The sequence below is a fragment of the Phycodurus eques genome, chromosome 6 (assembly GCF_024500275.1).
Source record: "Phycodurus eques isolate BA_2022a chromosome 6, UOR_Pequ_1.1, whole genome shotgun sequence".
NCBI classification, from domain to species: Eukaryota; Metazoa; Chordata; class Actinopteri; order Syngnathiformes; family Syngnathidae; genus Phycodurus; species Phycodurus eques.
Window position 1 is genome coordinate 23,103,549 of NC_084530.1, and position 138,583 is coordinate 23,242,131.

General features: G+C 40.4%; 3 protein-coding genes across 15 annotated transcripts; 2 read left to right on the top strand and 1 right to left on the bottom strand.

The window, feature by feature from the left end:
• Positions 1-1,775: 1,775 nt before the first annotated feature.
• On the bottom strand, positions 1,776-19,458 carry smarca5 (SWI/SNF related, matrix associated, actin dependent regulator of chromatin, subfamily a, member 5). Its single transcript, XM_061680305.1, has 24 exons — positions 19,099-19,458; positions 17,980-18,096; positions 17,728-17,894; positions 16,305-16,405; positions 16,125-16,225; positions 15,856-16,035; positions 14,981-15,136; positions 14,759-14,890; positions 14,000-14,068; positions 13,809-13,918; positions 12,959-13,185; positions 8,059-8,180; positions 7,823-7,975; positions 7,616-7,748; positions 6,619-6,767; positions 6,419-6,541; positions 6,231-6,338; positions 5,720-5,833; positions 5,509-5,631; positions 4,801-4,933; positions 4,604-4,722; positions 3,652-3,864; positions 3,470-3,580; positions 1,776-2,234 (listed from the first exon to the last, which is right to left on the bottom strand). Exons 1-24 carry the CDS (start codon positions 19,168-19,170, stop codon positions 2,169-2,171), a joined length of 3,099 nt encoding a protein of 1,032 aa, XP_061536289.1. The 5' UTR covers positions 19,171-19,458; the 3' UTR covers positions 1,776-2,168.
• Positions 19,459-21,018: 1,560 nt separating this feature from the next.
• Positions 21,019-35,607, top strand: usp38 (ubiquitin specific peptidase 38). Of its 3 annotated transcripts, none has more exons than XM_061680170.1 (13): positions 21,019-21,159; positions 23,125-23,310; positions 23,551-24,055; positions 24,693-24,828; positions 24,902-25,031; positions 26,581-26,682; positions 26,773-26,931; positions 28,441-28,634; positions 29,996-30,089; positions 30,168-30,274; positions 30,980-31,286; positions 32,753-33,661; positions 35,437-35,607. In XM_061680170.1, exons 2-13 carry the CDS (start codon positions 23,134-23,136, stop codon positions 35,605-35,607), a joined length of 2,991 nt encoding a protein of 996 aa, XP_061536154.1. In that variant the 5' UTR covers positions 21,019-21,159; positions 23,125-23,133. The 3 variants fall into 3 exon arrangements, with proteins under 3 accessions (XP_061536154.1, XP_061536155.1, XP_061536156.1); XM_061680171.1 differs by lacking the exon at positions 21,019-21,159 and adding an exon at positions 21,378-21,501; XM_061680172.1 differs by lacking the exon at positions 21,019-21,159 and having other exon boundaries at positions 23,132-23,287.
• Positions 35,608-41,911: 6,304 nt separating this feature from the next.
• Positions 41,912-118,900, top strand: gab1 (GRB2-associated binding protein 1). Of its 11 annotated transcripts, XM_061679174.1 has the most exons (16): positions 41,912-42,333; positions 42,468-42,622; positions 54,180-54,247; positions 91,016-91,144; positions 92,257-92,422; positions 96,933-97,161; positions 97,915-98,152; positions 99,466-99,886; positions 101,213-101,307; positions 102,735-103,035; positions 106,522-106,614; positions 108,366-108,459; positions 109,897-110,026; positions 113,597-113,725; positions 114,745-114,899; positions 116,228-118,900. In XM_061679174.1, the coding sequence occupies exons 4-16, from the start codon at positions 91,037-91,039 to the stop codon at positions 116,250-116,252; spliced, it is 2,184 nt and encodes a 727-aa protein (XP_061535158.1). In that variant the 5' UTR covers positions 41,912-42,333; positions 42,468-42,622; positions 54,180-54,247; positions 91,016-91,036; the 3' UTR covers positions 116,253-118,900. The 11 variants fall into 11 exon arrangements, with proteins under 11 accessions (XP_061535158.1, XP_061535154.1, XP_061535156.1 ...); XM_061679170.1 differs by lacking the exon at positions 54,180-54,247; XM_061679172.1 differs by lacking the exons at positions 54,180-54,247; positions 116,228-118,900 and having other exon boundaries at positions 114,745-115,890.
• The last annotated feature ends 19,683 nt before the right edge of the window (positions 118,901-138,583 follow it).

A 138,583-nucleotide genomic window follows, 5' to 3' on the forward strand; every position in this document is an offset into this window, starting at 1 on the left:
GAATGTTAGTGGAAGATGACTTCATTGAATGCTAATGTGATAAATGATTGTTTTTATGTCACCACACACACACAGTATCAAGATTTGTAGATATCGTAGTTTTTTTGCAAAAATGGAGAAATTCATATTTTTGAATAAAACTGTTGAGATCATGGTTGAAACCAGATGAAAACCCATCTGTATTTGTCTTTTTGAAATCGCTTTGTTTCTTCTTGATCTGCAACATAATTGCCTTTTGTGGGGTCTGAACATATCGTTAGCCTAGTAAGAAAAGTTGCCTACAAGTCACAAAACCCCCCCACAACAACAAAAAAAGTCTTAACAAAAAAGGAAGAGCACACTCACCTCCATTCAATCTTTGCAGATTACCATGACCTGGATGACCGAGAATCTACACAGAAAAAAACAATGTTTGCAAGCACATTGGTATTTTTTTTTTTTAAATATTGTGACAGTAAATTAGAGATTACTTTTTCATCCATCCATCCATCCATTTTCTGAGCCGCTTCTCCTCACTAGGGTCGCGGGCGTGCTGGAGCCTATCCCAGCTGTCATCGGGCAGGAGGCGGGGTACACCCCGAACTGGTTGCCAGCCAATCGCAGAGCTCTTTTTTTTTTTTCATCATTGTAAGCAGTAAGCTAAAAATGACCCAAGAGAACGGGTTCCCAGGGTGGTACTGGAGCAACCTTCACTTTAGGAATCCATCCAATTGCCAAGAAAAATGTAACCGTGTAAACCATATTTTTCCATGATTGAGTGTGGACGGAGCCTAGCGGCTAAGTTTGAGGATTTGCCATGAAATGCAAATGTAAGTAAATGAAAATATGAGCATCCACCAGCAATACGCAGGACACGAACAAAATCAACAAAATCCGCCACGCAGGTTCATGACAGCACAAGTGAAAATCAATGATGATTACACTGTGAAATGCCGCCATTTTGGTTTGAAGGGGACATTTGTCAGAGATTTTGGGCTGTTTCCAGGGAAGGTACTGGAAAGAGCAGCAGACTGGTTCTGAGGGTAGCAATTCTTGGGCTCCTTCTAGTTGTACGGCAAAAGAATCTATCAGTTCTCAAATCTTATCCTGTTCAGGGTTGCGGAACACTGGCGCCTATCCCAGTTGAAACGCGGACTACACCCTGAACTGGTCACGAGCCAGTCGCAGTGCACATATAGACACGGACAACCACTTCCACTCACAGTGTTCACCCACATTGCCCACAACAAAGTCAGACCAGTGATTCCCAACCAGTGTGCCATGAGCAATCTTTAGGTGTGCCGTGGAAAATTATCGAATTTAATTAACTGCTCAAAAATTTTATTATTTACAAGAAATATTGTATCTTTCTTCCTCTATTTATGCCAGTGAGGCATAGTGGAAAAACAAATAAATGCACTTCTATTAGATGGAAGGAAGTACGTAGTTTAACTGTGCATCTACTTTTAGTGACATTTTTGTTTGTTGGTGCGCCATGAGATGTTCTAATTGTAAAATATGTGCCTTCACTCCATATAGGTTGGAAATCATTGCGCTACACCATCAGTGACTACTGCAAAAGAGTCACTGAATAAAATGTTCATTTTAAATCCCCCCCCACCCCTGAACTTTTCCTTAAAGCACAGTGTTATTGTCCAAACTGTGCATGCTGTTATGGGCATACAATTGTATTAAATATACTTTTTTAAAGAATAAAATCTTGTATTTAATAAACATTCAAGCCTAGCACACTGTTGTATTTGAACAATGGTGGTACTTGAGAACTATGTAGTAAGGTGGTACTTGTTCGAGAGCCACTAAACTAGGGAAACTGTTCCCGTTTTATTTTATTTAAAAAAATGATCTTTATTTGAGAAAGAACATGTCTACTTCACAAGGAGATAAAGAAGGTACACTGGAATGTGGTACAACCAACAGGCATAAATACATTTTCTAAGTACTAGTAAAAAATAAAAATTAGAAAAAACAACTGCAGTGTTTCAGTAAATGACAACAAGGCAGAGAACTTACTATATCCTAATAATAATAATAATAATAATAATAATATAAAGTCTATCAGGAGGTTTGACACCGTTAGCAAATGCACACAAACACTACTGTTGTTGTTGTGGTTGCGGCTAAACTAACGATGCATTGTGCTGTATATACAAACGAGGCAGGCGTTCACTTCACAACTTGAGCTTTTTCCGACGCCCGCGACTGTCCGGGATTCCTTCCGGCTTCCGTTTCTGGGCCTAAACAAAAGGAGAAGCACTGATTAGGGCTTTTTCAGAAAAATACATTTTGACATTACAGTATTAATTGTTTCATCAGTGGAACCAGAACCAACAAAGGTGGAAAATTCACAGTTTGGACATTTCTTTGAGGAAAAATGCTCAGTGATGATGCAGGGATGGGGAACCTTTTTTCCTCATATTTAAATTTGTATAAAATCCGAAATTTATACACGGTGTACGGCTGTCGCGATTGAATATTTTTACAATTGATTATTCTATCGCTTATTCAATCAATTAATCAGATGTATTTTGCGATAAGGTTTATTGCAAAATCATTTCAAAATCAAGTGTTCATTAACTGATTATTGCTGTTTATTTGGTATTGTTTAATGATTAAATACAAAAAAAATAAAAAATTAAGCAACATCACATGCAGGAGTGATGTACTCGCCTACTACTTGGGTAAAAAGATAAGTGCGGAGGGCTACTACTTTGATATACACTTCTGACGCTGCTTCAGGTTAAACTACATGTCAATTGCAGGTTATTCATACAACGGCTTCAAATAAAGATTAATTTTATTTTGTGACTATCACATTGGTTTTGCTCAATCAGGTCAACTTTTTAAACTATGGCCACATGTTTTTTGTTTACATGTGCAAGTATTATTCTCACTTTAGCGGTTCAAATCAAGAGGTTCATGCCCTGCATTTTGAACAATGATGACGTAACGTTCAATTTACAGGTACTTATTTTTATCAATGTCTATTATTCAACTTACAGTAAGCAAAGTTTGTAACACCTAATTAATAAACTTAACTTGGCATAGAAATCTGACCTGAACAAGCGATAGACACATCATTTTCGGATCCAGTGATGCAAAAGTGTCCAGAATGTTTAAATAAACAAACAACTTACAAAAATAATAACGTAATATAATATTAGTGCCTATATACCAAGACAAATGATTTCTGCTTACTCGGAGATTCACCTATTTGTAGATTTTTGTCCCCCCATTTTCTTCCTTTTTGTCTCCATTTTGCGGGGAACCAACCCCAGAAACACTTACTTGCAGCTGTATAATCTCAATGCAAGTATAATGGGTGTCAATTATCCGTGGATTTTCGCTATTCGCGGTCCGGGCCGGTCCCTATCCCTTGCAAATAATGGGGGTCCAGTATACATTAGTTCCCACTGGAACGAAATCAGTAACATCTGTAATCTGTCAATCTGTAACATGTCGGCCCACTTACTGAGCCGGTCTTCGGCCCCCTCTTCTTCTTTTCTGCCTTCTCTCGCTCCTCCAGCTCCATGTTCTCCCTCTCGATGAGCGTGATTAGCGTGTTGCATCGCCTCTGCAGCTCCTGGAACCGCGCACATCTCATCAACGACGTCGGCAAAACAGGCGCGGGTGACGGCGGAAATTCCTGCTCACCATGGCAGTCCTGGACTTGAGGAACCAGTCGAAGCGGAACTGCGGCGAGTTCCGGATGCACTGGCGCAGCTCGTCGTACACGCTCTCCTTGTCGAAGCCCAGCTTGTGCAGCATGCAGATGAGGAAGCGGTCCTCCTCCTCAGTGTAGTTCTTGCCCTTGTTGGTGCCGTAGGAGATGCGGAGCTGATGGAAGGGAGCCTTGTAGCGGCCAATCTGGAACGGGCGAGGACAAGGTTCAAGACGCAGATGTTCTAGCAGTCTGCGGTGGGGAGTGCCCTCATGTGTCCAATGTGCTCGCAGAAAGTAAGGATAGACTTCGGCCAGGCCGATTATCGGCACCAATATACGGCATTTTGGCGCATATCGGCATCTCCCTTTATTTATTTATTTTAATTAAATCCTACGCTTGGGAAGAGATCAATTTAAAACTGGATGAACTTCAGCAAAACATATTTTTCAATTTGCAGTTAACTTTATAAGAGCTGCTGGCCCTGGAAACTCCCTGCACTTTTTTTTAGGGGGGGATAACAGCGTTCCTTTCTATTTATGTCTTTAGCCGTGTGTGTCCGCTGCAGGCACCACATGCATGGACTTGCACACGGTGGAGTGTACAAATTGATGCCTCCAGGAGTGACAATGCTTTTGTCTTAACGGGTGCTCACGTTTTCCCCGCACTCTAGGCTTGGCGCCCGCAAGGTGATGCCGCTTGCCTCCGTCAGTCCCCTAGCTCTGCCCCTGGCCATCACACTGACGTAATTCTTACTTTCACATAACTCAAAACGGGCTTATTTTAGCAAGACAAAATTGGATGTGTCAAGTCTACTATAAATCTTGATCCTTGGGATATTTTGACGACAGCATGCTACAGACATGCAAGAACACCTGAAATAGTTTTAAGTTGTGTGTGTGTGGGGGGGAATAGCCGTTGAGGTGATTCCGCTTGGTGGCCTACCTTTGAGTCCAGCGCCTTTTTGATGCTAATCCTCCTCTGGATCCTGGCCTCTCCTCGCTCGATCTGAGCCATGATCTTTTCGATGTCTTGCAGCTCGTTGCAGCGCTCCCAAAACACAGCTGAGGAACACAGCACATAAGGACTTCACATATGAGGACGAGGAAAGGGGATCATCTGGAGCGGAAGTGGATTATTACCGGAATACTCCATGACTTCCTCTGGAGTTTTCCCTTCCACCTCTCTGGCAATGTTCTCAATATCATCACGTCCCCACTTCTCATTGGCTTTGATGAACTGGTTGAAGTCACGCTTGTTCCAAATGGTGAATCCCTGCACATGGGGGTGGGGGGAGAAAAATAATCTTTCCAGGAGATCTTGACTAATAGGACCATCAGAACCTTAACAGACAATCTGGCATTCATCCATGACTGCTTTTTATAGAGAACCCAGCAAAGTGGAATACTGCAGCAACTGTGTACGTTTTTTTACAACGCCAACTTTCCCCCCTGTCACTATTAAGTATTAACGTTACAGATGTGTAAAACTAAGTCAGCAATTTCCCACTGTGCAGCAAAATATTCTGTGTAAAAGGCACTTAACCCTTTTGGGGGGACAAATGTGACTCGGCGATAGGATGAGAGGCAGGGCACTGACTGTGTAAAAGGTGTTTATTCCATGATTTCGTAGTGGACTGTGTCAAGGAATAGTGCGTGTCAAACACCCCCGTCCCGTCATTGCAAAGTTTCGCTCCACCCAGGCATCACAACGGCTCTGAAAAATCTCTGGGGTTAATTTCTCCCAACCATTTCATGCCCGTGCCCTTCATACACAACAGCGACAAGAAAGATGGCTTTTACAGGTAGTGTGAAAGGGGCAACAGTTGTATTGGGTTGGTAGTACGGTACCTGCTGCAGAAGGTTCTCCTTCTCCTCCAGCTCCTCCTCTGTCAAGGCTTCAGCCTCGTCAATCTTGCCTTGCTCCTCCTTCTGGACCTGAGCGGAGTTGGGCATTTCCGGATTGCGCGGTACCTAAATAGACACGATCACTTGTTAAAAAAAAAAGAATCATCATAAAATCAAACCATAGAAGATGTGTCGGGCAAGTGAGAAGAGTTACCTTGTAGCCAATGGTCTTTCTGTAAAAGAGGATTTCCTTTTCAAGGAGCTCAAAGAGACGTGGAGGGAAGAACTGGAAGTCTTGGACGTTGGGCTGCTTGGGCGGACGAGGAGCCTGGGGGTGAAGTGCGAACAAAGTGAGCCATGGTTTAGGACTTTCTCAATTGATCACATCAGCACATGATTTGGTGGAGTCCTTTTTTGAAGAGTAGTCAAGATTGAAAAGTGCCCCGAGTTATAGTAGCAAAATATTTGAAGTTTGTCTCCAAAAGGCAGTATCTGACAGAAAAGGTCATTTCTTTTACACAATTTTAAAGAGAGGACAGCAAAGAAAATTTCAAATAAAAGTCAAAGCAAAACAAAAGGCCAAACGGGATCTTGGACAATCTTCAATTCTCAAGAGTGTGGGCAGAGAGAATCCCAGGAAAGTCAAATCTCCCAACCTTTATACCATCTTCCCTTAACCTTTATGGTAAACATTGTGTCGATCTGGTGCTCCGTACTGGTCCTACCTTGGGTGCTTTGGGCTCACTGACTCGAAGGGCTTCTCTGAAGTAGGCGTCCACAGCGTAATTGGCCTTCCTCTCTCTCTTGGGGGGTTCAATCCAGTTGGTGATGACCTGATGGAGGAAGAGGAGGAGATGGAGATGAACATCAGGGCTTTCTAAGGATGAATGTTGTTTCCGTTGCCATTTTGGACCTTTTTCTTCTCTCTGTAGTCTTCTCCCTCAAACGTGTACACGCTGCTGTTCTCCGTGTCCATGGTGAAATTCCTCAACGAGCTCTCACCCAGGGAGGACAGCTTCTCCTTCATCTCCATCGTCTGGTGGACAGGTGATCAAACGTCAACCAAAACGTCCAACGGTAAGATGCGTTGTGGCGTTAAGTGTGCCGACTCACCTTCCTCTCGCCTCTCTCCAGGATGGCATCGACGTCGTCGTCTGTGATCTCGCTCTCCTTGGAGGCGAACACGTGCGTGGCGCCGTGCCGGATGATAGATAGCATTTCGTCTTTTCCCAGTTTGTTGGCACTCGGATCAACAAGTCGCCCTGTTGAGATATAGATAACATCCATAATCATTGCATGGATTAACGCTTCAGAAACAGTAATGACATTTTCAGGCTTGGATTATGCAGAAACTACTTCCTGGAAAACTCGATTAATACAAAACAGTTATTTTTCAGTGTTTTACATTGATGATGTTTTTTGATCAAAACAAAAAATTGAGAGAAACACTCAACAATTAAGTTATTGTCCACTGAAAAACATTTCAAATTATTCGATTAAAAAATAATGTGAAAGAAAAAACAAAAATTTGTGAAAATCACCCGCTTACCATGAATAAGCGGGTGATTGGGGTGAAAAAACAAAAAACAAATAAGTGGAGCTTTTTGCGAATAAAGGGGATAGTTTCCAAAAAATTGCATCTATAAATTGATTTTTTTTAAAAAAGAGAGAAACAAAGCAGTAAAGCTTTAATATTATAATTATTATTTTATGTTTTTGGATTACACATCATATGAACTTAAATTGTCAACAATGAACTACTGGTGAAAGTCCAATGAAAAGCATGCCTCTCTAAATTGCATAAACTATTCATAAATCTCAACAAAAGCAACATTAATTTTGATTAATTTTGGATGAAAACTATAAACATCAAATCGGGAGATGCACATACTTTTCACTGAGTGTAACTTTTGGCATTAATATAAATTCAGTATGTTCAATGGTGCTACTTTAATTATCTGCAACATGCAGTTGCTTTTTCCATCAGTTTGTTAGTCACAAAAACAATCGATTTCCACAAAATGACACTTTAATTTCATGTCCCCCGCCACAAACCAGGAAGTCGTCAAGTTAAAAAAAAAAAAAAGAAATAAACAAAACAACGCTCTACCTTGCTGGATGACAATGGAGTCCAGGCGCAGTTTCATTTCCGCCCTCTCCACAATCCTCTCCTCCACCGTGTTTTCCGTGATGAAGCGGAAGACACGAACCTGCTTCAGCTGCCCGATCCTGTGAGCTCGATCCTGGGTTATGGGACAAGAGGTTGCGGTTCAAGCTGCTTCTTGTTCAAATTGAAATAAGCTCAGGGAGTACCTACCATGGCCTGGAGGTCTACTTGAGGGTTCCAGTCAGAATCGTAGAGGATGACGACGTCAGCGGTCGCCAGGTTGATACCAAGGCCGCCAGCTCTGGTGCTCAGCATGAAGATGAACTTGCTGCTGTTGGGCTCGTTGTAGGCGTTGATGGAGATCTGAAACACGCATCCGTGTTTTATTTTCAAGATGGCAAGGTCACACGTCTGCAAACAGTGCAGTTCAACTTCTAGCGGCACACCTGTCTCTCTTCATGCGGAGTCTGACCGTCCAGGCGACAGTAGCCGTAGTTCCTCCACATGCAGTAGTCCTCCAAGATGTCCAGCACTCTAGTCATCTGGCTGAAGATGAGCACACGTGAGCCTGGGCAGGAAAAAAAAAGCAAGATTAAGTAAGATTGATATTTGGTGCTCAGGCATCAATGCTGTAACATGAGATATACAAATATTTTGTCCCATCTCGGACAGACCATACGAAAAAAAATGGATGAGACACATTGCAATACTGTTATTTGACATACGGTATCAAAACTGCACCATTAGAGAAAACATTACTATTGGTTGTTGTTTCGATATTTGAAGCTTGTGGATTCTAACTGTAGAACAACTGAAACTACCATAGCTGATACATTTCAGTACTAATCTTTTGCACCACCACTTCTGTATACACAGCACCTTAAGAGGAAAACGATACACTCCGATATTGATAATTGTGTACAGACACGAGACCTTTACAGAAAACAAAGCATATTGACATTTTCTCACAGCCTTCGTGTGTTGTACTGTAACATAAAAATGATTGGAGGAGCTGGATGAAGTGGCTGGGGAGAGGGAAGTCTGGGCGTCCCTGCTAAAGCTACTGCCCCCGCGACCGGATCTCGGATAAGCGGTAGAAAATGGATGGATGGATGCTTTACAATAACAATACATGACCTGACTGATTAGAATACACGATCTGACTAGAGCAGTGATTTCCAACCTTTATGAAGCCAAGGAACATATTTTACAATCGAAAAATCTCACGACACACCAACAAACAAAAAAAGTCACAAAAAGTGGATACATTAATTACAGTATGTACTTCCTGCCATCTAATAGAAGACCATTCATTTGTTCTGTCTGTCACTATGCCTTATTGGCATAAATAGATAAACAAAGATTCATTAATTGTAAATATATTTTTTGAGAAATTAATTACACAAGTACATACAGTAAATGAACAGGTCATTTAAACAGAAACATTGCTCCATGGTGTGATGGGATCGGTTATCGTCTTTTGAAACACGCTGATCGGCCCCAAAAATCCTGATCGTGTAAAGCCTAATATTTATATTTTGTCCCACACCTTGCGTATCAATACTGTGCCATAAGACAATACACTGTGATCTCAACATTTGATGTTGAGTATCCATACTGTAGCATAAGAGGAAAAATACACTACAAATTGCGATATTGATATGCTGGTGTAAAAGTAGTGTAACGTAAGAAAAAGACATCATGGTATCGATGGCTTATCCCACATCATCGTGTATCGATACTGTACGATCAGAAAAATTTATAGGATGAAATGTGATAGATATCTGATGCTTGAGTATTGATAATGTAACTTAAGAGTAAACAATACACTGTGATATCTACGTTTTGTCCCAGTTCTTGTTGTAACAGAATCAGAATCAGAATCAGAATCAGAATCATCTTTATTTGCCAAGTATGTCCAAAACACACAAGGAATTTGTCTCCGGTAGTTGGAGCCGCTCTAGTACAACAAACAGTCAATCTACAGAACACTCTGGGGACACAAAGACATCGACAAAAAACAATTGTGCAAAAAGATGCAGAGTCCCCCAGCACCCAGAGCAGCTCGAACGACCAATATCGCAACAGTCCGGTGCAATGACCATTGTGCAAAGGGCGCTGAGACTTCAAGGAGTGTATGCGGTTTAAAGTGACAAGTAGTGCGATCATCTGGGACAATGTCAGTTGTGCAAATGTTACAGATACTCCTCAATCAGTGTGCAAATGGAGCAGATGCTACTCTGGCATGAGTGGCCAGTATATGCAAATAGTGCAGCATGGCGAGACAACTACAGTGAGTGCACAAGTAATAAATAATTGGCCCCACAGAAATGTGACAACGAACTCAAGTCAAAAAATTGCCAGCTTGTTGTAATGGAATTATAGGTTAGGTGTTTAAGAAGTTGATCGCAAGAGGGAAGAAGCTGTTGGAATGTCTACTAGTTCTAGTTAGCGTTGATCGGTAGCGCCTACCTGAGGGAAGGAGCTGGAAGAGCTGGTGACCGGGGTGCAGACGGTCCGAGAGGATTTTGCACGCCCTTGTCTTAGTTCTGGCAGCGTGCAAGTCCTCAATGGTGGGTAGGGGGTTACCGACAATCCTTTCAGCAGTTTTGATTGTCCGTTGCAGTCGGAGCTTGTCCTTTTTTGTAGCAGCACCAAACCAGACTGTGATGGAAGAACACAGGACCGATTCGATGACCGCTGTGTAGAACTGTCTCAGCAGCTCCGGTGGCAGGCCGTGCTTTCTCAGAAGCCGCAGGAAGTACATCCTCTGCTGGGCCTTTTTGAGGACGGAGTTGATGTTGTTCGCCCACTTCAGGTCCTGAGAGATTGAAATTCCCAGGAACTTGAAGGTCTCGACGGTTGACACAAGGCAGCTGGACAACGTGAGGGGCAGCTGTGGCGAAGGATGCCTCCTGAAGTCCACGATCATCTCTACCGTCTTGAGCGTGTTCAGCTCCAGGTTGTGTCGCCCGCACCACAGCTCCAGCCGCTCCGCTTCCTGTCGATATGCAGACTTGTCACCGTCCTTGATGAGGCCGATGACAGTGGTGTCATCTGCAAACTTCAGGAGCTTGACAGTCGGGTTCGCTGAGGTGCAGTCGTTCGTGTAGAGAGAGAAGAGCAGCGGAGAGAGGACACAACCTTGGGGCGCCCCAGTGCTGATGCTGCGTGTGGATGAGGTTGCCTCCCCCAGCCTGACCTGCTGTGTCCTGCCCGTCAGAAAGCTGTAAATCCACTGGCAGATGGCAGGTGAGACGCTGAGCTGGAGAAGCTCGGTTGAAAGGAGTTCAGGGATGATGGTGTTGAACGCTGAGCTGAAGTCCACGAACAGGATCCTCGCGTAGGTCCCTGCACTGTCGAGGTGTTCTAGGATGAAGTGCAGTCCCATGTTGACTGCATCATCCGCAGACCTGTTCGCTTGGTAGGCAAACTGCAGGGGGTCCAGCAGGGGACCTGTGACACTCTTGAGGTGGTCCAGCACGAGACGTTCAAAGGACTTCATGACCACAGATGTCAAAGCGACAGGCCTGTAGTCATTCAGACTACAGATTGCAGGTTTCTTGGGGACTGGAATGATGGTGGAGCGTTTGAAGCAGGATGGAACTTCGCACATTTCCAAAGATCTGTTAAAGATCTGAGTGAAGACTGGAGCGAGCTGGTCCGCGCAGACTTTGAGGCAGGATGGGGACACATGGTCCGGTCCTGTTGCTTTGTTAATCTTCTGTTGTTTGAAGATGCGTCTCACATCCTGTTCATGGATGGTTAACGCAGAAGTCAGAGGTGTGGTTGTGGTCGCGGGTGCGGCCGGGTTGGTGTGTGGAGTGAAACTGTCCTTTTCAAATCTGCAATAGAAGGTATTCAAGTCGTTGGCTAGTGTGCTATTGTTCTCAGCTTGGGGGGATCGTCGCTTGTAATTAGTCAGCGATTGGAATGCACGCCAGACTGATTTCGAGTCGTTCGCGCTAAACTGTTTTTCCAACTTTGCTGCATAGATCCTCTTTGCAATGTTAATTTCTTTAGTAAGCTGGTTTCTAGCTCGATTATACAGGGCCCTGTCCCCGCTCTGATATGCATCTTCCTTAGCTTGGCGAAGCTGCTTAAGTTTAGCAGTGAACCACGGCTTGTTGTTGTTGAATGACCGAAATGATTTTGTTGGTACACAAACCTCTTCACAGAAACTGATATAGGATGTGACAGTGTCCGTATATTCATCCAGGCTGCCAGCTGAATTTTCAAAGACACTCCAGTCTGTGCAGTCTAAACAGCTTTGAAGTTCCATCTTTGCTTCATTGGTCCACTTTTTGACTGTTTTCACTGTAGGCTTCGCACATTTAAGTACTTGCTTGTACGTCGGTATTAAGTGAATTAAGCAGTGATCAGACGAGCCCAGGGCTGCACGAGGTATAGCACGGTATGCGTTTTTTACCGTAGTGTAGCAGTGGTCTAAAGTATTATTTTCCCTGGTAGGACAGTCGATGTGCTGCTTGTATTTAGGGAGTTCGTGGTTGAGTTTAGCTTTGTTAAAGTCCCCGAGAATAATGAGGGGTGAGTCAGGGTGTTTTTTTTCAATTTCGTTGACTTGTTCGGCGAGCGTTAGCAATGCGGCGCTCGTGTTAGCTTGCGGTGTGATATAGACTCCAGCCAGTATAAACGATGCAAACTCACGTGGCGCGTAAAATGGTTTACAGTTCAGAAACAGCGACTCCAAATGCGGGCTGCAGTGTGTGCTGAGCACCGTGACGTCCGTACACCATTTTTCGTTTATATGGAGGCATATCCCGCCGCCCTTCGTTTTTCCCGATGATTCCATGTCGCGGTCCGCTCGATGAATGTTGAAGCCGGGAAGCGTGACGGCGCCATCGGGTACAGCGTCGCAAAGCCAGGTCTCCGTGAAGCACATGGCCGCGGAACGTCCGAAGTCTTTACTGGTCTTTAACAGAAGATGAAGCTCGTCCATTTTGTTGGGTAGGGAGCGTACATTCGCGAGGTGGATCGACGGGAAGGCCAATCTGTGTCCTCTCTTGCGGAGTTTCACCTGAATTCCGGCTCGTTTTCCTCTGTGGCGCCGCTTCCGCATCCATGCGCCGAAAACCGCGGACGCCGCTCCGGTGAGTAACTCGGGGAAAAAAACTGAGCGGATTTTCGAAAGTTGGTGACAGAAAGTCCGGAGTAGCCTCCTTGATGGTTAGCAGGTCTCCCCTTGTGTAAGTGAGTCGTGTAAGGTCTCCAAAGACGGACGAAAAACACAAAAACGAAGACAATACTAGAGAGCGCGTTACCGAGGCGGCCACACTGGTAGGCGCCATCTTGAAACAGTACTGTACCAAGACACCTCCGACTCACCCTGCTCCTTCATCTTGGGCAGCAGCTTGTCCAGCACCACCATCTTGCCGCTGTTGACCACCAGGTGGAGGTCGGTGGTGTAAGGGGGTCCGGGCTCGGCGCCGTCGAACAGGTACGGGTGGTTGCAGCACTTGCGCAGTTGCATGAGCACATTGAGCAGACGCATCTTGTCCATCTTGCCGGCCGAGTTCAGGATGTCGATGTCCTTCATCAGAATCTTGGTGTACCTGGTGGGGATGTTGATTAATTCAAATTTATTAGCCAGCGATTTATTTATAAAATTTTTTAAATCACTTTTTTAGCAACAGCCATAGTTTAAAGGGTGTCCCCGCTAATGTGCAATGCTTTTACTGACAACCTGGCTGTAAAGAGAGAGGAGCTAGTTTACAAAAGTACAGCCGGTGTTGCCAACTTAGTGATTTGGTCAGTAAAGTTACTTTTCCGACCTCTCTTGCGACTATTTTTCAAAAACAGGACTTGCGAGGTTCATTCCCGCTAAGAAACAACGAGACCGGAATCATTTTCACACTGTTTTCCGTATGAGAAGAAAGGAGCTAATAGAGTTATTAGCACCAAAGACGGGGGGGTCCAATCATATGTCGCAAAAGCAGCGATTTATTAACTTTGGACATTTTGAAACTAATAATTAAGTGCTTACAAGCTGCAAATATTTTTGCCAAGGTTGCCTGTAAAACATCAGAAAATACCGTCTAACAACTCATTTGTTAAATTGCTGAATCGAATCGATAAAAATCAAAAGCCTATTTTTGTGTGTGTATGTGGGGGGGGGGATCAGATTTTATGTGAGGCCTTACCCCCCAGCCCTAACATCTAGCTAAAGTATACTTACCATTCTCGCTGCATTTTACTGAGGCCCACATACATCTTGATCTCCTTCTTGGGAAGCAGTGTTTTCTCCACGTCAGCTTTTATACGTCGGAGCAGGAAAGGGCGGAGCACCTACTCGTAACAATACAATAAAAATATGCTTAAAAAATGAGCTAATAATAAGCTTTTCATTTGTAGACATTCACTAGATACCGTGTGAAGACGTTCCACCAGTTTCTGATCGCCCAAGCAATTGTTGGTGTCAAACCAGGAATCAAAGTCCTTAAAGAGAAGGATGTGACAAATTAGATAAAATTTTCTATGCAGGATTTCTCACACATACATTTATTGGTGGCGGGAAACCACAATTAAATTTTGGGCACCACAAATAGATTTTGGCTTTTGCTGTACAGAAATTGTGCAGTGATGTTCCTTAATCCAAACCCCCCATGTATGCTGATATTAGGTTAAAGTTATGCTCTGCCAATACGTTAATTTATGTACAACATTTATGAAAAATAAAATAAAAAGAACACAGAGTACATGTAAACGTATGCCTTTTGATATGCTTTGCATTGTCTTTTAAAATCATACAAGAAATGCAGACAAACTTCACATTCACAGTAAAATATTTTACAGCTATAGCCCGAGTCACTGTCAATCTTTGTTATATACAAAGCTACAGTATGCCAATTATGTTAGACTAGACACATCATGCACGGTCCAGTGCTACCAATGGAAAAGTTAGTGTAGAGCCGTGTAAGTGTTTGATTTTACATTTTATAAGTATTTGTTTATTTAATTAATTGTATTTGAATTTATTAAAAGATATTCGCTAAGTGTTTGTTTAACTTCAACCCCTCCTACCCCAAAATACCCAGCCCGCCACTGGAAACCCACCACCACAAATAGATTCCGGTCCTGTGGGAAACACTGCAGTGTGATTAAAAGTTGTGGGTTTGGGTCACATACCTCCGATGAATTGAAGACATCGGGGAGCAGGAAGTTGAGCAGTGCCCACAACTCATGCAGGTTGTTCTGTAGCGGCGTGCCGGTCAGCAAAAGACGATTGGTGGTCTTGAACTCTCGCACAATCTCTGACAACTGCGAGGAAATGTGCGTCATGATTTTAGGTTCCTTATAAATGTTGAGAAAGAAGTGGGTGGCAAGTGGTTGGATTTGGGGATGACATACCTTGGATTTCTCGTTCTTGATTCTGTGGGCTTCGTCGATGACCAGGTAGCGCCAGTTGAACTTCTTGAACACGGCCTTTTCGATGATGAGCATCTCATAAGATGTCACGCACACGTCCCATTCGCCGGGAAGCAACACGTCTCGGATGAGAGCCGTCTGCAAAATGGATGCAACCACTTCAGACCTTTCGCAAATAGTAATTTCAAAACGGTGACTTTTTTTTTTTTTAAATAAATCAGCCGCAATACTTTGGAAAGCAATGAGCTCATTTTACCAGAATAGAGCCATAACCGCTTTAAAAAAATAAATAAAATAAATAAAAAAAATATATATTTTAAACTAATTCTCATTTTTTTATAAGTACATCATTTTGATCAAATAAATAAATAAAATCAATTTTACAAGAACATCGTAACTTTACAGGAAGGTCAGAATAATTTTCTGACAAAAAAAAGCCATTATATCAGTATCACCACATTAGTGGTACACTTTCCTTTCTCCATGACGCTCCATACACGTGTTTTTTTTTTTAATGTCCAAAATGTATTATTTTGTCATGGTTGTTGTTTGTTGTCATACTAGAGTGGCTCCAGCTACTGGAGACAAAATCCTTGCTTGACCTGGAACACACTTGGTCAATAAAGCTGATTCTGAATATTACACAAAACAAAACAAAAATTATTTTACAAGAATAAAGTGCTAACATTCAGAATCATCCCAATCGTTTAAAAGTTGTCGCAAATTATAACATTTCATGAAAAAGTTGTCACTCTTATGAGAGCAATGTTGTAATTTTACAACAAAAGTTTACTCTTTTTAGATTAGATCTTTTTTCCCCCTCGTCATTTCAAAACAATAATGGTAAAATGGCCGACCCGCTCATCTCGGTCTCCAATGAGGCAGACTGCTCGCAGAGACGGCACCCAGCGCTTGAACTCGTTCATCCAGTTGTATAACGTGGACTTGGGCACCAGCACCATGTGAGGTCCAGGGATGTTCCTGTAATGCTTCATGTAGCCCAGCAGGGAAATCGTCTGGAGGGTCTTTCCCAAACCCTGACGACATGCGAATACAGTATAAATTGAGTAAAGCTTCAAGCTGAAATGATATGATACATTTGACGTTTTTTTAAGAAAGCACTTACCATTTCATCGGCGAGGATGCCGTTGATTCCATTCTCGTACAGAGAGATGAGCCAGTTCAGACCCCGGACCTGATAGTCTCTCATCTTTCCTGTTTTGATGTCTACATGAGAAGGCAAACTTTTCATAGAAATACATACACAACGTTCTTACTTTCCGACTATAAAGAGGTGAGCGCTTACAAGATGGCGAGTCATCGAAGCGGGTGCAGACGTTTGTGGTCTTGGTGCTCTCACTCAACAGCTCCTCGTCTTCCTCTTGCTCTGTGCGCCGATGACGATTGCTGTCAACGGTGAAGAAGGAAAAGGGTGACGATGATCAACTTACTGCGATGTAGAGGTGACACAGCAACGAATGCATGCGTCTCTGTAGTAGCCGCTCGGTACAACAGAGCTGTCAACTCAGAAATTTACTTCCAGAACACAATTCCCATATTTTAAAAATTTTTGTTGAGAACATTACTGCGGGACAGTTATTGCAGTATCGTTTTTGAATAGGATAAAAATTATTCTGCATAATGTTCAATTGCACACCATAATCATTACTTGATAATAATTAATCAATCAATCAATTAAGCTTCAAGACTATTATTTTTATTGCATCAAACTTGCAATGGCGGACGCAGTTCCAGCCTGAATCAAAGTGTATGACATCGCATCGTCAAAAATATTTGTGTCTGTGGATTAATTGGCCTTTACCAATCCTGTTTTCAACCATTCTTTGGGTTAATCTGGAATGTGTTTTAGAGTATGAGGGAAAGCATCTGCATATTTTATTGTGATGACGATGTAATCATTATTTGGTCTGAATGAACAAAACACTTTAATGACCATACAGACTTTTCTGAATTTTTATTGATGTCATGAGAAACAGCGTCGGTGCTTCAGTCGTGCTCTTTAGAGGTTGCTATAGCATCGGTTGTCCACCAGATGTCACCATCACTGAAGCCTTTAAACTTTGAATCTTTTTCGGCACAATTGTTAGGAAAGCCTCAGCGCTTCATAGGGCTTCACTTGCCCACTACTAATATATTTATACTTACTGAAATAATGGAAATTTCCACATTGTGGGACAAATAAAGGTTATCTTATATTACAATAATTTATTATTATTATTAATAGTACACTTTTAACCCGACCCCGTTCTCAGATGGCGTCTCCAGTGACGTATTAATTCATTTCTGGTTCTGAGGGCGTCTTGTGAGGCCGTGAATTATTTTACATTTATATCCAGACGCGTATTAATTGCCTTATTTTTGTTATTCAAACTTGTTTACTCTCTGCTACTACGCGGTTCCAGCCAGACGTAGGTGACAAGTGTACTGTATCACCCAATCACGTTCGGTATTTTTCGTCATGACATGACAGCTTAGCAATTAGTATTATGCTTTTCCGTCTTTTCCTACGCACTCCTCGCCCTCCCTTTGTGATAAAAATAAAATACGTGTAAGAAGCAGTATTCAGTGATTTCCGTAACACAATACGGACGTTCCCTAACATTTGGCAGTTCTGGTACAATATACTGTAGCTGTAGTGCGGCGACAGAAATTGTTTCAAAACGGAAGATGTAACAAACAAAAGTCAGACCATATTATTGGGTACTCACTCGCCAGCAGACAACAAGTTCTGCTTCTCGTCTTTCTTGATGCGAGGTCGCCCCGGCTTCATCTTGAGGGGTGACGTGGGGGTCTTCTGTGCAGCTGGCTGAATGAAGTGAGCAAACAGCTCCGTTTGCTTCAACAGATAGTCGAATCTGTTGGTACGGTCCGTTTTCTGAATATGTACAAATAAGACATTTGGATTATTCCCTCAACAACAACACATATTTTATCATTGCGTAGAAACTAAATGTCCTCACCACTTTCTCTTCATAGCCTGGAGCAGATTCTTTGGTTTTGGTAGAGGAGGAAGCATCTTGTCCATCAGGTCCTGCATCTGAGGACGACTCTTTGCCGGCATCCGAGTCAGACTTTTCCTATTTAGGGGAGAAGAATGAAAGAATGGGGGGGGGGAAAAAAGAACATCACGCACATTTGGGAGTTGCTGTGCGAGTGACCAAAGGAAGTGAGTGACCCCTTCCACACACTCGCCTCCTCATATTTTATTAGCACTGGCAACAAGGTTATGTTTTAATCAGTTTTTTCCCCATTTATTGCATTTTGTGCATAACTTCCTGACTAAAGTTAGACAGAGACAGACATCCGACCGGGAAATTAGATGACATGAACATAGTTTTTAAACGATGGGTTAACGTTCTACCATTAATATCTGAGTGAACCTTGTGCTACTTTAATGTGTAATTGTGTATGGTAATAAAATACATGTAAATTAAACCAAATAAGTATTAAAAAAATATATATTGTGGGTGCGAATCCACACATTTGCTGATTATTAATAATAATGAAAAAAAAAATCAATCTTGCTAAACGAACATAAAAACATTTCAACAGTTACGTCTTTTATTGAAAATTCACAGTGATAATGAAAATACAAAAGAAGAAAAACATTAAAACATCAATTAAATGTATTTAAGTATTCTTTTTTTTTTTTAAAGATATTTGAGTGAAATGATACGCTTACATATGCCCGGGGCTTCACCGACCAGGACTGCTGTATCTTTGAAAACAAAGGCGAGCTTCGGTTAACGTTAACCGGTCAAAATGTTCCAGTGTGAACCGCGACTCCCTTCTCAAAAGAGAGCGAGAACAACACTATAAAAATGAATTTGACCATGCCTGTTCGACGTCCTACATTTCACGGAACAACAATGGCTTCGACGTCGCTGCGCTAGCAAGTTGAGCTACAGTTAGTTAGCCACAAAGCTAACTAACTGGGCGCAACCGTTGACCGAGTGGAAAGTCGGACGTGGGAAGCGTTCAAGTAAATGAGGAATTACCAAAAAGCATGTGTATGAATACATTGGATGCCATCACCACGCTAACAGGTAAAACAAATGCCCCATTTTCAAGCGTCTTACCTCGGTTCCTCCGGCTTCAACTTCGGTCTGCTCTTCTCGCTCGGGTTCCACGCAGCTGAGAATTTCCGACATTTTTGACGGCAATTCCCTCTTCGACTAGTCGTAATATCGTCCGTGAGTGTATGTCACGTGTAGGATGGATCTTCTGTTGATTCTTGGTGGTTGTCCTGTGGTGAAGAATGAAAGACACGCCGGATCGCTGCTAGGGCTATTTTGCCTCTCCTGAACCACGGAACACCCGCGTTCTCGCAGCGTGAGTTTGCGGCGCAATCGCGAGAATTGACCGTGCCACCTTTACGGAAATCCGAAATATAGGCACTCCTGTTAAAAACTAAAATTTTCCAACACAAAAAGACTAACTTCAAGGGATGAAATAAACAAAATGTAAGTAATCTTACAGGTGAACAGTTAAAATGAGCAAAAACAGACATTAACTCTAAAAGGATGTGATAAGTTAAAAAGGGGGTAAGCATTGCTTTTACAGTTCAGCGGAAAACTATATGGCTATTTATTGCTGCTAAGAAAACGTAATATTAACTTAACACTTAGGTGCAGTTTGAGCCTCATTATATCAGCACTGAAGGTAATTCGTTAATGTTTCAATTGCTGACTGAACTCTTAATGATTTACCTTACGCACACCGAGGATAAACGTGAATATATCATGGAAACTGAAACTAAAATTCCGATATCTTGACTTTTCCAAATATAGAAACATTTTTGTTTTGTTCGCATTTAAAAAAATACGAAAACTATATTAAATTTATTTATTATTTAAAATATTTCAAAAAATACGTCAACATGAAGACAGGAACTGTGTTCTCACAGCTGCCGCGCAATCGCGAGAGTTGGCCATGCCATGCCACCTTCAAGAAATTCGGAAACGTTGATATTCACCCGCTGTCATATTACTGTCACGTAATATGACAGCGGATTAAATTATTTTACATGAGAACAGTTTCAAATAATTTAATCCGCTGTCATATTACGTGACAGTAATATGACAGCGGATTAAATTATTTTACATGAGAACAGTTTCAATCAACATAAATTAAAAGTACCGATAAAATAGCGAGGTACGTAAAAAAAAAGCAGGAGCATTGTTTCTACAATAGCGTATGGATTTTTGTTATTCTGCCAAGAAAACGCAATAGTAATTTATGGTAGGTGTAGTTAATTATTAAATCATTACAAGTAATTATTAAGTTTTTAACAGAAGTTTTAATATGTTGTGGAGTAAAACTCCTTGAATAACGTCCAAGCCTGATCTCGACTTTTGATAGCTCTTCTGTTCTTTAAAAAAAAAAAAAAGTGAGCTACCAATCTGCAGAAAACATTCAAAATAAATGGAAAGAAATGCATTGTGAAATAATGTGCTACTGCACTAACATACTTACTTTTAACAGTAAATTTATCAGCATATCTTCTAAAAGCTGATTTGCTGGCTTTTATTAAAGCCTTAAGGGTGTTTCTTCACTGTTAGGTATTTGAATATTTCGTCCCATTTTTTCCCCTCCATCTGAGGTAGAATTTGGTGTTTGGTCACAGCACGCAGTACAAAACAAAAACAACAACAAAGTGGAGTACACAAACAAAGGGTTTTTTTCCACTGCAGCGTAGGACTGTTATTAGCATTACATCACTTTGTTTTATTTATGTTTTAGTGTTTGTGTGTGCGTGTGTGTGTGTGTGTGTGTGTGTGTGTGTGTGTGTGCCTGTCTGTCTGTGTGTGTGAATTTCAACCCGAGACCTCCGAACTGTGATTCAGACGTGATAATCAGTCGGTCACTGTGCCGCCCATATAAACTTTAATATATCAACTAAATTACTATTGTTATTAATGATGACAGGCAACGCCAAGAACACCAAAATCGACGCTCGGGTTTGGGGGTCCTTCGTGTTGTTGGGCGCTCGCGAAATGACGTAGCTGCCATCTTGATCAGCTGATTCCGCTTGAGCTATTTGACCAAAAAGACAACAGAATTTACCTGCGATACGAGATTCAACACCAAAAGGGAGCGTATTGTCTTCAAGTCGGACACTATTGACATGCTCCATTTGGGTATGCACGTATTTATTTAGACCATGTGTGTCTCCCCCCCCAACCAGGGCGTATTAGCATTTTTGCTAAGTCAGTGGCTACCTAGAAACATCACACAGCTAACGTCAGGCCCTTCAAAATGCTTTGTTCGACACAGCGCTCGTTAAATGACGTTTCAGTTACATTAAAAAAACAAAAATTTATTAGGGCTGCAGTCAAATGTGGCTCTGGTGGTGGTTTGATGTCGGATGTGTTTTGTGTTTTAAGCAGTGGCTTTGTTGTTATGAGCTGTACGGCTACCGCCGAGACGGTCATGACCGAAGAAGAAAAAGGTGGAACACAAGGGTCCTACATGCGCTTGAAGTAACTATAAATGGTCTTTGTTGCCGTGTGACTCGTTTAAATAGAGTTGTTTCGTGAATAATGTGTTTGGCTACGGTTGTCATGCCAAGTTGAAGTGTGTCAACGCCCATAACAATACGACAGTAAATGTCTTGCTGTAAACTGTAATATAATACAGTATAGTACAGTACATCGGTGGTTGTCGAACGTTTTACACATAGTACCACCTAAAAAAAAATCAATTTAACTCTCCAAATACCACTTTTATGACCAACATTAAATTCCAGTAAAGTATTCATCAACCATGCAGCAGGTTTTATTCCTAAAAACTATACATGTATGTAGGCCTGTCACGATAACACATTTTCTAAGAGTATATATTTCCCCCAAAACTATAATGTTAAACGATAATATTGTTTTTTTACTGTCTCTGAAAACATGAAAAAATTATTATTAACATTATATATTTTTTTTCCCTTTTAAATCATTATTGTTGTAATTATGATTGTTATTATTATAATTTCCTTTTTTGTTTCTCAATTAATTTGTTTTTCTTTACTCTGTGATATGGGTCCCTCTGCAATAAAGCACTGCAAGACTTGCCTGGTTCACATTGAGCCTTCTATTCTGATTATAATTGGTTTAGAAGCCCAAACCGAATGAAAATGCTCCATATAAACACCACAATCGGAATAAACAGGCCGAATCCGAATGGAATTTTAGTCGGTTTCACAGGGGTTGAACATTCATTTTTGCCAAACCGATCAGAATGAAATTGTCACCATGTAGATGTTATTCAGAATAATAATAATGTCTGTGCATGCTTCGTCTCGATGTACACGTAAATGCACTGTGATGTCATTGTTTGAGTACGCCGTAAATATGGCAGCTCCAGACAGAACTCGTATGCGACGGAAAGCTTGCTTTAAAATTACTTATAAGTTGTTTTTATCAAGCATTTATCTATCTATTTCTTTAACAAACGTGTGAAAACAATTCCAACTACTGTGCTGAATAAATGACAGACCTCCATCTTGATAAATGATGACGTTCACGGCGACATGTGCATGTCTCACGGCTGTTCCGATTAAATGTAGTGCACATCATGTATACATCCAATCAGAATAGATATGTCACATGTAAACAGTTGATCAGAGATGATTTTACAATTTTTCTCGTAACATTGCTACGTTTGTCTCATAATATTAAAATGTTTATCCTGTAACTTTATGACCTTTTTCTTGTAAAATTATGACTTCTGTCTCATAAGATGACATCTTTTGTATTATAAAATTCCAACATGCGTCTCGTAACATTGCGACCTTTGTCTGTAACACTATGAAATTTTTTCCTGTGGTACTATGATTTTTGTTTCATTACATTAGGACTTTTTCCTGTAACATTATGACACTTGTGAAATGACAAGTTTTGCCTCGTAACATTACAGCTTTTTTTTTCCTCTAAAAAATTAGCATTTTATTCTCGTAACATTACAACTTTTGACCCCCTCATTTCTGTTGTTAGTCGTTAACATATATATTTTTTTATTTTTATCAAATTTTGAGAAGTAAGTTATTCTTGTTAAGCTGCGGTTGTCAGATGCTGCATGGCAATTGAGGTGTCCCTCTCTCTCGACTCCTGCAGGCCGCCATCATGGACAAGATTTTGGAGGGCCTGATTAGCTCTGCTCACACGCTTCCGGTGAAGAAGGCCATCGTGAAAAAGGTGGTGGAGGCGGCCGAGAAGGATGTGGCAGCGGAGGAGTGCCGGGCCCTGTTTGCCGTCACCACCCGCCTCGTTCTGCTGGGTGAGGACGCTTTCCAGAAGCAGGTGGGCAGCGGTGGGAAGTAACCAAGTACAAATACTTGGTTACTGTACATTATGGTTTTACTCCATACATTTGAAAATGTATATCTGTACTTTCTACTCTTTACTTTGTCAGGGTTGGTTTGTTACTTTTTTCAACCTCCCGTAGATGACGGCACAACGTAAAAAATTACATAAAGAAAGAGAGGTTACATTTTACTGTGGTTAAGGTTATGATTGTGGGTACTCTTGTCACCTCTGCAGGTGGGCTTCCAGGTCCTGGAGGCGTACACCCGCTACCACCGCTCAGAGTTTGAGGCGTTCTTCAGTAAGGATTTTGTGCTGGGCCTGCTGCAGCAAGGCTATGAGCAGCTGGAGCACAAAGACCCGGCCGTGGTGGACTACATCCACTGTGGCCTACGGCTGCTCATTAGCTGCCCTGCCGTGCTGCAGCTGTTCGCCGTGGTCCAGGTGGAGGTGTTGAGGATGGTGTGCGAGCGGCCCGGCCCGGCCCTGTGCGCCCGTCTCGCCACTCTGCTGTCCGACTTTGTGCAGTGCGTGCCCAGGGACAAGGGCGGCGTCCTGTTCTGCCAGCAGCTGGTGAGGACCATCGGCTACTTCCACTGCCTGGCCAGCCAGGAGCAGGAGCTGGGTGAGTACGTGGCCCACGTCACCAAAGTCAGCACGTTACTGCAGAACATCTGGAAGGCAGAGCCGGCCACGCTGCTGCCTTCCCTGCAGGAGGTCTTCGCCATCATCTCTTCCACAGGTGAGACCTTGTTTTGTTCACGATTGATTCATCACGAGCAAATAAAATGGAGCCTCCAAAGACACAATGCTTTCTGAGACGCTGATCTCCAATTTAACTATTTCTAGACGCATTGAGATCAATTATATTTGAAAACAAATTGATTGAAAAATTGCAATAGATTTCGACTTTACTCTCATAACATCACAACTCGTAACATTCGAACATGTTTCCTATTTCCTATTAACTCTATAAATTCAGTCTAGTAACGTTGCAAATTTTTCTCGGAACACTACAACATCCTTGTATCGTTACGTTTTTGGTCGTAACATTGACTTTTTATAATTGTAATATTACAACTTCTTTCTCATAAATGTATGAATTTGTGTGATATACCATTTCATTCTCATGCGGTTACAGTTTTATTCTTGTACATAACAAAATTTTCGTAATATTATAACTTACTAACATTTATTTGCTGAACTACACAACTTCTCATAAAGTGAAGACTTTATTTTCGTACATAACAATGTTCATTTCTTTTTTGTGACATTATGACTGGATATTCTTCTCGTAACATCGTGACTTAATTTTTGTCACATTCCAACTTATGTCGTTTATAAAAGTGTCCTGTTCTTTTCCTCCCGTCCTTCTTCAGACCCGTCCTTCGAGCCATCCATAGCCTTGGCCAGTCTGGTGCAGTACATCCCGGTCCAGATGATCACAGTGCTGATTAAGAGTCTCACGACGGATCAGAATGTCAAAGATGCAAACATGACCAAAGCGCTATGCAGGTATCTCGAAGTGTGACCCACACAACATGGTGTTATTGGCTGGAGGGTATACACACTGTTCCTCTGTTCTTAGAATGATCGACTGGCTCTCCTGGCCTCTGGCCCAGCACGTGGACACCTGGGTCATCGCTCTGCTCAAAGGACTGGCCGCCGTTCAGAAGTTCACCATCCTTATTGATGTCACTCTGCTCAAAATTGAACTGGTAGGTAATGAAATGAAATGTTATGTTTTGATTTCATTTGATAAAGACCATCTTATTGGGGCTGCTAAGACAAATTATTTACACTTCACCAACATTATTCAGAATATAATGAGTATTATAACCCAAAACAGATTTGTTTAAAGTATGGATATTCCCGGCGGCACGGTGGGCGACTGGTGAGCACATCTGCCTCACAGTTCTGAGGACCTGGGTTCAAATCTGGCCCTGCTTGTGTGGTGGTTGCATGTTCTTCCCGTGCCGGCGTGGGTTTTCTCCGGGTACTCTGGTTTCCTCCCACATCCCAAAAACATGCATGTTAGGTTAATTGAAAACTCTAAATTGCCAGTAAGTGTGAATGGTTGTGTGTTTATATGTGCCCTGCAATTGGAATGGCGACCAGTTGAAGTTGTACATCGCCTCTCGTCCAGTCAGCTGGGATAGGCTCCAGCACCCCCGCGACCCTAGTGAGGATAAGCGGTTTGGAAAATGGATGGATGGTCCCATTATATTGTGTTAATATATATAATATAGTATATCACAACACCACCACCATGATTGACTGTTGTTATGATGTTCTTTTTTTGAAATGCTGTGTTACATTTACGCCATATGTAATGTGACACACACCTTCAAAAAACTTCCACTTTCGTCTCGTCAGTCCATGGAATATTCTCTTAAAAGTCACAGATGTTTTTTTTGCAAAAGTAAGATGATTTTTGGTCAGCGGTGGTTTTCAGTTTGGAACTCTGCTTTTGATGCCATTTTTGCCCACTCTTCCTTATCGTTGAGTCATGAACACTGATGTTAACTGAGGCAGGGAAGGCCTGCGGTTCTTCAGATATTGTCCTGGGTTCCTTTGTGACCTCCTGGATGAATCGTCGCTGTGCTTTTGGGGAACTTTTTGTTGGTTGGCCACTTCTGGGAATGGTTTGCCACTGTTCCATGTTTTCTTAATTTTTGGATAGTGGCTCTCACCGTGGTTCGTTGGAGTCCTAAAGTTTTAGAAATGGCTTTGTAACCCTTTCCAGACTGATAGATGTCAATCTGTTCTTAAATTTCTTCGGATCGTGGCATTTTGTTGCAGCTTTTCTAGATATTTTGGCTGACTTCATTTTGTTAGACAGGTTCAATTTAAATGATTTCTTGATTAACAGGTCTGGAGGTAATCAGGCTTGGGCTCGGTCAATGAAAATGAACTCAGCTTTCCATTCAATGTGATTAGCCATAGTTAATTCATGATTTAACAAGGGGCGCAATTACGTTTTTTATACAGCGCCAGGTAGCTGTGAATTGATTTTTTTCCTTAATGAATAAGATCACCATTTAAAATCATCATTTTATGTTTACTTGGGTTATCTTTGTCTGGTATTTACATTTGTTTGATCTTAAACATTAAAGTGGGGAAACTGGAAAAAATTTTGAATTTGAGAAGGGCCAAATACTTTTTCACGGCACTGTAGCTCCTTTTAGCAATGAAGCTCCAAGATGACCATTGTTGATTTTTTTTTAATTTTTTATTTTCCTTCCCCACGTTTTCCCCTACCTATAGGTGTTCAATCGTCTGTGGTACCCCATTGTGCGTCAGGGGGCGCTCGCCGTCCTCTCCCACATGCTCCTCAGCTTCCAGCACTCTCCTGAGGCCTTCCATCTGGTCAGGAATCCCACCAGCAAAAAAACCCGTGAACTGGACTATCGGCATTCCTGCCTTCTCCAATAATCCTGTGCTCGTCATCTGTTGCAGGTTATTCCACACGTGGTGGGTCTGGTGCAGTCCCTGCAGGCCGACGGCCTCCCCACCAGTAAAGCCTTCCTGCTGCAGTTCACTGAGCTCGCACACTGCATGATGTACCAGTACTCTGGATTCCCAGACCTCTACGACCACATTTTGGAAGCCATCAAGGTAAACGAGCCCTGGGATTATGTTGTCCAAAACCTTGAACTACCTGTACAGGCGATGCTTTAAGTAACATGTTTGCTTTCATACAAGTGTAAGAAGAAGGTATTTCACTGTGTAAGAAAACAAAGTAAAACTACTCACCCTTTAAAGAGATAAACTACACTAGATAGAATAATTACAGATTCTGTGTATATTAACTCCACAGGTGTTGGTTGCTTCTTTGACATTTTTTTTTTCATGGCAAAATATACTTCCAAATGAGGTTGAAACCATAATTACGCCAAACTTGCCTTCAGCTCAGTGAGCATCTCAAGGTTAAATGCCATGTTTGTTTTGCCTGTTTTTTATGCATAAAAACAAGAAGATCCATCCATCCATTTTCTACCACTTATCCGAGGTCGGGTCCCGGGGTCAGTAGCGTTAGCAGGGACGCCCAGACTTTCCTCTCCCCAGCCACTTCCTCCAGCTCTTCCGGGGGGATCCAGAGGCGTTCCCAGGCCAGCCGAAAGGTGTAGTTTCTCCAGCGTGTCCTGGTTCGTCCCCGGGGTCTCCTCCCGGTAGGACGTGCCCGGAACACCTCACCGGGGAGGCGTCCGAGAGGGATCCGAATCAGATGCCCCAGCCACCTCATCTGGCTCCTCTCGATGTGGAGGAGCAGCGGCTCTACTCTGAGATCCTCTCGGATGACCGAGCTTCTCACCCTATTTCTTCGGGAGCGCCCGGACAGCCTGCGGAGGAAACTCATTTCGGCCGCTTGTATCCGGGATCTTGTTCTTTCGGTCACGACCACAGCTCGTGACCATAGGTGAGGGTAGGAACGTAGATCGACCGGTAAATTGAGAGCTTCGCCTTTCGGCTTAGCTCCTTCACCATAACGGACCGATACAAAGTCCGCATCACTGCAGATGCTGCACCGATCCGCCTGTCGATCTCTCGTTCCATTTCTTCCCTCACTCGTGAACAAGACACCAAGATACTTGTATTCCTCTGGTACCAGTCCTCTTGAGAGGGGTTGGACTCTCTAAAACAAGAAGATAAAACTCCTTATGTTGTCTTACGTTTTTTTCTTTTCATCTTTTAAGTATTTATATAGTCTTAATTATTTATTAACTGTTTTTAGTATGAATAAATGTATAGTAGAAACATTTTTGTTTTCACATTTGTAATTTGTGTTCATAATTAGATTTAAAAAAATGTTTATCGGAATTTTTTTTCATTTAAGACAATGATAATTAAATAAGCCCCCAGTCAAACTGACTTGTTTTTCTGATAATCTAACACACCCCCTGGGTGAAATTAACCCAGAAACATCATTGCTGTTCCTGACAAACAAGGTTAACATGAAGGTTAATCCTTGAGATGCTCACAGAGCGAAAGTCAATGAACTTGCTAACATCTTGTTATTCAGACTCTCATTTGTCTCCACTACTTTTAAGCCACATTATGATTATTATTATTATTATTATTATTATTGTTGTATTTATGGGTTAAAATAACATCTTGTTCTGCTAGGATTTGCCGAAACCAAGCGAAGAGAAGATCAAGCTGGTGCTGAATCAAAGTGCCTGGACGTCCCAGTCCAACTCTTTCACCTCCGGTCCGCTGAGGCAGGCCGGGAAGTCCGAGACTGGCAAGACGGGCCTGGTCAACTTGGGCAACACCTGCTACATGAACAGCATCCTGCAGACACTTTTCATGGCCACAGAGTTAGTCACAAGGCATTATTATATTATGCTACTATAGCACCCTTAACATCCACTAGTCACACTCTGGTTAAAATTTTGGTTTTGTGGTGGGGTGGTTATCTCTCGTGCAAATGCAAGGTACAGTTTTGTTAGCAGCACGACTATAGGGCTACTCACTGTTGGCAACTTAGTGACGTTGCCTATATATTTAGTGACTTTTAACCCCCCCTCCCCTTGCCACTATTTAAAAAAAAAAAAAAAAAAAAAAAAAACTTTTTGGGGTGTTATTGGACAATTCTAGCGACTCCCACGATCACAGTCCTGCAACTGAATGGCACGTGCCAAATACAACCGCAAAGCGAATGCCCATAAAGATCTGATTGTATTTTCTAGCACTTCCATCACCAAGCCGCCATGTTACACTTTGTCCATTAATTTAGTGGATCCATGCATGTGGCGCATGCGGCGGTCAGCTCACCAAACACAAATACAGCACCGCGCCGAACCTTCGCGCATGTGCCGGTTTTCTGAAGCTAATGCTACTCCCTGCTCGTAAGCCCCGCTTACAATTTGGCTTTAACGTGATAGTGCTTCAGTGTAGTAGCTTGAAAGTGGTGGATCCTTATACAGCCTATTCTCCATGTCATGGGAAAAAAACTCAGTGTGGTGGTGGTGGTGGTGTTAGGTAAATAAATTAACCACATTATGACATCAAAATTTGGTTAAATTCACGATGGTATGCTCACAGACACATTTTCAGAAATATGATGTATTTTGTTTCCCACGGTTATTTAAGCGAGGATGATTGTGTTGCCAACGTAGCTACTTTGTCACTATACTTTGTAACTTTTCCAACCCCTATCAAGACTTCCAGAGACTCTTTCCAGAGCAGGATATATTTACCCTTCCATGTTCCGACTGCAAATGAATGACACTTGTTCAAGCGCTTGCGTTTTTGTGTTTGTCCATTCTCCTGTTATTGTGAATGGAGCAGGAAGTTAACCCGAAACAAATTTGTCATTCACTTGTGAGAATGGACGTGCTTCCAGGTACTGGTGCGCATACTCCATTTGTGTAGTTTATTGCTAATCTGTGCTTGTGCTCCCGTGTAGTAATGGCAAATCTTCGGTCAGCCTAGCTACAAAGTCATGGGTGGAGAAACTTGTGTAGGGGTGGTGTTTGCAAATAGTGCCATCACAAAATAGCTCACTCACACATTTTCAGAAATAGTCAGGTAACAAAATATTACCAACTTGTTGAGTGGGCAAGCAGTCCAGAAACCCAACTATTTGAACAAAAGCAATAATTAAAAAGAAAAATTTCTATGATATATAATATGTTCCCTTTAAATAACGCTGCAATCCAAACTTGTCTTTCTTCAGTTTCAGACGACACGTCTTGTCGCTGCGTCTGAACGATTCCGGTATGCTGATAAAAAAGCTGCAGATGCTCTTCGCCTTCCTTGCGCACACCCAGGTTTGTGTTTGCGTGCGGAAGACTGGAATGATTGTGGCGGCTTGAAAGTGTGGCACAATGTTGTCGTTTCCCCCACAGAGGGCGGCCTACGCTCCCAGGAACTTCTTAGAGGTGTCACGGCCGCCGTGGTTCAATGCGGGCTCTCAGCAGGACTGTTCAGAATATCTCCGCTTTCTCCTGGACAGGTATGATGCGTAAATAATTGGTAATCGAAGAGTTCAAACGCAAAAGCCGTGAAGCGCGCCTACTAGTAGACTGCCTATCACAGCATTGTTCTGCATTGCTTAACCCTGCAAAAACCAAACAATTACTATATAAAATTTGTCAAAAAGAAATTTTTAATTGCAGAAACCATCAAGCTCCATACGCATTTTGGTGCAGCTGCCGCCATCTCCATTTAGGCCAATCATTAGCCCATCCATTCTCATACAAAAGTACAAAATTATAAAGATGAAGCTGCTCAAAAGTCAATGTTCTTTTGTGTTGAAAAGTGTAACTATGAGTCTAACCTGTGCATGAGCAGAGAGGTGACTCCATACTGCACGTGCACACTTTTTGGCATATTTGAAAAAAAAAAAAAAACTTAATGTGGCACATGACCAGAGAGAGACAATCACAAGTGTCTGCTTTAGGAGAAGGAAGTAATATTGAGAAAGAAAAAGTCAGAGCTTTTGCAGCTATTCTAATTTCAATAGTAATTAAGGAAATTTCCAAAAGCATCTAAAATTTAATTTACACATTTTCCAACTAATGTAATGGATTACATAAATGTTCTAATAAGGTAATCTCATTACAAGTAATTAGTTACTCCCCAACACTGCTTGTGATCCACTTTGGAGCCTCCACTGTAGCTTCTCCTACATTTATTGACATTTCTTCCTGATACCAAGGTTACACGAAGAGGAGAAAACCATTCAGCTGTTGGAATCTGCCAACCTAAGCGTTCCCGCTGACGTCATAGACTCAAGCAGCAAAGACGCAACCGCTCCGACATCCCCTGAAGAAGGCGAAGCGTCCTCTCTGAAAGTGGATGAAGACGACAGACGTACCCTCATCGAGAGGACTTTCGGCGGAAAGCTTGTGACGGGCATCCGCTGTATGCACTGCGACGGCGTCTCAGAAAAGGAGGAGCCCTTCACGGACCTCTCGCTGGCCTTCTGCCCCTCGCGGGACGCAGCCAAGTCCGACGAGTCCAAAGCAAGTTCGCCTCTTTAACACAAATTGGCAAGTTAGCCTTTTTCACGCTGAGATCCAGCCAAATCAACAATTTAGATAGAAAGCGATCCAGTCAAATAACCGTAATTTAGTTGTAGCCCTCACTGCCAGTACTCACAAAACCGTTGAACCCTCAGTTCACTGGGGAAAAGAAACCCAAACCCATTTCCGTAGGAACGCGCCCTCAAAACGCTTCAGTAGGCACAGCGACTGGATCCCGTAGCGTCGAAGCGGCAGCCCGGTGGCGTTGAGCAGGCAGTATCCGTAGTGTCGAAGCGGCAGCCTGGTGGCGTTTAAAGAGTAAATCCGTCCGCGTTGAAACAGTCAATCCGGTCGCGTTGAAACAGTCAATCCGGTCGCGTTGAAACAGTCAATCCGTTCGTGTGAAAACAGTCAATCCGTTTTCGTTGAAACAGTCAATCCGGTCGCGTTCAAAAACCAGGTCCCGACCCCCCCAAAAAAAACAACTCTTTCCTCCCGCCGCATCTCCCGCTCTTTCTCCACGACCCACCTCCTTCTTCGAATCCCATTGGACGCACCGCCCCTTCAATCAATCATTAAAAAAACAAAACCCTGAAATGTTCACAGACCCCTCGGAACGCAGGACACCCCAGTATCCATCCACACAAAGAACCAAACAAACTTTTAACTAGTTTTCACAACAGCAATTCAAACAAATACAGTTCAACACATTTTAGTCAGTACACTACATAGTGTGCCTCTTTCATAAGGAGATCCTGTTAAATGACTACTAAAATAATCATTGAGCATTTTAGCCTTTCACACAGAGATCTTGCCGAGTTTACAATTTTATCCTCTTTAACGGAGAGATGCAGCCAAATTACTACAAATTAGCTTCATTCAAAGAATTACAACAAATTACGTTTGTACGAGTTTAACTTTTTTTCACACAGATATTCAGCTAAATGACTTATCAATTGAGCTTCTTAACCGTAAATTAGCAATTCAGCCTCTTTCACACAGTGACCCAGCTAAAATACTGTTCATCAGCAATTTTGCCTCTTTCACCGGAGAACCAGCTATATTACAGCAAATTAACAATTTAGCCTCTTTCACACAGAGATCTAGCCAAATTATCGTAATTTAGTATTTCACACAGAGAACCAGCTACATTACATGAAATTACCAGTTTAACCTCTTTCATACAAGTTGGCCATTTAGCCTCTTTCAAAGAGATCTTGCCAAATGACCATAACGTAGCAATTTAGCCTCTTTGTTCAGATACCCAACTAAATTACATTAGCAGTTTAGACTCTTTCAAACAGATAGCTAGTCAAATTACTATAAATTAGAATTAAAAATTCAGCCTCTTTCATACTGAGATGGAGCTCAATTACAGCAAATTAGCCTCTTTCACCGAATTACCACAAGTTAGCACTTTATCCTGTTTACCACAAATGAGCAGTTTTGTCCTTTGTCTCCCCAAGACCAACGATTCCAAAGTGGTTTGCCAGGGTTCCGTCAATGGCGGCAGCGAGACCCCCGTCCCGGGTACCAAAGACCAAGCCAGCCACTTTCACGCCGTGCCAGAGAACGAGCCTCACCTCTCAGTGCCTGACTTGGTGGACTACTTCCTGGCTCCGGAGATCCTGGACCAGGACAACGCCTACTTCTGCAGCAAGTGCGGTAGCCTGCGGAGGGCCGAGCGGACCCTCAAGTTGACGTCGGCCCCCGAGTACCTGATCCTGACGCTGTTGCGCTTCGCTTACGATGCCAAGTGCCACGTGCGCCGCAAGATCCTGGACAACGTCACAATCCCGCCGCGCCTTCAGCTCCCTGTGCACCGCCCCTCGGTGTCCTCGCCGCCCCAGCCGCTGCTCACCACCTCCCCAACCCTGGCGGACTCCCCCGAGAGCAGCGAGAACCTGGCCAAGAAGCTCAAACCCTCCCGAAGAGACGAGGAAGTCCAGTCGGTGCGTTACGTCCTCAGCTCTGTCGTGATGCATTCGGGCGTGTCGTCCGAGAGTGGACATTACTACTCCTATGGCTGTGACAACGCGGCGCAAGGGGACTCCGCCTATCAAAAGGAGGACTTGAGTCACGGGGAGCAAGTCCGGGATGGTCCGAGTGGTCAGGGAGGCGGCACCGTGCCCCCCAGCGATTGGCTGCTGTTCAATGACAGCAGAGTGACATTTGCTTCCTTCCAATCGGTGCAGAACATCACCAGCCGGTTCCCCAAGGACACGGCCTATGTGCTCATGTACAGGAAACAGGAAGTGGCAGGGCAAGACTCTGTTAAAGGTCCGGCAGCCAATGGAACAAGGCAGAGCACCGAGCCGCCGCTGCAGAAAGAACTGCTGGATGCCATTATCAAGGACAACAAGCTGTATCTACAGGTAAAACTAACTGCATTGAGAATTTTTTTTTTTTTGTATGTTTTAAACCTAAAAACTCCTTCAATAAACGGGGACTCACCGCCAATAAGCATTTATGGGATTTGTTCCCCCGAAAAAAGAGAAAAAATGGGGGGGAAAAATGAAAATCCATATACAGGTGGATCTGTGGGTGCTGAATCGCTAGTATGCAGGGATCCACTGTCTCGGCAAGTTACTGCAAATTTGCAATTTTTCCTTTCAAACATCTGATTTTTCTGCCAAATTACTGCAATTCAACTTGTTTCCAACAGAGATCCAGCCAAATTACTGAAATTTTGCATTTCACAGAAATCAAGCCAAATTACCATGAATGAACAATTTAGCCTCTCTCACTCAGAGATCCAGCCAAATTACTGCGATTTAGCCTACTTAATATAGATCCATCATACAACCCCAATTCCAAAGAAGTTGGGACGTTGTGTTAAACATAAATAAAAACAGAATACAATGATTTGCAAATCATGAACAACCTATATTTAATTGAATACACTACAAGGACAAGATATTTAATGTTCAAGCTGATAAATATTGTTTTTAGCAAATCATTAACTTATAATTTTATGGCTGCAACACGTTCCATAAAAGCTGGGACAGGGTCAGGCTTACCACTGTGTTACATCCCCTTTTCTTTTAACAACATTCAATAAATGTTTGGGGAACTGAGGACATTAAATGTTGAAGCTTTGTAGGTGGAATTATTTCCCATTCTTGCTTGATGTATACAGCTTCAGCTGTTCAACAGTCCGGGGTCTCCGTTGTTGTATTTTACGCTTCATATTGCGCCACACATTTTCAATGGGAGACAGGTCTGGACTGCAGGCAGGGCAGTCTAGTACACACACTCTTGAACATGATTTGCAAATCATTCTATTCTGTTTTTATTTATGTTTAACACAACGTCCCAACTTCATTGGAATTGGGGTTGTAATTAGGCCTCTTTCACAAAGAGGTTTGGCCAAATTTAACTTCTTTAAAACAGAACAAATTACCACAACTTTGCAATTTTGCCTTTCACACATACATCCAGCCAAATTAGTAATTAAGCTTATTTCATACAGGGATCCAGACAAATTAACACATTTAGCCACTTTACTGTAAAAATGGCAGTTTAGCCTCTTTGACACAGCGGTACAGTCAAATTATTGTGATTGAACCTATTTCACACTGAAGTTAAATTAGTGCTAATTTTAAAAAGATGCCTCTTTTCCGCAAATTGGCAATTGAACCTCTACCATGTAGAGATCCTGCCTTGTTACCACAAATGAGCCATTTGGTAAGCTCAGGCATTATCTACCTGTATGCCATTTTGAAAGTGCACACACTTGCGGAAATATCCTGATTTCGCTCGGTTCTGTGCAAAATCCACAAGCGAACAAACACTGGTTATTGTGTTGCAGTTCTTTGATAGTTCTTTGTGTCTGTAAACAATGTCTTTTCAAATTTACATGAGAGCAACAATTGAGCTACGAAAGGGGTGAACACAGACGGCGGCACTCTGCACTTGTTCACATTTTGCACACGTACTGTGGCATCGACACTATACAACAAATGACCTCGACAAATCATCAAGATCAACGCTGGATAAAAAGATTTGTTTCGCCTTCGCCCCGAGTCAAATCTGGGAGACACCAGGCAGCAATTTCACGGGCCACTGAACCCTCCCTGCACAAACGGCCACTAGGGGTAGCTGTCAGAACACTGCAACTCCCTTTCACACTTCTGTTCTCTCTTTACAGGAACAAGAATTGAACGCTCGGACTCAGGCTCTGCAGGCTCCGTCGTCTTCCTGTTCCTTCAGGCCCAACGGCTCGGATGACAACAACCCGCCGGGGAGTTGCGGCCCGTCCGGAGGGGGTGGAGGAGGAGGTGGAGGGGGCTTTAACACCATTAGTAGACTGGTCTTCTAAAACAAAATAAAAAGCACATAACGTTAACGAGAGCAGGGGTGGGGGAACCTTTTTGCTATCCTCAGAGGGCCATGATAAAGTCATGTAAAAAGAAAAGACGTGTGACCCGACACGTGTCTTACTGAAAAGAGACTCAAACGTCTACCAGTTGTGCAGGTGGTTTATATTGGGATAAGGGAGTCTACCACAACACATCGTGCCTGTGAATATTCTCATTCATCCATGTCATTTCATTCTCAGGGCATTGAATCCATCGCAACCGGACTTTTCTGGTTGTCTTGGAAGACGTTTCGCCTCTTTTTTGAGCAGCGTTCATCAGTTCATGCAGCAAGGCTAGGTAGGACAGCAAAAGCCTGCTTTGGGTGTAGAAAATAAACTATTTATGCTCCAAGTAATCTAGCAATGTAGTCTCTTTTACAGAAGAAGGAGACATCCAATTTACAGTAAATGGGCAGTTTGGCCTCTTTAGCACAGAGAGCCTACCAAATCAAGTTGGCCTCCTTCACACCAAGTTCCAGCCAAATTACCACTAATTAGTAGTTTGGCCTTTTCCAGACAGCGATTCAGCCAAATTAGCAATTTGAATACTTTCAGATAGAGATCTAGCCACATTTCTGGAAATTAGTCATGAATCCTGTAAAAGCTGGCATTTCCTGCCTTGTTGCCATACCACTGAGTGTGGGGAACAAATTTGGAGGTAGTATCAGATACTTTTGTGAAAGGGTATCATGTAAAAATGCAAAGATTGATAAATGCCGGGTCTTCTGCTCCTGCTCTGATGCTGCAATTTTGCTGTATACACATATAAAGCGGCTTAAACTTCATCTTTACAGATGCCAGCTCTGCAGTGGTTGTAACAGTGGTGCCTTGAGACACGACTGACCCAATTTAGGAGTTTTTCAAGATATGCGCTCAATTTTGTTTTTTATTTTTGATTTGTGCTTTGATTTGAGAGCTCAAACTGAGCTGTATGGTGGCAGTAAACTCGATTCAACTCACTTCACAATAATTATAAGTTTGGCAAGCCGTGAACATTTAATCAAAAAAAGAGGCTTCAAGCTGTTTAATGCCTCTCCCAGCAATGATGATGTGTATTTTTGGGGGGGGGACAAAAACAAACAATGTTCCCTTAACAATGGCCCAAGAAGGCAAGCGCCTGGTGGCCGGGCCTGCACCCATGGGGCCCGGCCGGGCATAGTCCGAAACCGTAATGTGGGTCCCCCTTCCCATGGGCTCACCACCTCACCATAGGGGTCGGGTGCAGTGCGAGCTGGGCGCTGGCCGAAGGCAGGGACCTTGGTGATCCGATTCCCAGCTACAGAAGCTGGCTCTTGGGACGTGCAATGTCACCTCTCTGGGAGGAAGGAGCACGAGCTGGTGTGTGAGGTCAAGAAGTTCCGACTAGATATAGTTGGACTTGCCTCCACACACAGCTTGGGCTCTGGTACCAGTCCTCTCGAGCAGGTGTGGATATACTTATTGCCCCCCGGCTCGGTGCCTGTACATTAAGGTTCTCCCTGGTGGACGAGAGGGTAGCCTCCCTTCGCCTTCGGGTGGGGGGACGGGTCCTGACTGTTGTTTGTGCCAATGCACCAAACAGCAGTTCAGAGTACCCACCCTTTTTGGAGTCCTTAGAGGGGGTGCTGGAGAGCGCTCCCGCTGGGGTCTCCATCGTTCTGCTGGGGCACTTCAATGCTCACGTGTGCAATGACAGTGAGACCTGGAAGGGCGTGATTGGGAGGATTGAGGCGGGCTCTCCTATCTCTGGGGTTGAGGTCACCGAGGTGGTTAAAAAACTCCTCGGTAGCAAGGCCCCGGAGGTGGATGAGATTCGCCCAGAGTTCCTAAAGGCTCTGGATGTTGTGGGGCTGTCCTGGTTGACACGCCCCTGCAACATCGCGTGGACATCGGGGACAGTGCCTCTGAATTGGCAGACTGGGGTGGTGGTGCCCGTTTTATAAGAAGGGGGATTGGAGGTTGTGTTCCAACTACAGGGGGATCACACTCCTCAGCCTCCCTGGTAAGGTCTATTCAGGGGTGCTGGAGTGGAGGGTCCGTCGGGAAGTCGAATCTCAGATTCAGGAGGAGCAGTGTGGTTTTCGTCCTGGCCGTGGAACAGTGGACCAGCTCTACACCCTGGGTAGCGTCCTCGAGGGTGAATGGGAGTTCGCCCGACCAGTTTACATGAGTTTTGTGGACTTGGAGAAGGTGTTCTTTGTCCTTTGGGGTCCTTGGGGGGCGGGGTTGCTTTGGGACTGTGGGTTAACCGATCCCCCTGGGATAACCCCTCTCTCCCTGGAGAACGCGTTCGACCGTGTCCCTCGGGTGGTCCTGTGGAGGGCGCTTCGGGAGTATGGGGTACCGAACCCCCTGATACGGGCTGTTCGGTCCCTATACGAGCGGAGTCAGAGTTTGGTCCGCATATCCGGCAGTAAGTCGGACTTGTTTCCGGTGAGGGTTGGACTCTGCCAAGGCTGCCCTTTGTCACTGATACTGTTCATAACGTTTATGGACATAATTTCAAGGCGCAGCCGAGGCGTAGAGGGGGTCCGGTTTGGTGGCCTCAGTATTGCATCTCTGCTTTTTGCAGATGATGTGGTTCTGTTGGCTTCATCGAGCCGTGATCTCCAACTCTCACTGGAGCAGTTCGCAGCCGAGTGTGAAGCGGCTGGGATGAGAATCAGCACCTCCAAATCTGAGACCATGGTCCTCAGTCGGAAAAGGGTGGCGTGCCCTCTCCAGGTCGGGGATGAGATCCTGCCCCAAGTGGAGGAGTTCAAGTATCTTATGGTCTTGTTCACGAGTGAGGGAAGAATGGAACGGGAGACCGACAGGTGGATCGGTGCGGCGTCTGCAATGATGGAACGTATTGATGGCATTTGCATTCATTTGAATGGGGAATGATGATTTGAGATATAAGTGTTTTGAGTTACACACATGGTCATGGAACAACTTAAACTCGTATCTCAAGGCACCACTTTACTATGCTTAGAAATGGTTGCCCACCCCTGGCTAAAAGCACTGAAAAACTCATTGACGACTGAAAGTGTTTACACCGTGGACCGTTTTTAATTTATTGAGATTCTGTTTTGCTGAATTGTATTTTCTTCCAATCAATGTTTCAACAACAACAAAAAAGTGATTGTTTTGTTTAAATTACCTCATATGCCAACAGCATATAGCACAGTACAATGCATTACGATACAACTAGCAGAACCTCCAAAGTGGGCGGACGCATCGTTACACCCGAAGTCACGCAAGACTTGGGCAAGTCACACGAGACTTCATTTGTAGTTCGAAAAGTTCGCTTTGTTTTTATTTAGTTTTTTTCTTTTGGTGGCAGAGGGGGTTGAAGGGTACCCGTGAGGATAACCATAAAGCAGAAAGTGGAACCTACCGTGACGTAGACAGGTGTCAAATCTTCAGGATTACCTATAAACAAGTGCACCGTTTTGGGGGGTAAACGATATCAGTGATAGCAAAAGGGTGATGACAAATGTAGAGCAGGAAGCGTAGCTTTTGGTGATCTAACAGGGTGAATTAACTGCTCAGTGCTATATGAGCAATACAATTAAATTTAAATTCCAAAAACACACCTTGATCTTCACCGAGCGGATTCTGATATATTATTATCATGTTCCACTTCGGAGGTTCCACTTCTCATTTGCATGCATTTTGATCTGTGATGTGTTTTTATTTTTTATTTTTTATTTTTTTTTCTCCCAGGAATGATTGAGTCATTGGGCATTTGATAACTTTTAATATCATACACTGTATATGCAATAAATACATTTGTCTTAAAAAGTCACTCCAGGTAATTGATGAATGGAAAACAACAATGAAATTTCAGTCTCACAGAAGCCATCTCTGCTCTGAAGACGGAATCACGTTGGGGTTTCTGTTATGGTTCTGATGCTGCAATTTTGTGGGATCGGGGTGAGGCAGCCAGGATTCTGCCTCCACACTGTGGAAGGCAGCCTTCTTTTGAGTGGCTGTGGAAGCCACATTGAAGAGGGCATACGGGAACACAGGTTGGCATTGGTGCCTTTCCTCGAGGCAGACATGTGGTATTAGATTGACACTGGTTCTTTAAATTTGTTAGGTTAAAGGGTGATCTCATTTCACTGTAGCTCAAAAATGGTGGGGAATGAATGCAAAACACCCTGAAAGCTTCTCATCTTTTTGGCTGAAAGGGATTTCATCCAGCCTGTACAACAAACAAAGACAAAGGTTACTCCAATTTGTGCTCACTGTGCCAACTACAACAGTGTCTTTGGAAAGATCATTATCCCATTAAAAAGACTCAAAGCATTCATTCAGAATAGAGCTGATCAAGGAAGTTTTAGCCATAATGGTCTGAGCAGCCAGGTGCAGATGGAGGTACCGCTAATTATTGTAACAATTGGACCTGTTTTCATTTTGTGTCATTTGTAATTACTTGGGCCTCATTTCTTCATTGATACTCCTCCGGCTGTTGCTGAAAAAGTCATGAATTACGGTGGCTAATAGAACACATCCTTGGGGGGCCGCGTGTTTAGCATCACAATGGCATTCCAATAAGATTCCTCAAGCCTAGAGACACACCATGTCTAATACAGGGATTTTTAATTTTTTTTTTTTTTTTTTTTTTTTTTTTTTTTTTTTTTTTTACAAGTACTGTAATGGGAAATAATTTGAGTCAAGAACAAAGAGTGGATTTTAAAGCAGTATTGGAAATAGGTACTGATGATGTAAGAAAAGAAGGAAGGTAAATAAGTAGGTTAAAGCAAAGGAAGGATGCAAGATAAAAAAACAATAGGTCTGAGGTGAAAGGAAGGTTTGAGCGAAGGATGTGAGTATGCATGACTAAAAAGTGGGTCTGAGGGAAGGAAGGAAGGAAGGAAAACATGCCAGGAAAAGAGTCTGGGGGAAGGAAGGTGGAAAAGAGCTCAAAAAAGAAAGGGGGGAAGGCAGAAATTAGTTTAAGCAAATGAAGAGCGGGTGTGAGGTGAGAAGGGATGAATGACTGAAAAGTAGGTTTACGTGAAGGAACATAGAAACGAAAACTTACAAAGGAAGTCAGGGAGCAAAAGAATAGAAAAAGGAGTCAGGAATGTAGAAAAAAGAAAGGAAGGCAGAAAATCAGTTTTAAGAAAAGGAGGACGGAAGTAATGATGCAAGAATAATAAGCAACTGAGGGAAGGAAGGAAGAAGGTAAGAGGAAAAGGTGCCTGGAAAAAAAGTGGGAAGGAAGGAGGCAAGGCAGAAAAGTAAAGGGTATGCAAGTAAGCAAGAACGCGTAGTAAAAAAGCAGTCCTGAAGGGAGAAAGGAGGTCAGGAAGGAAAGAAGGAAAAACGGGTATGAGGTGGCAGGGAGGAGATAAGTAAGGAAGGGAGAAAAGCAGGTTCAAGTGACAGAATAAAGGATGCAACAAAAGGAGGGAACAAAGGTAAGAAGGCAGCAAAGTGGGTTTAAGTGAAGGAAATATAAGGATGCATGAATAGCAGGGTCTAAGGGAAGAATGGAATGAAGGAGGTCAGGAATAAAGAAATGATGCCAGGAAAAACGTGGTGTTACGAAGGCAGAAAAGTTGTCACAAAAGAAGGAAGGCAGGAAGTAGGTTTAAGGGAAGTAAGGAAGGATCCATTAATTAAAAAAAACCAGGTGTAACAGAAGGAGTGAATTAAGGTACAGAGGCAAAAAAAAAAGGTTTAAGCAAAGGAAGGATGTAGGGTGCATTAATAAAAAGCAGATCTGAGGAAAAGAATTAAAGAAGTCGTGAAGGAAAAATGCCCGGGTAATGAAGGCAGAAAAAAGGTCACAAAGGAAGAGAGAAAGGCAGGTTTAAGCAAATGAAGGAAGGATGCCCGAATAAAAAGCAGGTCTTAGTGAAGAAAAGATGGAAGGCGTCATAGCAGGTTTACATCCTTTCATCAATCTGTATTACAGTAATTTAGGCATTGGTGGATTATATATGTCCCAGGATGGCGCTATAACGTACACTAGTACTGTACTCTACTATAGTACTAACTCAAATGGATAGCAAAGCTCGCTGGTGTAAGAGACTGCAAATTCCGGTTATGAAGTTCACAATAAGATTTCCGTCTGCCGATGAAAAGGTGAAGCTACGTGGAGGAATTTCGTCGTTTGTTAACAACAAACATGTACGTCGCGTATGGTCTTAAACGTCGAATACTCTCCATTTAAACAACCGACAGGATATTTGAAAAAAGAACTTAAAATAAACACGGCAATTAGCTTAAAACAACAACAACTAGCAAATGACTCTGCCGCGCCACCTCCGGTCTCGGGTGTCGGCGGGAGCTTGACACCGCCATGTTCCAGAGGAGGGCGAGTTCAGCGAAAAGACGCAGTCAGCTTGTCACTCATAATTAAGGAACCACAGCGGGAGTAAACTGGTAGGAAAAGCTCGGCCCGCGGAGGTACTACATTCGTGGCTTGTTGTTGTTGGACCTCGCGGTCGCGGCGGCTCCCCTCCTCGTCCACTACACCACCACACGCCGAAAACTATGAACCGGCGCGGCGCAGTGGGACCTTCGCGTCGCGTCCCGCCAACCGGGAATCGCAACACTTTTTCGGGCTTCAACTACTAAAGGCACGACCATAACAAAACTTAGTGCGTGATAGCTTCTTTTTTGTTTGGGTGCGTTTGTAGAATAAAGCGACACTGAGGAGGCTAGTTCGACATTTCGACTCCCACCAGGCGACTTTCGAAGGACTCACTGGTAAACTATGACACATAACACTAAAACAAAACGTTTTTCACTCGAAATGTGCCTTTTACATTGAAGCTTTTTACACACTATTAAGTCCTCGTATGTTTTTATTTATTTATTTAAAAAAAAAAACATTTTTGTAGGCACAAAGAGGACACTCCCAAACCGGAGATTTCCATTCTATTGCCGAACTCCCAGACTGGGAGAAAGCCAGCGAGCAGCAGCTATGAGCGGGGGAGACGTTGTGTGTTCAGGGTGGCTGCGAAAGTCTCCGCCGGAAAAAAAGTTGCGACGTTACGTAAGTGCACTTTTTTTTCTTCTTCAAAATACATGTGTATATATATATAATCACATTATTTTTTCCTGTTGTGACTCGGCACGGCGCGTTAAAAAGGGCCCAAAGTGTCACGGTTTGTGCAGTGTGTTTAAACGACGTGTCATGGCGTTGATTTCCTCGAGGGTCGGAAGTCGACTTTGATTTGTCCGAGTTTCGTTTGCATTGTAAATTTGTTTGAAGTGCGGGTACTTGATGGGAGCACGTTGTTGTTTACCTGCTAGGCACATGGCTGCTCCCTTTTGGGCACCCAGAAAATTGAACTGTTGTTTAAAAGTAAGAATAAGTATAATTAATGAAATTAAACTAGAATATGTGTATCTTAGTCACAGTGCTTAAGGAAGTGGCTTGCTTGGGCTTCTTGACTGGCATACAAGAGTAAAAAGAAGCTAACCACTGTACAGTGAAATGCAATGATTGCTGAGCAACAGACTGATTGCAAACACAACCCACTTTGCACTGTGCGTTCTGCTCTTGTACTACTGATGTCAGATGTTGTTGTTATGCTGGGTTGCTTTAGTCTTATTGGACTAAGTAGCAAGGACTGAGACACCGCTACCACTTTTGTTGCTGTCCTACCGCTTGGTTGCTTTAACCATATTGAACTGAGCATCCAGGATAGCAATGCGAGTACTCTTTTTGTTGCTACCACTACATCACATAAAAAAGTGTACTGTTAGGAAAGAGATGCCTGTCCTACCTATGTAGCTGTGCTCCTGCCACTTTGGCTTATCCGTATTGTACGAAGCAGCCAGGACAGACACAGCTACTGCTTTTGTTGCTAATAGGGGTTGAACAACTAAAGCTTTTTTTGTAGTCAACTGTAATCTGATGGAAGTCCATTACTCGATGACGTCATTAATATGTTTTCAGCATAGTATAACAGTCTCCAATCTTATTTGCGTCACGGAACGAGTTCACCTGAGGTCGTAGACATATTTTGACGGACTGGTACAAAAACAAATGGTTAAAAATACAACTCACCATTACGCTGAATGTTGTTATTAGTGGACTGCATGTTTCTTTTCAAGTAGCAGCAACGTATCTGTGAGATAGGACATGGGGTTAAAAATAAGCATTTCTCTGTTTCTGTTTCACTTATGCTTTCATTGTATTTGAGGTCAGACTTACATATTTTGCAAGCGACCGTGCTACCGGTCTCATTTTTGGTTAAAACAATTCAACACGCTTGTACATTCATACGACTATATACAGTATGCTGATGTTGTCGCAATGTTGGTATGCGTTGTATTCTACAACTTCTTTAATGAATAAAGTTCCCGTTAGTACACATTTGTTGTGTTTGCATTATCGAGCAAGCAAGGTGACAAGATTTCCCAAAAATGACAGTCTGTCAAGATGCTAAGCCTGGTTGGAGTGGCCCTGATTAAAATGTATCAAGAATTTAAAAAATTGGATGATGAGAAATATTTATTTATTTATTTTTTGTCAGGAAAAATTGCCTTCTAGGGGAATGTTTTTGTGTGATACTGTCTCTAGAAAATCTGGTTAAAAAAAAAAAAAAAAGCCTTCAAATTAGAGTAAAACAGTATAACTTGATTATTTCTCAACATATCTCCTCGACCCTTTTTGTTTTGTTTACTTCTCGGGAACCCCTTCTCCTATTGGCGGACAAGTTTCAGTTAAAATTTCCACCAATAAACACTACGTGCAGACATTCTGAGGGTTTCTCGAAGTCGACGCATCAAAATTACTGTGATGTTTCAAATGGCGTCACTTGCCCAAAAACGCCACTTAAATTGTGCAAATAGAAGCAGTGTTTGCTGTAGAATAGGTAATGTATATTAGTAATGACTTGTTTTTTTTCATGAACTTGTTTTTTTTATGGAGGATTTTCGAGGCATTTGAAGTGCTCATTCCATGTGTTTTTTATTGAAAATTCTACAAAGATGGTGACCACTTGTAACATTGGACATAACATTCTAGCAAAAAAGATGGGGTTTCCCTTTGCGGGGCCCTCCCCTCGTTCCTTGGGGAGGAGTTCTGTTAATTGGCCGATTAGAAGATGTCAGAAACATGATTAGCGATTAGTCGACTTTAAGCATTACATTGATGCGGATTAGTAAAGTAGACTAGCTGGTTCAAATACTGGTTGCCAGGCTGCCACTCTTTTGCTTTAGCTATATTGTACTAAGCAGCCCAGACAGATGCAGGTACCGCATTTTTGTGTATGCTACTGCTACATCATTATAGTCATATTGTACTGAAAAGCCAGGACAGTGACACGTGTGTCTGTTTTGTTGCTATGCTAGCGCTACGTTGCGTTAGCTATATACTGAGCAAAATAAACTAAAGCTATAGGTGAATAATGTAGACAAATGCAGTGTTGTCCTCAGGCCTTGAAACAGGGACTACCTTTTGCTGGTGATATTCATTGCTAGTGTGTGTGGTAGCTTCGCCTTTTGAGGAATTGGTGATTATCTCAGGTCAATAAGAGTATGGATTACCGTTTAGAAGCTGTGCAGCCACAGCCACCCCCCCCCTTGATGGAGCTCGTGGACGGGTTCATTTGTGATCAAAACAACTGGTTGAAAATGGATGTTGTAATTGTTACGTGCATGATATTGATAATAGTATATGCCTCTTTCTGTGCTATCGATCATTAAAACATTACCTTGGCTAAAGTCAAATCAAATAACGCACTTCTGTCGAGTTGGACCACTCCCGGTGGGTCAGAGGATATATTTTCGATTGTTGAACGACTACACGGCTGCAAGAGAATATTTCCTGACTGTAACAGAGAATTATCTCTCTTTTTTTTTTTTTTTTTTCATGTTGCTTCTTCAGCCATCACTCAGGTGGTACCTCGCTCGCCATTTGTGACCACAGCTTGCCAAAGGTTGCATGAAAAGGCTTCTGTGAAGTCCAACTGATTGGAAGTATGTCAAGAAGTAGTGGGGACGGGAGGTGTAGCAAAGGGAGGTCTCACTGCAAGTACACAGTGTTATTGCATTTATGCATTTTTCTTTTCAGTTTGGAACGCCGATTAATCTCTTTGGGGTTGGGCTTTGGCATTTAATGAGTTTCTGTGCAATTCAGTCTAATTTGAACAGGATTTGCTGCTGACAAACCAAGTTTGGTCCAGATTACACATTTTACAGGAGTACAATATAAATGGTTATGGTTAGAAACAAAAATTAACCCAGATTTGATTTAGATCACATTTTAGAGCAATGCAAATGTTTTCAGACACTTATGTAGCTGTCCAATACAATCTGATTTGAACAAGATTTGCTGTGTTCATGCAGGGGCCAGAAGCCAAGATTAATCTGGATCTGATCGAGATTGGGCATTTGGTAACAATGTAAATGTTACATATCGTCGCTGTTGTGCGGAAACCTTACATGTTCAAATATGGTCAATTTTCTATTTTTTCACAGAGCAATACTAATACGCAAGTGCCCACGAGGCACAATGGTCAGTTACAGTTTTCAAGGTATACGGCAGTTTTAAAAAGTCCAAACCAGTTTCAAAAATGCTTAAATTTGCACTGTGTAGTCAGGTCTTCATGTTTTTTTTTATCGCATCACTCATGGTTCTTAGACTTTAAGAAATAGAATTCAGGAAGATGACAGTAACCACAGTTAAAGTATTAGTCTTTTGTTGGGGGCATGGCGTGAGCGCAGGCTTTGTCCGAAACATTTTAATCAATGACTTTGTATTCATTATTATTATTATTATTATTTTATGAATTAAATAAGCAAAGAAATATAATTTCTGGGAGGTGTTGTTTTGATATTGGTGCGCAACAGTATATGAAAGCAAAAAACTAAATAATACCAACTATAACATTGTGTTGTTTGGTAACTCAACCAATATGGCGTTTTTTTGATTTTCTGTAAAGTAGTGGTTTTGGAGATGATATTGACATTGATATTCACACATTCATGTCTCTGTCCAAATTGAGTTAACATGATTTGCTGTATTAATGCATGCAGGGGTCAGATTAATCTAAATATAATTCAGATTAGGAGAATTGACCCCCTCTACATGTGAGACACACAGACCCTTTTTAGAGCAAAATCTCTATTTTAAAGTGTTTCCCGCATTGCCTAGTATTACACCACGTATGATTCTTAATAGTTTCACCTTTGAGCTCAGTCAGTCAGTGAGCAAAGTCAAAGTGTGTCTGATAGCAGCTGGGTACTACATACAAGGGTTTAGAAAATAAACCTTATAAATGAAAAAAAGAATGTCTTTAGTAAAATTTTGAAGGCAGCAAGACCGCTTTATAGCACATTTTCCTTTTTCTTGGTCTTTTTTTGCAACACTTATTCACCCAAAAAGGACCGTCTTAATATGAAAAGTTATGCGAGCATCAAAGGATTAGCTCTGCCCATTTGCTTTTTCCTTAGCTTTTTTTGTGACATTTATTTCCAAAAGGACAGTCATTAGAAATGACACATAGCAAGGCCTCAGTTAAGTGAGCATCATCAAAGGAGTAAAGTTTTAATTAATTAATTAATTAATTTAATTATTTTCCCCCTTTTGACTTTTTGGATAAATTTATTCCAAAAGAAGTACAGCCTTCTTCTGACGTAGCTACGCATCTACTGATTATAATGGGGCGAGCAGCAGTATGAATGTGCAATGGCCATTTTTGGCTAGTTGCCTGAAATGGACAGGCAAATCTACTGTAGATTATTTATAAAATGAGAAAATGAGAGCTCTGTACAGTGAGCATCAAATGATTAACTCTGTTTTGCTTTTTCTTTGGCTCTTTTGCAACATTTATTACCAATTGAAAGCCGTAATGCCATACTTGGGTTGAACAAGCGTAAAAAAATCTGCATGGTTATCTTTTTCTTTGGCTTTTTTCCGGCATTTATTCCAAAAGAAGCCCAGGTTTTATTACGTGATATCATGCAACACCTCAATTCAGCATGCATCAGAAAATTAACTCCACACATTTTGTTTTGCTTTTCAGAGACATTTATTCCAAAAGAACTGCCTTCTTTTGATGTCATCACGCATATACCGTAATTTTTCGTGTATATATATTTTTTACCCCCAAAAATTGTCAAAAGTCAATAGTCCGCATTATACATAGGTATAGGAGAAAATGAAAAATACTTTCAATGTATGCCGCCATCGAGAGGTTATGATAAAGCTGTACACTTTCATGCCACCGCCCCCGAGAATTTATGAAAAAGTTGTACACTTTCATTCTAGTATGCCACCTAGAGATTATGAAAAAGGTGTAGACTATACTTTCGTTCCATATTCATGACAGGTGTACATATGACTGCATATATCTACAATTGTGCTCATATGTTTACATACCCAGGGAGAATTTGTGAAATACTTTTATTTTTTATTATTATTATTGTTTTATTTTTCCTAAATACAACTGATCACTGAACAACAACCATCATTAATTTCTTCATGGTTATGTTTTGTTTAATGATAATGCTTTTCTTAAATGCTTGACAGTTTAATTTGAATCCCATCCATCCATCCAGCCATCAATTTTCTGATGCCGCTTATCCTCACTAGGGTCGCGGGAGTGCTGGAGCCTATCCCAGCTATCAATGGGCAGGAGGCGGGATACAGCGTGAACTGGTTGCCAGCCAATCAAAGGGCACATTTGAACAAACAACCATTCCCACTCACATGCACACCTACGGGCAATTTAGAGTCTTCAATCAACCTACCACGCATGTTTTTGGGATGTGGGAGGAAACTGGAGTGCCTGGAGAAAACCCACGCAGGCACGGGGAGAACATGCAAACTCCACACAGGTGGGGCCGGGGATTGAACCCCGGTCCTCAGAAATGTGAGGCAGACGCTCTAACCAGTCTCCCACCGTGCTGCCTTAATTTGAATCCCATTAAAATAAAATTTAATGTGTTTCGCCTGGTCCTTCATGTTTTCTCAAAAGAAGTGTACACATCTTACAAGTCCTGCATGGGTATGAGCACAACTCATTTACAAAATAAAAGTTGGGCTGTGAATTTCAAAGTAAAAGCAAGTAAATAAAAAGAAAGTACAGTGTGTTCAAATAAGGTGTTTACCTTCAGAATAATTATTTGGAAAAAAAACCCCTAACAAAATACAATACTTCACGTTTTGATCATATGGGTAGAAGCAAAATCATGCGTTCTAAAAATTTATTATACATGGGTAGAAGGGTTTTCCAGAATCTTGAGGTCAACTTTGGGGGTTTATACACGAGACATTACAGTACCCATAACAGTGAGGCAAGCTGCAGTGCCAGTGTATAAGAAAGCTCAGGCCAGTTCTGTCTGAAAGGGACAGGCGAATAAATCCTGGCTCCTCTGTTGCACACCTTATGTGCCAATTTACCAGGAATGCATGGAATGTAAAAAGAAATATTCTTTCATAGCTCTCACACTACCCTGAAAGCGGAAAATTGCTGGGACATTTAAGAGAATGGATGGATGAATAGAGATATGGACACAATTTAGACAAATACTGCCTTTAACAGACAGTGTAAAAGGGGCTACAGTTTTGTAGGATTACATGACTCTACTGAGGTTTCATTTCTCTGCAATACAATTTTACCTGCATAATGCAGTCTCGTTTTTTTTTTTTTTTTTTAACCACCGTGGTCTGATGAAAGCCACGTCACGGTTCTGTTTTACTGCATGTCATAATAACACACCACAAATGACTCTTATCGTACACATTTAGCACAAGAAACACAAAATGTAATCTTTTCGCAATCAATGCCATGTATGATTGTTTTTTAATTTTAACGTCTGTCTCCAAACGGCTTGCGATGACAAAGATAGCAAAGGTTAAAATGACTTTTTTATTTTTTTAAATTTATTTATTTATTTATTTTTTAAGATCATTCACACTGAAATTTTACATTAAATCCTTACATTTTTTTTATAACTTTTAGTGGTTGCTCATCTGCTTAAAACGTTCCTTATGCGAGTTTGTGTTTTTTTGTTTTTGTAACAAAACCCGTGCGATTTGGCTTTTATGTTCAAGAAAGTGGATAGCGAGGGTGTGGTCTAGAGAGAAAGTATGTGTTTTGATGGACAGTTCTGGCAGGAAATTCAGATGCTTGTGTCATTAGTTGTTTATCACTTTTAACAGTACATGCGGGATGACATAATTTTGTAATGTTAAAAAAAAAATCAACATAAATTGCATTTTCGGTTGAAAAACATATGTTAAATATACAGTATTAGAAAGTGCCGCATAAGATGCATTCATTCATCCCTTTTCTATTAGACTTTACACCGATTTTATCGGCCTGATCGGTATCGGCCAATGATTAGCATTTTATGCTGATCAACTTTGTCATAATACGCCGATCCGATCGATGGCATCATTGATCGACTCCGCAAAAGACATTTACTCTGCGTTGCCATCGTGCGCAGTATATTTGAATCCAAAAGCTAGTTTATTTTTAGCCTTGTTGCGTGTCTTTTGATGTAGTACTGTAAATATCTGACGGCCAATAAAGTTATTAAAAAAACAAAAAAAAACATGTCGGCGGTGTGGAACAGACAATACGTTTGAGCCAGACAACACGTACGGATCAGACAACAATACAAATTTGCTCTTTCACGCTTGCACTATGTCAGACTACTGCAATAAAACCTTGTATTCCGGTACCACCGCATCCCGTTTTTTGCGATCAGAGGGCTTAATCTTGTCAAATCAAATGCAACCGGATACGCTTGTTACCATGGCGACGACAACAAGAGTGGATCGGGGCGACTGTATTATAAGTACAAAATGGGGAAAAACGTGTTGGTGGTCACCGGTGCTCAGGAGATGACGTTAGTTTAAGGCTTGCTTGAGGTATGTTCACGTACTTATAATACGATACTGCTCGCAAGCAGACAACAAAAACGTTATGTAGCCTAGCAAGCTAGTGCTAGCACTAACGTTTGTACGTAAACATCATTCTGTCGAATCATTCTGTAAGTTTCGGTGTGGGTGAAGTAATTTAATTACAATAAAATAATGTAATTACAGTAAGTTAGCACCCATTATTTCTGTCATGTTGTAATGTTGGTTTGACCGGACTGATTAGAGTACATGATCTTTACTAGAGCAGTGATTTCCAACCGTTATGGAGCCAATTAACTTATTTTACAATTGAAAAATCTCACGGCACACCAACAAACAAAAATGTCACAAAAAGTGGATACATTAATTACTGTATGTACTTCCTACCATCTAATAGAAGACCATTCATTTGTTCTGTCTGTCACTATGCCTCACTGGCATAATTAGATGAACAAAGATACATTATTTATTGTAAATATAATTTTTTGAGCAATTAAGTACACAAGTATATACAGTAAATGAACAGGTCATTTAAATAGACACATTGCTCCATGTTGTGATCGGTTATCGTTTTTTTAAAGTCGCTGATCAGTGATCGGTTCCAAAAAGCCTGATCGTGTAAAGCATATTTTCCATAGTAATAATTTTACCTGATTTGCCTTGTCTGGCCAAAGGTGAACAGGTCATTATAGTATGTTGGCATGTTTCCACTTAAGTCCGATAGAGAGTTCACTGTTTGTCGTGTTGGCCTATTTATGCTGCGGTGTATGGTTGAAAGGAGGGAATTATCGAACCCTCCACGGAGACTTATGCCTAACATATGTTAGTTTGTCGTGTTCTGAAACTGTTGTCTAATGCAAAATGGCGACGTAGCAAGTGCGGCGCAAAGCAAACAAAAGGCTCTAGATTAAACGGCGAATTCATTAAATCTGTTTAGCAAGTAGAACAGAGAACAAGCAACCACTTTCTGTTGTACCCCCCTTCTCAGATTCCCCCTCTCCAAATGCTCCAGGAGATAAACAAGCTGGCCAAACAGGATGCAGCTACATGGCATTAGCCTCTCTCTTAGCCTTGCGAAGACTATGAGCTGGTGGACAGGCCGCGTCGCCACCGCAACGCCTCCATTTGACGTCTGTGAAATGGATTGTGCCGGCCATTAATAATTGAATGTCCATTACAAACAAATAGCCATGAAATATTCAAAGCGGTGCTGCTACAATTATTATCCTTAGCCACCCACTTTTGTGAGTAACACCCATGGTGATGTACACCCGTGTATCAGTTACGTGGGTACATGTCAGCAGTATGACAAGCCGAACACGACCTGTAACAGAGGATCAGGCATGTCTGCACTGTCTACTCGGAACCCAACGAAGGTGGGATAAAGAGGAGTAATAGCCTAACGCACCTCTCTTACGGCTCTAATACTGTGTCAGAAGGCAGAAAATTACTTGGGCGTCATCGGTTACACTGCCTGATGTGATATTTGAAATGTCGGAAGGCTGCCGTAACATGGCGGGAGAAGTGAGTTGTCAACTTCACACCCATGTTCCCGGCACCACAGAGTGCCCTTACATGCCTCTCTTGTGGTTGTGATCCGACCCCCGAAGGCAGAAAATTGCCAGGTAGACTTCATAGATTATCTGGATTGACTTATACAATACTTTTCGGACGGTGATCGTTGCCGTAACAGGGCGGGAGAAGTCTGTTTCAGGTGTTAAGTTTCACACCCCTGTTATGGCATCATAGAAATAATAGCCTTCGGCGGCTCAGCGAAAGTTCTGCTACAATCTCTGAAGGCAGAGGTCATCTAGTGTAACATATAAAATACTTTCAGTGTCAATTGCCATAACAGTGCGGTACAACTGAGTGTCATGTGTTCAACTTCACACCCCGGAACTGGCAATAAGGAACTAGTTACTCCTCGAATACTACCTTTGAAGCCGGGAATTTATCAGGTCCACTTTTACCCATCGTCATTCCTTGCTAGTCCTGTTTATAAAGAACAGTGATACAGGAAAAAGGTGAAAAATAGCACGTTTTAGGAGGGATCCGACCATGTGACACCGGTCGATGCCATTATCGAGATTGTAAAACACAAGTAGTATCTGTAAAGCTGACAGTTACAGAGCTTTCCGTGGCAAAAACTGCTAAGCTTAAGCAGTATTTTTTTGTGTTGGAGCTTGGCGACCAAGCCAGAACACACACCAGGAAAAAAGGCTGCGCTGGTTTCTTTTTCTTAAAAAAACAAAAACAAAAAAGATATCCTGTCAGATTCGCCAGTGTGGGAAAAAATAGACTCAGAGAAGTCGGGCCAAATATATGATCATGTGCATTCCCCGAGTGCTTGTAAAAGCAGGGGAAACTCCTTCAGCTCAATACAAGTGCTGCGCCACAATGACTATGAATAACCTTGTCGTCTCTGTCGGGGAGGATGGAGAGAAAGGGATGAGAAAAATATGACACGGCCTCTAAAGCAACACTATAAGCTGGCCTCCGTAGAGAGCAGCTCTATGTCCTCTTCTGCTTTTTTTTTTTTTTTTTTCTTTTCTTCTTCATACCCAGTTCCCAGCGCCTCTTGGCAGGCGGTGGCGGCAGGAATGCGAGCCTGTTCTGTGCTCCGATCCTGCTCGGTGAAGACTGTAGCTTCTTTTAAACACAGATCCTGCAAAATTGCTGCATCAGAGCCGAAACAGGCTATGCCTTTTTATACAAAACCCAGCAAAAGTGGTATATTGCTGTAACACTTTCACACAGACACACAACATCCTGCAATGAGATACGTAGATGACATCAGCACCAGCGTCGGGTTTGACATTTAAAGGCTTGTTGACAATTGTCGGACAGAGGCAACTTAGTGTGACATGGTGGGACAAGTGTCAGGTGTTGAACTTTACAGCCCTGTCACAGCATCACAGAATACCCTTATATGGCTCTGATACTACCTTGGAAGGCAGAAAATTGTCAACTACAGTACCAGCATCTGGTATGACAGAAATTGACAATTACCATAATACTGTAGGACAGGAGTGGACACTCGGCATCACAGAATACCCTTATATGCATGCCTCAGTTACAGCTCTGATACTACTTAAGAAAACTGAAAATTTCCTGGTTGCCAGTGCCAGCAAATTCCTTTTTGGACTGCAACAATTGCCGTCACGTGGCAGGAGAAGAAATTGTCAGGTGTTCCACTTAACACCCCTTTCCTGGCATCACAGAATAATACCGTTATGTGACTGACTATGTTATGGCTCTGATACTACCTCAAAAGGTGGAAAATCGCAGGGTTGACTTCAGCGCCCGTGTCTGGTGTGATGCATTAAATACTTGTAGGGCAGCATCAATTGCCGTAAAAAGGCGGGAGAAGTCAGTTCCGGGTATTGAACTTCACACCCCTGTCCTGGCATCACGGAATACAACGGTATTCCATGATACTACTTGAAAAGGTAGAAATTTGGCAGTTTGACGTGACATAACATTCTTCTTGGATAGCCAAAATTGCTGTAACAGGGCACGAAGAGTGAGTGTGAGGTGTTCAACTAACACACCCCTGTCTGGGATATCACAGCATGTCCTCACACGCCTCTTTTATGACTAAGGTACTAGTAACCTTACATAGAACAGCGGCACGGACAAAGGGCGCAATAATTCTGTCTTTTACAGTCAGTGTAAGGATCGACTTGGCCTGCAATGCAATGCAAACATGTGATTGTTGTTTCTGCAGCGCGAGGGATAGAGGGATAGAGGAGCCGCTCCCTGGCGCCCCGGCGAAGCTTGGCCGCCCCTTCCTGTGTGAGACGCTGATGGCTACCAGATGGCGGGTCAAGGGGAGAGGAGGAGGGGGTCTTACACTCTTTATGCTGCTCTGTTGCCTGTCCAATTGGGATGGGCATGCGAAAAGAAATCACCCTTGATCGAGGAATGTTAGGCATTTGAATTGTTTTGTTTCATATGACAGAAAATACCAAAGCGCATCTCAAACATAAGATAAGCAGAACAGTCAGGCAGAATAAGTATACACAAAGGAGGAATAGTTGACTACATTTCCTGAATGGATAATGAGAAAGATTAATGAGCAATAATCAGTTCATTGTTATTTGTTGGGAGAATCTCTAGCTGAATGTTCTGAACTTCCCTTTTGATGCCAATGTCGTGAATGAAGCCTATAACCGATAAATCGATTTGCCTGCCACTAGGTTATGGACGAAAACGCTAACCAGATCATCTATAAGAAACGATCTATCACAAAATTAAGCTAGCATGGCGTTCGGTAGAATCCAGACCCCGCCAAGGCTTTGAGTAAGTCGTCTTTCATGAGGCACATCACTGATGGATACAGAATTAATTGATTACTCGACCAATCCAAAACTCTGGTCTAACCACCTTTAAAATAAATAAATAAAAACGTGTAACAAAAGAAACCTTGAATGGCACAAAGCAGACCTCCGCCAAGGCTAAACAGTTCTAAACGAGCACATAACTGATGTTGACGAATTTAATGAATCAATGAGTCTACTGATCCTAAACCCTCTGGCTAGGTTAAAAAAAGAAAAAATGATCTTTAACAATAAAACAAGAATGCTGCTGGGGAGAACGCAGACCTCCGCCAAGGGTTAAACAGCCACTTGTTAATTGGATACTGTTCATATTACAACTTTGTCATTGTCTTTTTTTCTTCGAAACTCATGACTATAATTGTATGATGTTATTCTCCTAATATTTTAGTCTTTTCCGTGTGGCTCGAAAACTCCTTTGTGTAATCTTTGTAGGAGGTGCCAATTTCTAGCAGAGAAGGAGACTGCCTCACAATGCTTGCATGGTCGGCTTGCTCCACAAAGAAATATGAGAGGACCCTGCGTCTCCGTGCAGGTGTTTTTACTTTGCCATGTATACAAAACGGCGGCACGGTGGACGACTGGTTAGAGCGTTAGCCTCACAGTTCTGAGGACCGGGGTTCAATCCCGGCCCCGCCTGTGTGGAGTTTGCATGTTCTATCCGTGCCTGCGTGGGTTTTCTCCAGGCACTCCGGTTTGCTCCCACATCCCAGAAACATGCATGGTAGGTTGATTGAAAACTCTAAATTGCCCGTAGGTGTGAATGTGAGTGCGAATGGTTGTTTGTTTGTTTGTGCCCTGCGATTGGCTGGCAACCAGTTCAGGTTATCATCCTGCCTGATGATAGCTGGGATAGGCTCCAGCACGCCCGCGACCCTAGTGAGGAGAAGCGGCTCAGAAAATGGATGGATGGATGTATACAAAACAGACAGACTCAAACACAGGAGATGCAAAGGTACAATAAATGCTTCAAGTTTATAACTCATTTTGAATGAGAAGAATAGCAATGTAATTTAAGGGCATGGTTCGATGATTGTGAAAAACTGACACCAAAGTGTGTTTATAATTGCCTAATGCTTATATATACTGCAAATTATGATCGCACAGTCGCACATACATCGCAGTTTAATACATTTTCAAACTCCTTTTATATTACCTTTAAAAATAAATGGCTTACCAATGATTTGATTTCTACAAAATATACACATACATGCAGCAAAAACTCCTCCCTGACATAAAAAGCTTGTCTCTCAGTTGAGATGTATCACTTCAGTATACTTCCTTGACACTGTACTACTTTCCTATTTAGACAGGGCTTTGGCAGCATCTTGTGGCATCTTGGGGTGCTTCAGAAAGAGCACAAAAGTGAAAAGGTTTTTCAGCAAATTGCCTTGGATAGCCTCCAGAGGGGAAAAATAACTCGCAATAGGTGAATTCCTCAATAGTGAAACTTGATTATGTGGCGGTTCACTGTACATCTTTTTTTTTTTTCTGGTCATGTGTGGGTTTGCACATTGTAAGAATATGTTAAGCTTTTAAAAATTGTGTACGTATGTGGAATAAACTTTTCGCTCAGTTAACAGTTGCCCAACAAAAGGGTATTCTAATTTTGAGCCCGTAAGGCTGATATTCAATGGTGAAAACCCATCCCATGTTTTTGTATCGTAACTGTTCATCCATCATCACACCATTTTTTTTCTTTACCATTATACTCAAGAGGTTTGCAGCTTAATATGCCAGCTGCCTTTGGGCGAGAAGCATGGTACACCCTAGACTGGCTGCCAGCCAACCACAGGGCACATATAGACAAACAGCCATTCACATTATCAATGGACAATTTAGAATCTTTAATTAATTTTAGAAGTATGTTTTGGAATATGGGAGGAAGCCTGAATACCTTTTAGTAAACCAATACAAGCACAGAGAGAACATGAAAACGGCACACAGAAAGGTAGGAGCCCAGATTTGCACCCAGAACAAAAGTGTGAGGCAGACGTGCTAACCACTCAAACTCCGTGCTGCCCCGTACAGTAACCGCTTTCATTTAAAAGCGCTCAGCTGTCGTTACACAAACACTTGCGCATAAATACAGCTGGCTCTGTAGCTATGTGGCACTGTGAGATCTGACCCTCGCCGCCGTGTCTGCTGCCCCTAATATAGCCCACTGCTGTCAGGCTTGCGCAACCCCCTACACCCGCCGTGTGTCAGCCAACATGTGTGCATGTTTGTCGAGCCAGAGTTGCGTCTGAGTTAGATTGAAGGGTGGTCAGCCTGGAGATTCCATGTGAAATATCGCTACCAACTTGTGTAATTTCCCAAATTGCTGTGAGCCAGACGCACAGGAAAGGTCACGATGGCTAATTGCGTCTTTGACGTATTGTTTGGTGGCGTTATAGCTAATTTGGTCAGGTGCTTTTACACTATGTAGTAGAATTGAGAACATTTATTTTTTGCTCCCAAGTGATACGGTTCTGTTTTGCGTCATGGCAATGCAAAGAGAATAAAAAAAGTAGTCCTCTTCAAATTGCGGATAAAGATTGGATATGAATCCGACATTAGCCAATTTCATTATATATATATATATATATATATATATATATATATATATATAAATAAAAACAATCCCCCCACCCCAAAAAAACTATTTTGGAAATTTCTTATCCAATACTGCAATTGCGATTTCGCCGGTTGGAACGCGTGGAGGAAAGTGTCAGGTGTGTTATGTGATGTAAGAGGCTCTGCTAGGATGAAGGACAAAATTTGTTAAGACAGTGGTGAGGCCAGAAATGATGTATAGATTAGAGATAGGGGCATTGAAGAGACAACAGGAAGCAGAGGAAATGAAGATGTTGAGGTTCTCTCTAGGAGTCACCAGGTTGGATAGGATTAGAAATCTAACAGCCAAGGTTAAATGTTTTGGAGACAGTTGGAGAGACCAGACTTCGATGGTTTGGAGACATCCAGAGGAGGGCCAGTGAGTATATTGGTAGAAGGGTGATGAGGATGGAGCTGCAAGGCAAGAGCGCTAGAGGAAGACCAAAGAGAAGGTTTATAGATGTAGTGAGGGAAGACATGAGGGCAGTTGATGTTAGAGAGGAGGAACCAGGAGGTAGGTTTACATAGAAAAGGATGACTCGCTGTGGCGACCCCTACCGGAACAAGCCGAAAGGAAAAGAAGATTTTTTTCGGGGAAGTTTATCTTCAGCATTATTCACTAAACACAAGAAATAAATCATTCTATAGTATGACCAACATGAAATTGGATACAATCAACATATAAACAACTCTTTCCTTGAGGTCAGGCCTAAATGTTAATGATGAATTTATATGAATAACATCTCTTTATTTTAATATTGAATTGTAAAGAGAAAAACCTTCAATCACAGTAGAATATTGACTGATTGATTTAACTTCAAGCCTTGTAAACATGTAATGTGACGCTTTTCCCAGTCGCAGTAGCACTGCTGTCAGTGTCAGTTGAGAATGAAGTTGGGTGAAGGTTTAGATCACCAAGATGTGAGAATTAAAGCAGTCCACCTGATAAAATATTAAATGTTGATGAATGTTCTTATCAAATACAGTAAGGTGTTGAGATTATTAATTTGTTAGATGATGTTAGATTCCTTCAAGAAGGAATTAATAAACTTTAATCTAGCTAAGGAAATAGGATAATTTCCTCAAATTCACACTTTTATTTGATAAAAAAAATTCAAAATCTTGGGTGGGAAATATTTTTCACTGGACAGGGGAGGATATAAAAACAGTTATGTACAGTAACTAGTAACTTAAGCTGTCAGATAATTGTAAGAGATTTCAAAAGCAGGACAATGGCCTAAATGACATACAGGACAGCACTTACCCTATGGCAAAATTAAACTAAAGCACAATACTATTAGTTCATGTGGAGGCCCCGGAACTGGGTTTGCCTTGGGCTGCCCACATAACCAAACTTTGAGAGTGTAGTGTACTAGTGGTGGATCACTTGGCTTGTACATTGATTAAGAAGGTAGCTAGCGAGCAAGCTGCAGGATGATCATTGACACTTCAAACGTACCTCGCAGTTAGATTCTTCAATTCAGCGCAGAGACTTAAATCTTGTAACATTCTATTATTCTAATATTTTGACTATTTTCACGACGACATGACATTGTTCTCATAAGATTTCTCCTTACGTGTTTTTTTTCCCTTATATTTCTAAAAGTAAATCCGACTGTGGTCTCGTAATATTATGACCTTATTCACCTCACGTGACATTACTTTATTCTTGTCACATTGCAACTTTTCTCAGTCTTTCTTCTTGTCATATCACAACCTAATGTGACAAGTCATAATGTTACAAGACTAATTTATTGTATTATTACATGTACTACGGCTTTATTCTTTATATTCCAGCTTTCTTCAAATGTTAGAATTTTTTTTTACATTTCGTGACATTACGTTTTATTTATTATAAGAGTACAACTTTGTTTATGTGACATGACTTTATTCTCGTATCATTGCAAGTCAGATTTTTTTTAACCTGAGTTCGAGTTACTTGGTTTTGAGTATGTCGATACTGAGTCCTGATCCTGTACCTGCAATGCATTAAGAAAAATGGAGAACGCTGAGATTAACATTCTTTTATTTAAATTTTTTTTTTCAATTCAAATAAAAGTATCCCAATAGGATACCTTTTTATATTGCTGGAAGTCTGCAGGGGTTAAAATCAAATAAACAAAATAATTTTATAGGATATCAGTGGTGCAGCCCAAAATCATGATGCAAACAAATTACATTTGAATATCCTGTCCTTAATAAAACAAATACAACTAAAATATAAAAAACGAAAATATCACAACACAAATAACATTTATTTCAGTGTAGTGCTGAATAGAGACCAACTAGTGTAGTACTGCAATGAACAAGTTTCAGTTCCATGCAAAACACTCAATTTACAGACATTGCAAGTTTCTGTTTCTTTCATTGCTTTCCAAATGAAAATACTTCCAAACTGCAGACATTATCCCTGTCCTGAGATGCCAGCTTCATATTTACGCCATTCACTAGTTACAGAAGGCCCATTACAACTAATGTTCCCTCAGAGTTTCCCATCTCTTGAAACTGTGAAGTTCAGCTTCTTCCTGCAGGTGTAACAATGAACTTTGATGTTGTTGTAACAGTTGTTTGGGTAAATCTATTCTCTTAGAGCCCGTTATGCATGCGGAAAAGAGTCTTAAGTGTATCCGCAAAGTTTTTATTTTTTTGTCTACATAGAAGAGATGTTTTGGGAGGCCATCCATCCATCCATCCATTTTCTGAGCCGCTTATCCTCACTAGGGTCGCGGGCGTGCTGGAGCCTATCCCAGCTGTCATCGGGCAGGAGGCGGGGTACACCCTGAACTGGTTGCCAGCCAATCGCAGGGCACATACAAACAGACAACCATTCGCACTCACATGCACACCTACGGGCAATTTAGTGTCTCCAATTTATGCATGTTTTTGGGATGTGGGAGGAAACCGGAGTGCCCGGAGAAAACCCACGCAGGCACGGGGAGAACATGCAAACTCCACACAGTCGGGGCCGGGGATTGAACCCGGGTCCTCAGAACTGTGAGGCTGACGCTCTAACCAGTCGGCCGCCGTTTTGGGAGCCCAAATATGAGAGAGAGCGAGAGAGAGAGAGAGAGAGAGAGAGCGAGAGAGAGAGAGAGAGAGAGAGAGAGAGAGAGAGAGAGAGATATATATATATATATATATTTTTTTTTTTTTTTTTTTTTTTTTTTTTTAACTGTCCCAGAGTGAATAATTTTGAAAACGCTGCCCTTGTTTTTACACTTGTACAACACATGCACATCTTTCCCGAGGCAATGACGCTGGAGTCCTAATTCTCACGTGTGCTAACAACGCCAAAACCAACACAACAATTGTGGATCACCATGTCAGATGCTCTTTACCTTGGCGGTGATCTGAGCTTTGATTTCCAAAGCACAAGTTGTACCTCGTCGTCAACACACGTCTCCTTTCTTTCTCGCTTTGCATTCCCCACCGTTTTTGTTATTGTGTTTACATCGCACAGGCTTCTTATCCTCTTTTAAGAAAACGAAAATTAAATAGATTGACTGCGTTTCTTTGTGGACATGGCCTAAGTTGCAGGTTGTATATATAATGAATCCCAACAATAGTGTGCATCTCGATTTTTTATTTTTATTTATTTATTTTATTCTGCCTCTCATGAAGATCACGGGGTTCTTGGCGTTCATCCCACACGTCGGAGATCAAAAGTTTTTAACGACAATCGGCACGCTCTTGTTTTCCAAGAAGATATTAGAGGGCAAAATCATTCACCTGTAACTGTGAATTTGTTCAGAAGCAGGGAATCAGGCAGAAAATCCTGCTTTAGTTCTTGAAATCCCCCCAGGTTCGATATTTATCTCTGACGTCTGCTAGTGGTGCTGTTGTGGCTACTGTCTCTTTTATTGCATTAGGGTTACTATGGTGCTCCATGATATTTTTGGCCTGGCCCCAAGCCCGAGGACACGGTTAAACCTGCACGCATGTGTACTGTACACACACTCACACGCGCATAAACACACACAAACAAACTCACACACACAATCACGCTGGGAAAACACAGCGACGCAATCAGGACTCCACCTCCAAGACAGAATTCATTTGCAACCTGATTGGAAGCTGAGACGCTGGTCGACCTGCTTTGCGTGTCCAAAAGACTTTTTTGGCTTGAAACCTTCCCTGGCACTCGGGTTTGGATCGCTGGTGTCTCTTTAGAAACCTGTGGATTTCCCTTCACGTTCTTTTGGAGCGTTTGAATAAACCGCAACCAAGTTTTTCAGATCCAAGGACTAAACTTAAGGTTGGTCATCGGTGTTACTTATGCAATGAACACTTTATATATATATATATATATATATATATATATATATATATATATATATATATATATATATATATATATATTTAAAACGTTTTAATTTAAACATTTATTTTTTTTAAGGGTTTTGTTCACAGTTTAGTTAAACCGGTCAGGTTAAACAGCAGGTGTTCGTTCCATGCACATGATGAGCCATAGTACACTGAAAGACAAGACTTCTTCTTTTGCAAAGATAATAATGCATACTTCTGCACCAAACTTTTAAATTTTGTTTTTATTTATGATTGTAGATCGCTGTGGTGTTGAATTGAAACGACACTAATCAGCCCAATTCTATATATGACATTTTGTGTGTAGTTTCTTTGATTGGAGGATATATTTTTAGCAGGAGATGGATCCTTATCCAGAATCTGGATGTAATTTTTGCATTACAGAAATAACTTTATTTTTATCATAAAATGAAGGCCTAGCTTTGGTTTTGCCGAAGAATGAATCCCCCAAAAATCTTTGATCATTAACTGCAACCGAATCTGAATGAGGATAATTGTTGGGGAATATTAATAAGACTAAAAAATAAATAAATACATTTTTAGTGTGTAACAAATTGAGAAACATTTGATCTTCCATAGTGTAATCTAGATTTAAAAATTGTCAGTGTAGCCTCGGTATGACAAATGAATAAACTCTTCGTCATAATCTGGATCAGGGTCACTTTTGGAACATGTACATATCTCTAAAAGTGTTAACCAGTTAGTAGGTAGATACAACTAACAGTTGTCAATGGATTTCGATTAACTTACCCCAAAAGGCAAATTGACTTTTGATATGGAATGACGTGTAGCTAACATTACAGGTAAAGCTATGTGAACGTAGCACTTTTAGCTATACATGTAGGAGTGTTCCAAACAGGTGAGGTAGACCCATGTCATTTTTAAAATATAAAAACTAAGCTATTCATTTGGGATAAGTTCACATACATTCCTTTAAAGGCAGCATTTTTGTGTTCGATTTCTTTAGCTTCTGCTAATAAACATCAGGATTGGACCATGAGTTTTCAATTATTGATATGTCTGATTTGAGAAAGTAGATGAATGCTTACCGGTTTATCGTTTTTGTTTACTAAATCAATGGTCCTAGACTATTATTGAATTAGCAGTTCAATGTGGGAATGCTCATTGCGCAGTTGTTCATGCGGCTCGTTGAAGAGGGCACTTGCGCCATCGCCACCTGTTGGTTCAGCTCACGCCCTCTGTCCTTTCCTTCCCAGATGGTAGGGGACAACATTTAAGTCGGTACTGCGAGTCTACCAAGATGGATGCTGCTCCTTATGCTGGCTAGTTGCATTTTTTTGCTAGATATAAGCTACTATAAGTGAGTTATTGTCAACAACAACAACAGCTATATTGTACTGGGCAGCCAAGACAGGGATGCATGTACCAAGGTTTCTTTTGTACCAGTTTTCCTTCATTCACTTGTCCCCTTCCTTGGTTGGTAAAACCTTCCTAAAAAAAGCCAAAGAAAAAGGCAAACAGACTGTGGTGTACATTGAACCCCCGTTTAGCCTGGGTGGATCACGTTCCAGACCTATCCGCAATAGGTGAAAATCTGTGATATACAGAGACCATATAAAAATGTTTTTTAGTATATATATCGTCGACACCCACATGCTTAAAATAGACTTTTAAAACTTTTTAAATCTGCATGTGTCTGGGCGTGAGCTGTGGCCGATAGCAGCCCCTGCGTGATTGTGCTCGTTGTTTGTTTCATAAAAAAATCTGTGATGTAGAGGGACCACGGTCGGTGAACTGCGATATAGCAAGGGCAACAATGTACTCTATATTCTGTTTTTCTTCTATAAAAACGTTATGTCATCAACAGCAGTCATATTGTACTGAGCAATCAGGACAGACACACGTGCCCCCTTTTTTTTTTGGCTATGCTGCTGCTACAAAATGTTTCCTCTCTTCTGTCACTTCTACCCTTTTGTGCCAAGAGAAAAAAGCCCAACAAAGCACGTTCCAAAAAAGCTGGGACAGTTTTGACACTTGTTTTAGATGCTCACTGAGCTGAAGTCTTGTATTGAATCTTCTGTTCAAGCACAGTGACAGTTTTACACATCTTATGATCACTTTTTCTGAAATTGATGGTCAGTTTGGATTTTGAGGTCTGATTACTGATAAAAATCAATATAAATCTGTTTTAAACCAGGCTTTGTGTTCGCGTTGGGTGTAGAATTTGTTTTTAGCCCATTACCACAGTGATGCAAACACTTTTGACTCGAGACTCTACTTCTGGATCAAGACTTTCTCCAGTGGTCTGTGAAAGCCAGATCGTGCAGGGCCAAAGGATTTTGTTGAATTCCAGGCACGCAGGGTTGACATGTGCATGTGACTTGGTTGGTGATTTGACTTGGCGAGGCTGAGAGATGCGCACATGCAGATAGCCCCATACGTAGAATGTTCAAGGTTGCGGCTTATCTGCCGGGGTTTGGGGGGCATTATGATGGGAAGACGCAACAACAAACGGGAGATACAGCGGGAATGAGAAACACGTCCTGTGGTGGGACGGGACGGACAAACACAACCATACGCATGAACCAGTGCATGCACGCAGGCAAACACACACCTACCCAGGCAAACACACACCTACCCAGACACACACACACACAGCATCCTCAGAATATGCAGGTTCAATAGAGCTCACTGTGGGAGCGACAGTCATTAAGCTCATACAGTCTGGGAATGATTTTCATCAGTGATTCCAAGTGGTTAGACAAAGGAGCTACAGTAATGTCTTTGCGTACTTACAGTTGAGGAGCACATGTTTCTGTAGCACGTGTGTGTATGACAAGATGAAGTATTAAATGTTTAGCCATGTGATGAGGAATTCTGAAAAAGTATGTGTGTGTAATGTAGAAATGGACATAATCGATTAAGAATTCCCGGAATCGTTTGATGTCTCGTGAGAGTTGCTGAAATTTCACATGATGGCATGGACAGTGATCTTTAGACTGGCCGAGAGAGAGATTTTTTTTTCTTTTTTTCACCTTTTGAGCCATATTTTGTCCGAAAATGTTTCAATTTTGGATTGTTCAGCAATAAAACAGTAGTGGTGCCACTACGTGCTGCGGTAGATGTCCGCAGAACAGACCTGGAACCTGTAAAGCTAAAGTATAAATCTTTTTACACTGAAATCACACTACATGGACGCCATCGGAGCCCTAATGAAAGACTCAGCATTTATCTGCCTCTGTTTTTTACAGAGAACTCAGCAAGGGCCAGCCTTATTTTTCATGATTTCAGAGCCATAAAAAAACAACAACAATCATGATCGTTTATTGTGATAGTTTTGGGAAAAATAGATTATCTTAAATGTTTTTTTTTTAATCATGACAGTGCTATTCGTTACTTAATTTCTGTACGAGTAAAGGAATCATTTTTGGGATTTTTGTTTAATGACCTTTTAAGAGGTTTTTTTCCCACACTTTTTCGGTCTTTTATTAGTCTTAGTTTGAGCCAGTACACAGCTGGTAAACAGCCTGTAAATACAGTAGATAACTGTAGCAAAAGACATTCATTTAGAAACATTTTATATTATTTCATATTTTGCATTCTGTATTTACCTGTAATTTCAGATAGTTATTTCATAATTCCGTGAGAAACTTTTCATGTTATTTCTAATTTATGGCAAAAGGGAGAGGACCTTGGTTGTGCCAGCCGGCACTGTCATTACTAATGATGATGACAAGGACGAAGGTGAGGGTTGGTGGGTGACGCCATCGAGGGGTTTCGCCACAGGGCATTATTCAAGCTAGCACTGGCCCTGAGTTGTAGTATGGGACCACGTGAGCAGCTGATTTGGTGCAGTTCCCTAGAGCAGTGGTCCCTAATCTTTTTTGCACCAGGGTCCGGTTTCAATTAAAGACATATATTTTGACGGATCATCATAAATGCTGTTCAGCAAGATTGAGATGCCCATGCCCCAATAAGCCCGCTGCCTCATCAGCAGCCGATGTGCACACTCAGCCGCCGTCGCCGTCCGTGTGTGCGGTGGTTTGCGGGGAACCTTCTTGTGCACCACAGGCTCTCAGCTGAGCTCAGCTAAACTGAGAAAGGAACAAATCAATTCATGAAATGATTGCATTCAGTACATTCAGTCAAAAATGGTTTGTTTGAATGAATTGTTTGTGATCTACAACGCTACTCGAGCCATGTGTACTGCTGTGGCCCCCCTCCCAAAAGAGAGAGAAAATGCTTGGCAATTCGCAAATGTGCACTGATACGATGGAATCCGGTGCGCTTTTAACATTTTCAGTGTGTGAGCGCACCTGCGTATCACTTATGTGCACCCCTTATTATAGTCTATGAAGTGCTGCCTCCTTGAGTGAAAATGCTTTTATAGTCTCACTGGCTTTTTTCCCCTCACACTCTGGGCTTCTCTTCCGCAAGCAGTAGCCACTTTCCTCGTTCAACTGCCTAGCTCCACCTCCGGTCGTCACAGTGTCGAAAGCCATACATGTCATATGTCGCACCATAGAGGGTGCGGGGTGAAATTGCTCATTTTTATGGTACAGTTCGTCCCCCCAAAAAACAGGTTGGGTTTTGGGAGGCACGTCACAGATCTGTAATAGACATCTGGTAACTGTTTTAAATTGTGGGAAAATAGCATGTTCTTTTTAAGAGTTCATAATGGACACACAGCATGGATCATGACCCTTCCTTCATGTTGTTTTCCACTGTGTAGAGTAAAAGCTATTGATTGGTGCCCTGATTGTAAGCCTGACAATCTCAAGCCAGCGTGAGTGCATTTTAATTTTATTATTATTATTATTATTTTAACCATAGTGTTGGGACCATTAACAGTGACTTGAGCCACAATGAAGTCATAGAAAATGTGCTGAGGGGTTACAGTGTTACCAATATCAAAGGACATCTTTCTCCTACTAAAAATGGGGTATTTTGCTGTGAACTTTGTGTTCTTCTCACATTTGCAGTTTATTTACAAATGGCAGAGACTTGAATCAAAAGTGTTGATGCGGCTGTCAACTTTGACTATTTTGCTAAATATGGAGGAAGTGGCCAAACATTACTTGGCGGTGACACTGATGATGTTTTGGTGTTTTTTCAGTTAAAACCTGACAATGGTGTGGCCTAAACAGCAGAAACTGACCTGAAAATAATCATTTTACCTTGCAATCCAGGGATCTCGTTTGATTGGCGTCTCCCATCTGAGACGCACAAAAATTAGCAGGGACGCAAGTATGATCAATCTGCGTCTTCTGACGCACGATGGGTTTCATTGTGGTCTCAAACTAAAAAGAGAGTGAAGAGCAGGGACCCGCCGTCTGATTGGCCGTGTGCGTGCGTTTGAAATGCGGGCGCTCACGTACATGGTCTTCTCATAGCGAGGCGGTAGCTGCAGTTACAGAAAATTGAGCGGCATAAATGGAATTAGTTCCAAAGCCGAATGCCACTGCGACGATGTGGAGCATTTTGGGTTCAAGCCGGATGAACGCGGCCATCCTGCTAACACCAACAAGCTGGTATGTCAAATTTGTATGAAGTCGCAACAAATACAACACAACTTAATACCTCAAGGTGACTAAATCCGTTTTAAACACAACCATCCCAACCAATTTCTTCAGCTCAGAACAAAAAATTTCCCGTTTTCTGACAGCTTGCAATTATGGAACTCTTTGCCCAACAATGGAAATACAAATGTGAATATGGCGCACCTAAGCTCCCATTATATACGCTATCGCGTTACTTTTGTAAGAGATGTAGTCATTGAACATTTTGACAAAGCAGCGCTTAAAGAGGCTGCAGACTTTGAAAAAGTTGTACAAATCTTGAATCAAACCAGGTTCCTTTGATCTACTTGTGTTGTTATTAATGTTGCTACTTAGGACTTTTTCTTAAATAACTGGAAACTTCATTGGCTCTTAAGGCATTAATGACTGTTTATACCTCTATGCGAAATGTTCAATATTTATTTAAGTGGAATTTTTGTGAACAGAGCCTGTCTGTTTAATACAGTATATATTTTATTTATTGTTCTACATAACAATGTCAATGTTCATTATTCTTAGAATTAGAATTAAAAGGGACTTGTTCTTAAAAAGGATGTTCTTGAATTATTATGCTTATTTTATCAGTGGCATAAAAAACATTTGATACTATCGTTTCTCGTGATAATTTGTGGGAAAATATATCGTCCTAAAAATATTGCAATCATTACAGGTCTAAACACATGATATACTGAGAGAGAGCAAGAGCAATGGATAACACAAAAATATTGTACAAACAGTATAAATAATAGAGTAACAACTGTAATAAAAATCTGAAATATAGCGGGACCGCGAAGCAAGAACTGTAATATAGCGAGGACTACTGTATCTGTATTGTATGATAAATTACAGGGATTTATTGTTTCCATGACATGTGCATCCCGGGATTCACATAGTCACAAGTGTAAAATGATCTACGCTAACCCTATTATTCGCTCTAGTTGTAACCGTAACACTTTTGTTTAGCAAGTACATTTATTGGGTACTGGACCTAACCCCATCCTTACTCGAACCCTTCTGTTTAGCATCTGCATTAATTTGGGTACTTGCCCTAATCCTAGTCCTAACCTTAACCCTTCCAGAAGTTCAGCATGTACATTCACCGGGTGATGCGCCTAACCCTAGCGGTAGTCGTAAGCCTAACCCTAACAGAGGAAAATTATATTTTACAGCTGGAACAATAAATAGATTAATCAACAACTACTTGATTATCAAATTAATCAACAACTATTTTGATAATCGATTAATTGTTTAGATAGCGACATTGTTTATTTTGTCAAAATCCTCGGAATTTCAGTTAGACTGTTATTAATAGTTAGTGAAAGCATATTAATTATCTTTGTGTTGAATCAAAATAAGACATTTGCAAACCTTTGCTTTTACTTTGAAAAACAAGGATAAAAATGTTTCCCTATTGTCTGACATCTTATGGTAGGGACCAAACCAGTAAAAGATGTTTCAGTTAAGCATGTATTCAATGGGCCTAACGCTAACACTAACCCATACCCTATTTTTAGGAGATTGTTCCGTTTCAATATGTATATTCATTTGGTATGGGACCATAATCCTAACCCTAGTGGCTGAAGGAGACCTCTAGTCAAGTGTGAGCTGTTTGAACCTGCCGCATTCGCACAATACAGAAATGTCAGCAAGGAAAAGTATTTCCTAGTCGTTTTGCATAATGACATTGTTGCCTAGTTTACTACTGCTTGCATTAGCACACAAAGGATTCCTCACATTTTTCTTGCGCATTCTCCTCGCACATTCCTTTTCAACTGAAAGTGAAGCAGTATTGTCAGAAATGTCACAATAAAGAGCGGAAGTGGAGGTGTTGCCCAGTTTCAGGGGACTGTCAGGAGGTGTGTCGTGGAAGGTTTGGCCGAGGAACAAGCCCGGTCACGCTCTTGCGCCTCGCCTCCTGAAAGTTCACTCCAGCGACTTCTAGCTCTGATAGCTTCGGCTTCAGTGTTTGCCAAGTACCCAAGCACCACTGTAACATGTTTCACGAGTCTATCCTCCTTTATCTCTGTGTGAAAGCGCTGTATCTCCAACTCCATTTGTGTGAGTGGACAGGCCACTAGCAAGAGAGCAGCTAATTAGATCACGGCCAAGGCAACCTCTCACTGACTGCCAAATGTGATTTGTATTCCTTTTGATTGGATTAGACTTTTGGAGCTGAGGTCAGTTAAGGCTGCCACATAGAGCGCGGACTGTGGACTAACCAGGTCAAAATAGAAACAATGTAAAAGACGTGATAGTAAAGAAGATAGATGGATGTCATACCACTTTGCCCTCTAAATGGGCGGACAGTGACGAATTAGTCCACAGCTAATTGTAGTGTCAAATCTTATTGTATGCAGGGGAGGTGAGAGTCACAGATGGGATACGATATTACAGAGTTATTTTTCACCTGAGGCTTATGTAAAGTAGGAGGGTGCAGTATTTGGCACGTGGGCGCTGTTTAGTGGAGTGGTGTCTGGATATTTTTGGTCACCTATCTTGTGGGGGTGGGGGGCCTCTGGCATAGGTGTACGTTTTGTGCAGAGGTTTTGCACGCGTTGCAGGGGTTAGGGTGGGCAGTTTTTGCCATCAGAGGTGGTGTGTGTTATTTTCAGTCTATTGTGTCTATTTCCTGTGGGTCAGGGTTTTTTCAAGCAGGGTGTTGCAGACTGGATGGGAGTAAAAAGAGGAGGGGAGGGAAGTCAGCACGGTTGGCAGGAAGCGCCGCCACACTCTACAAAAAAGGGGGCTGGTCGGTGGCTTTCAGTTGCGCTACATTTTTCACTGGGACTAAGGTGCAAATCCAAGGAATGGTTGCTGAGATATCCAGTAAGTCATTCTGTATTTTTCTCATTTACAAACTCTTTTGGACTAGTCTAGATGCAAAGTTGTGAGGTTATTCTTTAACCCCAGTTTGGCCAGGAATGGACAGGAGAAGACACATTTGGACAGAAGAAGACAAATTTGGCCAAGAATGGACAGGAGAAGACAAATTTGGACAGAAGAAGACAAATTTGGCCAAGAATGGACAGGAGAAGACAAATTTTGAACCAGAAGGAACTCTTAAAATTGGCACGCGTCAACGTTCCAATTGAAATTGATCTTAATTGAATAATCTGATACCCATTCATACAATGCGGGCATTGACTTTTACGCCTTATTTATCTTGCTTGGTAGCGCGTGGCTAGTCTCATGCGATCGACCCTAAGATCTCACCACGTGAGTACCTTTGAACTTCCTGACACGGGATGAAAAACCCACAGTTGCAATACTTGTCTCGTTCCAATAAATCCAGTGGGCAATGGTGATCCTAAAACTGGTACGCCTGTCTTAAAAAGTCATAAACGTGGTTGTGGTCTTGATTCCATTCATTGTGGTGTGGCGTTCAAAAGAGAGGCTACGGCTAATGTTAGCGCTTCTTAGCTAATGCATTTACAGAATCTCTTTTCTCCACAATATTGCCATAATAGAATACTGTATACAACATTTATCCGCCTGAGCATTTTACACAACGCAGCGAAGCAGGAGATTGTAGCACACCAAACGGCATCCTGCTACCAAGTAATTAATAGTCATTTTGTGTGAGTTATACAATACTTACATGAATTGCTTTCAACACAACAGACTATTAGAAGTGAGTGTCAGGTATTAAACTCGACATCCTGGTCTCAGCATCACAGAAAACCTGTACACACCTGTTATAGCTCTGATACTAGGGTCAACTTCATTCCTCCATTCTATGCTGGTGCTGAAACAGCAACATAGGAAAAAAAGTTAAAGAGGGGTGGTGGATGTTGTTCTGTAAAATTTTGGTTTGGGTTTGAGAGGTAGTGGGATCGATCTCTGTTGGCGTGGAAGGGAGCGGGAGTCAAAATCCAATCTTGTCTCAGACCTAATCTAGCTCTAATCTCCATCGCTGTAAAATGACTGTGTTGACTTCAAACTGCTCATTCTGTGTCAGTGTTTGTACAAAACAGAGATGCAGAAATTTAGAGCTTTTATAGACCGTGTGAACGGGGCTACTCTACCCCCAAGCGGAAAAATCGCCGGGTTGACTCCATCACATCACGCCTTTCTGTGTTGTGGTGTTTATACAGAAGAGCTAGATGGTAAAAGCAGGAAAATGTTTGGTATTTACAGGCAGTGTGAAAGGGGTATGTTTCTTGAACTACCCCCAAAAACTGGAAAAGTGCGTTTGACTTCAACCCCCCATTCCGTACCGGTTCTTTTTGGCACGAGCAGCCTAAGCAGAAAATTTGAGCTTTTACAGACAGTCTTTTAAGATCTCATTTATCCAGAGCAGCAACACAGGAAAAAAAAGAAGAACATGTATCTTGTATTTTCTGGGTTCGAGTCAATTTATCAGCTCTGAGGGTCACTTATGAGGCAGTAGCTGTAGCATTATTAGCTAAATGTAATTCGCTTCTAAAGATAGCACCCGACTGTCCCCACTAACACAACCAAAGTGACAAAAGAAGGCAAAACAGGAAACGTTTTTTGGGTTCAGCGTCTGTATGAGTGAGAAACAGATGACCAGGAAGATAAAAACAAAATGCTAACAATGTGGAAACTTCCACAAAAGGATGTTATTTTGGCTTGTGTGTGTGCGTGTGTCCCCCTCCTCTTTGGCTCTTTCACAACCTATGTGTAGGTTTCTGGAGTTGCGGTGGGGTTGGAGGAAGAGGCTAACACCGTTAGCGCTCAAGGGCTGCTTCGATGTGACAACGTCGGCCTGCGTTAATGTTTAAACCGGAGTTAATACTTTACCCTCACGTCTAAGCTGTCTTGCATGCCTGAAGGTTTTTCGGGCAAGTCAACGGAGGACAGCGCTAACAAAAAAGCAGTCATGCTTTTGAACATCAAGAACACTCTTACTCCATTTGTCCTTCCACGGTTTCCCTTGTTTCTCAGTCTTCCTGTCATGTGGGACCAATCTAACGAATGATATGGAATGATTACATGACAGTGTGGAACCCCGCCTTTCAAAGATGAGAGAGGTTTGTGCAGCGGCCTCAGTTGAGTGTTCAAACTATTGGATTAACACACAGGCTGGTACTTAGGAGCAAGCTGTATCTTGACAACAGGAACTCAATTGTGGTAAGCCTCTGTAAATTTCGGGGGAAACGCTTAACAGCATTGTTAGTGCACTCAGTCTGCCAAGGCTGAAAGATTCACAAGGATGCCATCAGAACTCATTTTGTTAAAAATTGTGTATGACTGGAATGGGATCACTGGAAATTAATGCAAACGTCCCAAAAGAATACTAGAACTTCGGGTTAACGCAGGTGCATCTCAATAAATTAGAATACCACAAAAAGTTTTTCAGTTGTTCTACTCAAAAAGTTAAACGTGTATATAATACAGATTTATTACGTTACAGAAAATACTTTACAGAAGGTTGATTCCTACCTAATTATTATATTAATCTTTTTTTTTCATATAGTTTTCGAGCTTTGTTAGCTGGAAGCTGTAATAATCAATATTAGAAAAAATAAAATGAAATATTTCCCCTGTATGTAGTGAATTTATATAATTTTCACTTTTTGAATTGAACTACTGACATGGTTTTCCACAATATAAATTTTTTTTTAGATGCATCTAAATTTTTTGACAAGTGAAATTAAATACAACCATCAACATATAAGCATTTTCACATGGGCAATTTAGTTTTTACAAAGCATGGACAATGGACTCGCCCAGCACCCGTCCAGTCTGACACTGTTTTCTTTCAGGCTCTGGAGTCTTGTTGGACATTTGGATCAAATTCCGCTTTTCCGTTGAGCAGTACTGGTGTAACAGGACCAGTTTTTAATTTCAGTATACAGTGAGTCTTCAGTTTACGACTGAGTTTTGTTCATTTGGTGGCGACATAACCCACATTTTCCCACACAAGTCGGAACGAGCTGTTGTCTATCAGTAAACTACACTGCAATGGTCAAGTCATAATTACAATATTTTATTACAAAAACACTTAAGCTATAAAAAATGAAAAACAGCCAGTACAATAGTAACTGAGTTTGCCTTCTTTTGCCGTGTGACCGCGTATTCCTATGCCGCCCAGCTAACTGTTCATCGGTCAGTTTGTATCCTCGAAGCGTTGGATGTCATGACGGTCGTAAACTGAGGACCCCATCTATTGGTATAAACTTTCTTCCTGCGCACTTATAATCATAACAGTTTAAGATTCAAATAAGTGAAAAGAAATATAAATTGTGCCAGGCCATAAACAGTAGTTATCGCATCGTTTGTCATCAGAAATTAACGTCTTGACTTGAACATTCAGCAGCGATGATTTGAACATCTGACGTTGGCGTATCCATACTGTACAGGGGGTCCTCTGTTTACGATTGATTTCTGTTCCTATAGTGGCAATTTAACCCTATTTTTTTACAGAAGTCGAAAAGCACGTAGTCTTATAACTAACTTGCACAATGGCAGCAGTATGCGGTTTTAATTGTACTTTTTTAAATTTTATTTTTACTTTTTTCTCTTTGTTTTAAATGTTTATAAGCTGTTTTTTATGTTTTTAAATGCTTTTAACCATGTGTATGAAATGCGCTATATAAATAAATTTGCTTTAGTAAAGTCACAAAACACAAATAATACACTGATCACCATGCACCTTATTTCGGAACATCAGACCGCACTACTATTATGACCTTTACAGATGCTATGATTAATATATTTAATATTTCATTTTATCGTGTGTTGTTTTGATTGTGGTTTGTTGAATTTCCCTTGTGGATGAATGTCTTTCTAATTACAGTAAATATTTGTATGAAAAATACTATACATAAATATAAAACAATCGAAATGTGGAGTGCAGTTGTCTCGATTCAACCTTTATGTATAACCAAGACCTGGAGGACTGCGAATCTACACAGATATGACGAAATAACATTTTTATCAAGCTTGCAGTGATATTATGACAGTAAGTTAAAAAGGACTTAGTAAATTTTGCTCTTAGGCTAACAAAATGAAGAACAGTAAGGCAGTAACTAAATGCGCCTTCTTGTGCTGTGCGACCTCTAAATGTCGTATGTCAAACGCCATAAACAAAAGACCCCCATAAAATGTCTCACATGATGGCAAATTTAAACACTCAAGTTTTGTGCATTCAAAATTAGAAATAAACTTTTTTTTCATTCTCTGTCTTTTAGAATGTTGGTAATTTAAAAAACTTTTTTTTTTCTTCTTCGAACAGGTAGTGTCCATTTTCCGGTCAGGTGGTTGAGTGAGAATTTCACAGCTGCACATGAAAGGCAGGGCGACTGCGAGACGGTAACTTGATAGAAGGCTGTGGCTGAGGTGGGGGCTCATGTGTAAGATAACAAGCTTGTTTTGATTGCGGCAGCTTATGGATCCATACATTGTTGAAGTGCAGAAACCGAATCGTCGTCGTTGCCCCGCCGCCTCAGCGTTGTAATTCTAGCCGGTGTTAACATAACTGGTCCTTTTTATTGCACGTAAACAAACACACACGTGCGCAGTCTTTGCATTACACACCGGCAGATGCCAGTTTATTTCTGGCAAAAAGCAAGAATGCATGAATGTGACCTCCATAGAAATATGCCAGGCCGCATAGCACAAGCTGTGTTTTTGGTCTGGGTCCAACTTGTTTGGCCTTGTCGCCTTGAGTGAGGCGGCTTCTGCTGGCTTAGATTGCTCTGCTGGCGAGTGCACAAAACCGTCTTCTTTTCAATAAAAACACAAAATGTGACTTCACATTTTTAAACAGTAATTGCATACCGTAGGCAATGATCTTCCAGCGTCAAGCCATTATAAAACCTTTTACTAAATGCTCAGGCAAATTAACATTTAACGTTCCTCATATATGCCCCTTTTCCGTTCTACTGGTTCTAAATAGGCGTTTCTTTAAGCGCGGTGACTTGTGACTGAACTGTCGCAGAGTGTCCGTGGTTTGTTGACTGTTTTCATGAGTTTCATGAGCCAATCAGTTTTGCTACAATTCAAAATCTGAATCAACGTCTTAACGTCGCAGCAGATAAGCTTTCCTTCACAGGAACACACCTTTCCGGGTTTAGCGAGCCGCACCGTATCAACCCATATATAAAGTATATAAAGCATCAAATATTGTGTTTTACATCAATACTTAACTATATTCATAATGTAAAATGTACATGTGGATGAAAAAGCAAAGCTTGTGACTAGAACGTACACCAACGTACGTACACGCTGGGTACATTCAAATGAATGGCGCCAGCGAGCCTACTTTCAAACATCCACACTCTCGCTTTTATTCTCACCAACACCCTCTCTCTTTAGCAACCAGCTTCTTCCTTAACTATTAATCTTTTTATGGTTTAAGGAATGTGATAAAGTACAAGATACTGAGAACATAGCATCACACGCCTATACAGGCTCGTTGGGCATCCACTTATGCAATCGCTCATGTGCAGGGTACACGATGGTCCGGTCTAGTCGGGTTTGACCACGTCGCGCAGTGTCCGGCAGGCTTAAAGAAGCTTTTGTTCTGTGATCGACTGAGGAGGTGCAGGCATTTTTGTCCATATTCGCAGATGAAATACAGCGAGATGGAAGGTGCGACAAGAAAGGAGCGTGTCACTTTCTTCTTGATCCTGCTCCAATCCCTCCCACTTTTGATTGGTCCCTTTTGTAAAGGAAAAGCAATGGAAGCCAGGCCAGGCCAGGGCACAGCGGGGCCAGGCTGTGCTGGAACTTGGAAAAGCAGCAATACTGGGTGGAAGGTGTTTCATGAGCAATGCCGTAACCGACAGCAGGGGGGGAGAGCCTTAAAAAAAATTTACATTCGCTTTTTTTCCCTAAATTGGGGCCTTAATTATGCTTAGGAATGGCATGATGCGCAAATGTGCCATTTATGTCACATTGAATGGCACAGATGCAAATAAAAACTGCTGTATTTTCTTTGTAAATCTCTGTAAACTATTTGATGAATTGTGAATTCGACTTTTCATATTTGAGGTCAATATTATGCTTAAAAACTAATCTATGAATCTGCTGTCCAAAGGTATTAAAAATTCCATACTTGCACCCACATTTTTGCTATGTTTTCCTTGTAAATCTCTGTAAAGATTTTGATGAATTTACAACATGCCTGTCCACGGATCCTTTTAAAAGTTTTTAATTTTGGGTTCCAAAATAGAAATTCAATTATGCATAAAATGATGATCATTATCATTATATCAGCTGTTCATATGTCATAAAAAATCCACTGAATCAAAATAAAAACAATGCTATGTTTTTTGGAAGTCTTTGTAAAACATTTCAAAAATTTATAGCAGGGTGTCTGCGGATACTGAAATTTTCATAAAAAAGTCCTAAATCATGCAGAAATAATCAGTTTAATGGTTAAATAAATGCCACAGGTATGAAAAAAAATGTAATCTTTGTAAATGGTTGACAAATTTATCATTAACTCATTAAAAAGTTTGAAATGTGATTTTCTAAAATTTTAGGCGAAAAGTATGCTTAATAGAGTCCACAGAATCATTCAATCCGCTATACTCCTCCACTTAAAAAAAAAAAAAAAAAAAAAAAAAAAAAACACTTGCTGTGTTTAATAGTTCATTTATTATTAACAAAAATTATTTATTTAAAAAAAATTATTTACTTCAGAAATCTTTGTAGTATTGTGAAGTATTTGCTGAAAGTATAGTTACTGCTGCTGGTTGCACTAGCCAAAATAAAAAGTCTATATTTAGTCTTAAATTTCATCAAAGAGGCCTCAAAAAGTGTTTAGAAAGTCTTTGACTTTCTTAATCCTGCAGGTACCCTCTAATTGTGATTTCTAGGTATTGCTTGAATTAATAAGTGTTGAGTCATGTGTAATAGTTTTTCCAGTTTCAGTTCCAGTTTAGTACAACATGTTGCAAAAAAAAAATTGTTTTTTGTCATTGCGTAGTAGTTGCAGTGCTTTTAAAAATAGATGTGTTCTTGCTTTGTTTCTTCTGGAACAAGCAGGATTCTCACCCTTTGCTTTGCTGCCCTGTGTGTGGGAAGATGGGACAGGGGGATGTGTGATTTAGTTTCTTTTTTTCCAGTTCAACAAAGATTCACTCTTGTTTTCTTCTCTCAGAGAGAGGAGGGATTAAGACGCTTCCTCTTGACATGGGAGCAGCACTCGTCTGGATTATATTTGATATGTTTACTAAGAAAGAAGCATTTGTTGAGCTATTAACATGGACTTGTCGAGCTTTAACTGAGCTTATAATTATTACGAATTGCTTTGGCCTCTGTCCATAATTCTATTCTTATATCGATTGTGTGTACAAGAATGTCACCCATTTATTTTTTTTATTTATTTACTTTTATTAGTTTTACAAACAAAAACCCTTAACTCCACTACGGTGGGAATGCATTTACTATTTGTCACATCTTTACAGTGGTTTGTACTTCAGAATTTTGGTTATGAGTCTTGTATTGTATCTGTGTTTCTATCGAGGTGTCCTGCGGGTGAACGCTTGTTAGGTTGTGGGATGAGCTGATTACATTGAACAGGAAGTTAGGTCATCAACTGTGTCCATTCTCTCACCCGAACTGCACCGCTTGATAAGGTTAGAAGGTGCAAACAAATACCACAGGACAATGTTTGTTTTATAGAAAAAGAAGTCAAAGACACATACAACATAATCTTAGCAAATAAACACAACCTAGGATCTTCTTGTATGTTGGGGAATAGCCAAGTTTAGCCTGGGTTGTTACTTGAAGTTAGTCTTCACTTCCTGTGCATATACACGTTGAATTTTTGTTCGAAAGCAAATGATCTGTAAGCCATTTGTTTTAAGGGTAATTTAAGATGAATTGAAATGATAGGTGTTGAAGTGCTGTGGTATATTTACGGTTAATAGTGGTATATTTACCGTTTAAAATATTAACATAGTCAATTACAAACATTTTATTTTTGGGCGGGGGGGTCAATTCCTCACATTTTTTTTGCTATTCGCCCTTGTTGGTTTACTGTATAATAACATGCAATTTTTTTACTTCATGGAAAATGTTGGTCTAATTCTGAATTCAGAGGTTTGCCCTGCCTCTATGTAAATGCCATCGACCACGACTGTGCTGCACATCTTTCATGGAAGTCCCCTCTGGCTTCCATCAGGCAGAGGATGGGTGGGGGCGCGGTGGTATGACGTGGGTCCGAGGGCCATTGTACTTTTGCTCGGCAGTTAACTGCACCGCACGGCGCTCGCTGGATGTAAAAATAGCCGTTCGCGCAAGAATCCCAGTCACGTCACGCAAACAAAGACAGATTTATACAATTCGCGGCATCGAGTACAGACGAGCTTTTGTCCCCGAGAGGCCGCGAGCACCAAATGTGACGGTCTCGCCACTCCCCCCCTCGCAGAGGGCTCTTTGTTCTCGTGTAGACCTAGTGACCTGATAGTCAGGGCAAAGTGAAGGCGCCGTGCGTACTTGTTTACTGCATTCAGGTTGGATTGCTGTGTCATGGAAATGCTCTGCGCAATTTAGCACACAATTACAGCTTAGCCTTCAAAGCGTAACAGTCTGTTCCGTGACGCTGGTTAAAGTCTTTATTAAGTCTACAGTGAACCCTCGTTTGAGACCTTTTCGTGCGTCATGTTATCATACACGTCCACTCAGTTTGGTCGTTTGGTGAAACATACACAAAGATGGCCACAACTGCTCAGTAATCTGCAGTAATATTAGTCGTTTTTCAGGCAAAATAACACGCAAGTAAGCATATTATGCCTGTGAGTATTATATTGTTTGTCTACATGCGTTTTGTATTGTCTGTTAGCAGTAAGCTAGCGGACTTTCCTTAGACAAAGTGTGGTTGTTTAAAATACACTGTGAATTTAATCGATGCGAGTGAATTTCTTTATTTTCTTTTGTTTTTTGCGTGCGGGGCGGTGGGTCTGCTTCATGTCTGTTTAAATTGCAAAAACCTGCCCCCTCTTTCACATTACATAATTAAGAAATATATTATGATATGAATGCACGCAAAATTAAAACCATTTGACAATTTTTCCCACCTCACGCTTGGTGTTTTTTTGTTGTTGTTTTTTCTCCCCCAGAATGTGCACCAAACCAATACTGACATACTGTGGGTGCTCTTTTCAATTTCCTGCTTGGAGAAGATACAGAGCAAAGCTAATGCAAGAGTAGAATCTTATCAACTGACCTCAAAATGTGGCCTGGTGTCTGGCGGTGTTTTCTGTCTGATTTTAACAATGCCACCCTGTTATTTCACACATCTTTACTCATCTGCTGCATGTTTACTTTACACACCCCAGATGACCTGGTTACTTGTCGTTCTGCTTAGTGCAAACCATATCTCCCCTAGTCGCTAAGCTAAACGAACGCACCTGGCTAATTGATGAGCTACAGTACAGTCCACGTGTAAGTAACTAAACCGCTGATCTACAAACCCCAATTTCAATGATGTTGGGGCGTTGTGTAAAACGTAAACAAAAGCAGAATACAATGATCTGCAAATCCTTTCCTAGCTCTGATACTGGGTCCGAATGTGGTAAATTGCTGGGTTGACTTCTTCCCCCCCCAAATCTGCCATCAGTGCTTTTCACACTGCCCGTGAAAGCTGGCTACAAGTGTCGTCCTCCCTATGTCATGGCTCTGATACTACCTCCAAATGCGTGAAATTGCTGATTCAACTTCGTCCACCATTAGCGCTATGGCGGATGAGCATCCGATTTATATTTTGTCATTAGCATTTAGTGCACTTTAGGTTGCATTAAGGCATCCCAAATGCACATCGAAGCCTTTTATCAATGCTGTTAATGGAAGATATTAGCAGAAGGGCTCAGCCTCAACATATTAAGCCTGATGAAGGACTTTAAACTCTTTACAAGGGCAAGTGTATTTTTAGCATGCTTTTGGACACCCTGGTATGTTTTCAGTCACGGTGTCTTTACCGCTTTATCACATTCAGTCGGATTTAAGTTTCAGGTTCTGACAAAATGTTTATTGTAGGAGTGGGAATCAGGTAAAGCCTAATCTGGCTTGCATTTCCACCGCCGGAGGGCGGCGGAATTGCAACAGTGTAATGCGCTAAACAAGAAACACTGCTTTTAGTCATCCTTCAAGCAATGGGTTATGTTTTGGGTTGGACAGTTTGGGACCCTTTACAGTGGAAGTTCTATAAAATATGTAACGTCCTGAACTGTTGACCAATCTACGGACAGCGGTATCTAATTTAACTCAACTGAAGCGTACCACCAGGATTGGCACCCCAACGAAAGGGTACTGAACAGTGGGAGGGTTCATGTTGGAGATTTTGGGACAACGGAAAAGCTATATTGTGCAAAACTCATACTGCGGAAAATTCTGTTGATCAATCAGTGGCCAGCAGTATGTCTAGCTACTCCCCCACAAATGTACCAAACCTTACTGCCGGGACTGGCACCTCAATGAATTTGTATTGAACAAAGGAATGGGAGATTTGTGACCTTTTTAGGTCTGCAGCTAATATTAATTATGCATCGAATACTTTAGTGTTCCAGTATCCTTTTTAAAATTTTATTGAATAATCAAGTATTTGCATAAACTATATTTTGGTTGAGTTAAAGAGCAATTATGAGTACACAAAAGAGATGTCATTTTACTCAATAATGAACAACCAATTGCTCTTCTTTTTTAGATAACGGTTTTCTTAAATTCACATTCAGCAGCAAACTGTAATTTATTATCTGGAAACATTTTCATTGATGCAATTTCAAACAAATAAAACATTATAATACATTTCAGTTTGAATTTACCATTTATTGTAAGTATAAAAACACATGGTGTTAATTGAAAAAGGTATAAACAGATGTGTAACTTCACTTGAGCAGCTAGCATTTTAGCACGTGACATAATACAGTAGGTTCATGGCTGTGCGTTTGAGCTTAGACCAGACTAGACTAAAATGAAGACACCTTGAGAGCAAACACAAATATTGCCCTCATTTAGGCCCTTTTACTCTTAAGTCCTCTCTGACCAATTTTGCTACATTTCACAACCTTCTCTTGAGACGGCCCAGTACCTAATTCATCACTCTCAATATTGTTTTTTCACCTACAGTACGTGACTCAAAATGTAGCCACTTACTGATTAGATGGCTATATGTCTCACAGTGCTTATCTATTGGCCTACACTGAGCAAAACTGTCAGTTAACTAATATGACAAGCACACTGATTGACGTCACGGTATGGTTGCACACATACTGTAGTTGTCACCATTGTAGTAAACTGGCTACAAATTTGACGGTACTCATCATTAACCCTAACCCTCCGCAGGGCTAACGTTATGTTAATTAAAGTTAAAGTTAACCTCACTAATTGACAGTACATTTTTACCTTGTCATTGGTCTTCCGCTGCATTCTGTGTATCTTGTATCTTTGGAGGAAATGTTGCAAGGATTGACGTACCCTGAGAGAGGTGCTGTTGTAATACGTAAAGTCCGTGTTACAGCAATTACATATCACCGATGTTATACTTACTGCTTAGTTTGGTATGCTCCCACACTTTCGCCATTTTCTTTTTTTCTCACATTTGTATTCTCTGACGTTATCCCCCCGCTCTTTGAATCAAATGGGTGCGCTTCACTTCCGCCTCCTTCCTTCGCGGAAATGACTTAAGCGTGTTGTGCTTGTGTGTCCCTTGAGCTTAATAAAATAAGCAGTTTCCTGAGCAGAGAAAATTCCTCAAATTTTTTTTGTACTCGAAAAACTGGAGTACTCGTTTCTCCCCTTGACCTTTGACAGAGAAAACGCTATCCTGTACCAAACTAAGAAGACGGACACTTTTCTGTTGACCAATCAATGGACAGCAGTGTGTAGCTGTCCACCTTTCACAAACGTACCACAACATACAACCTGGACTGGCACCTTAACGAAGGAGTACGGCTGTCCCTCACTATATCACTGTTCACTTTTTGTGGGTTCCATGCATCGCAGATTTTTTTCATCCTACTTACATAGTGGATTATTTGCTATATCGTGGGATTTTGCGGTCATTATTTTCCACATGGACTGTCACTGCAGACCAATAACCCTGAGCCAGGAGGAAAGAGTGCGTAAAAGATAACACGTCTAAATTTTGGGATTGTTTCACCCTTAATAAATAAATAAATAAAATAAAAAAACTCAAGTGCAAATGTGCCTATTGCAAAGCACAACTGACTTCAGTTACACAACTGCACATCTAAGGTAAATTAAAGATCATTAATAAAGCCTACCACCGCTAGTTAGAACAAATTCTAATCCCTCCGCCCGAAGAAGGATAGACGCAGCCCTTTAGATCGCTTTACTGTATTGAACCAAGGTAACAAAATAAAAACAAGCACATATTCACACACAATCTGTTTTTGCCACCACTGACACAGCATCACTCAACACACAGGGTGGCTAACGGTTAGCCAGTTGAAAGCTAGCCAACGCTGCACTCTGATTCACTCAGTCCCATGCCACTCAACAGCCCAGGCCTGCCTTTTTAAAGTCACACGTATTCAGTCACAGATTACAGTATTGTGGAATGAGAGGATGGTGAGCCCAAGTGGACAAAAATGATAACTCCACCTCACATACATATAGTATTGGTGTTATCCATAAAGCTATAAAATATATATAAATAATAAGATACTACTTTATGTATTTCGTCTGTCATAGGCGTGGTCTGGAATGGGTATTTTAAGACCTTTTTGTATGGAAATGCTATACCGTTACCTACCTTGAAAGAAGGTGGATACATCAATGGATAGCACTGTGGCTCCGGGTTGCACCAGTGGGACTTGTACCCTTACGAAAGGTTACTGAATCCTTTGGGTTGGAGATTTTGGGGACCTTTTAAACCCTAAACCTTGGTGGATATGAGGCTTACGTCACTGCTTGTTCCTGTCATCGGTTCAAAGCTGAAAGTGGTTTTATACTTTTTTTCAAGATATAGTCATTTTTATTGATCCTCCCTATCTCCCTGAGAGAATTTGATGTCGGTTATGCTTAGCAGAGTGATTAGCTAGTGTTAACATTCTGGACAAAAATAGTCAGGAAGTCCACTTATGAACCGCACCACCACAAAATGTCTCAAATCCGTTGACTCATGTGCCCCCCTCTCATTAATAATGTGACTCAACTCAGTTGGCATCTTCCCCTGACCCTTCCTAACCTCAGACCCTCAATATCCCCTCTGTTTGGCCCCCCTCGGGCTGTAGTAACTGGGTGGGACAAGTGGATGGTGTCTTCCTGTGTTTCATCCTATCAGGAGACTGGGAGGAAAAGGGGGACGAAGTTTTTATGGACAGCTGCGATATCAGGAATGGGAAGGGGGGGGTCAATCCCCATCCTTATTCCAGCATCGTTCCATGCTGCCCCATTCCCAACCCTGAGACAAGGCAAGCTCCTATAAACTAAAGTTGACACTGCATTTAAATGGCTTGATCTTGAGATTCACCAGCAAAGATGGAATATTCAGAGCAAAAAGTGTGATTGGTGCTGCTTTCACATTCCTGAAGGATTCCCAACAGAGGAGGTATGTAGAGACAGGGCAGTTACTTGTTCCAACACCATGGTGTCACATTGTTTTAGTGAGTGTTTGTAGTATTTGGACTGAATGTTGGGAGTCAATATAAAGCCCCTGTGAAGTAGTATGGTTCAAATCGGTATGGCTCTGCACTTTTATCCCCCTTTTGTTGGGGGTACAGTATTTATGTCTAAAGTAGACACACTGCATTCTGGTGTGCTTCTGTGTGACCATAAGACTTGTCATCTTTTTGAAAAAATCCATAACATGCTAAGAGAATGCAACATGTCCGATGGCCCTACATTGTTGTTTTGTGTACCACAGTTGGCTTTGTTGTGTGTTGCACAGTGTCACGCTATTTACCGCCACAGTCCTGCCTGTTCGTCTAAACACCCTTTGGTGGGAAAACCCATCAGATGACTTCAATTTCACAATACTTCCAAGACATTGTGCAAAAATTTCAGGCAGTAGCTCTTCGTAAGAATCTACCCTGAAGGACATTTAATTTTTTTTAGGGGGTATGAATCTGCATGAGAAAATCAATGTGTGTTAGGAAAAAGTGTGAAAGACTACAGATGGATGAGCGTTTCGAGCTAATCACCAGCTTGCCAATGTGCCAGCACTCTCTCTCCTTATCTGTCTGTCATTTTAAAACTGACGGAGCCTTGACAGATTGAATTGGTTTTGATTGACACTGCCATCATTTGATTGACAAGATAATGATAGGATTACAGTCCATTATGAGCTGACCTGATAGTGAGCTAGCATTACAAACCACGGCTGACTGAAGGACATTAACTGTTTGGTAGCTCTGTCATTACGGCATTATGGTCAAATTGTCAAATTATTATTATACAGATTATTATAATACTTCATGAAATTATGTCTACAATGGCATTGCACAGTGGTTCTCAAAAATTTTACACCAATTACCACCTAAAAAATATATTTCCTAGTACCACCATCATGACCAACATGAAAATACATTAGTGTCGTACGGCATTGAGCTTAAAAAAAATTATTCCTAAAAGGTATCTTTAATATTATTCGAAGTCACTGTCAAATTGTGCACATTTTGAACATTAACATTAACTATAGGCAAATAAAACTGTACTGAGATTTAGATTTTTTTTAATTTTAATTCTATTAAAATGTATTGCACATAAATTAAGTGAAAATTGTACCTAAATAAATTATGGCTGCAACTCAAGATTATTTTAATATTTGATTGTCGATTATTTTTGGATTAATTGATGAATCGGATGAAAACATTTTTTCAGTGCAGAAAATGCACAAATATGAATTGATTGTGATTCAGTTACTGGTTTAGTCCGTAACATGTCAGAAAATTGGCAAAAATGTTGATCATTGTTGTGTTTCCAAATGTCTTATTCTGATTAACCTCAAAAGATCAGTCTGTTTTCATGGAAAACTACAGAAATCTGTGAATATTTACAATTGAGAGGCTGAAATTCCAACGATATGGACAATTTCAAGTCAAACCAGGTCTCTTAACAATTAATTATCAAAATACTTGTCGATTAAATTAGTTGTTGCACGTCTAAAATGTTTAAAGACAAACCATTCTTAAAGATTAGATGTGAATGTATTGTACTTAAACAATTAAATACAACTGAACTGTATGAAAGAAATGTACTGAACTGGATTAATTATTTTTTCATCCACTCTAAAATTATGCACAGTTTGAACATTTAATTAAATGATTCTTTTTCATACCACTGGTGGTACTTATACCACACTTTGAGAATCACTGGCATACCAGATATGTACAGTGCATTATAGCTGCAATACAATTTTGTATTGTACAGCAGATATTGGAGTTTCCACAATGATTAAAAAAGAAATGTGGGTCAAAATATAAATGTAAAAAAATGTCGATGTCCAGCAGGTTCGATTTTTATCCCAATGTATTTTTTGTTTCTCCAGATAAAAATACAATGGCACACAGAATTTGGACATACGTGCTTCTACACTTCCAGTGCACATTTATTCCCAATATACCGGTACTTCATATATGTCATTCATACCTTACTGTAGCATTTAAAAAAAAAACAAATAAAATGTTTGTGTGGATTAGTCTTTCATCTCCAATTTGCGTAACAGGCTTGAAACTTGTTGTCTGGTTTGTTTTTATTGTTATACTGAAATTGCTTACTGGCCACCGTTAGATTACTGTACAGTTTGTTGTTTTGATCTGACCAAGCCAGTCGTCTACATTCCACAGGCTGCTTGAAGCGTGGCCATGCTGTAACCTTAGCTCTGTGTCCCCTTCAAATCCCTAAGGGGGTAACTTGACCTAAAATGGCCGTGTGGTGTACCGGAGGGCAGAGAGAGAGATGCTCCACTTTCTCCACATGATAACAATAACACAAACACTCCAGTGTGAGTGTTTCAGGTTTATGAATTTAACTGAACAGGAAAGGTTTAATATATTTTAGTGTGCCAGATTTGAGGTTGGGTGTAATAAATAGTAAAGTAACACATAACATTTGAACAGCACTGAATGTTTGTGTACCAATTGCTTACGGTATGATAATTTAATATCACGATTAAATGTATCATATTAATACTGTTTGTACTGCTTATAGGCACGACAAAAAAAAACAACAGATGCATGCACCTAACACATTGCAACACGTTTTGTTTTGAATATAAAACATAAACGCAGATGCCCGGGCAGTATGGCGTGCCAGTGGTTAGCACATCTGCCTCACTCTTCTGAGGTTCTTGGCTCAAGCTTTCCTCTGCGGACTTTGCATGTTCTCCTTTTGTTTGCGTGGGTTTCTCCTTGTGCAGTATACCAATTTCCTCCCACATTCCAAAAACATGCATGTAAGCTTCAATGACGACTCTAAATTGTCCTTAGGTATACGAGTATGAAAGCTTGTTTGTTTATATGTGCTCTGTGATTGGCTGGCATCCAATCCAGGGTGTACCCCTGCCTCTCACCCAACGTCAGCTGGAATAGGCTGCAGTTCATTTACCATCCGAATAAGGACAAGCGGTATGAAAAATGGATGGATGGAAAATCACTGCACTTTTTCATAAATTTGTATACATGCAAGATTCACAAACAGCGTCGCAAAAAAAAACCATTCAACGTCGATCTCTGATTGGTTGCAAGAATGTAAACAGGAAGATTTTACGGTACGGACGAGCAAATGATATGTGAATGAAGTGACATGAATAGACAGACGCCACATTATACAAAGAGAAGTCTACGTCAGATTTGTTTACACCCAGATGCGAGATAGGGTATTAATAATAATTGCAATGTAAATCAGAATTACTAACTGAACGGTTTATTGGTTAACCGTTTCATCCCTATATGATATTGATTTTCTATGTCATTTTAGGATTCCTGGAAAGAGGTATTTTACTCCACAGTTCGATTCTTCCACGTTAGGGAAAACGTATTTTTATTGTACTATTTTTCATTGCAAAATGAATCTTTAAATAAGAATAAATGATGGATAATAATACAAATAATATGTACCAAAGAATTTCAAATTTAACAAGGGCTAACTAAATAAATATGCTATTACAGAGTGCAATCAACAAGTGCAACTCAATGGAAGCAAATACAGTTTATCCATACAAGCAAATAACAGGCTGCAGGCACCAACTTTTCACCAACTTTTCATTTGAAAAGCCCCTCAATGTAGTGAATTGTCAAGGATGGGAACAGCTCCATTGTTCTGCTTGACTATAGGTCACTCGGAGTCACTCGGAGTCACAAGCGCATTCTCTATTTACTCCTGGGTTTTTTTTTTCTCACAAGTCAAGCGAGCCGCCACGATTGTTCATATGCAATGCGATAACATGCCGGCAATGTGCTGAGGGCATTCAAATAAAAGCCTTACATATTTAAAACATTGGACATCAGTGTTTTCTCCGGACACTCCGCTTTCCTCCCACATCCCAAAAACATGCATGGTTGGTTAATTGACAACTCTAAATTGCCCGTAGGTGTGAAAGTGAGTGCAAATGGTTGTTTGTTTGTATGTGCCCTGCCATTGGCTGGCAACCAGTTCAGGGTGTACCCCGCCTCCTGCCCGATGATAGCTGGGATAGGCTCCAGCACTCCCGCGACCCTAATGAGGAGAAGCGGTTCACAAAATGGATGGATGGATGGACATCAATGCCATTTCAGGCTTTTATTTTGAAGTTGACCCAACGCGGCTTCATCAAACCATGCGTTTGCCCCCTGGTGGCTGGCTGACAAGGTTGCGAAAGCGCTTCAAATGCAGAAGTGCCTGCATTTTAAATGTAAAGATTGCCAGCGATCAGACTAATTAAAAAGTGGCAGCCAAAATCATGATTACAATTTTATGAATTATGCAGCCCTACCCCTCGTTCTCTTCCATTGTTGCTATTTGTTTGTGTTTTGGTTTTCCCAGTTTGAAATGGAAACCTGACCATCCTCGTCGGTATTTTGTTTTGGCTGCTGGTGAAGTTGTAATGGTCTTCGGACCATCTCATGCTGGGCCTTGGCTTGCACACAAAGAGAGACCCTGGAAAAATGAGCGCTCTCCTCTGGATCCAGCACTTGTCGTTCCCAAAAGCGACAATAAACAAAGCTTTTTGTTAAAATTCCTCGCATACAGCTTCAGTGTGTGTCCTTTTATGTTGGATTTCAGTGTTTCCTTACGTAACAATTATGCTGACTTTTGTATTCAGTTAAGCAATCCCAGCCTGCTGCTTCTTCTCCCCCCCCCCACAGTAAATTGTAATGGAACAGCCCACCTTTGGCACCATGACTCGCTCCCAAAATGACCTCTTTGAGGCTGCATGTAAACAAATTAATGGCCTCTTTTACACAGCGGTACCGCAAAGTGGCAGTAACATAAGAACCAGCATTAACAGCCTTGGCCTTTACACAGAACCCCGCAAAGACTGGATATTTCCTTTCACACAGCGACATGGCATCTGACAATCAGATAATTAGATGATGTCAGCACCAGTTTCTCATGTGACATGAAATGTGACAATTGCTTTCAACACAACAGAGCGGGAGAAGTTTTGAATTTCTTTTACATGCTCTCGTCACTTTACGCTGTTAAGCCTCTCTTTACTTCCTTCTAAGTGCGGATGTTTGCTGGTTGAATTTGAATCGATATGGGGAAAAGCCGGCTGGTGGGCATTGTGAACGGGGATAGATGTTTCGTTCTGCCTATGTTGCAGCTCTACTACTGCAGAAGGTGTCAAATTGTCAGGTTGACTTATCCCCCTTTTTGCATCAGTTTTGCTTTCTCACAGCAGAATAAGCACTTCAAACGCCCCTAAAATCCTCCATACCGAATGAATTCAGGAAAAAGCAATTAATTACTAAAGTACATCACATATTCTACTGCCCACACTTCTCTTTTCACCAATAATGTTCCATTTACGCTATTTAAGTGGAGTTTTTAGGGAAAGTGACGCCGTTTGAAGTGTAATGGGTATTTTGGCGCTATGCTTTACAGAGCTCTTTGAAATTTTGGCCCGTATGAGCTTATTGGTGGATATTTTTACCTGAAACTTGTCAGCCAGTCGGAGAAGGGCTTCCCAAAGTAGCAGATGAAACGAAAGGGTCGAGGAGATATGTTGAGAAATAATAATGCTTCATTCTAATTTGAAGGTTTTTTTTTTTTTTTTTTTTTTTTATAAACCAGATTTTCTATGGGCAATATCAAAAACACTTCCCCAAAATGGCATTTTTCCCGACACAAAAAAAATCTTTCGGAACCCATTATTCAGGTACTCTGGTTGGAGTGGCCATTCCAACAGGACATTTGGACAGACTGTCATTTTTGGGAAATCTTGTCATGTTGCCAATTGGTACCTTTGACACAGTGACACTGGAAAAGACTACTTTGATCAGAGCGTGTAAGGCGTTGCAGGCATATTCCCGACATTGTTTCGACTTTGATACTATCTCAGAAGGTGTAAAATTTACAGGTCGACTTTGTCCCCCTTATATTACGTCAGTACCTTTCATACAGACATGACAAAAAGCCAGCTTTTTGACGGGCAGTGTGAAAGGGGCTACAAACCTCGTCAGGCCTGTGTTTTGACTCATACTACAGAAGGTGGGATCGAAACTGTCGGATCGACTATATCTGTGATGGACAGTTTAAAAGTAGCTACAGGCTTTGACAGTCTCTGATACTACCCCAGAAGGTGTCAAATTACTGGTTTGATTCCCCCCCCCCCCCATTTTGCCACATTACTTTTCATACAGTAACACGGGGGGGAAAGCAGGCTTTGGACTGTGTGAAAGGCTCTAAATGAGTCCGCCCACCTTTGTTTTCCCTCCAGTACTACCTTTGAATTCGGAAAAAAACAAGTCTACTTTGCCCCCACATTCTGTGTCCATTGGTACAAAATATTGTCATCGGAAAAAAAATGAAAATTTTGGCTTTGAAAGGGACTGATGCTGATATATTCACCTCTATCATGCCCTTTTTGTTGCGAGCCAGAAGATTTATGGCTAAAAAAAAAAATCCGCTTGCTGTTGCGCATTTGTTTAGGCAGGCATTCCGGTAAAACGAGATTTTTGTTTTTTCATGGATTAACTGTGAAATGTTTCGTTTCTCTTTTTTGTATATTCATGACTGCATGGTATGGTAGCATTTACTGTCAGAACATATAGAGGGACTTCAGGTGTCTGCCAGTAAGCAAAAACTTTAGGAAAAGCGTTTTAGACCAGCTAAAATGTATTTGGGGTTAATCAGAGGCACTTCAAATAATGGCAGGTGTGTGCTGAATCTCAATTAACATGACTTTGAATGTGATTGGTTAATTCAGAACACAGTCACATCCCATTTGTAAGGGGGGGTACACAGTTGTGCAACCACATTATGTTTTTTTTTTTTTTCGCCCTCTCAGATTTTTTTTTATTTCCCCTCTCAAATTTATTTACATTTTTTTTTTTTTTTTTCAAATTGAGTTATACAGCTTATTGGTCACTTATGGTGAAAACAGTTTAATTATGGTTTATCTTGGTCTCTTTTTTTTTTTTTTAGACGGGTGTGTAGACTTTTCATATCCACTGTATAGAAATAAAATGTACTTACTTACTTTACAACAAATCTCATTGAGAGGAGCTCCTTATCTCTCTTGATGGATTAAGTTCTCAACCACAATCAGGATGTGACATCAGACTGTGGCTTTTGTCCTGCTTCTACCCGATGCACATTTGTCCTTTAATGGCCTCGCCTCCCCTCGCCTTGTTCACTCACGGTCAGTTGGGAACGGAGTGGTCGTTGTTAGAGCGAGCTTTAACTATTTTTGGTGTTTTGTGCAGGCATGGAAGAAGCGGTGGTTTATGCTTCGCAGTGGCCGTTTGACAGGCGACCCAGATGTGCTGGAGTACTACAAGAATGACCACGCCAAGAAGCCCATCCGCGTGATTGACCTCAACTTGTGTGAGCAGGTACCCTTCCTTTTCATATGCATAGACTTGTCTTTGTTTCAATTTTATTACTGCAAATTCACTACACTATGGAAAATCTAGCTTTCCGTGGTAGTGGGTTGCTTTTTACAAGAGTGGATGATTTTTTGTAGGGTGAGCCTTAGAATATGGTTGTCAGGGTAAATAGTATAAAATAGAATATTCTGTAATTTCCTGTTTTTACAGGAATTAAGTCATATTACGATAGAAACAAAATGACCCTTTTTTGATGATAAAGTTGATGAGAAAAATGTCTCAACTGAACCAGCCGGTCCTACCATCACTGTGTATATATGTATTGTGTTTTACAGTAATAATTAACTATATTGGTGGCACGGTGACCGACTGGTTAGAGCGTCAGCCTCACAGTTCTGAGGACCCGGGTTCAATCCCCGGCCCCACGTGTGTGGAGTTTGCATGTTCTCCCCGTGCCTGCGTGGGTTTTCTCCAGGCACTCCGGTTTCCTTCCACATCCCAAAAACATGCATTAATTGGAGACTCTAAATTACCCGTAGGTGTGAGTGCAAATGGTTGTTTGTTTGTATGTGCCCTGCGATTGGCTGGCAACCAGTTCAGGGTGTACCCCGCCTCCTGCCCGATGACAGCTGGGATAGGCTCCAGCACGCCCGCGACCCTAGTGAGGAGAAGCGGCTCAGAAAATGGATGGATGGAATTAACTATATTATTCATATAATTTCAAAAGTACATTTGGCTAGAAAGCAAAGCATGGCCTCTCAAAATATTCACACACTGTCCTTATTCTTGACTGTTTCCTCTTTGTGGCCATCTGCTTCTGCATTGACTATCGTGTCATGTTTTTGTGGTTCAATGAAAAAATAATACCGTACAGCGTATTGTATATGGAGCCTCAAAACCGGTTACAGTGGCGCAGTTTTTCCATTGCAGTCGGTCGGTAGATGTGTGGTGCTTAATCGCTAGGTGTGTGGCGAAGAGTTGCCAATTGTAATTTTGTTGCAAAGGTCCATTTCAGTCGCATTCGGCAACGTCGCTTGGTATATGGTGGGACTTATAGGTCATGTGAATATTGGAGCTGTTGAAATTTAGGACTAATCCATCCCCTCTTCCACCCTTAGGTGGATGCCGGGCTGACGTTCAACAAGAAGGACTTGGAGCACAGCTTCATTTTTGACATCAAGACCATCGACCGTGTCTTCTACCTTGTGGCTGACACGGAGGAGGAGATGAACAAGTGGGTGCGCTGCATCTGCGACATATGTGGCTTCAACCCCACCGATGACGGTAAGAACCAGACCTATTACTGTACATTCCTCTTGTGTGTCCCCAGAGGGCTACTATCTCTCAAATTTTATTTTGGAGGATTATGGCTAACCTTCTCCATTGGCCCTGGCCCCAATTATCTAGTTGTTGTTGTTTTAGGGCTGGTTTTGCACAGTTCCCCGCTGCTGTTTCGAAGCATTACAGTACATCCAAAAAGTATTTGCAGCGTTGGACTTTTTCCACATTTAGTTATTTGTCAGCGGTATACCAAAATTGATAAACCTAAGACATCACATGTATGTTAGTATTCAGTCTTTGCAATGAAACTCAAAATTCAGGTCAGGTGCATCCTGTTTCTGCTGATCAAACGGTACCTTAATTGCAGTGTGTGGTAAATGCAGTTGCTCAGGCATGATTTGGAAAGGTACACACCTGTTTATATACATTGATTCCATAACTTTAAGAGTGCGTCAACTTATGAGTTTTCCCAGTGATGAGGCAAGACTTGGTCAATTGTTGTTTTTCTTTTTTTTTTTTTTTTTTTTTTTTTTTTGCCTTTGTGTTGCAAACCAAAATTTGCGTTATGAGTGAGCTTCAGGGCTGCCGACTCTCGAGTGAAGAGGAGAAAGAACTGTAATGCTCTTGCATGTGGACAAGGAGTGCCACAGTCACTGATGCACTTGATACTTTTCTTAATGGGAGAAACAGTCAAACACACAAAACAAAAAGAACAATTCCAAGGAGCTGCTGTAGGCCTCAACTCACACCCAGTTTCTCACATGCAAACTAAACCCACCAACAGACTGACTCCAGCTTCTGATGTCACTTGGCCATGTGCGTGAAAAGCACACATCAATACACAAATACTACAGTGCATTACAATGCACTTTATAAAAATTCTATTTTATTATGATTTTATGTGATACAATGCTAGCTGTTTTTCTTTACTAAAAACTAAATATTTACATTTTTGGGGGTTGGAATGTAATTAATGACATTTCAATTCTTTTAAGTGGGGAAAATTTATTTGAAATACAGGTACAAGCAAATTTTGTTTCAAGCTTGGTCTCCGAGCGAATTGAACTCTTAAGTCGAGGTACCACTGAAAGGTCCCACAGTTGAAGAAATTGTCTGTTGACCTCCGGAATGGGATTGTCTCGGAGCACAAATCTGGCTTATCGCTGGCGTCAGGCCGAAACCACCATGTCCAAATTTGGTAAATTTCATATTTTCTCACAAATTCATACAATTGGCCAGTGCCCACGTAGGAATGTTATGTTTTTTGAAGAGGAAAAATAGCATTCTATTGTATTGGACTTTATTAAAACATAGAACATCAACATAATTCAATAGAATGCAACGAAACAGTTTTTGCATCATGTTTTAATGCTGCAATTCATTTCATTGTGCTGCTCCTTCTGATGTAGCTGCCTTTGCCACCGGGAGGCTGTAAGTCATGCAGACACTACTGAAAGTGACCTAGTAAGAGTCTGTAATATTTGTCATTTTTCAGAGAGGATTAAGAATATATACCTGTGAGTATTGGTATATTATCTGGCTACATGTGTTGCGCCACTGTTTGTAGTTGAATGTCCGTAGCATAAAGGGTTTTAAAACGGCAGATATCGATGCTACTAACCAGTCACGTCAATGGCATTTTCCTTTGTATGTCAGCATTAAAGCTATAATGCACGACTGTTTTTTGTTTAAAAGGTCATTTTCACCCAAGTCACTACTAGAGGAGATGACACAATGCTGATTAAGCCATTCAGCTCCTCTAACATCTTGCTGTATTGTCAGTATATATTTTTTATATTTAGTGAATGCCGTATTAATTTCCCGTGCTGGCCCGTTTGGTGCAACACTGGAAATGACAGCACGGAAATGACAGCATGGTAATGACGCATGTCCTTCAAAACATAGTAAAAATGTTGTAGAATCACATATAACGGGCATAACATGCATTGCCTACGTCTTATTGAAGCGACGGCTCTGTTCTTTCGTTGTTGTGTAGAATTCAAGCTTGGTGTGGGGTGGGGTGCCAAAAGTTACATACTATAGCTTTAAGCTAGCGGGCCATTCTGAAGGAATCGTTTTTTTTTTTTTTTTTACTTACACAAAGTTTCATTCTCATTGTTTTAGTTGAACAGTAAACTTCAAGTGGGGTGTCATTAAACAGCTTGAAGCTTCTTTTTTGATGAATTGTTCACTGTTTGACAAACTGTTGTTTATTGTCAATGGAGTTGTAGTTCAGTTTTGTCCCCCTTATTAAATGTCTGTGCTTTTTAGATACGATTAAAAGGTGAAAAAATTGGACTAATTTGACAAATTCATCTTTCAACCTTTCAGTCCTGTTGCTTCAAGGCCGTTCTCTCCACTATTTTGTTGATGTCGCTTTTGTGTAAAATTCTTGGTCTCCTATAGCAACTAGTGATTAAAAACCGGTGTTGTGAGAGTAAACGTGGGAAAATAAGCTGCTTTGGACCAACATTCTCGCATATCGCCTTCCCCGCAGTTCTTCTTACAAAAGAATGTCCTTGGCTCTACGTTTTGCACTTGTGATTGTGCGGGCCCACTGTGTGTACATGTGTGTGTGTGTGTGTGTGTGTGTGTTGCTGAAGTGCTAAATAATCACGCTGATGATATGAGACGGCAGGAGAGAAGTAAGAGTGGGAGGTGTATATGATCAACAGGTATCTGTGATTCAGCACCTCTGCCAACTGATGGCGATGAGACAGATGAGCAAGCCATGCACCTTGAAGAGCAGAGAAAGTTTGTCATGCGAGAAAGTAGATAAGAGTAGGCAGGGGAAATATCGAGGGAGAAAAAAAGAGTACAAATTAGCACATTTATCTCTTAGCGCTACATTGCATTGGCTTTCAGTTGGTGTCGTTTAGCTTCTTTTACACAGAGATCCCCCAATATTCTTGCATTAGAGCCAAGACCTGGCCTTTTCCACCAGTGCCTTTTTCACAGAACCCAGTGAAGGTGTGATATTGCTTCAGCTTTGTGCGTTTTTTCACAAAAACAGCGTAATGTAAGAAGAAGCCTTAATCTTATGGGCATGCAGTTATCGTAATATTACAAAAAGTCTTTATTTAATAAGATTAAAGTTGCAATTTTTGCAGGAATAAATTAATAATTTTAGGGGGAAAACATCTCAATATTACAAGAAAACGGTTAAATTTATGTGAATAACGTAATAATTTAAGGTGATTAGTCTTAATTACAACAACAATGCTAAATTTTATGATAAAGTTGTTATCTTACTGGATTAAAGTAATAATTTTACAAGAAAAAAAATCGTATTACAAAAAATCTTATTACAAGTGATAAGTCTGATTTAGAAAGTGAAGTTGTAATTTACAGGAATAAAGTATAAGTTTAGAATTAACTCTTAATATTAGGAGCATAGTGTAATTATCAAGGAGTAGAATCATAATTTGGAGGGGAAAGTTTTTTTTTATATATATTGCAGACACAGGTCCATATAAATCAGGAGCCATACAGTATAAAAAAAGAAAATGGAAATTAGAGAGAGAAAAGAGATAAAACATACAAAACTGTGCATATTAAAATGTGTACAAATATTGCACCAATGCCGTCTAAGGTATAGATATAGCAACATTTCTTTGGGCTGTCTTCGACTTCTATTATGTGGTTCTCTGACTTGTCCAGTCGACACATTAAGCTTCACTAACATAGGTAAAACTTTTATCAGGCACCAAAAGACTGTACTAGATGGAATAAGTCATTACAGAATTGCTATCGGTGCTGTGCAAAAAAAAAAATTTGCTATCTGACGTGTCAGCATTCAAATCTGACATAGACACAAGATGAGCTATTGTCCTCTATCAACAATTGAATAAAAGCTTACCTGTTCAGAAATTAATCGAATATTCATAAGTTTATACAGTAGTGCCTTGAGATACAAATGACCCGGGTTTTTCCAGGTACAAGCTGTCATTCAACTGATTTTATTTATTTATTGCTTTGATTTGTGAGCTCAAATTTGAGATATGAGCACTGTATGGTGGCAGTGAACTCACCTCAACTTAATAGCAGCCCTTTGGCAAATGGTGAACAATTCTTCAAAAAAAGAGGGTTAAAGCTTTTTAATGCCACTCCCTGTTGAAGTTAACTGTCAAACCTTCACCAATGGATCATAAAATCAAGTTGTATTTTTCTAAAGACACTTGAATGTTGGTATAAAAATAGCTTGGAGGGGGGGAATAATTTTTATGTATGTTACGACAGTCTGAATTTTACGAGAATAGTTAATATATTTTCTGCCAGTGCCATTGACTTCAGGTTGGTAGAAGCCTGGGAGAAGGTGTTAAATTTTACATCCATGTCCCCGCATTGCAAAATTCCATTTTGGGTTGAGTTTGTACCCCATTCCATGTGGGTGTCGTTTTATACAGTACAGTGACACCGTAAAATGATGGCTTTTCCAACCACATGATCTTACAGTATGTTGCATTTCAACACAAGCTAAAATGGTCACCATCCTCTCTCCTTTGTCTTCAAGAGGCTGCCAAAGCTGGCCAGCAGTCGGCCATCGGGGGCCTGGTGGTGGGCACCCCTCCGCACACGGCGCTTGGCAACTTGGTGGGTCAGCCGGCGGCAGCCCTGACCGCCGTGCCACCTCCCTACCAGCCGGTCAGCGTGCGGCATCTGGACTCCCAATCCAGCACGGAGGAGCCCCAGGATTACTTGTGGCTGGTCAACTGTGAGAGCAAAAAGCCCGATGCCAACAGGTAAGACCCCCGTGCCGTTCTTCCTGTGCTGCTTCTTGTCCTTCCACCATTCTTCATCCCTGCTGCGCCTCGTGTAGCTCAGTGCCGCTTCACTTGTCTCTGGAGGGAGACCGGGAATATTTGCTCCTGGAGGAGTGCGAGAGCAGGACTCTTCCTCCCCAGGCTAGTCTGTGAGTGACCCGCCATTCAGCTTGAAAGTGCTTGGTTTGTGTGTGGTGTTTGACCCACCCAAAACTAAAATGCGTTTCCATAGCTTCTTGAAGATGGTTTTGGTGCATTTTGAAGCATTTGGATTGTCCTTTCTGTTAGATCAAAACCTCACACGCATGTTTTGAAATTAACCAACAGCATTTCATTGTCGAAAATGGTCATTTCATTTTGGGATGGGCAGGAATTATTAAGAATTATTTTGGTCTCACGTTTATGTCGCCAGGGTTGTGCTTTGTAGTTAAAAAGTACTACATGATGGCAAAATGTGCAATTTATGGCAGTTTATAGGTTTTTGGGCACATAAATAAAGGACTTGCCTGCTTAGTGCCCAGCATTTGTTTATATGCAGCGATTAAGTAGAGCAGAGACTTAAACCCAAACTTATTGTCTATATGTGGTGATTCCAATTGCATGGTGGGTAGGGATGGTAGATGGATGGATGATAGATACCTTATGCATCCTGTGAGGGAAATTAAATTGTCGCAGCATCAATATTGATGTTCATCTCAACTCAAACGTCCATCTCCTGTGTTGTCATCTCAGAGCCCACACTGAGTGTTCCAAGTCTACCTCCTCCGAAACGGACCTGAATGACAACCTCCCGTCACACCGAACGCCCACGTCGTCCACGTCATCGGCCAAGCACACCTCTCAGAACGGCTTCTTTGCCGGGCACCCGGCCCCCGCCTCTGCTTCGTCCCTATACGACTCCCCGCCGTCACGGGGCGCCTCCCTCCTGAGCGACAACGGCCTCTACCACCTGCCCCGCAGCTACTCTCAGGTAGGGCTGCCAATGCAAGGTTTGAAAATTATTTTTTACTTTGAGTTTTGCTAACCATTGCTTCATTTGAGGAGAAACTTTCTAATTTTGAGGAGCAATTTTTTTTGCAGGTTAACTGCACAGACCCGAAGCAAGGGTTTTATTAAATAATAAAAATACAACAATATAACGGGGGAGTTTAATGTAGTGCTGTTGCTAACGAATATTTTAGTACTTGAGTATCCTACTGAAAATTCTATCGAACAATCGAGTATTTGGATAAGCTATATTTTGCTTGGTTAAATAACAATTATGAATACAAAAGCAAAAAGATATTTCACTTAATAACGGATGTCTAATTGGTTTCCTTTTCTATATAATCAACATTTCTTTAATTCACATTGTGCATAAAAGATATAAGGTATTTCAAAAAAACATTAACAGCCTTTGTGCATCTTCACTTAAGCAGCTACTGTTTTTGCATTGTGTGACATATTAATACATTGGGTTCATGGATGTGCATTTATAAGCTTAGACCAGCTAACAAGAAAATAGACAAATATTCTTTGTACTACTAAAGGTTTTGGAAGTGTTCAACTTTTTCAAACTAAAATGAAGAAACCTCGAGAGAAAACAAATATTTCTTGCATCTGACTTAACCAAAACTGTCTTCTGTTTGGGTACATGACTCATTTTGCTGGTATTCCTCTGTGGCCACATTTGCCATGTTTTTCACCTACTTGACTCAAGGTTTTGCCACTTACAGATCATCAGATGGTAGTATACTGGCCATATGTCACACAGTAAACTACACTGAGGAAAAGCACTTGTAAGTAACGCTATGGTTGCTATAAGGTGGCGTACTGTACTTGTTACCTTCATAATAACCAAAGATTCATTTTCTACGCAAACTAGTTCAAAATTCAGTTCCTTTATCACAAAATAAACTAGTTCATACTTTTTTTTTTTTTTTTTTTCCCCCGAATACTCTATTTTGCTGACTTATCCACATTTGAAGGCATTACAGTACCTTAATTGCTCCAATTATTTTTTTATTTATTAATTTTTTTAAATACTTGACCGTAGCAGTGGCGTATCTGAAGCTGGGTCATAACTCGATTGACCAAAGGGTGGCTCAAAACGCGAAAAACTTTTGGTGCCCTTGTAGTTGCATTAATATTTAGGCAGGATTATGCCAAAATGTATTTTCATCAACTATTTAAGCTCCCTATGAGGAGCCAACCTTCATTTTTCAATTCCTGGTTTATTCTCTTTAATTCTCATGGAAAGTTTCACATTTTGAAATTTACCATAATTTTTCCCCTTGCTCTCAGGACACCGTGCTGCTCCCCAAGTCGGCATCGTCCCCCACGGCCCACCAGGACGTTGGCGGCGAGGGGTCTGAACTGTACGTCTTCAACACCCCCTCACGAAAGCCCTCCGTGGAGACGCAGATACGCAATCTGTCCATCAGCTACGACATCCCACCCACGCCCGGGGCTAACTCTACCTACCAGGTCCCCCGCACCATGTCGTCCTCGGAAGGCGGGGGGGACGTCCTGCCCCCTCCCAGGCCACCCAAGCCCATCTCCGGACCCCCGCCGGCCCACGCCGAGCGCTCCCCCACAGACACTTATTACATGCCTCGCTCGGCGTCAGAGACCGACGGAAACTACTGTGTGCCTACAAGTGCTTGCAATAAAGCTTTACGCAGCAACACTATCGGAACTGTCGACAGTTCGCGCCTACGCAAAGGTTTGTATAGTTGAGATATTTATTTGGGGGGAATGACATAGAAGGGGTATTAGGCCCGCATTGCAGGGAAAACAAATATCGTTAGCCTGATAGTATAGTTGACCAAGTCATTTTTGAATGTTTTTGGAAAATGAGAAAAGTTGCCTCGATTCAACATTTGCAGATTACCATGACCTGGATGACTGAGAAGCTACACTGACATAAAGAGGTATTTTTTTTTTAAAGTTTATTTTTTCAGATATTGTGACAGTCAGTTAAAAATGACTTGGGCAGTTATGCTAGTGGGCTAGCAATATAATAAAATTACAGGAATTACAAGATGTAATGTTACAAAAATAAAGTTGTTAACCGACGTGACCGTACTCTCGTAAAAGCACAACTTTATTTATTTATTTATTTATTTATTAAATTATACATTTCTCTTTAAAAGTTACAGCTATCCTTGTAAAATTTTATTTTTTGTCATATTACAACTTTGTCTTGAAATTACATTTTATAGTACATTGTATTATTTACTATGACTTTATTGGCGGAATATCTCAGCTTTATTCTCATCATATGATGACTTTATTCTCATATAATTATTTTTTCTCATAATGTTATGACTTGAAATACAGTGGACCCCTCTTATTCGCAGGGGATGGGTACCAGGCCCGATCAGGAATAGTGAAAATCCGTGGATAATTGACCCAAATTATAATTGCACGGAAAATACATTTTTATTTTTATTTTTAATTTTTTTAATTTTTTTTTAATCCCAAATGTTTTTGAATAAGCGGGGATACACTGCCAATAATAGTTTTCCACCCTAAAACGTTTTCGGAGGGGACGGGGGACGGGGACTTTATTCTTTAAAATCGTTCCCCCTGTAAAATCCTTAAATTTCCCGCATTTTTGTCTCCTAATATCAGCACTTAATTGTTGGAAAATCACAATTGTTTTTGCTCACATTTTTTTTTTCTCGTAATATTACGATCTTCATCTCGTGAAATTAAAACTTGATTCCCATAAAATGCTGACTTTAGTCTTGCAAAATTATGACTGTATTTTCTTAAAATGGAACGAGAATGACAACAACCAAGTGTCACTCCACTCTCTCCCCACCTCTTCCGCTTCCTCCTCCTCCTCCTTGTGGTGATAAATGTCATCTGAGTGTCGTTGGTTGCATCTGATCCCTCTGAAATATCAACTGTGATCATCTGTGTAAGCAGGTGGTCAGTCCTCATCAGTGCTTTAACGCTTGGGGAACGTGTTAAATTGTGTGAACTGTCCTATTTAATATTATTATTATTATTTTTTTTTTATTATTCTTATTTTTTTTTAAAGATTTTGGTTCCCAGGACTGCTACGACATTCCCAGATCCTTCCCATCTGACAAGAGCTGCTCATTCGACTTCAACGAAAGTTTCAACAGCTACTTTGTGAGTTCTAGGTTGACAGGTCTACAGCCACACTCTAATTTGTATAGGCATCTTAAACTCTTATAAAAAAAAAAAAAAAAAAAAAAAAAAAAAACACCCTGGTAAGATTAGGAAGTTAATTCTTCTGTAATTCTATTTTGTAATATTTCAACTTTGCGATTTGCATGCAGCCCATGCTACCACTAAGCGCAGTTGAACATAAGGGATTGAAGGGGACGATTAATGGACCCTCTTTAGTCTCCCTTGGTGTAAATTGGAATTGGATAACTCGAAAGCGTTTGCATGGTCAGATTATACACGTTTACAATGTTTTAATTGTCTTACACAGTGGTATAATGTTCCATGTCATGTTCAACGTTTTACAGAAAATATTTTATTAAAAATTTTTAAGAGTAACAGGGAACATTAAAAACATTTAAGATCGTACCGTGATAGCTATCGATATCGACTGATATGAAAACAAAACGTATTAGAAATTATTTCCCCATATGCCCCAGCCCTATCTGTACATTTTTGGGATGTCGGTGCTAGAAAAAAATTTCATTTTGTAATTGATATATTCTTTGAAGCATTAATATTAATTTGTGCAATTGCAATGCCTTGCTTTTAGTGAGGTTAGTACACAGTCGTAGCCATAAATGCAATTTTACTAATAATTGGTATAATAATTTTTTTTCAGTTTTCGGCCTTAGTTTCCTTGTTTTTTGTTTTGGCTACCGATTAGTATTTTCATTTTAGTGCGTCCCTAATCATGACGTTATTCTTGTAAGATTACAACTTTAAATGTAAAATTGCAACTCATCTTATTGCTACGTCATTATCCTTTTTATTGTAAAAATTTTGTTTAAAATAAATTGCAATAATGTTTTTGTTTTTCACCTAAAATTGCTACTTCAGTCTCATAAGATGAAGACTTCATTCTTTTAAAATATTTTTTAAAAACCCAGTATTGTTCCTTCATTCTCATAAGATTGCAAACTTTTAACAGTTTTATTAAAATAGAAAAATTGGGGTCTTAATTTTCCTTCATAAAATGACAACTTCTCGTAAATTGCAAATTTAATCTCTCATAGTTAATTTTTCTTCTAACAAGACTATTATAAAAGTTTGACTTTTTAACATAATATTTCTACTTAATTCTCGTAATATTTATTCATTTTTTGGCACCACGTTGTCGTTTTCTTGTAAAATTATAACTCGTTACCCAAGATAACCAGATCTTATTCTCTTTTTAAAAATTACCAGATTTTTGTTTTGTTATTTTGGAATGGGACGGACTAATTAGACATCGGTAATGTTAGAATCTCTGGGAAAATTGGGAGGTTTGACATAAACATAAAGAAACAAAAGCTTTTTTTTTTTATATAATAAATTTGAAGAGACCAACTTTAAAATATTCGTAATTGCAAATCACTGGTCTTTTATAGAAAAATAAAGGAATGTTGCCCGTGAGCAGCCAGTCCACCGAGGAGGTGGACCAGAACTACGTCCCCATGAGTGCCAATTCCCCGTCCCACCACCACTCGGGCAGCCTGTCGGAGCCCGTGCACGAGACCAACTACGTGCCCATGACGCCTAGCACCATGGAGTTCTCCTCGCTGGGCAAGCAAGTGCCGCCTCCCGCCCACATGGGTTTCCGTTCCAGTCCCAAAACTCCGCCGCGGAGGCCCATGCCCAGCGACTGCCAGCCGCCGCCTGTGGACCGGAACCTCAAACCGGATCGCAAAGGTGGGCACTTGCCTTGGAGCTTGTCACGGCACTACAGTGGTACCTCCAGGATCCAATGCATCCCCATCTTGAATTTGCTCGACTTTCAAGCTCATAAAGTTTTAACTGTACAGGCACTTTATATGTAATATTTTAAAATTTAATTATGTTATCATACAAATAGAGGTCAATATTAAGGCATTAGAAACAATAAAACACTTAAAACTTGAATAAAAAATCACACTCACATTTTGACCCTAGTCTAGTCAAATAAACTAAATACTAAAACATTTTTTAATTGTAAAATTACCAATTTTGTGTCATGAAATTACTACTTTATACTCGTGAAATTGCAAATGTTTTTCTCTTAATGTTTTTCTTGCAATAATACTTTTTCATTTAAATTTTTCGACTATCATTAAAAAATGTTCCCGTAAAATTACATTTTTGTTTTGTAACATGCTTGTCGAATTGTAAAAATGAACACTTTTTTCTTATTATTGTTTTGACAATATTACGACTTTATTCTTGTAAAATTGCGACTTTTATTCTAAAATTACAATGTTCTCATAAAATTTTTATTTTATAAATTGTAATATTACCCTTTTTTTCTCATTGTTTTCTTATTGCAACACTTTTCTCGTTAGTGCAGCTCACAACCAATATTGCAAATTGCGACTTTTTTCCTGTAATATTTTTACTTTAGCATTAAAATAAATTTTCCTTTCTAAAATTGTTTTTAATTGTAAAATTACCATTTTTGTCCTGTAGAAGTAGAAGTTTACTCATTTATTTTGTATTGTAAAATGAAAGTTTTTCAAATTTCAAAACTTTCTCGTAAAATGTTTTTTATCTTGTAATGTTGCAATTTGTCTTGCACTATTAAGACTTCAAATTATAAATTTTGACTGTTTTGTCTCATAAAAGTAAAATTTTACTGTGGTCTTACTTTTTTATTGAGTGACAATTTTTGTCATAAAATTTCAGCTTTCTATCACCTAAAAATACGAACTTTCTCTCAATGTTACAGTTTTTCTTGCATTGACTTTCCTCATTGTAAAATCATGAATTTTTGTTATTTTTTTAAATTCTTAAGTTACCATGTTTGTAAAATTAAGCTGTGCTTAACATTTTGGTAGGTAACTAAAGATTTAGTCATTTGTTTAGTTTCACACTTAATGGGTGAATAGGCACTTTGGAAACCCAACTGTTTCTATACAAACAAAAGGACATTTTCCATAATATAGCCCCTTAACGGCGTTTGCAGGAGCTTGAAGGTACCACTGTCGACTGTTTGCAGAGGGCTTGTGTAGTTGGTGTTTGTCAACTTTACATTCCATGCTGCGGACGAGCCATCTGTGTCAGTAGCCTTAACCCATTCGTGTGTCTGCTCTGCTTGAGTGTCAGTTCTTAATGTTGTGAATACCAAATCCACTAACTAGCATCTCATCGCACGACTTGAATTAATTTTGATGCTTGCTGCATCCTCTTAGAACAAAGCACAGTGAGCTCCTTGTCAAAGGGCTCCTGAGCCTGAGGCCCTGCAGACTGTTTTAGAAGTTTGGAAGGTTGGGGTGGGGGGGTTGTTTCCCTTGTGCCATGGGGTGGCTGAACTCGGAGTGGTCACCCTCTATCCCCTTTGTTTCCCGCGTGTGAATGGAGCGCTTTGATGCGGGAGCTCTTAGCGAGGGGGAATTACCATCTGGGCCAAACGCTGAGTAATGGAGGGGTCAGAGAGAGCATTGAAACCGAATGTTGAGTCCAGAAACTACAACGAAGAAATATGATTTAAGAAAATCAGTTCAGCTAGCTTTGAACCGCAATTTCTAGGGGTGTGACGGTGAATGTATTCAGATATTTAGGGGGGAGGGGGCTACCGAGCATACAGTACGAGTTCCAACATGGAACATATTATGTAAGGGACAGGTAGGGTACCTTCCCGTGCGCTCTACTCACGCGTCAACTCCGTAAACAAATACAGTGCAGCTCACGGTCTTGATAGCCGATGTCGAGGCTAGTGTTATGCTTTTGGCAACTTGTTAACTCATTTTAAACATCTTGGATGAACAACGTGACATCATGGCAGCGTAACCGGGAAATGACTTCAACAAAGACGCAACAAACGTGCTGACATTTCTGTAATCGGCAGCTTCAAATTCCATCTGCGTGAATCTGCTCTGTTTGTGTCCTTATTACAAGGTCATAATGTGAGGTCTTCATTCTTGTGAAATTGCAGATTTTCTATTGTAATAATATAACTCTTTTCTTGTAATATTACAATTTATTATTGTAAAATTACAGCATTTTAATATACTATTATGCCTGTTTTCTCTCAATAATCTCGGAATTGTTACGTTTTTCTTGGAAAGTTCTGACTTTTATTCTTACAATATTACTTTTTTCTCAAACAATTTCAGCTTTTTAAACAAACTTAGTGCTCTTTTCTCATATTGCAACTTTTCTCTTGAGGTATTCTGACTTTATTATTGTCAAATTACATTTAACAATATTCCTTTATTCTAGTAAAATTATGACAGTTTTTTCTTGAAATATGACTTTATTCTTATAAAATTTTAACTTTTCATGCCATATTATAACTTAATTCTGAAATCAGGGCTTGATTCTTATGGCTTTTGAAATATAATATTGCTACTTAATTCTCATGAATCTACACCTCAAATTACAACTATTGTATCATATTAATACTTTTTCTTAAAATATTACATTACACTTGTAAAAGTAGTTTTTATTTTACATAATATTGGATGTTATTTTTGTAAAATTAAGATTTTTTTTTTTTTTAAGTTTTATTTTTTTAAATTCTGACTTAATTAAATGTAAATAAATTTAGCCTTTGTTCAATTGTATAAAATTATTACGAATTGATCCTTTAAAATATACTTTTTTAGGGATAGAATAGATAGAATATTGCTATTGGGAAATGATTACTTTTCTCATAGTATTCAGATTTTTTATCTAATCCATCTTTAGTCTCATGAAATTATGACATTTTTCTTCATAATAAACACAAGATGTTATTCTTGTTAAATTGTGACTTTATTTAGTGTTCTTTCCTTTTATTCAGATCAAACCCATCTGAAAAATTGATAGCTTAACCTGGCTGAACTATTTAGGCAATTTTATTTAGATTTTTGAAGTATCAAAAACATTGTAGGTTTCCTTGCGTGAATGCCATGTGTGTGTCAAACGACAACACGTCTTTATTTATTTATTTTTTCTCTTGCCGCAACACGCCTCCAAGGACTCTCCGTGCTTTCGCACAGCTCGTCATGCATGCTGCACAGCTGTGATGTCAGTCTTTGTGTGGGAAGCCGTGTGGGGAATGTTTTTCTGGGTGGGGGGCAAGGAGGAGCATGGCTCTTGTGTTGTCATGGCGAATGTCATCGGGAGTGGGGTGGGTGTGATTTGGGCGTTGAGCGGCTTTGCATGGCAAGAAATTTGGCAATGCTGTGAATTGAAATGATTATATCTTCTTTCACCAATCAGGTCAGAGTCCTAAAGTAATAAGAGCAAAGGGGGTCGGTTTAGAGCGAACCGACTCCCAAACTGTAGGAGAGTTCCCACGGGGACGGCGCAAGGGTAGGTACTCTTTACTGAACCCAATAAAAGTCCTCTTGACTTGTCTTCCTCTTGACTTTGCTGCATGTTTACAGTGGTGGTTGGGTCATCTCTGTCACAAATGAATGTACAACAATCTTTGCCTCAATGATGAATGAAACCATAGGCTTAATCCGGTCTTTCTCTTGTGAATGAGTTACATTTGACATCGGCATCACTAACTCTCCTAACGCTTACTTAGTCACGTTGGTATTAAATATCATCACTAATTAGCACTTTTCCCTACTGGTTGCTAATTTTGTTGGTTTCTGCACTCAACCATACACTATGCACTCTTCACAAATACAGTGAACCCCTCCTTCCCCCAGTTCACGGGGGATAGGAACTGAGCCCTGCTGTGAATAGCAAAAATCCACGAGTAATTGACGCGCACCCAAAAAGGTTTGATATTGCAGAATAGATGCCACAAGATGGCGGCCTATTAGACGGGGCTATGGCCTGACTTAATGAAGTTGCTTCTCTCAGTTCAACATAGGCTTGGCATTGGCACCAAGATCTCACCAGATGTGGTGGCAAGGCAATATTTTTATATGAAAGAATATTCAAAAAATAAATTCAACCACCTTCGTACACATGCTGCCGACAGCCACAACTGACTCTGAGTCCCTCAACACGCAGAGTGGCTAATGTGTTAGCCATTTAATAGCCAGCCAACTCTACACTCTTATTCGCCGACGCCCACGTCACTCAACAGGCCAGACCCTGCCTTTTAAAGTCACACTCATTCAGTCACAGATAGTCAGAGACACTGCAGTACTGTAGAACATGAGAATGGTGACGCCAAGTGGACAAATATATACAGCGGCTGAAATAAGTATTTAACAAATCACAATTTTTCTCACTAAATACACTTGCAAAGGTGCTACTGACTTGAAAATTTTACCAGATGGCAGGTTTAAACATGTAATGGGCCAAAATCACACCAGGCTTTTGTACAAAATATTAAATAAATACCAGTTGGAGTGTTCAATACCTTTTCCCTGTGTCATTTCATATTATTACAAACAACTTAATTTCTTATTTGTTCTACTTTTGTATTTATGGATTACTTGGGTTGTTCCCAACATCTGGTGAAATTGTCATGTCAATAGCACCTTTGGAAATATATTTGAGAAAAATGGTGACGTGTTAAATACTTATTTCAGTCACTCTAATACCTGCACCTCACATGCATATTTTGTATTGGCACTGTGCTTTAAACTGTATCTTAATGATAAAATTAATATATGTTCGTTATGTTGCAGATTTTGTCTATCGGGGTGGGGGGGGGGGGACATAACCCCTGCAATTAAAATGGGATTAGTGTAATGTATTTCTTCAAATTGCTGAAATATGGCTGGTCCACGCCGTTTGAACTTTGAACTGTTGCTAACCAACCGATTTTTTCCCTCAAATAAGTCCCTTTGCCAAAACGGTAGTACCAACTGACTAAAAATTTAAATGAAATAATAAACACCTCCTCCAAATAGACACTCGGGAATATTTGTGGAAAAATCATAAGTACTGAGTAAAAAAAGAGATGACATACAGTAATAGTGAGTCACATAACATACATGCTTGTATACATGACATTTTGTTTGTTTAAAATAATTACCACCATTAACCCACTAATGCTACCTTGTTGTTCTTCATATCATAAAAAGATGAAGTATTATATTAAAACTAAGTTGCCCATCATGTTGTGTGAGTGACCATGTTGTGCATTGTTTCAGGAAAACCCGCGCCACTGGAGATCAAACCCGTGCCCGAATGGGAGGAGCCCTGCACGCCGGTCCGCTCGCCCGTCACTCGCTCCTTCGCACGGGAGTAAGTGTGGAATGATCTTTTAAAAAAAAAAAAAAAACATTTAAATAATGGTGACAAAAACCAAGGGTGTGTTCAGACAGTTGAAGAAAATATCATATTTCGTAATTCCTCAAATAAATTACATAATGAATAAAACCCCTTCTCTTTAATAAATGCCTCTCTATACAGCTTATATAATTGTAATTATATAACATAATTATTAAAAAATAATAAATATAAAGTGGGTACGGAAAGTTTTCAGACCCCTGTAAAGTTTTCACTCTTTGTTATATTGCAGCCATTGTTAAAATCATTTGTTAATTTTTTTCCTTAATGTACACACAGCACCCCATATTGACAATTCTTTTAAATTTTTGAAACGTTTGCTGATTTATTAAAAAAGAAAAACTGAAATATCACCCAGCTATAAGTATTCAGACCCTTTGCTGTGACACTCATATATTTAACTCGGGTGCTTTCTTCTGATCGTCCTTAAAAAAATTACCCTAAGCACACTCAGTGTGAGTTCAGAAAACCTCAGTGACTGTTTTTGAATGGCCCAGCCAGAGCCCTGACTTAAAGCCAATTGAGCATCTCTGGAAAGACCTGAAAATGGCTGTCCACCAACGTTCACCATCCAACATGACATAACTGGAGAGGCATCTGCAAGGAGGAATGGCAAAGAATCCCCAAATCCAGGTGTGAAAAACTTGTTGCATCATAACCAAAAAGACTCATGGCTGTATTAGCTCAAAAGGGTGCTTCTAAATACTGAGCAAAGGGTCTGAATACTTATGGCTGTGTGATATTTCAGTTTTTCTTTTTTCGTAAATCTGTTTTTTTTCTGTCACTATGGGTGCTGTGTATACATTAATGTGGAAAGAAATTAACTTCAATGGCTGCAATATAAAAAATAGTGAAAGATTTAAGGGGGTCTGAATACTGTCCGTACCCACTGTACACAATACATTATTTTAAAAAAAATAAATATATATTATTTAAAAACTGCACTTTTAAAATAAGGACCTAATAAACGCTGATACTCTCTGCAGTTGGACAAATAAAAACGTCTGGCCACTATTTGAGGCAATACGGCATCGCTGAATGGTTTTGTCTTGATAAATTAAAGTATGACAGTTGGACACGTTCTTCCTCTTTTGAGTTTTTGGTTGCTTTGTGCAGGGAAAAGACAGTGAGTGTGAACACACCCTTTTCAAGGGGTAGATGACACTAAAGTAGACACTAACCTTTCATGCATTAATGTAGTTGGTGACCACAGCACGGCTCATCCCAGCAGCTTTGAGATCCCCCGTCGCTTATGTAACACTCAGTGCTGAGCTCTATTTCTGTGTCGAATGTCGCAGGGGCTCTTGTGGTCTCATGTTTTTGTGTTCACCATAGAGGGTGTGTGTTTTCTTGGACGTGCATGTGTGTGTGTAAACATTGAATGCTGCTCAGTCTCTCTAGGTTCCCCATGCCCGCCCGGCCCCCATCAGTGCATAGCACCGCCTCCAGCACTGACTCCGAGGACAGTGATGAGAATTATGTAGCCATGCTCTCTAATATGAAGAACCAGTCAGATGAACCAGTATGTAACACACAACTATCCTAACAACTGCCTACATACTGTATATAAGATGCTGTACTCTTATTGAGGCTTAAAATGTGATCTTTGTGGGTTGTTCCTATACTGTGGTACTTCCAATTTGTATGTATAATTCGTCAATTACCTTTATTAACTGCACAGGAACTGTTTTGAGTAAAATTTTAACTTAATTGTCGTACATCTGTAAAAGAAGTTAACCAGTTTAATAATGCTACGTTAACATCAATAAAATACTCTTTAGACACTGGCGAGGAAGGGTAATAAATGTCAGTATAATGTAATACTGTATGTTAAAACAACACACGCACTATAACACCTCTTTAGAACAGGTGGGAAGCGAATGGCGGCTCGCATGATGAACTAACCTAACAGTTGACATCTTTACTTAAAAGCACAAACTGATGGCGCAAGAAGGTAATTTAGCATCTCCATCTCTACTCTGTTTCCATTCTTGCCAAACGGATGTACTCAAATGTAGGACACCAGGTACTGGTGATCCAAATCAGTCCTTTATGAGTTTTATCAAGCCTGTTGAACAACATTTGCCAAAATAAAACCAATAACTGGCACTAAACATCAATTACATCTTTACTCAGTGCTCCTTCTTGTCAAATGGCACAAACGAAACGCACATCAGCAGTTGCAGTATATCCAAATCAAAGTCCTGTTCACAAAAAGCTGGTCAATGTCTATCCTTGCAGTATACATCTTTACTCACTCGGCGCTCCTTTTCAAACAGAATTGACTCGAATATATGACACGAGTCGCAGGAGATCTGAATCAATCTCTTTCGTTCACAAAAAGCTACAAGGAGCGACAAACAAAACACGACCTTTTGATCACAAGTAAAAAGCACGTGGGAGCTAGCCAGTCGACTGCTAGGACGAGACGCTAATCTAGCCGTTTACGTCTTTACTGATCAAAAGTCCTTTTTTTTTTTTCACAAAAACACAAAAGTCAAGGTGGGGCTCAGGATTTGTTCATGTCATGTTTTATGCCAGTTAAAAATATTTACAATATGTAAGGCATATTTTACCCAGATATTTGTCTCCAAATTATTAGCTTTAATTTGTTCATTGGACCTTGGAAGTACCTCTGTATAAATATTTTTTAATATACAATTAATATTGTAAATACAATACAAAATACAAATAGAAGTCCATATAAAAAATATCCATACGCTTATTTACAGGACCTAACTTAAAATGGCCATTCAAATTGAAGGCTTTGTTCGGTTATTGCTTGATAGATATTTCCTATTATACAGCATAGCATAGACAGTATCCCAATTTTAGAGTCCCTGCTCATCTCCCAAAGCCAAACAACACAGTGTGGTGGACAAATGACTGGCTGCTCCAGACGGACTCCTCTGTTTTCCTTCCTGCTGTTGTTCCACTTTCCTTTTTAGTCCATTTCTGTTCTTCTGCTTTTCAGGTTTTCAGTTCTTGAAAGAAATCTTTGTTGTTTTTTTTCTGTTAAACTTTTGTCCCTTGATTGAATGTCTTTTAACGCATCAGTGAACGTTTAAGTAGACATTCCATTCCTGTTTTAACCCTTTTGTTCGCCTTTTCCAGCCACTCACCGCCTTCCTTCCTGCGCCGTAATCCCTCAAGTTCTTCATTTCTTTACCATTTTTTTACCTGCTCATCTCCTCTTTCCTTCGCCGCTCCTTCCTCCCGCTTTCTTGTGTAGAGAGGAGTCCTTCTACTGCACGGTCCCCATCACCCCCGTAAAGAGGGAGGTGGAGGAACTTGACACCGTAGAGGAGGTGAGCAGGGTTGCCACGTTGGAACATGTCAGAGCCACCATTAGGGTGTCTGTTGAATTTTTTCTTCTTTTTATGTGATTAGAGGTTTTAGATGCACGAATGTTGATTAGTATCTCACCATCCTAGTTCTAATGACTCCACCGTACATGTAGTTTACAAATTAACCAGCTATCAAGGTCCGAAGAAGTCAAGTGTTGTCACAATGGCCCAATAGTCATTGTAATTGTTGAACTGCAAAGGACAAAAATCTAAATTTATCTCCATTGCAAATCACATTTCACCATTTATCTGCTTTTAATTACAGTGGAACAACCAAGGTTGAACGTCATCTGTTTGATTTAGAAGAAAGACAAAAAAAAAAAAAAAAAAATCCCCATACAAAGTGGAATTAATCAATTCTTGGGTCAAACTTTCACCATCCCAAAACCTTTATTAACTATCCAAGCATCTTCTTAAAGTTAGAATTTCACTTTCCTAGATGGTATGCAAGTGTTAAAAAAAAAAGAAGTTTTTTTTAATCCATAACAGAAAATAATTTTGAACATTGGTATCATGGAAATGGAATTAGTCCGTTCCTGGGTGGAACTATCGCCATCATGAAACCTGTATTAACTGTAAAAGTAAAATTTTTAGTTTTTTCACATTCATCACTCAAGTGTAAAATAGGTTAGATACTTTTATTAGGTAATGTAATAGAATTTTCCCCCATAGAAGCAGAATTAATGAGTTTCTGTGTCAAACTGCCACCATCATAAAATGTAACTATACAGGCAATTTTTAAACATTCTTAAGTATACAAGTGCAAAAATAGGTTAAAAACTGTTTTTGGCAATTTAATAGAATTTCCCCATAGATTATCACGTAACTGTAATTAATCTGTTTCTGGGTAAAACTTTCATCATCATAAAACCTTAATTAACTATACAGGATTTTTTTTTTGACATTTTTTTTTGCATTGTTAACTATTATGCATGTAACGATATCTTAAACATTGTAATTTGAAAATCGAATAGAAGTGTTGCCTTGAAAATCATGGACATGGAATTAATCTGTTCCTGGGCCAATCTATCGGCATCATAAAACAGTTATTACTGGTTACTATTCAAGCAATTTTTTAAAAATATTTTTGCTTTCTTAACTGTCATACAAGTGCAAAAATAGGTTAAACCCTTTTATTTTGGTATATAATAGAATTTTCTCCAGTGGAAATTGAAATAATCTGTTACTTGGTCAAACTTTCTCCACCGTAAAAAATGTATTAGTTATACAAACAATTTCCTAAAGTAACATTTTTGCATTCTTAAGTGTTATATAAGTGTAAAAATAAGTTTAACACCATTAATCAGTGATCAAAAAGAACTTTTCCCATTAGAAAATTATGGAAATTTTATTAATTCCTGCATCAAACTGTTGCGATTATAAGAGATTTTTTTTTCGTAAAGTAGTATTTGGTAAAATAGTTGCATTCTTATCTGTCATGCAAGTGAAAAAATACGTTTCACACTGTTTATAGTAAACCCTAAAACCTAAATGCCATTTAACTTCCTGTGTACATCACTGGAATGTAATTCCAAACTGTTCAGCTTCACAGGTTCCACTGTACTATTCCACTACAATTCAGTAGTAGCAGTAATTTATATATTTAGTTTTCATGCTCACATTTGTCATCCAAAGTGAATTTTTGGATTATATTGTGACAACACAAGAGTGAGTTTTCTATCAGTGTCGCTGAGTTTTTCTTCTTCTGTCAATGAGACGACGTTTTGTTGTGACTGCGACTGTAGAGCACAAAGCTGAGCGCACCGATGACTGTGGACGGCGGGAGTAGCCCCATGGTGAAGCCCAAGGGAGACAAGCAGGTGGAGTACTTGGATTTGGACCTGGACTCCGGCAAGTCCACTCCACCTCGGAAGGTAGGCTGACGTCCATTGATGCTCGCCTCATGTATGTCTTAAAGGGTGTACACAATAATACCTTCAGTCTTCCCATGTGTCCATTGTGTTGGAATAAATGTTTAGCATTTAATTCACAAGCAGAAGGTGCTGTACTGAACGTACATTTTACCCGATTACGGAGAGCAGTAACTTTTTTGACAACAAACTGTAGAGGAGGAGATAATGTTGATGCAAAGAAAAATCACAAAAACACCGTTTATAGTATAATTGTACAGTATATCATAAAAGAGAGTACACCTCTTAATGTTTTTTAAATAATGGACTGCCAAGTGGGTAACATTTTTATGTAGGGGGGGTTCTCAGTTTTGCTGCCAGTGGTTTAGACATTAAAGGCTGTGTGATTTTCTTTTTCACCGTTTTCCCATGAAAAGATATAATAAAATATTTAAAATAAGGTGAGGGACGTACTCACTTATGTGAGATACTGGAGATGGGTACATCTCAATAAATTATACTATGGTAGAAAAGTCAGTTTATTTTCGTACACATACATAGATTCATTAAAGACTTTGGAAAATACTTTTTAGAGGGCAAATCCCTATCTAATTTCTACATTAAAATAATTTCCATTGTTTCTTGATTGTTTGTTGCGAAACGTTGTTTCTCGAGATGGTGAATGTTTGGTTGTCGTTTGCTGTTTATTAACTTGGTGTAAGTTATGCTTATTTAAAAAAATAATGTAATATGTCATGCTGAATGTGTGTACTGTATAGGAGTTTGACTTTGTTAATTGAACTACTTCTCAAGTAAGCTTTTGACACTATTTTATTGCGATGTACCTGTATGTGTATTGTATTGCAAGTTACACCCTGATTTCTGGAAATGATTCTCTTCAAATGTCACCTCAACAATGGGCTGAAGTCACTGATTGTTGGTATGCGTGTACCCTGTTTGACTGGTGTTCAGTTTTTTCCCCCCTGAAGTTTGTCTCTACATTTGTCCCCATTTTTTCTCCCCACTGCATTCCTGTTTTGAAGATGAAGAGCAATGGTTCTGGCATGGCAGCGTCGGATGAGCGTGTGGACTACGTGGTGGTGGACCAGCAACGGACGCAAGCCCTTAAGAGCACCCGTGAGGCCTGGAACGACGGCCGCCAATCCACAGAGACGGACACGACATCCAAAGGAGCCAAGTGACCTAATTTTTGTCGTTTTTCGCGCCCGAAACCCTCGTCCTTCGCGGCATTTCCGTAGCCACTCCGCCATCTTCTAGCTTTTTGCACTGCCGGCGGGATTCTGCGGAAGTCGGCAGAGCGACCGGACCAACCGCGATCATTCGTCAACACTTTTACTAGCAGGGTTTTCTATCACCACTGGTTGAAGGATGCTAGTTGCAAACGGCGGCGGGAAAGTGATCGGAAAAAAGACGGAACTCGTATGTGTCAACAAGGGCTTCAGTTTGAGTTTCGCTTGTGGTTCGAATCCGTCAACGTGGCGGACGACTGTACAAAAAGTGTTATGTATATAAAGTGTCCTTTTTATTCGTATGGAATATTTAGCATGTTCGACTCCGAAGGTGCGCAGATTCTGCAGGGTAGAATCCTGCTGGTATGGTGACGACATACCGTTGTTGTTGATTATGGTGATTATCGGAGACATTAACTGTGAGCATTTTCAACAACCCCGCCACTTTTTCTATAAGTTATGCGAAAGTTATGAAAAAAGTTCCAAGCGTCGAAATCAGGTACGCGTCCTAATGAACTGTAAAAGTCGTCACTAATTTATTTTAACACCGTATTCTCTTGACGTCGAATTTTTCTGAACCTTTCGCCTCATTTCCGACCCCTCTTCGATATACTTCAAACTGATTATAATATTGTCAGTAACAGGAACACAAAATGGCCTTACTAACCTGTGAAACATCCCATGCGTGTGCTGTCATAGCTGTACATATTTTTTGCCATTGATTAGATTTAACGTGTATCTTTTTTTAAAACGTGCCTACTAAAAAACAAAAAAAAAACAAAAAAGTCACCTTCGTTGGACTTTTGGACCTCCCCAGCAGTTTCTTTGTGATAATGGACTGCCAAGTGAATGACGCCTTTTTTTTTTTTTTTTTTTTTTAATCTTGCGAGAAAAATGTACGCATTTCCAAGTGGACTAAATAAAATCCAATCTCAAGTATGTGTGTTCTTTTGTGTATCACATGTACTTTTCAGTCTTTGGGGGGCTATTACACCCCTCAAGTTTGACCACTGACTATGATACTGACAGCCATCTTACTTTGTCGACAGTTCCACAAAATGGTTGTATTTTCAATTTTATTTTATTTTTTTAATATTTTTTTTTTGTTACATACAATAGGTTAAAATTGACGCGAACACTAATAATATATGATTGAAAAGTAACTCCCTATTTTAAAATACTAATTTATTCATATGTTGTAATATTTTTCTAAATTTTTTTTGTGTATGTTCCATGATGTATGGGAATTAAATCTATGTTCTTGTTTTCTTTTCAGATCGATTATTTTGTTTAAAATTTGAAAGCCCTGCAAAAATGGCTGGACATCTTACCCACAGGAACGTGCCCAGCTAGCGGCACGTTATGAAGTTTGGAGATCTGTTGTTCAAGTGCAAAGATGGCGGAGGACCATTAAAGGAAGACCTACTCAAGTTGACGCCAAGACGATCAAGAATTGTCATGCAAAACTCATCGCTACAGGATCTGTGGCTGATACTCGAAGAGGTCGCCCTTCCAATTCCAGTGACCCAGAGGTAGTGCATGTTGTTCAAGAGATGTTTACGCATAGCCAGAAAAAGTCAATTTGACAAGCAGCAAGGGAAAGTGGACTTTCCTTTCACTGTGTGCGAACTGTGCTCAAAAAGGAGCTTAAACGGCGTGCTTGGAAGCCGCACTGCTGTCAAGCAGACCGCGACATTCGTATTGGAGTGTGGGGAGGCGATGATGGCTTGGTATGAAGATTGGTCTGATCTCTTTAAAAATATCCTCTGGAGTGATGAGGCGGTATTCCACATCAGTGGGTTTGTGAACCGTCACAACTGCCACTACCGGACTGGAGAAGATACTCGTATTACCTCAGAAAAAATGCAGAATTGGCCCAATGGTGTGGAATGACGTCCGACAGGATTGTGGGTCCCTTCATCCTTTGGGATACCATGAATGCCGAAACGTACCTCACCATGCTGAAAGATGAAATCTGGCCAGTTATCAGCACTTGGGAGATATTTGAAGATTTTATTTTCATGCAAGATGGCGCTCCTTCACATTATGCTATTGTTGTTCGTGAATGGCTGAATGCCCACTTCCCTGGGAGATGGATGGGTCGTCGTGGTCCGTATGAGTGGCCAGCCAGAAGTCCTGACTTAGCACCGTGGGACTTTTTTCTGTGGGGTTGGTTAAAGGAGCAAGTCTATTCTACCAAACCAACGAATTTGGAAGAACTTGAAGGGTGAATACGACAAGTTATGTCTTCCATCCCACAAGAGTTCCTTGTGAAATCAGTTAATGCGGTTCCCAGGTGGCTTGAGAAACTGGTGGCTAATGCTAGCGCCAATATCGAATTTTAAATAAAACTCCATGCAATACACTTTCTTCTTGTGTTCATTTCTTGTAAGAATTATAGTTCAGAAATAAATTACAAGTACTTAAAAATAGGGAGTTACTTTTTTCAGGGACTACTAATAGTAATCCATCCATCCATCCATCAATCCATCCATTTTCCATACCGCTTCTCACTAGGATCGCGGGCGTGCCGGAGCCTATCCCGGCCATCTTCAGGCAAGAGGCGGGGTACACCCTGAACTTGGTCGCCAGCCAATCGCAGGGCACATATAAACAAACAACTATTCACACTCGCATTCGCACTTAGGGGCAATTTAGAGCATTCAATCAACCTACCACATGTTTTTGGGATGTGGGAGGAAACCGGAGTGCCCGTAGAAAACCCACGTCAGGCACGGAGAGAACAAGCAAACTCCACACAGGTGGGGCCGGGAATTGAACCCCGGTTCCAAGAACTGTGAGGCAGATGTGCTAACCACCAGTGATACATTTAATGCATATTTTCCACTTTAAAGTCATGTCTTTTTTTGCAGCTATTCTGTGCCTGTCTTACCTGAAATGACCACTAGATGAAGCTGTAGTTTGAAGAATTGAACATCCCTTTTTTGAACAGTGCTACTTGCTTCTATGTTGTTGCCACTCTTGGAATTATGCCCCGTCTCCAGGTTGTAATGTAAATCCTACTATAACCAAGTATTGCCTGTATTTATATGATATGCTCCTATAGTCTTCTTCATGTATTAAGTCAGCATTTTGCTGTGTCATCTAAGGGCTCCACTGTAGCCTAGTAATATCTGATGGGCTCATTATAATTTAATGCTAGACTGTACCATATAATAATGCAGCCTCATGCCATCCGCTGTGATGTGATGACATTTAAATAATGGCAGAAAGTAAGTGGAATTGAGCAAAAATATATGATCATTGAAAAGCAAAAGGGCGGTAGAAATAGTGTTGTTTTTAAAAGCTGAAGAACCCCAAAATGTGCAAACATATTTCTGTGAGATTGCAAAGTGCTAAAGCAGAACGCCCATGTCCTGCAGGTGGCGTTAATGTCTTCCGTCATGTGTAAATCGGAGTTTTGCAATGATAAACATGGATGAAAATGAGAGAATATTCAACTCTTGACGGTGGATCTGGAACGTATACGATGCAACAGGGTTTCTCTCTACATGAAAATATTAGCTTTTTTTAACTATCCTCTTTTATATGCTAAAAAAAAACTCATTAGCTGCATTACAGGTAATATATTGGTGCCATCTTGTGAAATTCTGTGTTGTTGTTTGGTTTAATACATTAATAGTGTTTATTCGTATACCTTTGAGATGTTTTGTTTCCTGTCATTGATTGCACCATGTGCACAGACAAAGTGAAACGTGAAAGTTTAGTTTTGCCTCTCTTGCAATGCAGCTCCCAATGGCATGTGTTGTCTACTTTGACATTACAATATGCCGGCATTCGCGAACATTATCATGCAGTGTAATGCCGAAAAGTGAGCTTACTCACATTTTACACAAAGTGTTAAGTATGATGCCTATTTGGTTGCCCATGTGCGATGTCATGTCAGTTTGAGCCTCTTGTGAAGGTGGTTATGTACCATGGGTTCACGATTGTGTACATGCTAGATCCATGTATGGTGTTCATAATTTTATTCTGCACATCAAAAACATAACAAAAGCACAGTGTTTTATCATTTAAAGAATATAGCCAGAGTCAACCCCATTCTCTGGAGGGCAAACACGGAGACGCTAATGCATGCTTTTATTTCCAGTCGGATTGAATGTTGTAATGCCCTGCTTTCTGATCTTCCCAAACGAACATTATTAGCCCTACAATTACTACAGAACTAAGCAGCACGTCTCCTGATGAAGACCAGAAGGCGGGAGCACATGCCACCAAATTAAATCACTCCATTGGCTCCCCGTGTGTTCAGGATCGATTTTTAGGTCATTTTGCTGGTTTTTAAGTGTCTTAATGGTCTTGGGCCTTCTTATCTCTCTCTGCTGTTTTTACCCGATGAACCCTCACAAGCCCTTAGCGTTTAACTAATATTGAATTGTATTTTTGGAGTACATTGAACTGTTTTATCTTTTTAACTTTATTTGATTTTCAATGTTTTATTACTATTTACTACAGTCTTAGGTTTTTACTGAATCCTGGTTTTTATGCAGATGCTTTTTAATTTATGTTTTTCAATGTATGATTATGATTATTTTTAGTATCTTTCAGTGTTTCCTCAGAGGGAGCCCTCTGCACGGCGAGCTGTAATTAATTGCGCCCATGGTCCTGCCTCATGGGGTCAGTTGCCATTTGTGGCTTTCCCTAACACCACTACACCAGGGCTCCATGCCGGTACCCTGTTGCCGCGATTTGCTGTCTGCCCTCATCTCAGGGAGACGGCTCCCTGAGATGGCTTTTCCCACTTGGTTTCCTTGTAGCCAGCCGTAAGTCATTACATTATTTTTTTTTTTACATTTTTTATTAACTGTGTATGTGTGTTTGCGCGTGTTTGCATGTATGTATCTGTGTGGATGAGTGGTGGGAGGGGATTGATTTTAACTATCAAAAGCACTTTAAGATGCATATCATTGTATGAAAAGTGCCCTATAAATATTGATTTGATTTTGATCTAAATATAGTTCTGTGTGTGTGTGTATATGTCCTTTCGATTTGCTTCCAACACTTAAAACCTTGCGTTACCATAGACTATTCTTCTTCTGGCGTGTCACTCATGAAAATAAAGTAGCTGACTAAATACCAAAAACGAGTGGAAAAAGCAGCCATATGCTAAGCTGTCATGTTTTCATCTAGCAAAGTGATGTCAAATGTTTATCAAGTCCATTTGAGCAAAGCACGGGGGAACCGATGGGACATCATAGTCCAATCTGCTGCGCGTCAACGTTAGCCAACGTGACGGCGACATCTGGATTAATCATGATGTTTGCTTTGCGAGGACGGCTTGCAAAACATGACGGCTCCATGAACGTGAGATTAGGTGTGCAGCAGTGTCAAATGAAGAAAAACTGACAGCACCCATAAATAAACAACAAACTTCATTTTTTAGCATTAAACTGAAAAAGGCTTTTGTGGGGGTTGGGGTGGGACAGGTTGGGCATTAGGTAACGAGTCGTGGCAGTATGTCACAGTAAGTTGTTTGGGTTTGCAATGTTTTTGTCCAGGAATATGAGTTATTTCGCATGCGTGTAAAGTGAACCCCCCACGATAGGTCAAAATTCACAATAGAGAGACCACATTAAACTTTTTTTGTATATCGTTGTACACATCCCACACACCTGAAATACATTTAAACTTATCAAAACACACTTAAGCATATTAAAAGAGTTTTAAAGGTATCCCTTAGTGCCTATTCTTACTCTTGCCCAGGTTACATATTGCAGATATTCTATAATCACACTTGGCTGTAGAGTGTAGACCAATAGGTATCCGAATAAGAGGCACAGTGTGCGTGCGTCAAGCTTTTTGTCACGCCCAGTGGAAGTTTACTGTAAATGAATGAAACATTGGCGGCGGCAAGAAGGCGTACAAGGTTACGATATAAAAGTGTCATTTCTCGAGAAGTCATGATCTTGTAAGTATAAAGTTGGAGCTTTTTGAGAGAGTTTTTATGAAAATGACATCAGATTTGTTCAAGAAATGTTGGAATTTTATCTTTTTTTTTTTTTTAACTCAATCTTACAACAATGTATATTTGTTCAAGAATATAGTTGGACTCTTACAAAGATGTAATTTTCTCAGAATAAAGATTTATTTTCTACAGAAAAATCAAGAAAGAAGTCTTTTGTTCAAGGACAATGTCATAATCCAAATGTTTTTGGGTTTGGGTTTTTTTCTGGAAATTTTTTTACCAAAAGTAAGTTGCATTTGTTTCAGAAAGTATATTTCATGGTTTATTGATTTTTGCCATTTTCAGAGGAATGAGCTCCTTGTAGGGAATTAGCTCAATCTCTCCCAAATCGGAAGCACGTACTTGACAGATGGACGATGCATAATTCCAAACTTTGTAGTTTTCTGTCAGAGGGTGTGGGAGGAACTTGGCGGCAAAGTTTGGTGAATGGCCGTTAAGCACAAAACACCCAGCGGACTGTCTTAAAATATCAGCATCCAGCACCAGTGCGTCCAATTGAACACCAGATGTGTTCATCGTGACACTTCCGACTATACCAGTGTTGATTTTGAAGTTTAAATGATCCAAGTCAACAAACTCCTCCTAATATCAGGCCTGCTTCATGAAGCGCATTAACACCAGTGACCAGTCAGCAGCATTTGGCTTGTGTTAATAATGCATATGCACATGGTATTATTGGCGACCAGAGTGTCGGCATGGAGAACAAAGGCCCCTCCAGAGGCCCGTTTGCCCTGCGAGGCCTAATTGGGCTGGGTTGCGCTGTGGCCAACTGATGCGTCCTTTGCCGAGGACACTTGGAAGCAGACCAGAACTAACACTAATTCAGGCCCAACTAATGACCCATCATAAAGAATGGCTCTGTTTCTATTTTTATGAGCTGCTTGGTGGAGCGCTGCTATTGTCATCATCTTCTTTCAGCCTGTACTACAGTTCAAGTCATTGGCAGCCGTGTGGCTGGCTTTTAGATTTTTATCATACTAGTTAAAATGATAAATTAATCGTTTTTTTTTTTTTTTCCCCAAGTGGAGTTTGGTAAGGAAATGCAACAAATGGCAAGTATCGAGGCACACTGGGCTGAGCAAATAATAAGTGAGGGGGTGGAGAATTTTTTTTCTGGAAATTATTTTAAGATTTTGGGGGAGGAAAAAACATTGCAATATTACCGATGGAAATTGCGACTTAATTCTCGTAGTAGTGTAATTTCTTTTCTAATACTTTTTTTTCAAAATTATTCTTCAAGTGAAAGACAAAAAAAAGCTACTCTTTGAGGAAATACGATATATAAACAGGCACAGCTGCATACTGTGGATAATTGTCAGTAAATGTGTATTTTCTTTCCAGGTAGATGTGTGGGGTAAGTCACTCTTGTGATTAGCGGAGCATCTGCTCTCCTGGAAAGAGCCACTTTCAGATTTAAACTTCACTTGGCATCATGAGCTGCATCCCTTGACAATGCTAAGCAGTTGGCACAAGCGTGCATCTGTAACTAGCTCACTTGACTTTTCTTTTCTTTTTTTTTTTTCTTTTTTAAAATCCCGCCAGTGTTTCCGCCTGCTCGTGATTTGAACTCGGTTTACCTGCCTGTTTGAACGAGAGTTCTGTTCCCGTACGACTGTCTCATTACTGGACTGGCTTGCCAGTCGTCTGTCGTCGTGCTCTCCTTGTTTTTCCACAAAGTGGAAAACATGCAGCTGACTTACAATTCAGAATTCCACCAAGTGTTTGGGGAAAAACATGCCCCTCAAGTCGCAATAAATTCATGGTCAAATCGAGCCACTGAGAACTACCTGTTAGACTGGGCTAGCTCCATTTTTGCCGTTCTCCTTCCAGGAGGACCAGGCTGCGATGAATGTTGAGTGGGCAACATTTATCACGTAGCCTGGTACTTGTACAATGTACATTATGATGGCAAGATGCTGTACAATATTCATTAAGATTGCATAAGAGTATTTCAAGAGAAAAAGGAGCCACAGGGTAGACTCCTTCGGTGGTTCTGCCTCTGGACCTGGGCTGGTCAGTCAGAGCAGAATCCTCCATGACAACGACTCCGGGGGAAGTCGTCCACCTCAGCTCTTGTCCCAGTTGGTCAGTGCAGAACCCAAACAGGAACAGCGTCAGATTTGCTCAACGTCACTTAGCCCTCTCTCATAGCAGGAGACGAGGGGGAACGAGATGGGACGAGCGGCAGTAAAACAGGCCTACATGTATTTTAACTAAATGCCAAAGAGTAGAAATTAGTCTTAAATCAGGATTTAAACATTTCTAGAGGTAACAGCTCTAATAGCCGCAAGTAGGGCATTCCAGAGCACTGGAGCCAAAATAGAAAAGCATATAAAGACTAAACAAAAGCGGGCCCAGGACCGATCCGAACCGAATTGTCGTACATTCTTATTTTTAAAGTTACTATATCTAACCCATTGGTTAATAATAAATGGGTCAGTTTTTCTCATACCAACTGTTGTTAATTATTGTTCTCTGAGTAATATCACTTTCCATACTACAAAATAAGTAAAATATGTAAGATTATGTCTGATATTGGATCAGACCAATATCGGTATCAGCCAAAATTCAAGGCTGCAATATCTGTATCGGATCAGAAGTGAAAAAGTCTGATCTGGACATTTTTACTCTGAACCTCACGTTCTGGACTGTTGGCACAGTGTTTCACTGATGAATCGAGAAAAAAGCTGAGTGCAATAATGGACTGTCCCATATGCTGTATGTCGAAACGGTGGAACTAAACCTTGATTTAGAACAGCATTCACCCGAACAATATGCCTTTTCTCTCGTCATTTCTGCACTTAACTTAAAAATGACAAAAATGGAGTCAGCCCACTGTCGTTCCCCTGTGGCTCAATTAGGGCCCCAATTGTCAATAAAACAAATAAATGAAATTAAGTCATTTTTTCCCTAGTAAAAACACATGACAGTTAAAAAAACAAACAAAAAAAAACTTTATTCTCAGAATAATAATAAATATAATTGTATTCATCTAAGATTACCCAAAAGAAACCATAGCTTTATTCCCATAAATTGTGGGTTTCCCCCCCCCCTCGGTATAATTAGGCCAACACTGTGAAGAAAAAAATGTCATGACAAACAAATTTAACCCATATTATTTTTTAGAAATAAATGGTTAAGGTAATATTTTTTTAAATTAATTAAAAAAATCTAATTAAAAAGTCATGTTTTTGAGGGGGGAAAAAAATCATCCAAAAGCGAATAAATTCGAATTTTTAATTGTACCAGTAGGAGTTTTTATTGAACAAAAAATGTCATGACTTTGTCATAAGATTATCCATCCATCCATTTCTTGTACTGCTTATCCTCACTAGGGTCGCGGGTGTGCTGTACCCTATACCAGCTATCTTCGGGTGGGAGGCGGGGTACACTCTGAACTGGTCGCCAGCCAATAGCAGGTCATAAATTTATGAACTTTAAAAATAAAATTTAAAAAAATTACTATTCTCTGAAAAATAGTTTTATTCACAGATTAAAAGAAATTCTAAAAAAAAAAATATGGCTTTATTCTTGTAAGATTACACCTATACCAAATATACTTTTTTTTTGTTTAAAGAAAAAAAAGTATTTTCATACTAAAGTTGTTTTTTATTTGTACTTTTTAAAAAGAAAAGTTTTGGAAAAAAGTGAATTTTTATACTGGTAAAAATTATTTTTAGAAAATATATATTTTTTTTTCTCTCAAAAAGAAAATAATATTCTCATAGGTTCAGAGTTCCGACATTTGTTGTAGTTTAGGTAGGGCCATTCTTGCGTATTTTTCTAGAAAGTAGACAAGTTTTGAAAATAAAGGTTTATTGTTTGAGAAAAAAAAAATTATATTACAGGAATTGAGTTGTGTTTTTGAAATACCACAATATGGATAGCCAATGAATTGTACCTAACAACAAGTGATGGCGTGACTTGGGAAATAATCTAACCAAGGCAGGAACTTCAAGCAGTTAGCCAAAGCATACCATGTAGTGTCTTGACTTGTTTATTTCCATGACAACATCATCAAAACTACTACAGGGGAACCGATCTTTTAAGGTAAACCTAATTGTGCTAGCTTTTGCTGTCTTCTTGCGTTAAGCAAACAGCATATCATGCACTGCCTTGACTAAAGAAGCTTTATTTCTGATCCATTACTTGAAAGTACAACAGAGCGGAACTGGTCTTTTGAGGCACACCAGACAACTCTCGCTTTTGTCATCTTCTTGAGCTAAGCAAGCAGCATATCGTGCACTGTCTTGACCAGATAAGCTTTCTCAGTGACGACATCAATGTACGACAGAGCCGAACCAATCTTTTGAGCTACACTTCCAAGAGCTAGTTTTCGTCTTCTTGAGCTAAGCAAACAGCAGATCATGCACTTTCTTGACTAAATTAAAGGAAACCTGCTTTCGTTTACAACAACACCGAAGTAAGACAGAGCAGAACCAATCTCTTGAGTCACACCTCACAGACAACAGAACAGCTCTTTTGTGCCACACGTCAAGGTGCTAGTTTTTGTCTTCTTGAGTTGACTAAGCAGCATATCATGTATTGTCTTATCTAAAGAAACATAACTTCGACGACATAAACGACACCATCTATTTTTACCGATTTTGCCGACAGTTTTGTCCATCTATGGTTCTCGCTTTGGTATCTCCAGCGCTGACAAAAAAAAAAAAAACACGTCACATCACTTTCCGCCGACTGATTAAAAAAAAAAAAAAAAAAGGTCCCGTCCTAAGCATAACCTCATTCAGTCATGTTTACTCGTCCCCCTTGTTGACGACTAATGCGATCATCATCACTTAAGCGCTGCACTATTCGTGTATCAGGACCGGGCAACATCGTTCACAGGACAGGTAGGCGCTACTTGTCCCACTATGCACTCGGCCGTGTACTTTACACTAGTGCGCATACAGCTGTGCTTCAGGCCAACGCGAGGAAAAAGTGACCGCCTAAGCATCATTTAGAAAATGGAACACGGCCACCGCTCGCCTTTAATAAATCAGCATCGTTGTCACTGGACACTCGCACGATATTTTAGTGTCATGGAAATGAACCATAGTTGGCTTTTCTCTGCATGGAAACGAACTACTGCAGGATCTTCAGTAAAGAAAACCTTACGTTTGTCTTGATCAGAAAACAGTCAATTGTCTTTAAACATGAGGAGACGAGCTTCTGTATTCTCCAATAGTATTGTTGTATTCTTGTGCTCTCTGTAAGTGTAAGCAAATTGTTTCCTTCCGTAACAAGTTTTCCTCTTTCGGTTTTTTTACTACTCCCTTTAATAAAAGTGTAAAAACAATCCCAACTCCTGCTAAATAGCCGACTGATCTCAATCTTGACAAATTACTTGATGTTTACATTGATCTGCGCATATCACACGGCTGTTCTGATGATATATAGCGCACATGCAAACACTAGTTGACCTCAGATCTTCAATCAGAAAGATTTTAATCGAGGTTGAGTCTGCATGTAAACCTGGCTAGTGATTTCACTGAAGCGAAGATCTGGATTTGGCCCGCGGGCCTCAAGTTTGACATTTGTATAAGCCTTTCCTAGGGTCGTAAATGTATATCTAAACACTCTGTTTATGTTGATGGTGCTAAAGTGAAAGTCGTACATGCAGAGGAGTCCATTGGAGCCAAGCGAACGGCGAGTGCTTGTCCATTAGCTTCAGATTTAGGGCCGCCGCTCTGCAAGCGTAGCGCATCCCGATGGCCATCTAAGTGAGAAAGTGCTCGTTGGCGGCGAGATAAAACCTGCCCGCTGTGAGATGGATGTGCCGCGCCACCGCTGTTGCCTCTGCCCCGCCTTTCAGCTTCTTTGCAAGGGCGCAGGAGGGGGCGGGTGAAGGTTGAACTACTGGTTGGGATCAATAGTTGTGGTTTTGTAAGCAACATTTGAATAGAATTGGTAGAGCAACACATGCAGAGATAATAGAACAATAATCACAGAAAAATATTTTTATTCTCTACGAAAAATGACTAATATTACAGAATGTTACTGAGTCACGAGTATGAAATACTAAGTGAAAACATAAAGTAGGCAAGTAGTAAAATACAGTTCTTCATTTGTGTCTGCGTAACTATTATTACTGGCCCCCGGTGGCCAATGGGGGCACACCAGAAGGAGCAACACAATGAATTGAATTGTAACATTAAATAATTTTTCGCAAAAGGCTTAATTCTTATTTAATTTGATGTAATTTGTATTGCTGTTTTAATAAAGTACTATTATATTATTATATATTATCGTGCTGTTTGTCCTGATTGAAAACATTTGTTTTTGAGGGGAGGCTGGAATGGATTAACGGCATTCCCATCCATTAAGATACAAATTATTATTATTTTTTTATAATTGTGATTTATTTCCAGATTTAACATTTTTAACATCATTACAAATACAGCAGTATACATTGATACATTCAAAAATCTAAAGGCAACAACATCAACAGCACGATCAGCAACTGGAGAAAAAAACAACACAAAAGCAAAAATGAAAAATACTCATAAAAATAAATGAATATTAATAAATAGAAACAAAAAGGAAATTAAAAAAAATAATAAAACGTTGCCATTAATTGTAACATGTATGCAATAAAAATAATAATTAAAACAAATATATATATATATACACATACATACATATACACAGTCATATATTACTGGGTCAGCGATAAGACTTAACTACTACCATGAGTTAAATGTAATGAATGAACTAAAAACAAAGGGTTAATTTAGGGGGAGTACCGACACAGCATGGGCAGTGTCCAGTTGAAGGGAACCAACATAGTCCTGAAATGTCTGCGATGCAAATGTTTTGAGGAACAAATTAAACTTGCACCACACGACACCCCTTGTAAATCTAATGACATAATAATCGGATTGGTATTGTTTGAAAGTACACTCAAAGACGGCAATATCCCGTCTTTGCTGGGTAGCGTCACTGTTTGTAGCGCCCCCTTCCCCGAGGCAGGAAAAGGTACTGCACGGCAATTTGTCTTGACACCAAACAAAAAATTACTTTCCTAATTTATCCTGACAATCTTTTGCGCAGAAAGTCTAAATGCAAATATGCTGCATAACCGAGAGACTAACGAGGTCCCCCGAGCCGACAAAACCCGACAAAGTGTCGTGTGTTGATCACAGGGACGTCAATCCCACCAGTCCCCCAGCCCCCACCCCACTGGAGACCACTTCCTGCCTACCCCCCCCCCACCACCCCTACATGAATTTTCATGTTCTCATGTTTTATGAGTCAAATTCATAAATTCATAAACATCCGGGTGCTATGTTAAAAATAACCCAGACTCCAGGGAGTCCGACCTACCTTCTTGGTTTTTCGTGAGTGCGGGAAGGAATGCAGCACAGTTATTTTCATTTCGCTATTGTGTTGTTTTGATTTCGCTATTGTTTTGTTTTGTTGTTGTTGTGGGACTTCTTAAAGGGAACTGTGTGCGTCTTGAGCAAGTTGCTTTGGTTATGTTCCAACTTTAGCGAAACCTTCCTGAAAAGCGCAAGGTCTTCTCCAAAGAGCAACACTGAATACATCCTGTATACATTATGTCATTTTTTTCTAATAGTCATTTAATTGTGAGAATAAAGTTGTAATTGCATTAATTCAAGTAAAACTAGATCACATCAACACACTGAAAAATAAGATGGTTTTCACGCAAGATTGAATTCATTTTTCTCTTTAAGCAAAGCAAATGTATGTATATAGTGCATTTCATAAACAAGGTAACTCAATGTACTTTACATCATTAAAAGCATTTAAAAACAGAAAAAAAACTGCGTATAAAAATTTAAAATAAAAGTACAATTAAAAGAAGAGAAGAGGATTTCAATAATCAAGTCTAGAGAGGTAAAGAAGAACCCAAAGATCACTGTGGCTGAGCTCCAGAGATGCAGTCGGGAGATGGGAGAAAGTTCGAGAAAGTCCACCATCACTGTAGCACTCCACCAGTCGGAGCTTTACGGGGAGAGTGGCCCGACGGAAGCCTCTCGTCAGTGCAAGACACACGAAAGCCCGCATGGAGAAAACCAGGCACTGCTCATCACCTGTCCAATACAGTTCCAACAGTGAAGCATGGGGGTGGCAGCATCGTGCTGTGGGGGGTGTTTTTCAGCTGCAGGGACAGGACGACTGGTTGCAATCCAAGTAGAGATGAATGCGGCCAAGTACAGGGATATCCTGGACGAAAACCTTCTCCAGAGTGCTCAGGACATCAGACTGGGCCAAAGGTTCACCTTCAAACAACACAATGACCCTAAGCACACAGCTAAAATACCGAAGGAGTGGATTCAGAACAACTCAGTGACTGTTTTTGAATGGCCCAGCCAGAGCCCTGACTTAAACCCAATTGAGCATCTTTGGAAAGACCTGAAAATGGCTGCCCACCAACGTTCACCACCCAACCTGATAGAACTGGAGAGGATCTGCAAGGAGGAATGGCAGATGATCCCCAAAAGACACAATTCAAAAATACTTTATTCTTGTAAGATAGTAACTGTTTTCTTGAAAAATCACAAACTGTTTGGCTTCCCAATATATATTTTTTTAAATTCCTGTATGACTGCATTTTTCTCCAAAATACGACTTAATTCTCATAAAATGACAACTTCTCGTAACATTGGAACTTTGATTTAAATAGTCTTTATTCTTGTAGTATTCAAAAAAATTCTTGAAAAGAAAACAAAAAACTTTTTGTCCAACATGTTGAGTTTTTTTTCTTCAACCCCTTTTTCTTAAACCCCTTAAATTAAGTAATTTTACAAGAACAAAGCTGTTCTTGTAAAATTACTTAATTTTCTTAAAATTGCACCTTTTTATGTCAGAGAAATACCTCTTTATTGGAGTAAAAATACAACTTAATTTTAATTTTACAACTTCATTTTCATAAGATTCTAATGACTTTTCTTTAAAAAAAAAAAAAAAAGATACTCATTCTTAAGCGGTTACACTTATTTTGTCTCGGAAAAAATACAATTTAACTCATGAAAATTGTAACTTGATTCTCATAGTATATATGTACTTTTTTGAACGCGCCTCTTGATGATATGACTATCGAAGTAAGGAAATTCTTATAAAAGTCAACCGAGTGTTGAAAAAGTCTATTCACGTACTTAGTCTCAAGTTGTTTGAAATCTAATAATATGTAAGATGAAACGGTTTAAAGGGCAGTCCTATCGCTGATTGAATCTACAATGCATTTCATTGCTGTGTTTGTCTTGGAAGTTGCAAAAGTTTGTCGCATTTATTTCCCATTCCGCCATCCTTAAAAAAAAAAAAAAAAAAAAAAAAAAAAAAAAAACACAAGATCATCTCCTTCCTTTTGTCTGTGCCTGTGCGTACAGTTGTCATCACGCCGCTCTTTTCTATCAGATAGTAATAGATTGTATCCTCTCCTATGTTATTTGTCAGCGCTCCGTTTTCTCTCTGGAAGTTTCCACACTGGGCGACTACACAGCACAGTGCTGAGAGTGATGATGCTGAGGTACCACTCAAAGTAGAAAGCATATCGTTAGCCTACTAAAAAAATTACGACTTTATTTTTGGAATATTATGACTTGTATTTATAAAAAAAAAAAAAAATTCTCGTAAGTTGACTTCTGTGGAAAATGTTTATTTTATAGCAATATTCAAACTTGTTTTTTTTTTTTTTATTTTAAAAAAAAAAAAAGTTTATTCTTGCAAAATTCTAACTTTTTTAATTTAAAAAAATTTCTTCTTGTCGGATTGACTTTTTGCACAAAAATACAGCTGCAGCTTTTCTATGCAAGGTTACAGTTTGTTTCTAAAAAAAAAAAAAAAAAAAAAGATCATTCAATAATGACTTTTTCTTCCAATACTAAAATCTTTTTTTTTCCTGAAAATGTACAACCTCTCGTGAAATGTTTTTTTTTCCCTTCATCTTTTTTTTTTTTGTCTTTTTTTTAACCCTCAGTGATGGCAACGAGAAAAAGTCTTATCACCAGCAATACCTACAGTTTCTTCAAAGCATGAGTACTTTTACTTTGTTTTATTTTTATTTATAGTGGTTAGCTTCTATTTCTGCTCCCATGACAGTTGTTATCTGGCTTAAAATAGCTTAGTCAGCACCACAAATACTTTTCAATTACAATGTTACTTCCTCTCATTTTAACAAACAATTGTGCACAGTGTTGCTTTTTTTTTTTAACGCTCTAAATAAGGGTCGTTTTTTTATTTTTTTCTTCCCCAAGGCAGAGAGCGGCATCTCTGCAGACGCACAGTCATCCATAAACATACTGTATATTCTCGCCGTCATTGAAATTCATGAGGACAGGAGATAAGAAAAAAAAAACAAAACACGGCCAATATTTCAAGGGTTGACAAGCGGCGGGCTATTTGTAAAAGATGTTCAGACGAATACACATGAAATAAATATTAACTCTGCTGACAGACTATTAATAAAATGAATGCTGTGTTTAATTTAGAGCGCAGGCCAGGGAATAAGGCAGAAGCGAATGAGGTGATGTAAGCGGGCTATGGGAGGTAATGCCTTATCGCTAACTCGAGGAAAACCACATTGCGACACATTGACACGGCTTGCTTACATACCGCGCTTTTTAAAATTTTTTTTATTTATTTATTTATTTTTAATATGCACCCGGCATGGGGTTTCTTGAACCTGTGCTCGGCAAAGGTAGGTAGAATAGCCACAATCTCAAGCAAAAGTAGTGTTACTTTAGAAAAATAGGATTCAAGGAAAAGTAAAAGTCCTCCAAATAATTACTAAAGTATTCAGTAAAAACAAAAAAGTACTCAAGTACTGAGTAGCTGGTGAGTAACAAGCTTTTTTTTTTTTTTTTTTTTAAATCAAAGCATGAATGGGAATGTGCAAATTCAGATATCGCACAACAATATGACTGACTGAAACATCAATCTTTATAAAATAAAAAATGAAGGCAAATTCTGCCACGTTAAATGTTCTTGAATGAATTTTCTTTCTTTCCGCTCATGAACCAGCACAAGAGGCCGTCTACCAAAATAGAGCCCTTTTGTGTGCGCTCATGTAACTGCCCGGCTCCGCTTGATTGGTCAAATGGGGTGTGTGTCATGGGTCAGTGTCAGCCGCGAGTCGAGCATGAAGACCCAAAACACCATCAATTTTGTACAGACCCGTTTTATTTTTTTTTAATTATTCTGTTTACATTTTTAAAAATAAGGCCATGTTTGATATTAATTGGTTATTTTTTTCAGTAAATTTGTTAATACAGTAGTGCCTTGAAGTACGAGTTGAATTCGCTTCGGGACCACGCTCTTCCCTCATATTTCAAATGGTCTTTCCCAATTGAAGTGAATGGAAGTGACAGTAATCCGTTCCAGCCGTCCCAAAACAAAATATTTTGTTTGCATTTTGTTAATAAGGAAAATAGCATTAGAATATTGTACTTTACTTTGAGCAATAAGATCATTAAATTCAATCCAATGTAATGATTGTTTCATCCTGCAGTTCAATTCATTGTGCTGCTCCTTCTGGTGTGCCCGCCTTGGCCACCAGGAGGCAGTATAGTACTGTACAGCCATAATCTAATTTGGCTGACTGGAGGCTTGGATCTCAAAACACTTGCAAGTTGAGTCACTCGTATCTCAAGGCTACTACTGTAATTCAGTCAGTTTCAAGTTAATTCAGTGCCATAATTCAGGCCATATTACATGTTCAAATATTTATCTACTTCCTTCATCGAACCATTACAGTCGCACTTGTCTTTCTAATTAATTGCAGTGTGTCAATGCTTAGCTGCTGCTGCTGCTGCTTTTCCTTTCGGCTTGTCCCTTTAGGGGTCGCCACAGCGCGTCATCCTTTTCCATGTAAGCCTATCTCCTGCATCCAACCTGCTTGGACCCGTTTCTTCACTTCCTGACCACACTCACCATTGCTCCGGACGGTTGACCCCAAGAGTTTAAAGTCCTCCACCCTTGCTATCTCTTCTCCCTGTAGCCTCACTCTTCCCCCACCACCCCTCTCATTCATGCACATATATTCTGTTTTACTTCAGCTAATCTTCATTCCTCTTCTTTCCAGTGCATGCCTCCATCTTTCTAACTGTTCCTCCACCTGCTCCCTGCTTTCACTGCAGATCACAATGTCATCTGCAAACATCGTGGTCCACGGGGATTCCAGTCTAACCTTATCTGTCAGCCTATCCATCACCACTGCAAACAGGAAGGGGCTCAGGGCTGATCCCTGATGCAGTCCCACCTCCACCTTAAATTCATCTGTCACACCTACAGCACACCTCACCGCTGTTCTGCTGCCCTCGTACATGTCCTGTATTATTCTAACATCTCTCCTCTCTCCTACTCCAGATGTCCGCGTGCAGTACCACAATTCCTCTCTGGGTAGGGCTGTCATAGGCTTTCTCTAGATCTACAAAAACACAGTTCCCACAACTCTGCACATAACCCTTCTTAAAAATGGTTAGGGTTATGGGCACCAGCACACTTTTTCTCCATTCCTCAGGCATCTTCTCACGCGCTAGAATTCTGTTGAACAAGCTGGTCCAAAAACCCCACAGCCACCTCTCCTAGGTGCTTCCATACCTCCACAGGAATGTCATCAGGACCAACTGCCTTTCCATTTTTCATCCTCTTTAACGCCTTTCTAACTTCCCCCTTACTAATCATTGCCACTTCCTGGTGCACCACACTTGCCTCTTCTACTCTCCCTTCTCTCTCATTTTCCTCATTCATCAACCCCTCGAAGTATTCTTTCCATCTTTCTAGCACACTACTGGCACCAGTCAACATATTTCCATCTCTATCCTTAATCACCCTAACCTGCTGCACATCCTTCCCATCTCTATCCCTCTGCCTGGCCAACCTGTATAGATCCTTTTCTCCTTCTTTAGTGTCCAACCTGCCATACATGTCATCATATGCCTCTTGTTTGGCCTTTGCCACCTCTACCTTTGCCCTGTGTCGCATCTCAATGTGTTCCTTTCGCCTCTCCTCGGTCCTCTCAGTGTCCCACTTCTCCTTAGCTAACCTTTTTCCTTGTATGATTTCCTGTACTGTGAGGTTCCACCACCAAGTCTCCTTCTCTCCTTTCCTGCCAGAAGATACACCAAGTACTCTCCTGCCTGCCGCTCTGATCATCTTGGCTGCAGTGGCCCAGTCTTCTGGAAGCTCCTCCTCTCCACCGAGATCCTGTCTCACCTCTTCCCGAAAAGCCGCACAACACCCGTCCTGTCTCTCTGTTACCCTCTGCATTTATCCGGGCTTGGGACTGGCCTACAGTTTGCACTGGCTTGTGCCTTCCATAGGGCTGCATTGTGTCAATGCTTAGCAACAGTGGTAATTAACAAGCGCACACACACATGCTGCCAATAGAAAGCAAGAGCCTTTGGTGACACTCGCAATCGGCAGACTGCAGCGTGCCAAGACGCCGCAGATGCTCCCAGCTGTTGCTTTGCTGAACAAACACCAGAGACGCTTTATTAACCTGACATGTTTATCCAGTGCAGCCCTCGTATGCGCAATTGAGGACTTCTGTGGTCTCCATGGGTGTGTGTGTGTGTGTGTGTGTGTGTGTGTGCGTGTGCGTGCAAAATCCATCGTAAAAAGGTCCTTGATAGAAATAGAACAAACTAGACAGACGCCCTTCACGTGTTTCGCTTTTGTAACTTGGACAATCCAGTCGAGGTGAATTAAGCGAGTGTTAAATTCGGGGTTATCGGCGAGAGTGGCGTAGGTAGGATTTTTATTTTACATTTTTTTAAACTGGCCTTCGTGGAGGGCTCTGTTAAACAATGGGGAAAAAATGCATTCATACCAGTGTTGTGTACCACAGTGGATTTGAGGTAGAACACTCAGTAGGACAGAGGTTGCAAACCTTTTTGGAACTGAGAGCTCCTTCATGGCTCCTGGTTAATGTGAATTGCTACCAGTTTGAGAGACACTTCTGAAAGAACATATTTGCTCAAATTCCCCCAATTGGATGTTATTATTAAAAGTTAATTATGTGTCAATGTGAAAACACTGGTCATGGTAATGACTTCTCAATAATTATCAACAATGATTTATGAACACGGTGGGCGACTGGTTAGCACATGCGCCTCTTAACCTAAAGTATGCTAGGATAGGCTAGTGAAGATAAGTGGTACAGAGAATGGATGGCAGGAGGGATGGAATTTACATATACAGCGGTGCCATGAGATAACAGTGACTTGACTTTTAAGTTTCTCGAGCAGTTGTTAGATCGAGTTTTTTTTTTTGTTTTTTGTTTTTTTTGTTGCTTTGACTTGTGTGCGAATACTTGAAATACAAGGGCTGTATGACCGCAGTCAACTCAACAAACGGCAGTTTGGCAGATTCGTAAATATTCTTCCCCAAAAAAAAAAAGAAGCTTCAAGCTGTTTAAAATTTACTGTCAAACATAAAACAGAATGTGTGTATTTGCAATCGCAAAAAAAACTACCTAATTATAGGCCTCGCCAGCTTAATACTAACAACTACAGTATGTTGTGGTGCTTTAACCCTTTAATCAATGGATTGAACGAAAATGGTTGAGCAACAACATGTACACAGACAATCTAACAGTGCTCGGTCGTACACTCTTTATCGATTGATGTTAGTGCCGTACTGACGAGCTCAAAGAGGAGTTGAGGCGTGAATATGAATCCCACTTGAGTTCGAGGCCGGACTGATTCTCACCACAAGATGGAGCAACGTGTCTATTTAAATCCTTGTTTGATCATTTACTGTATATACTTGTGTACTTAATTGCTCAAAAAATTATATTTACAATAAATAATGTATCTTTGTTCCTCTATTTATGCCAGTGAGGCATAGTGACAGACAGAACAAATGAATGGTCTTCTATTACATGGCAGGAAGTACATGTATCCACTTTTTGTGACATTTTTGTTTGTTGGTGTGCCGTGAGATTTTTCAATTGTAAAATATGTTCCTTGGCTCCATAAAGGTTGGAAATCACTGCTCTAGTCAGATCGTGTATTCTAATCAGTCCGGTCAAACCAACATCACAACATGACAGAAATAATGGGTACTAACGTATTGTAATTAAATTACTTCAACCACACCGAAACTTTAGAGCATGATTCGTCGGAACGGCAGCATGTTTCCGACGCAATGGGCAGCTGCTGCCATGCAAGGCTGCTCATTGGCAGCGTCTTCCCCAAGGCATGTTGACAGCGGACAGTCAAAGTTGGGATTCAAACTCACTATTTTTTGTTCACGGACAATCTTGGAATGGCTGCGGAAGAACTTTTTCTCGCGCTCGATAAAAATCACTGCCTCCGTGCTCCAGCCGTCTTTCTTTTTTTTGCCGAGAATGGCCACCGCATCCCACATTGTAATGCGAAATCTCCATTGCATTGTGGGCCAAACCCACAGGAAATGTAAACATCACTGTACCCGAAAAGGGTAAGACACTGCACACTTCTGGGCGGCGTGGAGCACAGGGTAAGAGTACGCCCGGTAACCGGAGGGTCGCTGCTTCAAACAACAAATTTTACTGTGCCTTAACAGCAACAAAAATAGTAGAAATGCATTGTATGGTGGTAGAAGGCCGCAATGTATCCCGCTGGACATACTTCCAGTTGTGACTTTGTTCAGCAATTAGCAATGGCCATCTGTCTGGCATTAAAGATCAATTGAATTTACGTTATCTTTTTTTTCCTGAACAACCTCAACTCCTCCCTATTTATGAGACTAAAATTAGCATTTTAAGAGGGAAAAAGTAATACTCGTAGAAGAATAAAAACTGAATTCAAAAGAGAATGATGTGGGAATGTTACGATGGACAAGAATTAAACTTTACATTTGATGCAAATCATCTTGTAAAGTTGTGTTTTCTTTTTTAATAAAAGTCGTAATCTTCTGAGAAGAAAGTTTCATTTTTATTTGCAAAACAATGAGAATAGTGATGTTTATTATTATAGAAAATGTAATCTTAGAAAATGAGTCTTTTATTCAGTCAATCTTGCAAGTAAAAATAATTACACAATGTGACAATAAAGTTGGAAAATTATGGAAAAAAAATGTTTTGTTTCAATAAATCAAACGTTATGCAAATAAACCCGCCTTGTATAATATTTATACATTCTGTCCCCGACCATCTAACGGCACCACAGACAGGATGCTTTTAAAAAAGTAAAAATATTTTAACGATGGATGTATTTTTTTACTGTGGCACTTTGAGGTTATTTATTCAATGTAAAGTGCATTTATTTAAAAAAAAAATGCTAATATTTTTGTATTATGATGATGATTATTATATCATTATTGTTATCGTTTAATCATGTTATACAAGTAGTGATAATATTGTGTTGGGCGTGACAAGCGTATGTCGTCGGCTAGCGCGAAAAGCTAACGCCAGTCTTCATCTTTCCTCAGTGCTCCTTTTTTGTCAAAGAGCTCTCAGCAGACTCAAATCTCAGTTCGTCGTTCACAAAAAGCTGAACAATTTCTTCCTTTCTCGGCCCGAACGAGCGTTTGAAGTTTGCTTCCGGAGGGACTGGAAATTGTATTATGTTTTGAAACGAGCCCGGCCGCTCGTCCAGCTGGGTGCTTGATTGCCGTGACAACCGGCACTGATAGAAGGGTGACGAGTCGCAGTGACTGCGTGTGTTGTTTCATCTTTGCCCGTGACCTCATACCGATTCCATCACGAAGGTGCGGCTCATCGTGTCCACTCAGTCACATAACGGTGTTATTTTCACAGGGAATGAATGTGGGAAAGTTGTGCGCAAGTGGAAGTTAAAAATAAAAAAAGCAAGCGTTTTAAATTGGTGATGACATTCTTTGGAGGGGAAAAAAATAGAATAAAACCCGTCTGGCCTGTCTTCTGCAGTGTGGGCATGAAACGTACAATGCAGAGAAGCTAATGAAACCCAGCAGGATTTGCTTCCGTTCTGTGGATTGTTTACGTCAAGACCACACAGATTCTCCTATTTTAACCGAACAAAAGGCAGTCGTTGGTAAAAAAAAAAACATCAAAAGCATTAGTAGATTTGAAGCGTAAGAGGGACATTTTGTTATTTTCAATTCATTTTGGTTGTGTTGAATGAATTTGATAGATGATTTTCCTCTTTAACATTGTTTTCTTGTCAACGCTTTTTAAATAAACCTAAAATGGTGAAGCGACACAAAAACTGACAGTTGTTCCTAGTAACAAAAAAATGTCCCACATTTATGTTAACATAAGCTAAGGCGATTGCTTGGTGTGAACATTTTGATTTGGACTCACCATTCAAAGCATACAGCAAAATGTTACTGTTTTAAACCCAGAATTAATCTTAACATAAACCAACGGAAAGCTTTATGATAGTATTTCAATTTGGACTATTTCATTTTCATATTTGCCTACCAAATGGAGATTATTTTCCCGATTCAAAGCATGCAGCAAAGTGTCCCATTGAAAAAGGCATTTTTAAAAAAAACACATATCTTAACAAACTCATACGATCGTTTGTGTTAACATTTCCATCTGGACAACTTCATTTTTATATTTTTTACTAAATTCATGCTAAATAAATGCTTTTCCCTCATTAAAACACGCAGAACCTATTTTCTGCAAGCACTCCTTGCTCGTGAAATTATAAGCATATGCCATTATTGTGGTTGTGTTGAGAGATTATAGGTCCAATTTGCTAGATGATT

Excerpts from the sequence above, each read along its gene's own strand:
- smarca5 (XM_061680305.1), bottom strand. The coding sequence starts at position 19,170 with ATGTCGGAAATTCTCAGCTGCGTGGAACCCGAGCGAGAAGAGCAGACC. Across the intron at positions 16,406-17,727 it reads AACTTGTTGTCTGCTGGCGA|CAATCGTCATCGGCGCACAG; the intron begins GTGAGTACCCAA and ends CACCGTTGACAG. Across the intron at positions 3,581-3,651 it reads TCAAGTCCAGGACTGCCATG|GAGCTGCAGAGGCGATGCAA; the intron begins GTGAGCAGGAAT and ends GCGCGGTTCCAG.
- usp38 (XM_061680170.1), top strand. The coding sequence starts at position 23,134 with ATGGACAAGATTTTGGAGGGCCTGATTAGCTCTGCTCACACGCTTCCG. Across the intron at positions 23,311-23,550 it reads AGGACGCTTTCCAGAAGCAG|GTGGGCTTCCAGGTCCTGGA; the intron begins GTGGGCAGCGGT and ends TCACCTCTGCAG. Across the intron at positions 31,287-32,752 it reads CCAAGTCCGACGAGTCCAAA|ACCAACGATTCCAAAGTGGT; the intron begins GCAAGTTCGCCT and ends TGTCTCCCCAAG.
- gab1 (XM_061679168.1), top strand. The coding sequence starts at position 69,897 with ATGGGAGTAAAAAGAGGAGGGGAGGGAAGTCAGCACGGTTGGCAGGAA. Across the intron at positions 98,153-99,465 it reads TGCCCCGCAGCTACTCTCAG|GACACCGTGCTGCTCCCCAA; the intron begins GTAGGGCTGCCA and ends CCTTGCTCTCAG. Across the intron at positions 99,887-101,212 it reads CAGTTCGCGCCTACGCAAAG|ATTTTGGTTCCCAGGACTGC; the intron begins GTTTGTATAGTT and ends TTTTTTTTAAAG.